Here is a 144,179-nt window from a genome sequence, read left to right as displayed (position 1 = left end):
TTAGAGAAATGCAAATCAAAACTACAATGAGGTATCACCTCACACCGGTTAGATTGGGCATCATCAGAAAATCTACAAACAACAAATGCTGGAGAGGGTGTGGAGAAAAGGAAACCCTCTTGCACTGTTGGTGGGAATGTAAATTAAGACAGCCACTATGGAGAACAGTATGAAGGTTCCTTCAAAAACTAAAAATAGAATTACCATATGACCCAGCAATCCCACTACTGGGCGTATACCCAGAGAAAACCATAGCTCAAAAAGACACATGCACCCCAGTGTTCATTGCATCACTATTTACAATAGCCAGATCATGGAAGCAACCTAAATGCCCATTGACAGACAAATGGATAAAGAAGGTGTGGTACATATATAGAATGGAATATTACTCAGCCTTAAAAAAGAATGAAATTGGGTAATTTGTAGAGACATGGATGGATCTAGAGACTGTCCTACTGAGTGAAATGTCAGAAAGAGAAAAACGAATATCGTATATTAATGCATATATGTGGACTCTAGAAAAATGGTACCGATGAACCAGTTTGCAAGGCAGAAATAGAAATACAGATGTACAGAACAAACGTATGGACACCAAGGTAGGAAAGCAGGGAAGGGGTGGTGGTTGTGGGATGAATTCGGAGATTTGGATAGACATATATACACTAATATGTATAAAATAAATAACTAATAAGAACCTGTTGTATAAATAAATAAAATTAAAAAAACATTTTTCTCTTATGAAATTGATTACTCTTAGTGATTTCATTTATCAGTTGCCTCAAAATCTTGCCCTTAAGTTGCCCTCAGTAGGACACATGTTCTCACACACACACACACACACAAAGCAGGCACAGAAGGAAAGCTGAGTGGGAGTAGAACCAAAGCAAGGTTCTCCTCCTTTTATCTCTCATAATGTTCTGCATTTATAAATCTATGAAATCAATATTCCTCATGCCTTTAGAGAAATCATTGAGCATTTTTTATTTGTGAGCTTTGATAAATTCAGTTAAAGGTGATTTTAGAAATACTTTGTTCTCTGATGTAAGACACCCATGTTCTAGTGGGCACCTGGTCCATCTCTGAGTAGCAGTGACTATCTGAAATGTTTCCTTATGCTGAACCCAAATCTCAGTTTTCCTAGTGTTTTTTATTGAGGAAAATACTCTTTGTGTCTGAATATGGTACTGTGAAAGATACTAGAATTTTAGAGATAATTATAGAGGTAAAGAAACTGTCTCGTCTTTCAAGACAATCAGAATGTAGCAAGTTTGGAAACCATGAACTGAGAAAAGAATTACAGAGGTGAATACAGTGACAAATATAGTTAAAAAGTGATAGAACTTACTAAGACATATGCATTCCCATAGGATACTATCCACATAGTCTTTGGACCTAGGCCAAGCACCAAAGTTGCAAATGTGGCACCTTACCCAAGTTAGAGACCTCAGTTGAGGAGCACAGAATAACCACAGAATCCAAACTTATAACTACCTCAGCCCACAGAAGAGTATTAACCAATTGTACAATCAAAGGCAAGATTTTTAAAGTCAGGTTTATTAAGATACAGTTTATGTCGTAAAATTTACTCTCTTTCCTGTATAAGTCTATGAGTTTTGATGAATGCATTCAGCCATGTGGTAACCACCATCACGATACAGAGCAATTCCACCACCTCCCCCAATTTTTTTGTGCTCATTTGTAATCAACCTTTCCTCTCACTAATAGTCCTTAGCAACCACTGATATGTTCTCAGTCTCTATAGTTCAAAGACAGGATTCTCAATCTTTGTAAGCCTTGGTTTTCTCATTCATCAGAAGAAATATTAATAATATCACCTGTTTCCTGGGATTGTTAAAAGGATTAAATAAGATAATATATATGAAATACTTGGCACAATGCCTGGTACATTAAGAGCACAAAATAAATGTTACTGATGATGATGATGATGGTGATGATTAAAATGTGGAGCATTAAGTTGTAATCCAGAAACCATAACAGTGTAGTAGGTAAAATTAAGTTAGAGTTTGTAAAACACAATGTCCCATGTAATATAGCAGGATTTTCTGTAGTATCCTGATAATTGGTCATCAAGCCTCAATTAGAATGCTTCCACTAAGGGAAACTAAGGATTTCTCAAGGAAGTTTATCACATTGGTGGACAGTAATGACTGCTTAAATGGTTTATGTTTTTGTTTTTGTTTTTGCCTTTTCATAACTTCTACACAAAGATCACCATGACCTTAAAACGTTAAGTCCAATTTCTCTTTCACATAATGGGTCTTTGAAGAGAACACCCTCACCTCTTTTTATTTTTATTCCTGAGTCTTTTCCCTATGAACAAAGACCAAAACAGATTAAGCTAGATATTACTGGTAGAGGCTACAAGGAGGTAGATTATGACTCAGTATAAAAAGGAATATGCTGAGGGAGTTACTTAAAGATAAAAGAAGTGGAAATAGAGGTAAGTATTCCTCTGTCTCTTAAGATGTTTAAATCCTGATTGAAGAATCACTTATCAGAGATGTTGTAGAAAGATCTTGAACATTATATGGATGGTTGGACCAAGTAATTACTAAACTTCTTCCAGCCAGAGAGGTATGATTCTACACACATTTTTTTCCCATTTCTCTAAAACACTTTATCTGTAATTTTAGAGAGAGTCATGGGAATCATTCTACCTCCATAGAGACTTTGCCTTTTACTTTGTGTTTAAAAATACATTTATTTTCCTTCATTGGTTTACTTAAATGCATCTCAAGTTTTCATTAATCTCATTTGAATGAGAGAAAATAATGTACATGAGAACCTCTTGAAAAACTTTAAGGATTATACAAAATAAAAGATGCTGTGAAGTTTTATCTAGTCATAACCCTTGAATAGCCTCACAAAATTTTATTTAAACTATTTTTAATGAAAAAATTGTCTAAATTCTATTTCTGCTATGGTTACAGTTTTTATAGTTAAACCATAACATATGCTTATGTGTCCTTTTATTTTTCAGTTTACTGGAGAATATTTTACATTTCCTGCATAAAATCAGCTCTGTTATTAAGAATATTAATTGGAGTATTCAGTTGTAATACAATAAAGCTTTCAGGGCTAGAGGACAAGGGTAAGGATGGATCTTTGCCCCTACATAAAATAGTCTCATACTACTTTTGGGGTATGTGTGTGTGTGTGTGTGTGTGTGTGTGTGTGTGTTTGTGTGTGTGTGTGTATGTGTGTGCAGGGTTTCTGCCTTTTACTACATCCTTAATCCCCAATAGCTGTGATAACACACTTATCTAGAGCAATATTTATCTCTTTTCTAATTTATCATGGTTTAGAAATCAGATATATAATCTTATTAGAACAAAGTGTCAAGCAAGGGTACATAAATTCTGAGTGAGACACTAGGTATAAAATGCATCAACTCTCCCATGTATGGTACCTATATAATGTTTATTTTTACAGCTCAGAGTACTTTTAAAAATTCTGTTTCTCTCTTGTATTGTGAAGAGAAGGGCTGAAGCTGTGAGTTACTTGAGATAATGTGAAATCTAGAATTTACTGCTCTATTATTAGGTAAATTCAATCTCTCACCTTCACATTTGAGATTAGCAATGGCAGCTGCATCTACAGCAACATATGCCGTCTTTGAGGGGAACCCAGCAGGTAGTTGTAGAGCAGCATTCTTTTGGTCTCAAGAGAGGAGCCAGGCCAGAGTCTGATTCTAAGCCAGATATCTTGGCAACTTTTACTAGTTTTTGATAATTATCTTATTTAGTGAGTATTATTTCAAGGAAAAATGTTGAGTGCTAGATTCAAAGAAGTCAGAAAGGAAGTAGAGGAGAGAGCCTATCTGAACAATATCCCCACTTGGAAGTGGAGTAGAGAAATCAGAGGCCAGAGAAAGACAGAAGGATGTTTATAGGAGGATAAAATCTCCAAGAGTCAGGAAGAACTAGGATGATTTTTCTTTGAGCTCATTTGTCACTGGTTTTCCCTTTCTTTTGGAGGCATAATTTTGGGGGGTCTTTGTTGCTGCTAAAAGACATGCTCCTGGGACTTCCCTGGTGGTCCAGTGGTTAAGACTTCGCCTTCCAATGCAGGGGGTGTGGGTTTGATCCCTGGTCGGGGAACTAACATCCCACATGCTTCACAGTCAAAAAAACAAAATATAAAACAGAAGCAATATTGTAACAAATTCAATAAAGAGTTAAAAAAATTTTTTTTTAATTAAAAAAAAGTAAGACATGCTCCTGAATCTTGCATAGTGGCACCATTCCAAATATAGCACCAGGAAGAAGCTCTGAGGTCACTGACGTCAATGATAAAAACTCTAACCATAAAAAAATAAGCTTCCTTGAATCTTCTGGACACCCTGCATCATGTGGCCCAGCTGGAGTTGTTCCCTCAGACTGCCAGGAATTGTTGCTCCCAAACTCTGAACTCAATGCCTAAGTATATGTTTAGATAAGTACTTCTAAACTTCAATGTTCAATCAATCATTGGGACCTCACTGAAATACAGATTCCCACTCAGCAGGTCTGAGGTGGGCCTGAGATTTTGAATAAGCTCCTTGGTGATGCCCATACTGATTGCTTATGGGCAACTCTTTGAATAGCAATGTTTTAGATTATTTTGACTCTGGTTGAATCGATGGGAAATCTTGAGAGGAAAGGGAATAGATAGTTATAAAACTAACCAAATGCTGAAATTCACAATGTTCTTGCTAAAGGGGCATAGAGAACAGCCAAAAAATGGAAGCATAGTGAACTATCTTTCCCCAAGGCCCATCCCTAGTGAGTAATGGCAGTGCTGAGACTCCAGAATCAAGCCCATGACTTTTCAGGTCACCATGCTGCTTCTCATAAAAGATGTGTTTGGAAAACACTCAAAGAGAGATGGTACTGGAACTGAAGAGGGAGCTGGGTCATGAAACGTTTACAAGTAGGATAAAATTATGGAATAGTCAACAGAGGGGAAAAAGCAACTAGGGAGAAAGGGAACAAGTGACAGGAGTAGAAGAAACCTGGCTACAGGGGTGAGGTTCAGTAGGAAGTCCTTGAGTGACCAAAATTAAGAATGTTGGGAAGATCCTGCCTTGAGACTTTCTTCCAACTGATGTCAAAAGATTGTGACCATAAAAAATGAGCCCCCTTGAATCTAATAGATACTCTCTCTTACCATCATCCATTCCTAATTTCTCATTAGCAGTATATTCTTTCTCATTATGAGTGGCTTTCTTACCGAGGACTTCTTTTCAATCAGACACTCCTGTCTTAGTCCAGGATGCCATTACAGAATACTATAGACTGGGTGGTTTAAACAACAAACACTTATTTCATACATTTCTGGAGCCTGGGGAAGTCCAAGATCAAGGTGCTGGCAGACTAGGTATCTAGTGAGGGCCTACTTTCTGGTTCATAGACTGCCACCTTCTCACTGTTTGTTCACATGGCAGAAAGCTCTGGGAATCCTTGTGTAAGGACAAAAATCACATTCATGAGGATACCACCCTCATGACTTAATTATCTCCTAAGAGCCCTACCTTCTAATACCACCTTATTGGGGGTTAGGATTTCGACAAATGAATTGGGTGGGGACACAAACATGGAATCCATTGCAACTCCTGAGACGTTTAATATGCAAGTCTTTATTGTTTTGGCAAGTATATTTAAAACATGCTTACTTGGGAAAGATAGAGGCAGGTAGGCACACTGGCAGGGGTAGGGGTCAGGAAGGAAAGCTGTAGAGCTGATGTGAGGGAGAAGCAAAGACATTGAAAGCAGCAAGCACTAAAGATGGGCTACACCTGAGTCCATGCACAGTGGATTTGTATGGGTGTAAGGGACCCCAGAAGAAAGAAGATACTCAAAAACTGTCAGAGCTAAAGAAAAATTAGAGACATAGACTTGTGCTCCCCATGTTGGTCCCTGCTCTGCTCTTTGTGTGAACATGCCAGCTCCTGAGCCTCAAGACCCTGAAATGTTCACCGGGCAAATTACAGTCAAATCTAACCGTAAGCTAGCACTGCATCGTTCACATTCTGTTTCTCTGTGAGGATAAATGAGGATAATAAATCAAGGTGTTCCATTCTACCATAATATTTTGCATCTGAAAGCACTGCATATGTCTATTGTCTTCCTGTATATGTACATACCTATCCAAAAACAAAAATAATGACAAAATTAAAACCATCACAAATTTTCAAGTAAGTCATCCATCATTCTGCTTTATTTACAAACAAGAATTTCCTTCTTCCCTCCCACCTCTCTCCGTCTCTCTCTCTCTCTCTGACTTTTTAAGATTTAGAGAACAACCCACTCATCTCAAGGACAACCTTGATCCTTGATATTATAATAAGCCTCATATAGAAAATAAAAGTTTACTAAACAGAAACAGTTTACAAAACAACAATTAATTTTCAATTTTCTGCTTTTTAGAGTTCTTTTTCACAAATAATACCCTCCTAGCTAAAGTCCTCATGCCATTATTTGAAGTCAGTAAAATTCCAAAAATTTTGATTTGACTTTGGTATAGTTAATATTTTCTAAATTTCCTTCAGAAGGACCGGCATGTAAAGTTTTCTAGAAAGAGATATATTGGGAAAATGTTTGTTCATAAGTCCGAAGATGATACGATAATGGACTTCTGTTTAATGAACAGTTTTGTTGAAATGCAACCATGAAAACAATTATAGGGCTATATTTGAGTTCTCTGAGGCTTGTTAAATTTTCTGGAAGGAGGAATTCTGTAAGAGAAAATCAGGACTGTGATCTGGGATCAGTACTCTGCACTATAATTTCTATAAAGCCAGTCTGTGTTGAACATCGTTATTTTCTCCAACTCAGCCACATAAAGTGTCTCTATATAGGGCTAAGCAATACCTCCTTCTCCCAGATGACCTGCTTATTTGCTCCATTTTGGAGGCTGGCAAGGTAAAATGGAAGGAGTGGGCACCTGGAATCAGAGCTGGACTTTTTTTCCATTTTTGCCATGACTAGCCATGTGGCCTTGAGAAATTTTCTGAAACTGAGCCCCAGTTTCTGTTTATAAAATTAGGGTCACAAAGGCTCTCAGGCTTCTTGTGAAGAGTAAATGAAATAAATTCAATAAATCTGCTAGATGGGAAGAATACAAAAATATAAAGTGTGATGTACTGTAAAATTAGAAGATCAGAAGGCAAGGGGCTACCAGCCTTAGTTAGGTTTAAATAGTTCAGACATTCTTAAGGAAGCTTGAGAAATTGTTTAATTTTTATACTTACTTCTCTTAGAAGTTTCCAGTCATGAAAATGACAACTAAATTAGAAAACGTCTCTAAAATCTTGATTTAGTTGGAATGATTGGAAAGCTCAATTAGAATTTGGAAAAGTAACCGTTTGCTATTTACGGGTTATCTTACTCTGGGTTCCCCTGAAAGCAGAGCCTGGGGCAAAGATTTGGGTACAATAAGTTTATTTGGGAAGTGTGGTACGCAGAATTCTAAAGATAGTCCTCCAAGATTTTCCATCCTAAATCCTGGGACTGTGAATATGATGAAATATCATGAACGGATTACATTAATGTGACACGGCAAAAGAGATTTTGCAGATTTAATTGAGTTACTACTTAGTTGGCTTTGAGTTAATCAAAAAGGAGATTATTCAGGTAGGCCTAATCTAATAGCATAAGCCGTTGAAAGCAGAAAGTTTTCTCTGGCTGGTTGCAGAAGTGGAAGTCAAACAGATTAAAAGCACAAGAAGGAGTTGACATGTCACTATCATAGGCTGTGAAAATGGAAGGAGACAGCTGGAAAGGACTTGAGACTAGCCTCTAGGACCTGAGAATGACCCCTGGCTCATAGCCAGGAAACAGGGACCTCAGCTCTACAACTTCAAGGAACTAAGCTTGGAAGCAGATTCTTTCCCAGATCTTCCAGATAAGTGCCCAGCCTGGCTAAGCCAACAGTTTGATTTCAGCCTTGTGAGACTGTATGCAGAAAATCCAGGCAATCCCACCCAGAACTCTGACCTACACAATAGGTAATACATTTATTACAGGTAATTTGGTATGCAGCAGTAGCGCTCTAATACAAGACATGATTTTAGGAAGTATGAGTAAGGGAGCAGAGAGTGAGGAGGGCAAGAGAGAAAGCCAATAGTAAGAGGTTGAGAGGTTGTTGTTGGGAGTCGGGGAGGGGAGGGGGGTCTCAATTCTCCTGTGATCTCTTTAGAAGTTGGCAGGATACCACCCAGAATTATCCATCAAAACTACCAGACAGTTCAGTTTAGCCTCTTCTTAGTTAAGCGAGGCTTAATGACCCTGCATTTCCAGGCAGTGCTTCCAGCAGAGAGCCCAAGGTGGAGTAGGTGAAGCCCTACAGCAAAATGCAGAAAGACATAAGCTTCTTTAAGTGGAAGGCTGGCTCTGTAGAATGGGTCTAAACGTACACAAAATCTCCTAGAAAGCTGTGGCTGAAAATAGAGATCGGCCAAGGTGACATGAGAGAAACGTTTAAATAATAAAATAAAATAATATAATAAAATAATAAATAAAAATCCTACAGTGTCAGATCTGAGGTTCAGAGAAGAAAGGGCTCTTGCTCAAAGGAGCCAAGTCTCTGCATGGCAAGGTCAGAAAGAGAACTCAAGTCCCATGGTCTCCAGTGCAGCCTCTCTCCACTGTTCCTAGAGCTTCAACTCTGTAGGTGAAACAATGTTAAACCTATAAATTCAAGAATTCCTAAGCTGCTTATCAAATTCCTATGTATCTTGTGGGCCTCCTTCTTCTATGTTCCAAACTAGACTACAAGGTACTTCTAGCCTTTATGTTAATTTCACGCTTAAATATGCAGTGCTTTGTAGTAGCAAGTATATTTTAGGGTTATAGTGCTTCAACAAAACAAAATCATACCCAGCTTAGTGTTGTTTGCAAAGAATTAAATGCCAGGTAACTGGTAAAAGTTGATATTGAGCTCATTACTATATTTTCAACTTTGTCAACTCTCTAAAATTCATCTAGAAACTACTTGGCTTTTCTCAATTTATGGCATATTTTTTTCTCTATGGCTTCTGGACTGGGAGTGTAAATGGAAAGAAATGGACAGAGAAGTAAGATCCCCAAATTTCTTACAAATTCTTGCTCCTTGTTCCAGATTAGTCATCCTAACTCACACCTATTTTTAAAGAAATAAGTCTATTACTTCTCCTCATATTGAGCATATAAATATCTTATTTTGAGCAAGAGCAAATTTAAATAGCTACTGAGTCATTAATAAGGAATTATTTTTGCACCCTAAAGTGAGCTTGGAAAGAAGCTTTTCTGAGCTTTTAATTTTAGTTAATTTAAACTTCAGTTTCAAAAATTTAGACTTTGTCTTTTAGATGCTCTAATTACAATAATTTTACAATAGATTATTCACTAGACATTGCAAGCACTCTCCTTACATTTGAGTTTCATTCTAAGTATCTGGATTTACAACAAAAAAAACATGGAAGTGATAGTTCACTTCACAAAAAATTGAACAGTCTAAACTAGAGTTCCATAAAATGACTTAAAACATCCTATCTACATAGAACTTTCTGCAACACATTTAAAGTACTATATTTTATTGATTTGAGAGCACTTTAAAAAATGTTTTAATAACGCTAAAATTCGGACGTATGTTACATTGCTGTGAACTGAGGAACTAGTTATGATATACTTGTTTTTGTCTGCACGTACACAGATATCCAAAATGCTAAATCTCACACAGCCTGGTTTCTACCTACTTCCCTGCCAATTTCTCCTGCCACTCTCACCGTCTGTGAGCCTGCTCCAGATACAGAGGCCTATCTGAGTTCCAGGCCTGGTTGTGCATTAGAGCATGTATGCTATCAGTTCACTATGCCCAGAATGCAGTTTCCACCAATCTCATTATGCTTACCGTTCTGTCCTTCAGATCTCAACCCAAAATGTCCACTTAATCACCTAAACTAAAGTAGCTGTGCAGTCATTAGGTATGTCCACTGTCTCACCACTATCTGAAATTTTCTTATTACCTTATTTATTTATTAGTTGATTAATTAATTGCCTCCCATCATCAGAGCAGGAACTCCTGTTGAGTCATGCTGCCTGCATACTTCACTGCTGCATCCCTAGCACACAGAACAATACCTCACAGTGCTCAATAAACATGCATTGAAAGAAAGAATATCTGTCAACTTTATTTTAACTTTATAATACTGGTATTACCAAGACAAGTTCTATTTTTAATATTTAATTTTGTTGAGCAAAAGATACAAAAAGAAGGAAATACTAATTGAGCAGACCTGGCTAGTGTGACAAACTGTGCTTTACTAGATGTTTAAGGTAGAAACCCCAGACTGTTCTCCTATCCCCATTGCTGGTTTTGAAGGTTCTTAATGCCACTTTCTAAAATCGCTTTCTGTTGTCCCTACTCCCATGGAAAGAGAATCCATACTATCTCCCTTTTTCATGTCTCAAGAAATCACAAGTGAGTGAAGTATCTGCACATAGCAGAACTACAAGTATGTTTTTGAATGAATAAATGTATACATGTTAAGGAAGTGACTTAGAAATCCCACCCAATTACTGTGGAAGAAACTGAATGATTTGATGGGCCAGACCCACTTTTGGAAGCAGGTAAGTTTTATGTGCAGATCCGAGACAATGACAGGATCATTGTCTAGAAAAGTACAAAGTTCTATTTCTTATCACCATGTCATGGAGCCAAATTCCCTCAGTTTCCTTTACTGGTACAAAGAATGCCCTTATAGTTTCATATAATCAGTCTTGAACCACTGGGTAAAGTTTTTATTAAGTCCCTTTCTTTCCCGAAGCTCTTTACTGTGTGCCAATTTAAGGCAATTGTGAAAGCTGTGTGTACAGATTCTAAAAATGGACAGGAAATCAAGAATTCTCCAGGTCCAGGGGCTGTGGCTTCAGGCATGTATATTATCAATATTATTATGCCCTTTTTACAGATAAAGAAACAGTCCTGAGAAACTGAGGGTAAAGAGCCCTGTTTCAGCTTCCTCATTTGTGAGTAGAGATGGCAGTGAAGTTATCTGTCCCATACTTTTCTGTTCTTTGCCATTCTAATCACAACTCATTTATTTTCAGCCTGGGTCTCATCATTTACAAGTCTCATTTTAAAGCTGAGGCAAAAATACTTCTGCCATTGAACCAATACCAAGTTATTCAATATCAGGAAAAAAAATACCGGTTTCAGGTTTCTGTTATAGACACTGTGGTAACAATTATTTTCACAGTACACCATACACGTTATCTATCTTTATGGCAGAGTTAAGATGTTGTTACTGAATTTGTGATAAAAGAGCTGGCTCAGAGGGACAGTAAAAGGAAAGAAATATGGAAGACCCTGACCCTAACCCTAATCTTGCCCTAACCTCAACCCATGGAGGAAGACCAAGGCACATAATTACCAATGGAGAGGGAAAACTGGACTAGAATAAAAAACATCAAGAGTCCCAGCAGAAATACAAAATGTTGGAAAAACACTGTTTGCTAAGTGGAGGAAAGAGTGGGTAAGGCAAAGAGAGTGAGGTAAGTGGGTGCAAAGCAGACAATAAGACAAAGCTGTCAGATGGTGGGTGGATAGACAGGTTGACAGGTGAGAGGAGGAGAGATAAATGCCAGGGTTGGAGAGGAAGTGTGAGGAGAAGACAGGGTGGAAGAGTGAGAAATTTTAGGTGCCAGACAGGACAGGGCATTGATAGGAAGTTATAGGTGAGTAGAATTCAGGAACCACTGCTCAAAAAATAATCTTTTCTGTTGCTTCAAGATCTACGTTCTAGTGTCATATAGAGCTAGGAGATGGAGTTAGGTAAAATCAATTTAATCTCTAATCTTACTCTTTGTAATCAGTATGTATTTATGTTCCAAATTATATTAACATAACCAGCAGCATTTGTACTTTCAAAATTTGATAGTTTTTCGTGAACTTGCAGGTTAAGTACCTAAACAAATAAGCTGGTTCTGGGAAAATTTGCTGGTTTTCTTTGAAGGCAAAGATTTATGAAAAAGAGAAGAGTTTAGTTATTTCATCTCTGTTTTACAAAAGAAAACTATAAAGATAATTGTACTGCATTAGGAAATTGATAATTTCAGTTTAGTGTAGTCACTATGGAAATACTTGTGATTGCCTAAAATCTAAGCAATATAGAAACAAACTATTTTCTCCGTAAAGATCAACAAGTTTGGGCTTCTCAGTTCTTGTGAGGAAAAAGCTACACAATTTAATGTAATCAAATGAGTGAGGAAAAAGCAGAGGACGCAGGATTTAGGAAGCAAAGTCTCACACTGAGATAGAAAATAGTGCCACCTGCTGGTAATCATATAACCTTTTTTTTCCATTTTCTTTCTTTAAAAAAGAGCACTATGATTTTTCTAAATAATTTTTTAACTTAAAATTTTAACTTTAAAATAACTTTTAAAATTTTAAATTAAGAAGCATAGAACACATTTTTAAAATCCAGTGTAATTAAATAACACAACAAAAAAACACAGTCTACAGCCTTGCTCTTTCTCTCCCCTTCCCTCCTCCTGCTCCACAGAGATAATTAAGCACTTCCAATCTTTTTAGCTGTGTCTTCTTGTATTCATCTTTAAACATCATTTTTTGGGGGGAAGGGGCTGCACTGGGTCTTCCTTGCTGCACTCAGGCTTTCTCTAGTTGCGGTGAGAGGGGGCTACTCTTCATTGCAGTGTGCGAGCTTCTCATTGCAGTGGCTTCTCTTGTTGCAGAGCATGGGCTCTAGGTGTGCGGGCTTCAGCAGTTGTGGCACGTGGGCTTAGTAGGTGCGGCACACAGGCTCAGTAGTTGTGGCTCACGGGCTTAGTTGCTCCATGGCATGTGGGATCTTCCCAGGCAAGGGATCGAACCCATGTCCCCTGCATTGACAGGCGGATTCTTTTTCCTTTTTTTTTTTTTTTTTTTTTTGCGAGGGCTTTCTCTAGCTGTGGCAAGTGGGGGCCACTCTTCATCACGGTGCGCGGGCCTCTCACTATCACGGCCTCTCTTGTTGCGGAGCACAGGCTCCAGACGCGCAGGCTCAGTAGTTGTGGCTCACGGGCCTAGTTGCTCTGCAGCATGTGGGATCTTCCCAGACCAGGGCTCGAACCCGTGTCCCCTGCATTGGCAGGCAGATTCTCAACCACTGCGCCACCAGGGAAGCCCGACAGGCGGATTCTTAACCACTGTGCCACCAGGGAAGCCCCTTTACTTCATTTTGATAATAGTTTTAAACTGGTGCCTCTTGACTTCTTCATTTTAGATATTATCTGTTGCTTTCATTTTATTATAAATGACTATTTAGCTTTCCTTCTTCCCTACTCCTATCATACTAAATATTTACTTTGCAATTTTTGGTTACATAAGGTCAGGATTTACATTGTTAAATGATGATATTACAGCATTACATTACTGTTTCCTTATGAGTCTCCTGGTGTAATAGCACTTTATCACCTTTCTTATTCTCTTTGCTTTTCCTTGATTGCCTCTTTATTTTTATTTGTATAATTTTCTGTTAGCTTTGTTTCACTTTTTCCCCATTGGTTATGCCAATTCCTGTTAGTAGTTTATTTCTAAATGTTTACACAGATTAGATATTTTATCAATTCCATCTTTCCTGGACGTGGCTCTTGGGGAATCCTCACTGCCTGCTCAAATTGGCATCTCTTGCTTTTTTTTTTTTTTTTTTATATTAATACATGCTTTTTTTTAAAAAAACATCTTTATTGAAGTATAATTGCTTTACAATGGTGTGTTAGTTTCTGCTTTATAACAAAGTGAATCAGTTATACATATACATATGTTCCCATATCTCTTCCCTCTTGCATCTCCCTCCTTCCCACCCTCCCCATCCCACCCCTCTAGGTGGTCACAAAGCACCAAGCTGATCTCCCTGTGCTATGCGGCTGCTTCCCACTAGCTATCTATTGTACATCTGGTAGTGTATATATGTCCATGACACCCTCTCACCCTGTCACATCTCACCCTTCCCCCTCCCCATATCCTCAAGTCCATTCTCTAGTAGGTCTGTGTCTTTATTCCCGTCTTGCCACTAGGTTCTTCATGGCCTTTTTTTTTTTTTTTTTTTCCTTAGATTCCATATATATGTGTTAGCATACTGTATTTGTTTTTCTCTTTCTGACTTACTTCACTCTGTATGACAGACTCTAACTCCATCCACCTCATTACAAATACCTCCATTTCATTTCTTTTTATGGCTGAGTAATATTCCATTGTATATATGTGCCACATCTTCTTTATCCATTCATCCGATGATGGACACTTAGGTTGCTTCCAAGTCCTGGCTATTGTAAATAGAGCTGCAATGAACATTTTGGTACATGACTCTTTTTGAACTATGGTTTTCTCAGGGTATATGCCCAGTAGTCGGATTGCTGGGTCGTATGGTAGTTCTATTTGTAGTTTTTTAAGGAGCCTCCATACTGTTCTCCATAGTGGCTGTATCAATTTACATTCCCACCAACAGTGCAAGAGTGTTCCCTTTTCTCCACACCCTCTCCAGCATTTATTGTTTCTAGATTTTTTGATAATGGCCAATCTGACCGGTGTGAGATGATATCTCATTGTAGTTTTGATTTGCATTTCTCTAATGATTAATGATGTTGAGCATTCTTTCATGTGTCTGTTGGTAATCTGTATATCTTCTTTGGAGAAATGTCTATTTAGGTCTTCTGCCCATTTTTGGATTGGGTTGTTAATTTTTTTGTTATTGAGCTGCATGAGCTGCTTGTAAATCTTAGAGATTAATCCTTTGTCAGTTGTTTCATTTGCAAATATTTTCTCCCATTCTGAGGGTTGTCTTTTGGTCTTGTTTATGGTTTCCTTTGCTGTGCAAAAGCTTTTAAGTTTCATTAGGTCCCATTTGTTTATTTGTGTTTTTATTTCCATTTCTCTAGGAGCTGGGTCAAAAAGGATCTTGCTGTGATTTATGTCATAGAGTGTTCTGCCTATGTTTTCCTCTAAGGGTTTGATAGTGTCTGGCCTTACACTTAGGTCTTTAATCCATTTTGAGTTTATTTTTGTGTATGGTGTCAGGGAGTGTTCTAATTTCATACTTTTACATGTATCTGTCCAATTTTCCCAGCACCACTTATTGAAGAGGCTGTCTTTTCTCCACTGTATATGCTTGCCTCCTTTATCAAAGATAAGGTGACCATATGTGCGTGGGTTTATCTCTGGGCTTTCTATTCTGTTCCATTGATCTATATTTCTGTTTTTGTGCCAGTACCAAACTGTCTTGATTACTGTAGCTTTGTAATATAGTCTGAAGTCAGGGAGACTGATTCCTCCAGCTCCATTTTTCTTTCTCAAGATTGCTTTGGCTATTCGGGGTCTTTTGTATTTCCATACAAATTGTGAAATTTTTTGTTCTAGTTCTGTGAAAAATGCCAGTGGTAGTTTGATAGGGATTGCATTGAATCTGTAGATTGCTTTGGGTAGCAGAGTCATTTTCACAATGTTGATTCTTCCAATCCAAGAACATGGTATATCTCTCCATCTATTTGTATCATCTTTAATTTCTTTTATCAGTGTCTTATAATTTTCTGCATACAGGTCTTTTGTCTCCTTAGGTAGGTTTATTCCTAGATATTTTATTCTTTTTGTTGCAATGGTAAACAGGAGTGTTTTCTTAATTTCACTTTCAGATTTTTCGTCATTAGTGTATAGAAATGCGAGAGATTTCTGTGCATTAATTTTGTATCCTGCTACTTTACCAAATTCATTGATTAGCTCTAGTAATTTTCTGGTAGCATCTTTAGGATTCTCTATGTATAGTATCATGTCGTCTGCAAACAGTGACAGCTTTACTTCTTCTTTTCCGATTTGGATTCCTTTTATTTCTTTTTCTTCTCTGATTGCTGTGGCTAACACTTCCAAAACTATGTTGAATAATAGTGGTGAGAGTGGGCAACCTTGTCTTGTTCCTGATCTTAGTGGAAATGGTTTCAGTTTTTCACCATTGAGGACAATATTGGCTGTGGGTTTGTCATATATGGCCTTTATTATGTTGAGGAAAGTTCCCTCTATGCCTACTTTCTGCAGGGCTTTTATCATAAATGGGTGTTGAATTTTGTCGAAAGCTTTCTCTGCATCTATTGAGATGATCATATGGTTTTTCTCCTTCAATTTGTTAATATGATGTATCATGTTGATTGATTTGTGTATATTGAAGAATCCTTGCATTCCTGGAATAAACCCCACTTGATCATGGTGTATAATCTTTTTAATGTGCTGTTGGATTCTGTTTGCTAGTATTTTGTTGAGGATTTTTGCATCTATGTTCATCAGTGATATTGGCCTGTAGTTTTCTTTCTTTGTGACATCTTTGTCTGGTTTTGGTATCAGGGTGATGGTGGCCTCGTAGAATGAGTTGGGGAGTGTTCCTCCCTCTGCAATATTTTGGAAGAGTTTGAGAAAGATAGGTGTTAGCTCTTCTCTAAATGTTTGATAGAATTCGCCTGTGAAGCCATCTGGTCATGGGCTTTTGTGTGTTGGAAGATTTTTAATCACAGTTTCAATTTCAGTGCTTGTGATTGGTCTGTTCATATTTTCTATTTCTTCCTGGTTCAGTCTCAGCAGGTTGTGCATTTCTAAGAATCTGTCCATTTCTTCCAGGTTGTCCATTTTATTGGCATAGAGTTGCTTGTAGTAATCTCTCATGATTGTTTGTATTTCTGCAGTGTCAGTGGTTACTTCTCCTTTTTCATTTCTAATTCTATTGATTTGAGTCTTCTCCCTTTTTCTCTTGATGAGTCTGGCTAATGGTTTATCAATTTTGTTTATCTTCTCAAAGAACCAGCTTTTAGTTTCATTGATTTTTGCTATTGTTTCCTTCATTTCTTTTTCATTTATTTCTGATCTGATCTTTATCATTTCTTTCCTTCTGCTAGCTTTGGGGGTTTTTTGTTCTTCTTTCTCTAATTGCTTTAGGTGCAAGGTTAGGTTGTATATTCGAGATGTTTCCTGTTTCTTGATGTAGGCTTGTATTGCTATAAACTTCCCTCTTAGAACTGCTTTTGCTGCATCCCATAGGTTTTGGGTCGTCGTGTCTCCATTGTCATTTGTTTCTAGGTATTTTTTGATTTCCCCTTTGATTTCTTCAGTGATCACTTCGTTATTAAGTAGTGTATTGTGTAGCCTCCATGTGTTTGTATTTTTTACAGATCTTTTCTTGTAATTGATATCTAGTCTCATAGCGTTGTGGTCGGAAAAGATACTTGATACGATTTCAATTTTCCTAAATTTACCAAGGCTTGATTTGTGACCCAAGATATGATCTATCCTGGAGAATGTTCCATGAGCACTTGAGAAGAAAGTGTATTCTGTTGTTTTTGGGTGGAATGTCCTATAAATATCAATTAAGTCCATCTTGTTTAATGGATCATTTAAAGCTTGTGTTTTCTTATTTATTTTCATTTTGGATGATCTGTCCATTGGTGAAAGTGGGGTGTTAAAGTCCCCTACTATGATTGTGTTGCTGTCAGTTTCCCCTTTTATGGCTGTTAGTATTTGCCTTATGTATTGAGGTGCTCCTATGTTGGGTGCATAAATATTTACAATTGTTATACCTTCCTCTTGGATCGATCCCTTGATCATTATATAGTGTCCTTCTTTGTCTCTCGTAATAGTCTTTATTTTAAAGTCTATTTTGTCTGATATGAGAATTGCTACTCCAGCTTTCTTTTGATTTCCATTTGCATGGAATATCTTTTTCCATCCCCTCACTTTCAGTCTGTATGTGTCTCTCGGTCTGAAGTGGGTCTCTTGTAGACAACCTATATATGGGTTTTGTTTTTGTATCCATTCAGCCAGTCTGTGTCTTTTGGTGGGAGCATTTAATCCATTTACATTTAAGGTAATTATCGATATGTATGTTCCTATTCCCATTTTCTTAAATGTTTTGGGTTTGTTATTGTAGGTGTTTTCCTTCTCTTGTGTTTCTTGCCTAGAGAAGTTCCTTTAGCATTTGTTGTAAAGCTGGTTTGGTGGTGCTGAACTCTCTCAGCTTTTGCTTGTCTGTAAAGTTTTTAATTTCTCCATCAAATCTGAATGAGATCCTTGCTGGTAGAGTAATCTTGGTTGTAGGTTTTTCTCCTTCATCACTTTAAGTATATCCTGCCACTCCCTTCTGGCTTGCAGAGTTTCTGCTGAAAGATCAGCTGTTAACCTGATGGGGATTCCCTTGTGTGTTATTTGTTGTTTTTCCCTTGCTGCTTTTAATATGTTTTCTTTATATTTAATTTTTGACAGTTTGATTAATATGTGTCTTGGCGTGTTTCTCCTTGGATTTATCCTGTATGGGAATCTCTGTGCTTCCAGGACTTGATTAACTATTTCCTTTCCCATATTAGGGAAGTTTTCAACTATAATCTCTTCAAATATTTTCTCAGTCCCTTTCTTTTTCTCTTCTTCTTCTGGGACCCCTATAATTCGAATGTTGGTGCGTTTAATGTTGTCCCAGAGGTCTCTGAGACTGTCCTCAGTTCTTTTCATTCTTTTTTCTTTATCCTGCTCTGCAGTAGTTATTTCCACCATTTTATCTTCCAGGTCACTTATCCGTTCTTCTGCCTCAGTTATTCTGCTATTGATCCCATCTAGAGTATTTTTAATTTCATTTATTGTGCTTGTCATCGTTTCTTGGTTCCTCTTTAGTTCTTCTACGTCCTTGTTAAATGTTTCTTGCATTTTGTCTATTCTATTTCCAAGACTTTGGATCATCCTTACTATCATTATTCTGAATTCTTTTTCAGGTAGACTACCTATTTCCTCTTCATTTGTTAGGTCTGGTGTGTTTTGACCCTGCTCCTTCATCTGCTGTGTGTTTTTCTGTCGTCTCATTTTGCTTATCTTACTGTGTTTGGGGTCTCCTTTTCACAGGCTGCAGGTTCGTAGTTCCCGTTGTTTTTGGTATCTGTCTCCAGTGGCTAAGGTTGGTTCAGTGGGTTGTGTAGGCTTCTGGTGGAGGGAACTAGTGCCTGTGTTCTGGTGGATGAAGCTGGATCTTGTCTTTCTGGTGGGCACGTCCACGTCTGGTGGTGTATTTTGGGGTGTCTGTGGCCTTATTATGATTTTAGGCAGCCTCTCTGCTAATGGATAGGGCTGTGTTCCTGTTTTGCTAGTTGTTTGGCATAGGGTGTCCAGCACTGTAGCTTGCTGGTCGTTGAGTGAAGCTGGGTCTTGATGTTGAGATGGAGATCTCTGAGAGATTTTCGCCATTTGGTATTACGTGGAACTGGGAGGTCTCTTGTGGACCAGTGTCCTGAAGTTGGCTCTCCCACCTCAGAGGCACAGCCCTGATGCCTGGCTGGAGCACCAAGAGCCTTTCATCCACACGGCTCAGAGTAAAAGGGAGAAAAAATAGAAAGAAAGAAAGAAAGAAAGAAAGAGGATAAAATATAGTGAAGTAAAATAAAGCTATTATAAAGCAAAGCTATACAGACAAAATCTCACCCAGAAGCATATACATATACACTCAAAAAAAAAGGAAAAGGGGAAAAATTAATATATCCTGCTCCCAAAGTCCACCTCCTGAATTTGGGATGATTCGTTGTCTATTCAGGTATTCAACAGATGCAGGCACATCAAGTTGTTTGTGAAGTTTTAATCCGCTGCTTCTGAGGCTGCTGGGAGAGATTTCCCTTTCTCTTCTTTGTTCGCACAGCTCCCGGGGTTCAGCTTTGGATTTGGACCCGCCTCTGCGTGTAGGTCGCCTGAGGGCGTCTGTTCCCCACCCAGACAGAACGGGGTTAAAGGAGCAGCTGCTTCGGGGGCTCTGGCTCACTCAGGCGGGGGGAGGGAGGGATACGGATGCGGGGCAAGCCTTCGGCGGCAGAGGCCGGCGTGACGTTGCACCAGCCCGAGGCGCGCCGTGCGTTCTCCTGGGGAAGTTGTCCCCGGATCACGGGAGCCTGGCCGTGGCGGGCTGCACTGGCTCCCGGGAGGGGCGGTGTGGAGAGTGACCTGTGCTCGCACACAGGCTTTTTGGTGGCAGCAGCAGCAGCCTTAGCGTCTCATGCCCGTCTCTGGGGTCCGCGCTGATAGCCGCGGCTCGCGCCCGTCTCTGGAGCTCGTTTAGGCGGCGCTCTGAATCCCCTCTCCTTGCGAGCCGCGAAACAAAGAGGCAAGAAAAAGTCTCTTGCCTCTTCGGCGGCTGCAGACTTTTTCCCGGACTCCCTCCCGGCTAGCTGTGGTGCGCTAACCCCTTCAGGCTGTGTTCACACCATCAACCCCAGTCCTCTCCCTGCGATCCGACCGAAGCCCGAGCCTCAGCTCCCAGCCCCCGCCCGCCCCGGCGGGTGAGCAGACAAGCCTCTCGGGCTGGTGAGTGTTGCTTGGCGCCAAGCCTCTGTGCGGGAGTCTCTCGGCTTTGCCCTCCGCACCCCTGTGGCTGCGCTCTCCTCCGTGGCTCCGAAGCTTCCCCCCTCTGCCACCCGCAGTCTCTGCCCGCGAAGGGGCTTCCTAGTGCGTGGAAACCTTTCCTCCTTCACGGCTCCCTCCCACAGGTGCAGGTCCCGTCCCTATTCTTTTGTCTCTGTTATTTCTTTTTTCTTTTGCCCTACCCAAGTACATGGGGAGTTTCTTGCCTTTTGGGAGGTCTGAGGTTTTCTGCCAGCGTTCAGTGGGTGTTCTGTAGGAGCAGTTCCACGTGTAGATGTATTTCTAATGTATCTGTGGGAAAGAAAGTGATCTCCGCGTCTTACTCTTCCGCCATCTTCCCATCTCTTGCTTTTGAGCCATGTTTTCCTTGTCTTTGTAGTGTACCGTCTAACAGCTTTTTAAGAAAGGGGGCATGAGGTGTGAATTTTTTGAGTCCTCATAAGTATGTACTTATTCCACCATCACACTTGATTGATATTTTGCTGGGCATAGAATTATTTGTTTAAAAAAAATCCCCCCAGAATTTTAAGGGTTTAACTCTTTCTCTTTCTCTGCTCCCCCAGCATTATTGAGATATAATTAACAAATAAAATTGTATATACTTAACATGCACAGAGGAGTGAGGTCAGTATCATGGTGGAATAAGACATACCTTGTTTTTGTCCCCTCCCTCAACAACAATAATTCAGCATCCATCAATGGACGAAATACCTTTGGGGAGCTGTGGGATCCAACACCATATACCAAGATGCCTCCGAGGAGTCTCACCCTCCCATGCATCAGAACACAAAACTCAATCCTGGATGTGGACCTTACAGCAGTGTATGAATCAGCTTCAGCTCTTCTTGGTCACAATCTAGGATCCCCTAGAAAACACTGTGTTAGACAATCATCCACAGGTGAAAAAGCCTTTGTGGAAGTTCAGGTGTCCAGAGGATGTTTCAGGACACTACTAGAGGGGAAAATATACGAGTTTGGATGCACTTGAGAGGGTAAGAGGAACAACATTACTTTATTCTCATCTCCTTTTCCCAAGGTGGCACAGCTTAGGACCAAGAGAAGTCTTCTAGGCCCATGATTTCTCTTGTGAGGGAAAGTGAGAGCATGTGACTGAGCACCTGGTTTCTCAACAAGGCAGGACACGGCCAAAGAGGCTCATTTCTCTCTCACTCCATCCAGAGTACTAATTTGTGAGCTGCATTAATGGGGGGGGGGGCGCAGGAACAGGCTAGAAGAAGAGCAGATAGGACTCTCAGAAGGTACAAACCCATTGTGGACTCCATCAAGAAGCCTTTCCTTGAACTGCTGAGAATGCCTCACACATGGATTTCCCAACTGACCCATGGGCACCCCCAGTGCTCAGTGTGCCTCACCCACACATACTCCCACTCTGTGGCTGGCTCCCTGTGTGCGTTCCCCATGGTGTTGGCAAGAGCAAGCTTTGGTAGATGGCTAGTGAACATATGCAGAAAGCCTGCCTGAATCTGCAGCAAGGGAGAGACTATGAACTTGAGTTCTAGTGTCACCATTAGGAAAACAAAAATGTTGTCAACAATTTGCCTGGTGTATTGAAGGACCAAGAGAAATCATGTGTGCTTAAACTCTATTACAAGAGAGAGCAAGAAGTGTGGAGCAGGTATATTCATAGACAGTCTGAGGAAGTCTCAAAATACCTAGCAGGACAGATAAAAGGTATTACTCTCCCAAGGCACTTCATAAAGACTGGAAGAGAGCAATATAAAACTAAGAAACAAAAAATCAAGGAAACATGACACCACTGAAGGATCAGTCATATCTTTACGTAAGGCCAATACTCCAAGATTGGGAAACTTACCTATGTAATATATAGAAATAAACAGAGAGAATTAGGCAAAATAAGGAGACAGAGAAATTTGTTTTGAATGAAGAAACAAGACAAAACCCCAGAAGATGAACTAAGTGAAACGGAGATAAGAGATCCACCCATAAAGAGTGTAAGGTAACGGTCATAAAGATACTCAGTGAACCAAGGAGAAGAATGATGAACCCAATGAGAAGTTTAACAAAGAGTTAGACAATGTAAAGAAAAAACAAACACAGCTGAAGAAAACAATAACTGAAATAAAGTAATGATAATTATTATATAACAATAATATTATATATTATATATATAATAATTACTTATATAAAAATAATATTATATATTATATTGTTATATAATAATAATACACTAGAAGGAATCAATAGTAGATTAGTTGGTACAGAGGAACAGATCAGCAAACTGGAAGACAGAGTGGTGGAAATCACCCAAACTGAACAGAAAAAAAGAAAAAAATAGAAAGTTAAAAAAATGAGGATAGTTTAACAGTCCTCTGGGACAACATCAAGCTTATTAACATCTGCATTGTAGGGATCCCAGAAGGAGAAGAGAGAGAAAGAGGGGCAGATAAATTATTTAAAGAAATAACAGCTGAAAAGTTCCCTAGCTTGGAAAAGGTCACAAATATCCGGGTCCTAGAAGCACAGAGAGCCCCAAACAAGATAAAACCAAAGAGGTCCACATCAGGACATCATAAAGTTAAAATGGCAAAAATTAAAGATAAAGAGAGAATCTTAACTCATTATTGACCAGAGATGTATTAATATGACTTTTGTTACCCAAACGTTATTGACCAGAGACGTTGCAATATTCATTGACATAACAAATTGCCAGCAACAGACATTAGTTTCTGTAAAAATCCCCCAGTCAATAATGTGTTAAAAGCAGCAAGAGAAAAGCAACTACTTATGTACAAGGAAAGACCATCAAATGATTTTCAACAGTAACTTGGCAGGCCAGAAGGGAATGGCACAATAGGCAAAGTAAGGAAAGAAAAAACGCCTACAACCAAGAATTCTCTACCCAGCATGGCTATCATTCAGATTTGAAGGAGTGATAAAGAAATTCACAGACAAGCAAAAGCTAAAAGAGATCAGTACCACTAAACTGGCTTTACAAGAAATGTTAAAGGAACTTTTCCAAGCAAAACTGTTAAAAGACAAAGGTAGTAAAATCGTCTGTATCCTCAAGAAGAAGTTAAGGGATGCACAAAACAAAAAGATGTAAAATATGATGTCAAAAACATTAAATGTGTTGGAGAGGAGGTAGTAAAATGCAGGGATGTTAAAATGCACTTGAACTTAAGAGATTATCAACATTAAATAATTATATATATATAAAGTTATATGTACATATATATATGGCTTGTTATATATGAACCTCATGGTAACCCCAAACCAAAAATCAGTAACAGACACACACACACAAAAAGAAAGGAATCCAAGCACAAAAGATGGTTTCAAACTATACTACAAAGCTACAGCAATCAAAATGGTATGGTACTGGCACAAAAGCAGACACATAGATAAATGGAACAGAATAGAGAGCTCAGAAATGAACACACACTGATACAGTAAAGTAATCTATGACAAAGGAGGCACAAATATACAATGGGGAAAAGACATCCTGTTCAGTAAATGGTTTTGGGAAACTGGACAGCCACACATAAAAGAAATCAAACTGGACTACTTCATCAAATTCTAATTCTGGGCATTTACCCAAAGAAAACAAAAGCTTTAATTTGAAAAAATATATATACACTCATGTTCATTGCAGCACTATTATAATAGCCAAGATATGGGAGCAAATGAGTGTCCATTGATAGATGAATGGATAAATATAATATATATATATATATATATATGCAATATTACTCAGTCATTAAAAACATGAAATTTTGGGACTTCCCTGGTGGCACAGTGGTTAAGAATCCACCTGCCAATGTAGGGGACACAGGTTCGAGCCCTGGCCTGGGAAGATCCAACATGTCACGGAGCAACTAAGCCTGTGAACCACTACTACTGAGCCTGCGCTCTAGAGACAACAAGCCACAACTACTGAGCCTGCATGCCACAACTACTGAAGCCCCTGCACCTAAGATCCTGTGTTCCACAACAAGAGAAGTCACCACAATGAGAAGCCCATGCACCACATTGAAGCGTAGCCCCTGCTTGCCACAACTTAGAGAATGCCCATGTGCAGCAACGAAGGCCCAATGCAGCCAAAAATAAATAAATTAAATAAATTAACAACAAAAAAAAAACCATGAAATTTTGCCATTTGTGACAACATGGATGGATCTTGAGGGCATTATGCTAAGTGAAATAAGTCAGACAAAGACACATATCATATGATTTCACTTGGCTGAATTTATTCATAAGCATTTTATTCTTTTCGATGCTGTTATAAATGGAATGATTTTCTTAATTTCTCTTTCTGATAGTTTGTTGTTAGTGTATAGAAACACAACTATTTCTGTATGTTGATTTGTATCCTTCAAGTTTACTAAATTTATTTACTAGGTCTAACAGCTTTTCTATGAAGTCTTTATGGTTTTCTGCATATAAGATCATGTCATCTGCAAACAAAGATGATTTTACTTCTTCCTTTCTGATTTGGAGCCTTTTATTTCTTTTTCTTGTCTCATTGCTCTGTCTAGGACTTTCAGTACTGTGCTGAATAGAAGTAGTGAAAGTGGGCACCACTTTCTTCTTCCAGAAATTAGGAGAAAATCTTTCAGCTTTTCACCACTGAGCATGATGTTAGATGTGGCTTTTATAACATTGTACTACATTCCTTCTATATCAAATTTGTTGGCAGTTTTTTTTTTATCATGAAATCATGTTAAATTTTGTCAAATGCTTTTTCTGTACTTATAGAGATATCATATGATTTTTTTATCCTTCAATCTGTCCTTGTGGTTTATCATATTGATTAATTTGTGTATTTAAATCATTTTTGCATTCCAGAGATAAATCCAGCTTGATCATGGTGTGTGAAACTTTTAAAGTGCATTTCAGTTTGATTTGCTAGTATTTTGTGGAGGATTTTTGAAATGATGTCCATTAGAGATATTGGCCTGTAATTTCTTTTCTTGCAGTGTCCTTATCTGGTTTTTATATCATGGTAATACTGGCCTCATAATATGAAATTGAAAGTGCTCTCTCCTCTTTTTTGAAAGAGTTTGAGAAGGTTTGGTATTAAGGCTTCTTTAAAGGTTTGGTCAAATTCATCAATAAAGCTATCTGGTCATGGGCATTTCTTTATGAGCAGTTTTTGATTACTGCTGAATCTTCTACTTGTTATTGGTCTGTTCAGATTTTCTCTTTCTTCATGATTCAGTATTAGTTTCAGTATTAGTATTCAGTTTCTATGTTTCTAAGAATTTATCCATTTCTTCTAGGTTATTCAATTTGTTGGCCAGTTTGTTCACAGTAATCTTTTATGATCCCTTGTATTTCTTTGGTATCATTTGTAACGTCTCCTCTTACATTTAAGATTTTATTTGAGTCTTCTCTCTTCTTCTCTTAGTTTAGTTGAAGGTTTGTTAATTTTGTACAGTTTGTTAAAAAGCTAGCTCTTAGTTTTGTTGATCTTTTCTTCTATTTCCTTTTTTTTTTTTTTTGGTAGGGGGGGTCTCTCCATTACATTTATTTTTGTTCTCATCTTTGTTGTTTCCTTTCTTCTTCTAACTGTAGGCTTAATTTATTCTTCTTTTTCTGGTTCCTTGGGGTGTAAGGTTAGATTCTGTTTTGAGATCTTTTTTCTTAATGTAGGTATTTATCACTGTAAACTTCCCTCTTAGAACTGCTTTTGTTAGATACCATAGGTTTTGGTATGTTGTGTTTCTATTTTTGTTTGTCTCAAAATACTTTTAGGTTTCCCTTTTGAGTTCTTCTTTGGGTCATTAGTTGTTCAGAAGAGTTTTGTTTATTGTTTTGGAAGAGATACTTGGTGTGATTTCAATCTTCTTAAATTTATTAAGACCTGCTTTTTGACTTACTATGTAATCTATACTGGAAAATGTTCTGTGTGTGCTTGAGAATATTGTGTACTCTGGTGTGTTGGATGAAATGTTCTGTATATGTCTGTTAACTCTATTTGGTCTAAAGTGTAGTTCAGATCCAATATTTCCTTATTGATCTTCTGTGTGAATGATCTATCTAATGTCAAAAGTGGGGTATTGAAGTTCCCTACTGTTATTGCATTGTTGTCTATTTTCCCCTTCAGATCTGTTAGCATTTGTTTAATATATTTAGGTGCTCTGATAATGGGTGCATGTATATTTATAACTGATACATCCTTTTGGTGAATTGACCATCTTATTATTATATAATAAATTTTATTCTCTTGTTACAACTTTTGAAAAAATCTATTTTGTCTGATATAAGAATAGTTACTCCTGCTCTATTGTGGTTTCCATTTGCATGATATACCTTTTTGCATCTTTTTTACTTTTAGCTCATTTGTGTCTTAAAGCTAAAATGAGTCTTTTGTTAGCAGCATATAGTTGGTATATATTTTTTAATCCATTCAGTCACTCTATATCTTTTGATTAGAGAATGATACTCCTTTTACATTTAAAATCATTCTTAATAGGTAAGGACATATCGTTGACATATTATACATTGTTTTCTGGCTGTTTTGTGGTTCATTTGTTTTATTGCTTCCTCTTTGCTGTTTTCTTTTGTGATTTGATGATTTTCTGTAGTGGCATGCTTTGATTCCTTTCCTTCCATCATTTATGTATCTACTACAGGTTTTTCACTTGAGGTTAATGAGGCTTATATAAAATATCTTTTAGTTAAAATGGTCTATACTAAACTGATAACTTTGATCACATACAAAATTCTACAATTTTACTTTCTGTCACACATTTTATGTTTTTGATGTCACACTTTACATCTTTTATATTGTGTATCCATTAACAAATTATTGTAGCTATACTTATTTTTAAAATACTTTTGTTCTTTTGTTTTACTTTACAGTAAAGTGATTTACACATTGCCATTACAGTATTATACTCTTCTGAACTTGACCATATAGTTACCTTTACCTGTGTGTGTTATTATACTTTCATGTTTTCAAATTACTAATTAGCATCCTTTCTTTGACTCTTGAAGAACTCCTTTTAGCATGTCTTGTAAGACATTTCTAATGATGATAAACTTTCTCAGCTAAAGGAAAAGTCCTTTATCTCTCCTTTATTTCTGAAGGGTAGCTTTGCTAGTAAAGAATTTTTGATTGACAGTTTTTTTTTTTCTTTCAGCACTTTGAATATATCATCCTACTCTCCCATGGTCTGCAAGATTTCTGTTGAGAAACCCACTGAAAGCCTTACAGGAGTTTCTCTGTAAATGGTGGGTTTTTTTTATGTCTTGCTGCTATCAAAATTCTCATTTTCTTTAATTTTAAACAGTATTATTATAATATGTCTTGGAGAAAATCTCTTTGAGTTGAATATGTTTGGGGACCTAAGAGCTTCATGGATTTGGATATGCATTTCTCGCCAAGATTTTGGAAATTCTCAGTCATTATTTCTTTAAATAAGCTTTCTGCTCTTTTTTTCTCTCTCTCTACCTCTTCTGGGACTCCATTAATGCATAAGTCATTTTGCCCAATGGTATCCCATAATGCACATAGGCTTCCTTCACTTTCTTTCATTCTTTTTTTCTTTGTTCTCCTCTGATTTGATAATTTCAAATGACTTGTCTTTGACTTCACGAATTCTTTCTTCTGATTGATACAATTTGATCCTCTTTATTGTATTTTTCATTTTAGTCATTGTATTGTTCAACCCCAGAATTTCTGTTTGGTTCTTTTTTATAATTTCTATCTCTCTATTAAACTTCTAATTTTGTTCATGTATTGCTTTTAAAAAATTATTTCATTGTATAACCTTTCTGCATTTTCCTGTGTTCACTGAAATTCTTTAAAACTATTATTTTGTATTTTTATCAGGCAAATCATAGATTTCCATTTTGGGGAGGTTAATTAATGGAAAATTATTGTGTTCCTTTGGTGGTGTCATGTTTCCTTGATTTTTCATGTTTCTTGAATTCTTGTGTGTTGTAGTCTTACATTATTGAAGCAGCAGTCACCCTCCTAGCCTTTATGACTGACATCAGGAGAGAAATCTCTTTTCTTGCAACCCCTAAAAGTTTGGAGGATTTCCTCAAATATTTTCTATGGATATGCCTGCTCTACACTTCTTGTTCCCTCTTGGGGTTGGAGGGATTATTAAGATTGCATGCCTTCTTTTGATCCTGCAAAGCCAGAATGCATGCAGACAGATTCCCGTTTGCTTTACCTGGGGCAGTGCTGAATGATCAAGCTTATGTGCTTTCTCCCAATCTCACAGAGTTGGGTTGACTTTCTGTGTGCTAGCCATTTGCAATGTCTCATTCTCACCACCAGTGAGTTATGCACAGGGAGCTGGTCATGGGGGGATGGTAGGTGAGGCACATGGTTTGTTGGGCATGCCTGTGTGTTGGTTGAGGGGGGTGGGGTCCAGAGGCAAGCATCCCCAGTGGCTTGTGAGCAGACTTCCTGATGGAGTCTGTGAAGCAGTTAGTAAGATCCATGCCCTTCTGATGCATTCAGAACCCTGACTGCTGTGCTCCCAGCCTCTCCCAACCTGTTAGCAATGACGCTCACCTCAGTATTCCGGGTGAGGTAATAAAGAAGTGGACCTCTTTGGCAGCATTCTGCATAGCTGGAGAAACTGATTGCTCACTCACATGCTCTAAATTTGCCCCATGGGAGAAATCATGGGCTTCAGGGGTCTCTCTTATCACTGAGCTGTGCCACCTTGAGGGAGGGGTGATGTAGGTAAAGTCAAACTATTCCTTTACCTTCTTCAATGCATCCAGTCTCAGATATTTTTGCTCCAACGGTGTGTTGGAATCTCTCTGGCATGTGGCAGGCAGCTGTCATTCTTATATTGCAACAGGAAAAGAGGTTTGGAAAATCTCACTAGTACAATATGAAAACCCTCACTTAATCCTATTATTTTGAGCTCATTGTCTCATCTTTCCTCTCACTATATCTGCTTTTCTCCATTTAGGAGACTTTCTAGTGATTAGCCTGAATAGTAAGCTTAATTCTTCTCAGGGGCATGCATCTTATATAGATCTATGTGTGTGTGTTTTTAATTCCCTGTATACACACATGTTTTAAATAACTTAATTTTTTGAAGGGTCTCACTCCAGCTTCTCCTTGGAGCTTTAGATGATTTATTATATGGGTCCTATAATCTATTGCTCTAGAGATTTCAAATCTTAGGATCTGCAGGTCTTAGGATCCACAAAGCCTTCCCATGCAGTGCCCACTTATTCTTCCCATATGAGGTCTGAGTTAGGCAAGACAGAGACCAGTTCTTCAGGCAGCTCCAAGGCAGGTCACAATGCTGTAAATAAGCTCTCCTTTTTTCCCTCCTGTTCAAGGAAAGAAATTGAGAACAGGATGCCACCTCTTCCATACCAAGCTGTGCCATGCTATAAAGGGGTTGGGACATGTGTGAGCAAAAATGCCACAAAATTTCTTGTCGACTTGAATTTTTTGCCGTAGTTCGATGTTCACTTGGTTGGTGCACATCCCTTTGTCTGTTTTCCTGAGTCCCTATATAGTATATTTTTCCAGTTGTGCTTTTTTATGCATTTGTTTCCCTGAGGAAGTGATGGCTTGGAGCTTCCCCATTTTGCTGACTTACTGCTTTTTAATATTTATTCTTTTTGGTGTAGAGTTCTGTGTGTTTTGACAAGTGCACAATATCATGCACTCACTATTATAGTTCATAAAAAATTGTTTTGCTATGATTAAAAAAAAAAAAACTTGTGCTTCACCTACTCAGCCCTCCCACATTCTTGTTAACCATCTGGCATCCACTGATTATTTTACTGTCTCTAAAGTTTTGCCTTTTCCACAATTACATATAATTGGAAACATGCATTATGTTTGGTGGGGATATGGAGAAATTGGAACCCTCGTACATTGCTGGTTTGAATTTAAAATAGTTCCGCGGCTATGGAAAACAAATAGATGGTTCCTCAAAAAGTTAAACATAGAATTAACTTATGACCCAACAATTCTACTTTCTGCTCTACCCCAAATAATTGAAAACAGTTTTTCAAGTAAACACGTTTTACATAAATGTTCATAGCAGCAGTATTCACACTAGCTAAAAGATGGAGACAACCCAAATATCTTATCAGCTAATGAATGCATAAAGAAACTGTGGCATTATATACAATGGAATATTATTCAGCCATAAAGGGAATAAAATACTGGTACATGCTGCAAGATGGATAATCCTTGAAAACAGTATGAGTGAAAGAATCCAGATACAAAAGGCTACCTATTCTATGTTTTCGTTTATGTGAATCATCCAAAATAGGCAAAAGCATAAAGACAGAAAGCAGATGGATGGTTGAAGGAGATTGGGGACCTAGGGATGAGAAGAAACTGCTTAATGGGTATAGTTGTTTGGAGGGGTAATGAGAAATTTGTGGTACTGTACAATGTTGACAGCTGCAAATCCTTGCAAATATACAAAATGCCACTGTATTGTACACTTTAAAATTATTAACTGTGTATTTTATCACAATCCCATAAATTTTGTTACAAATGAGAAAGGAGAAATAACTGGAGTTGAAAGGAAATTGATATATTGCCAGAAATATTCCCAAGAAAGATTGTGTGCAACTATTTTAAAAAAGTTTTATTATTACTTTGATTTGACAGGTAATGAGATATTTTATTTTGGACACTCATTACCACATCTTAGGCATAACCCAAATTTTAATCAAGTTAGAAAGATTAAACTGTTTGATATTTCCTAGAGGAGCCTTAGAAAATTATAAAGATTTGTTTTTTCACCTTGTTGGGCTGCACCCCACAGGCCTGCCTGTACTTGCCCAGCTTTACGACAGAAGAAAGAGCCTGGAGTCAGCAACAGAGACATCAATGGTTTAATGAACAGGGGAGCTTACACGTCTGAAGCAAGGTCCTGGAGGAACATCCCACCATGTGCGGTGGACAGCGGGCAGGACATGGTGGCAGTCTTCACTCCCAGGGGAAGGGGAGATTACCAGTTATAGGGGAATTGATGTCAGGTGGGCTCATTAGTTACCAGGGGAACCAGTAGAGGGGGTTTTCCCCTCACCACCCCTTTGATAAGCTATCCTTAGCTGGGGCCTGAGGCAAGTAGTCAGGAAGGTCAGTCCTGTGAGTTGGGTGTAGGTGAAGCAGGCCCTGGTCAGGAAGTGGCCTGACCATACACACCTCATGAAAAGTGAGAGAATAGAAACAATTAGATTTGATGTAGTACTATTAATGAGTTTCAAGGGAAGAGTTGTCAAATAAGAAGAGATGGCCAGTCTTTCTCAGGTTAAATTTGTATACATGAAAGTCTACTTAATATAAATTTTTCTGAGACTATGTGCTATCTATATTGGAAGTCCCTGGTGATTTTTCCATGCCCTTGCTGTTCATAATATGTTTTAACCTCAGGGTAAATACTAATCAAAATTCATAGTTGGGGAGGAGAGGAGAGAAAAAGGTGAGGGAAACTAAGATGTACAAACTTGCAATAACAAAATAAATAACTCACAGGTATAAAAAGTACAGTGTGGGAAATATAGTCAATAATTATGTAATAACTTTATATGGTGACAGATGACGACTAGACTTAATCATTGTGACATTTTGAAATGTATAGAAATATCAAAACACTACGTTGGGTACCAGGAACTAACAGAGTGTTGTAGGTCAATTATACTTCAAAAACAAACATACAAGCAAACAAAATCATTTAAAAAGAAATCAGATTTGTGGTTACCAGAGATGGAAGGTGGGAAGAGGGGGAATTGGATGAAGGTGGACAAAAAACACAAACTTCCAGTTATAAAATAAATAATAGGGCTGTAATGTACAACATGATAAATACAATTAACACTTCCATACGTTATATATGAAAGTTGTTCAGAGAGTAAATCCTAAGAGTTCTCATCACAAGGAAGAATTTTTTTTCTATTTCTTTAACATATTTTTATGAGATGGTGGATGCTCACTAAATTTCTTATGGTCATCATTTCATGATATATGTAAGGCAAATCATTATGTTGTATACCTAAAACTTATACAGTGATATTTCTCCATTATATTTCAACAAAACTGGAAAAAAAATCAGAAAATGTATTGCTTTCCTATATTTATTAGTCTTGGCAGTGCTTGAATTACATTAGGCAGAAAACAATGTAGTGTAAACCATTTTATTTTATTTATTCCTTAAATAACCAGATAAGGCCAGTCTCACTTAGGAACCTAATATATTCCATTAATTAATGAACTTTGTTAAATAATTAATCTTAATTCATTCCATTGATAGACTTGGGACTAAACTCTCTGAATATTACAGTAAATGCTGAAAAATATATTGTAGCATTCAACACTTATTCCTGTTGAAAAATTTTAGCAAACCAGGAATAGCAGGAAATCTCTTTTCTTAGTGGGAATTCACCAGAAACTTAGAGTATGAATTATATTTAGCAAAGATTTGTTAGAAACACTACCTTTAAAAAGAGGAAACGCTTCCAAAACTCAAACCTGATTATGTCATTGCTGGCCTTCACAGCGTTGCATGCTCATATTGCTTGCAGAATAAAGTCACTGCCCTTTGACCTTATAGGACAAAGGAAAGGACAGGAAAGGTAACAATTAACCTTAGTAAAGCAGTTTGGCACCTGAATTCAGCTCTTTTCAGAAAGGATTAATTTCCCCCCAGCACCTCCTGGGTAATGATCAGGATAAAAAGGATAGGGGTTTATATGGAGCTATTTTGAAATTTAGGTTCTCTTCTGATAATTCTAGGTTAGGTTATCCCCTTGTTTTCCTTGACACCTCCCTGGGGGGACCCACTGTTATAGTCTTGAGTGGCTGTACACATATATGGAGGCTTAGGTGACTAATCCTATTTTAGTTTCCTTCCCTGAAGTTTGTCAGAATACTCAGATAAAAGGATTACTTAAATTGTTATTTTTTTACAGAGGGATGTCTAATCTGTGATTTGGTTTCACCCTACTTTCTAGCTAATAATTCTCAGGGAAAAGGGCCCCTGAGAGTAGCTCTGATTAAATTCCAAAGGCAAATACAAATAAACATAAATTCTTTAAAAAATTCAAGAAAGGTTTTTTAAAAAATATTTTTAAAATAAATTTATTTATTTATTTATTTTTGGCTGTGTTGGATCTTCATTGCTGTGCACAGGCTTTCTCTGGTTGTGGCAAGCAGGGGGCTACCCTTTAATGAGGTGCAAGGGTTTCTCATTGCGGTGGCTTCTCTTTGTTGTGGAGCATGGGCTCTAGGCGCTCAGGCTTCAGTAGCTGTGGCACATGGGCTCGGTAGTTGTGGCTTGTGGGCTCTAGAGCACAGGCTCAGTAGTTGTGGCACACAGGCTTAGTTGCTCCGCAGCATGTGGGATCTTCCTGGGCCAGAGCTCAAACCCGTGTCCCCTGCATTGGCAGGCCGATTCTTAACCACTGTGCCACCAGAGAAGTCCAAAAAAGGTATTTTTAAAAAACTTTACTTTGTCTTATATTGAAAAGCTTTTGCTGTTTTCCCCCCCAGATTGACAGTTTATTTTCTTTTAGACTTTTTCTTTTTCTTCTTCTTCTTCTTCTTTTTTTTTTTTTCTCTTGCATTGATTCTGACCAGAAATTTGTCATCTTTCTCCTGGCTTCCTTGTACAAAATATTTTTTTTCTCCAGCTGTTTTTAATATTTTATGTTTATCACTGGTTTTGAGCAATTTGATTGTGATGTGTCTTGGTGTACCTTTATGTTTCTTAGGCTTGAGGTTCACTAAGTTTCATGGATGTATGTATTTACAGTTCGAAAATTTTTCAAACATTATTTCTTTAAATTTTCTCTCCCACATCCCTCACACTCCTACAGGAACTCCAATTACATATGCATTTGGCTACTTGAAGTTGTTCTACCATTTGCTGTTCATTGTTAGCTTTTTGCTGTCTGTTCTTTTTTTTTTTCCTTATGTCTCCTCTCCTGAAATGCATCATGTGCTGTTAATCCCATCCATTGTATTTTTCATATCAAGAATTATAAGTTTCATCTACATCTAGAACTTCAATTTGAATCTTCTGTTTCATTTCCCATGCCTCTACTTAACTTTTTGAATGTATGGAATACAGTGATAATGACTGTTTTAATACCCTTCTCTTCTAATTCTAACACCTGTGTCAGGATAGCAACAATTTTAATTGATTTCTTTTACTCCTTGTGGGTGCCAGTTTTTTGAGTCTTTATAAATCTGATCATTTTAAATTGGATTCCAGACTTGTTGGGTGGTGGATATTTTGTAGTCATATAAATATTCTTAAGCTTGGTTCTGAGATATATTTATGTTAGTTGTAAACCATTTGATCTTTTTGTGTTTCACCATTAAGATTTGTTAAGTGACATGAAAGCAAGGCTCATCTTTGGTCTATCTTGCCCTGAACCAAGGGCCAGCCATGACCAAGCACCTCAACCTAAGGGAGCAGCACAAATTTGGTCAGGCCTTTCTGCCAGGTAGGGACATACTCCCCTTGCTCTCTTGCTGGGACTCTAATAGGCTTCCCACACTAATTCTGAGCACAAACCCAAGAACAGAGTAGAGGGATTTTTATTTCTTTTTCTCTCCTGTCAATCCAGCATCTAGAAAAACAGGTGTCATACAACAGGTTATAATAAATACACAGAAAAGCTATTTTATATATTATATATATAGTATATAATTATATATACTTTTTCTCTGTTAGTAATCTTTATGTTAAAGTCTATTATGACATTTAATACAGCTCCACCAGCCTTCCTGTGCTTATTATTTTTAATTCATCAATGAAGCTGTGTTAGTTTGCTAGGTCTGCCACCACAAAACAGCACTGGGTTCTTAAGCAATAGAAATTTATTTTCTTATATTTTGAGAGTCTCAAAGTTCAAAATCAAGGTGTCAGTAAGTTTGATTTCTTCTGTGGCATCTCTCCTTGACTTGCAAATTGTTGCCTCCATTTTAAATTTAAATATATTTGACATATAACATCAAGTAAATTCAAGGAGTACAACACGTTGATTTGACAGATTTATATATTGTAATATGATTGCCATTGTAGTGAAAATTACCACCTCTATCATGTCAAACAATTATCATTTCTTTTTAGTGATTGGAATAATTCAGGTCTAATCTCTTAGCAAGTCTCTTAACAATAAAATAAAATATTGTTATCTATATTCATTATACTGTGATCCCAGATCTCTGGGACTGGGACTTCCCTGGTGGTCCAGTGGATGAGAATCTGCCTTCCAATGCAGGGGATGCAGGTTTGATCCCTGGTCGGGGAACTAAGATCCCACATGCCACAGGGCAACTAAGCCCATGTACCGCAACTACTGAGCCTGAGCACTCTGGAGCCCACACGCCACAACTGGAGAGAAGCCCACAAGCCACAACAAAAGATCCCGAGTGCTGCAACTAACACTCGATGCAGCCAAAATAAATAAATAAATAAATAAATAAATAAATAAATAAATAAATAAATATTAAAAAGAAAAGAAAGTATGCAAGCTCAACAATATACTTAAAAAAAAAAGATCTTTGGGACTTTTTTAGTGTTGCCTTCTTATTGTGTCTTCATATGGTCTTGTCTCTGTATGTATGCATCCCTTATATCTCCTTGTGTATACAAATCTTCTTATAAGGACACCAGGTAGATTGGATTAGAGCTTACCTTCACAGTCTCATTTTAACTTAATTATTTCTTTAAGTGAATTTCCTGGTGGTCCAATGGTTAGGACTCTGAACTTTCACTGCCGAGGCCACAGGTTTGATCCTTGGTCAGGGAATTAGGATCCCACAAGTCACGTGACACAGACAAAAAGTAAAAAAAATAAATTTACTTTTTTGATGGTCCTAACCCTGAACATAGTTAAATTCTAAGGTATTGAAGGTTAGGGCTTCAATATATTAACTTCAAGGTTGGGGTACAGTTCTGCCCATATTAGAAAGACAAATAATGATAAATATTGAAAACGAGTAACATTATGTTCATGAAAATCAAGATCATTAACATTCAAATTAGTTTAAAAAATAAATAAGAGAATGAAGGAAAAAATATTGTTAACATATCAAAACCAATAGCTCTCACATGTGCAAATAAATACTTGTTATACAATATGTGAAGATGATTTATTTATAGTAATAAGAATCAAACTGAAAGAACTTAATAAATGTTTACCTGTATGTTCATCTATATGTAGAAAACTATTAACCTGCATAAGGGATTTAAAGACTATACAGTGACCGGAAGTATATTATTGGAAGACTGGATAATGTTATTATTTTATTATTGTGAAAATACTATTTCTCACTTTAACTGATAAGTGTAATGCTAATCAGAACCTCAACATGATTATTTTAGAGATTTGGCCCTACAAACTTATGGTAATGTTTCTCTTGATGAATAGCTTGTGAGGATAGCTAGGGAAATTCTGAAAATTAAGAATCAAGAGAAATGATTAGTACTACATGGTATTTATATCCATAAGAAAGCTAAAATAATTAACATTGTGCTTAAATGGTACATTGATAGGTAGATGAAGGGAAAAACAATAACGAAATGTCTATGAATACATCCAAGTACATAATGGAATTTTATATGTAATAGACGTTGGTTTTCAGAATAATAAAGAGGACTCTAGTTTCAGAACCTATTTGAAAAAAAATTTAGAACTTGTAACTCACACATACAGTAAAAAAATGCCCAATGTAAATACGTAGATGTGAATGGTCAATTCAATTAGCCTCTGTAATAACTATTTATCAAAGAATAATAAAATCCAATGTTGGAATAGGGGTGGGAGAAATGGAACTCTCATGTAATGTGACCCAAACTCTCTTCTTGACCAAACTTTAGTCAGGCTCCTCTAAACCCTCTTTTTGACTAGGCCTTGACTTTGGCATTCCATATACATCCCATCCTTGACAGGCATACATAGTTCAGTTTTAACAAGAATCCTGCTAATTCAGTTTAGAATCCTCATCCTTGATCTTCATCCCTCACCATTGACATCTAAGCCTTAGGCCTCTCTTTAGCAAGAATCTCAATAGGTCAGTTTAGTAAGAATCCCTCTACCTTTGAAGTCTCCCTCTAGTCATTTTCTACCCATGTATTCCCTCACTTTGCTCATCAGCTATAAATCCCCACCTTTCTTTGCTGTATTTGGAGTTGAGTCTGATCTCTCTCCCCTACTGCAATCTTCTTGAATAAAGTCTTTCTTACTGTTTTACTAAGTGTCAGAACAGCTTTTTCTTTCACAAATCCTAGTGCGAGCATAAACTAGCATAGCCTCTTTGATGGCTTGTTTTTAACATCTACCAACTTTTACACATCTATTTTAATTTAGCAATTCTATATTTTAGAATTTGTATTGCAGAAATAATGCAAACATGAAAAGAAGTATAGACACAAATATATAGTGCACATTTACAGTAATGAAAATTGGAACAAACTAAACATCCATGAAAAAGGTTTTTATTTAAAAAAAAAGATATACCCGTCCAATACAATATCATGCAGCCAAGAAATAGCATGATGTAATTCTAAATAATTTGACCTGCTAACATGATTATACCCTAATTGAGGATCAAAACAAGTTGTAAATAAGTCAGAGAAAAGAATAATTCCTTTTTGAAAAATGTATTCCTCTAGTGGTCTGCACTGAATAAAGTCAGAGCTAAGCACCAGTTAACACTGGTTACATTTGGGAAGGAGATGGAGAGTGGGAAGTTGGTCCAGTTATCCCATCAAGCACTACTCTTTTGATTAAATGGATCCTGTGTTTCTGTATAATTTAATATAGAATGCTGAAATACATTTATATACGATAAAGAAAACAGGAAATGCTCCGTAAAGTGTGAAGGAAGAATGTTTTTTCAGCAGCTTTGCTCAGCCCAGAATTTCAGGTGTATGAAAAGTTGCAAAATATATTGAGTATTTTGCTAGGCCTATGTCATAAGGAGGGCCATCTAGTCTACATAAAACATACTTGGTTGGGTTATCAGTTTATTATATAGTCATATTTAGCTTTAACACTTGGAGTTCAAGGATTTTTTTGTAGAAAATCACTGCCAAATGCAAGTTTGTGTGCCTGATGCATAGTGAAGCCAAACAAACCAAAAGGAAGTTTGGAGCAGATAAAGTTTTATTGAAAAGGCTAAGGAAGGAGAAATGGTGGCTCATGCTTAAAAGACCCAAACTCCTGGATGATTTTGGGGTAAGAGTTTTTATAGGCAAAATTTCAGGCAAGAGCTACAGGGTGTGTTACTGTGGTTGGTGGTGAGCTAACAGGGTGGTGTTCAGGAATCGTATGCTCCACCTGAAGCTACCATCCTCTAGCGGGGTTGCAGCCCTGGTTTGCGGCCTTAGTTCCTTCAGAAGAACTGAAATATATGTTGCTATGTATATCCCTTGAGGAGGAACGAGGTCCCTGCTTTATAGTTGCACTATTGTTTTTTTGACTGCTCCACTTTTCTTCTACATTCCATTCTTTCCCCTATTAGTAACTGTCTGAATCTGCCCTTTGGAACTCAGGGATGGCCTGGGAGGCTGAAGCCTTTTGCCTGCAAAAAAGCAGGGGACAGGGAAAGCCTTTTGTACCTAGCAGGGCCCTACAGGGTCCTGCTTGGTTTCAAAATTGCAAAAAATGAAAAAAGATATCTGTTCCATTATGAATAAACTGGTTAACTCACTTTGGAAAAAATACGCTATTTGTCCTTTACAAAGGAAGCCCACATGATGGCAAGTAGGTTAACTAATGCACAGACAGAAAATTCTATTCCATTAGGAGGATATTTTCTCAAGACTATAAGGATTTAGCAATTTGGACAATCTGATTTCGGCCATGAGCTTTCCCAGTTTTGCCCTTGAACCTCCACATACGCCAGGTATGAAGATGGCCTAAGACCCACAGTGTGGAGACACACCCGATCCAGGGTCTCTGGGCACCGAGGACCCTTGGACAAGCATTTCTCCCATATTTCTACCCTGCGGCAGGAAACCGATTGCTCTGTTCAAAGTCAGCTCAGGGAGCGCGCAGAGAGCGAATGGAAATGTAGTCTCTCCCCTCCACCTTCCTCCTGGTCTCTAGGGGCTCCCTCTGCGCATGTGCAACTTAGGCCCCGCCTCTTCCCTTTTGCGTTCACAGGTCGGGAGAAGGGAAGATTGTGGAGCGTCTCTGTTGGGGTCGCAGGTGCGGGAACTGCGCAGCCGGGACGGGGACTTCGCGTGGCCTGGAGCTTTGCTGAGAGCCGCGTTCTTGTGGCGGGGGCGGAAGTGGTACGTCTCGGGCCGCCCTCCGGCCCAGGCGGGACCGCAGTGCCCGGGTCTGGCCTGGATCTCGGCCCTGGGAAGGTGGGTGGGGCGATCCCGGTTCGGGCCTTGTGGTCTCGGGGGCAGGTGGAGCTGAGACCCGTTAGCAGCGGGGACGGTGCGTGTGGGTACGGAATGCCCGGCCCCGCCTGCATCTGACGGGGGGACGCCGGGGCGGACAGTGGGAGGGAAAGCGCGGTGGTCACGCTGGCCGTGAGCGGGCCAGAAAGCGCGGGCGGAGGGTGTGCTGGGCAGCCCTGCTCTGGAGCGGGAGAGACCCGGTCAGTTACAGCCGTGTCACCTGTACTGTGGTCGGGAGAAGTAACCTGGGGACGAGTCAGGTCTGCAGAGGAGGCTATGAATAATGCCTGCTTCATGGCGTTGTTCTGAGAATCCGATGTGGTGTCATTTGGAAAAAGAGCCAAGTGCCAGGTACTAACCGCCGAAAAAGTGATAATAGCTGTTGTACTTAGAAGACACTTTGTTCTTTTAATTGGGTGGTTTACATAAGCCTCCCAATTATCTCGTGATAACGGTATGAGCATCTGCATTAAACACACATTAAGCAAAAAGCAAATTTGAGTCTCAGGTTGGTGAGGTGGTCCTGAGTTTGAGAGGGCCGGTGACTTCTCCAGGCTCACCCAGATTGTGATAGAGCCAGGAGTCGAAAAGTCATTCATACCGTTCAGTCATCAAAAGAAACTTATCAAGAGTCCCTTTTGAGAAAGTGCAGCCCACTTCAATATTTTTATTTAAATTGCCTTAAAGCACCCCATCCTTTCTACTGGGGTTTTTGTGGATTCTGTAACTCAAGGGGTAAACAATTTTGCTGGGAAAATCGATAAAGAATACAGTCTGTGTCTCTTTTTCTACTGTTAATTTTTATGAAATAGTGTCATCCTTTGGTGTACTTCAGTCATCTGTTGTTAGGTTTCTGTTTGTATTGTTTAAATCACTTTAAATCAATAGACAGAATTGTTTTTACAAAATGAGAAGTGGTAGGTTTAAGGCCGTGATCATTTCAAACTGGAAAATGGATAAGTGGTGCTTCCACTGTGTCTTTCCCTCCCCTTTCAAGGTCTAAGGGGAAGCTGTACAGAGGCTGCCCCTAGGCTAGGCTGCTGAGGCGATTGGGAGGTGAATGTAGGAACTATAAGGCAGGCCAGGTGTCCTAACCCTTTCCTCTTTCTGTCCCCCCAGCTGAATCTTCACCGTCCTCTACACTCTCCCAAAACCTACCGAAAATGAACATATCTGAGGTGAGTTCTTTATTCATCAGCTACTTTGTGCTGTGATAGATATAACTTGATTTCAGATTGCTCTCAGCTTGTGTTACACATCCTTTATCAGTGTAAGTTATTTCTCTTTTATAATCAGTTTAAGATTTTACTTGAGTCGTGAATCTACACTGAATTATATTGAACACCTTTTTGTATCTTTTGGAGTAAAGGTATACCTTGTTTTCTTTAATCTACAAATATTAGATGTAGCTTAAGTGGATTTTAGAATGTTAACTTACTCTTGAATTCCTGTGTAGACCCTATTTGCTCATGGGTGTGTTTTTTTGTTTTTGTTTTTAAATTTGTAACTGACATCTTTTTGCTAATATCATATTTGAATTTTTATTCCTGTATTGACAAACTAGATTAGCCTATAATTTTGTTTTCTTGTACACCTGACCAACTGTGGTATCTCGGTTGTACTAGTCTTTTCAGGGCACTTTCCTGCTCTTTTCTCTTCTCCCCTACCCTCCCTTCCCCTTTCCTTTCTCCTATCCCCCTTCCTCTCTTTCTCTCTCTCTCTCTCTCTATTTCATATGAGAAAATCACCTGCTATATAGTTCCTTAAACTTACCTCTAAAATTGGGCTTTCTGAGTACATCTGCTTTTTTGTGTAGATGTAGATTATTGAATCACTTTATTTAAACAATCACAGATCTAGTCTGGTTTTCTATTTTTTTAATTACTACATTTTCAGAGAAAATTGTACATTTTTATCTGTTTTTAAATGTATTTCATAACCTTGTTGATTGTATTCTCTTATATCTGTTTTGTTATATCTATAATTTCGGTTTTCATATATTTAAATTTTTTACTTAATACAGGGAATGCTGATCAGAAAGCAACCAAATGTGTTGCTGGTTGGCCCTGTCATAAATCTAGAATTTCAGAGTCTGAGGATGGGTTGGAAATTTGTACAGGTAGTGTATTCTAAATACTGAGTTGAGGGAGCATACACTCAACCATTTTGTTGGTTCCCACTTCAGTACACCAGCTGTCAGTTTCTTTTTTTAGATAGGTGATACGTTCCTCTGACTCTAAAATCTAAGCAGAAAGCAGACTCATTGAGGTCTGTGATCATTTTGAATTATTTTTTGTGGTTCAAAGAATGAATCAAGGTTATTGTTATTATTTTTTTCTAATGGAGTTTTTTAGTCTTGCGTGATTTTTTGTCAGAATATACTTTCTCCATTGAATTGCCCAGACACCTAAATTAAAGAAATGTGTGTGTGCACATATGTTTGTATATATCATTTTTAGACTTTCTCTTCTTTTGATCTGTGTGTTTCACTTTTGTTAATATCACATACTATCTAGAGGTGGCTGTATGGTATGTCTTGAAATCAAGTAATATCAGCTCTCCAACTTTATTGTTTTTCAAAATGGTTTGCATATTCTAGGATGTTTGCCTTTTTACATAAATATTAGAATTAGGTTGTGAATCTAAAAGAACCTGGTAAGCTTTTAATTGTGATTTCATTGAATCTATAGATCTCTTTGTGGAGAACGGATACCTCCACCATATTGAACCTCCTAATCTATGAATTCAATATTTATCTCTGTTTACTAGGTTTTTTAGAGAATTTTGAGGTGAGAAAGGGCATCACCTGACTTATAATTTAAAATATAACTCTGAGAATGGACTCTAGTGAGACAGTGGTGGAAACAGAAGAGTTAGCAGGCTCTTTCAGTAATCCTTTCAAGAAATGATGATGTTAGCAGCTGTACTTTGAAGTGATCAAATTTTGAATGGATTTTGAAGGCAGAGCCAAATATATGAAAATGCCTGCTTCCCTAGGACATAAAGAGTATACTGTCAGATATTTTTCATAATATGAAAAGATTTTCAGTTTTTGTCTTACATTTTTAACCATAAACTTGATAGGAATTAGTTCCAAAGGTATTTTCCATATCACCTAATTTTGAATTCTTCAGATTGATGAGAAATGTGCTTTCACAGACATCAGTGTCATTCAGGGATGTGACTGTGGAGTTTACCCTGGAGGAGTGGCAGTGTATGAGCTCTGCTCAGAGGACCCTGTACAGAGATGTGATGCTGGAGAACTACAGCCACCTTGTCTCATCGGGTGAGCCTACTTTATCATGCGACTCTGCCTAGAGTGCATGTGATTTTCTGCTGCTTCTTTTTTTAAAAAAAAACACCTATATTGAGGTATAATTAACAGAAAAGACAATTCAGCAAGTTTCTGTTTATAATTGAGTGAATTTTGAAAAATGTGTACAGCTGTACCAGTAAAATCATGATACAGATTATTTCTATCACGTGAAAATTTTCCACTGACTTTCTCAGTCAGTCCTCTCTTCCCACCCATTTTCTGATAATTATTGATCCACTTTCTATTTCAATACATTTGCCTTTTTTGAAATTTCACATACAAGGTTGTGTACTATTTTTTTGTATGGCTTCTTTCATTTAGCTTAGTTCTTTTGAGATTCATGGATGTTTGTTGTGTGTATCTGTATTTATTCTTTTTATTGATGAGTAGTGTTTTGTTCTATGCCATGTATTTTCAGTTGTTCATAAGACATTGAGGTCCTTATCAGTTTGGAGCTATCATAAGTAAAGGTGTTATAAATATTTAAGTCCATGTTTTCATTCCCTTGTGTAAAGACTCTAGTTGTGGTTTTCTGGGTCTCACGGCAAGTATTTGTACCTATAAGGATACCTGGTTTTATTGTGCTTCACTTTATTAGGCTTCCCAGATGTTACGTTTTTTACAAATGGAAAGTCTGTGGCAACCCCTTGGGTCTGACCACATTTATTGCTCCCAGTTTTCGAACAGCATTTGGTCACCTTTGTCTCTGTGTCATGTTTTGGTAATTCTCATAACGTTTCAAACTCTTTCATTATTTTATTTGTTATGGTGATCTGTGATCTTTGATGTTATATTGTAATTGTTTTGGGGCATCATGAATTGCACCCATATGAGATGGCAAACTTAATTGATAAATATTGTGTGTGTTCACACTGCTCCACTAACTGGCCATTCCCCCATCGCTCTCCCTCTCTTCAGGCCTCCCTATTCCCTGAGACACAATAATATTGAAATTAGGCCAATTAATAATCCTACAGTGGCCTGTAAGTGTTCAAGTGAAAGGAAGAGTTGCATGTCTCTTACTTAAAACTAAAAGCTAGAAATTATTGGTGAAGAAGGCACCTTGAAAGCCGAGATCAGCTGAAAGCTAGGCCCCTTGCACCAAACAGTCAGCTAAGTTGTGAATGCAATGGAAAAGTTCTTGAAGGAAAATAAAAGTGCTAACTCCAGTGAACACATGAATGATAAGAAAGTGAAACAGCCCAATTGCTGATATGGAGAACATTTTAGTGTCCTGGATAAAAGGTCAAACCAGCCACAACATTCCCTTAAGCCAAATACTAATCCAGGGCACAGCCCTAACTCTCTTCAATTCCGTGGAGGCTGAGGGAGGCGAGGAAGCTGCAGAAGAAGAGGTTGAATCTAGTATAGTTTCGTTCATGGGGGTTAAGGAAAGAAGCCCTCTCTCTTAAGATGAATGTTCAAGGGGGATCAGCAAGTGCTGTTGAAAAAGATGCAGCAAGTTATCCAGAAGATCTAGCTAAGATGATTAATGAAAGTGGCTACACTACACAACAGAGTTTCAATGTAGATGAAATACTCTTCCATTGGAAGAAGATGCCATCTAGGACTTTCAAAGGTAGAGAGAAGAAGTCAATGCCTAGCTTCAAAGCCCAGACTGACTCTCTTGTTAGGGACTAATGCAGCTGGTGACTTTAAGTTGAAGCCAATGCTCATTTACCATTCTGGAAATTCTAGGGCCTTTAGGAATTATGCTGAATCTCTTTTGCCTGTGCTCTGTAAATGGAACAGCAAAGCCTGGATGACAGCACATATGTTGACAACATGATTTACTGAGTATTTTAAGCCTGTTGTTAGACCTACTGCTCAGAAAAAAGATTCCTTTCAGAACATGCTCATTGATTATGCACCTGGTCACTCAAGAACTCTGATGGAGATGTACAATGTGATTAGTATATTTATGCTTGCTAACACAACATCCATTCTGCAGCCCATGTGTTGAGTTGTTTTGACTTTCAAGTCTTATTATTTAAAAAATATATTGTGTAAAGCTATGGCTGCCATAGATAGTGATTCCTCTATAGATATGGGCAAAGTCAATTGAGAACCTTCTGGAAAGGATTGACCATTCTAGATGCCATTAAGAACATTTGTGATTCTTGGGAAAAAGTCACAATATCAACCGGAACAGGAGTTTGGAAGAAGTCGATTCCAACCCTTATGGATGACTTTGACAGTTTCAAATTTTCAGTGAAGGAAGTAACTGCAGATGTGGTGGCAGAAACAATTAGAATTAGAAGTAAAATCTGAAGATATGTTTGAATTGCTTCAATCACATGATAAAAATTTAATGGATGAGGAGTTGCTTCTTGAAGAAGCAAAGAAAGTGGTTTCTTGAGATGAAATCTACTCCTGGTGAAACCACTGTCCATAAATTTAAGGGTTTATTTCTGGCCTCTCAATTCTCCATTGTTCTCTGTTTTTATTCTTAATATGTCTATTCTTACACCAGTACTACCTTAATAGTATAGTATGATATTGTGATTTATAATAAGAAAGATACATTTGGTCTTCATCCCTGTTCCTGGCACAGAGTTCTAAAACCCTGGCAATTTCTTAAGTGATACAGGAGATCGAGATGTCTTACTCATAATGAGCCCCTTTCAACCATGCCTGAGTTCATGTTACTGAGGTGACTTTTGGAAACCCCCTGAGGATATAGGCTTGTTGCCAAGAATGCCAATCAAGTGACTAGAGGGTTGGGACTTTCAGACCCACCCCCTGACCTGCAGGGAGGGAGGGGGCAGGGCTGGAGGTTGACTTAATTACTAATAATAATTATTCCTGTATAATCAAGTCTCCATAAAAATTTCTGAACTGTGGGGTTCAGAGAGCTTTGTTGTTGGTGAACACTTGTAGGTGGTGGGAGGTTGATGCTCCTGGACAGGGCATGGAAGCTTTGCCTTATGCAGCTTTTTTGTCTGGCTGTTTCTGAGTTGTATGCTTTGTAATAAACCTGGCAATCTATTAATAGTAAGCAAACTGTTTTCCTGAGTTCTGTGAGCCATTCTAGCAAATTAAACCTGAGGACGAGGATGTGGGAACCTCCCATTTATAGCTAGTTGGTCAGTAGCACAGGTAGTAACCTGGGCTTGTAATTGACATCTGAAGTGTGAGGAGAGGCAGTCTTGTGGACTCAACCCCTAGCCTGTGGGATCTGATGCAAACTCCAAGTGGATATGTCAGAACTGAATTGAATGTAGGACACCTTGCTGGTGTTGCAGAGTTGCTTGGTAGTGGGAAAAACCTCTACACACTCAGTGACCAGCAGTGAAGTAATATTGAGAATACAGAAGTATTCTGTGAGTAGAGACAGTAATATAAATGAGAAACAGTAGTGTTTTCTGTAAACAGAGTAATTGAAAAGTGTGAGCTCTCCAGTTTTTTTCTTTGTCAATTTCTGTAAAAGAATGGAGGTGTGATTTTGTTAGTGGTTCCATTGAATCTGTAGCTCAATTTCTGGAGTATTGCCATCTTGACAACATTAACTCTTCTGATCCATGAACATTGAGATTATCTGTCTTTCTATTTATTTAGGACTTTTAAAATTTATTGTAATGATATTCTGTAGATTTAAGTGGTCAAATTTTATACTTTTGTTAAAGTTATTTTAAGTGTTGTATTCTTTTTGATGCTATTTTAAATGAAATTGTTTTTATTTTTCATTTTAGGCTTGTTCATTGCTAGTGCATGGAAATACAACTGAGTTTTGCATATTTACCTTGTATTCTGCAACCTTGTTGAACCTGGTTATTAGCTTTTGGAGGTTTGTTTATTTTTGGAATCCTCAGGGTTTTCTATACTGATTTGGTTTACCTTGCCCTTCCTTTCTTTACTGTTTTATGATAAAATTTAAGCTCATGAATTGAGACTTGGTTTTGCTTTTTTAATGTAAGCATAAGGCACTATATTTTCCTTTGAAAACTACTTTAGTTGCATCACACAAGTTTTGATGTTGTGTTTTTATTTTCATTTAATCCAAGATATTTTTTTAAATGCCTGGTAATTTCCTGTTTGATCCATTGGTTTTGTAGAATTTGTTTACTTTCTAAATATTTGTTTCATAATTTCTTACTGTTATAATTTTTATATCCTTTTTTGTTTGTGTGTTACTCTGGATAATATTTCATGCATGATTCAATCTTATTAAAGGTACTGAAATTTGTCTTAGGGCCTAACATATGATCCTGGGGAATGTTCCATATGTGACTGAAAAGGGTATTTTTTCTAGATAGGGATTAGTTCCAGTGGGCTGATTGTATTGCTTAAAGCTTCTATATCCTTTTAATATCTTATCTACTTGTTCTATTAAATATTGAGAAAGGAATGTGAGTATCCAAGTCTAATTTATTTGTATCTTCTTTCCTTTTTAATAGGATTTGCTTCATGCATTTTGAAACTCTGTTTTTAAGTAGTAAACCACTTAGAATTGTTATATCCTCTTGGTGAATTTTCCCTTTTAGCGATTTGCAGTTTTTATTGATATCCCTGGTAATCTTTCTTTCTCTGAATTTTGTTTGGTACTGTATAGTCAGTCAGACTTTCATTTGCTTATTGTGTGCTTCGTATGATATATACTTTTCTCTGTCCTTTTATTTCTAACCTATCTTTGTCTTTATATTCACAGTCGGTTTCTAAGAGACAGCAAGGTTGTCTTGATTTTTATCCACTCTGACAATTTTTGTGTTTTAGGGAAATGTTCACATCACTTATATTTAATGTTATCTTTGTTGTTGATACCTTCTATTTTTTTCTGTCTTTATTTTTTTTTTTCCTTTTCCCTGGCTTCTCTGTGCTTTTTGTTTTTTAATTTTTGGCCACACCACATGGCATGCGGGATCTTAGTTCCCCTACCAGGGACCAAACCCACGTCCCCTGCAGTGGAAGCGCAGAGTCTTAACCACTGGACTGCCAGGGAATTTCTTGTGCTTATTTTTAATGAATCTCTTTTACCCACTTTTGGCTTCTATGAAATGTACTTTTTGTTTTCTAGTGGTTGCTAAATATACATCTCTGAAGTATCAGTCTACCTTCAAGTAATACTTGTTACTTCAACTATGTCATAAGAATATTACAACAGAATATTTTCACTTTCTTTCACCCTTTGTGTTATTGTTGTTATTCATTTTATTTCTATATATCTGGTAATCCCCATAATGCATTGTTATCTTCTTATAGTGTTATTTTCACTTCAATATGTTTTTAAAATGAGAACAATATTTTATTTACATATCGTCCGTTTACAGTTCTCTGTATTTCTTTGTGTAGATTCAAATTTACACTTTGTATCATTTTTTTAAATCTAAATGACTTATTTTAACGTTTCTTTTAGATCAGGTCAGCTGGCGGTGGGTTTTATTTATTTATTTGTTTGTCTTAAAACAGCATTATATTTTTTGATATGTACTAGCGCTCTGAGTTCTGTTTGAGTTCGTTCAAAATTCCAAATAACTGGTTTGGGGAGAGAAGAGGAGCCTCATTTGATTTGGGGGCTATTGAAACTTAATATTTAATTTTGGGTCCTTTTTTTAGCTGAGAAAGTTGATAAGGTGAATGATACACTGAATGTGTAAGATAAGTGTGAACAGTTTGAAGATCTTATGTTTGGGCATGTTGACTTTTTTTTAAGCTGCCGTTTAGAATAAATCAAAGGGGAACAGAAATGTCTGCTATTCTAATATTAAAGACTTTTGAATCATCTTGGAATTGGTTAGAAGTGCAATCTCTCATATGTCATCCCAGAACAACAACTTAGTAGAGTGCTCAGTTGGCCGGGTGCCCATTGAAATTTATGAGGAATTCTTGGAGGCACTGAATGTGGCAGGTCTATTGAGACCATATAGTCCTTTGACCTAGGAGGCCAGTGATGTTTCAGAGTGCCTTTGAGGTCAAAAATTGTGATAATGACACTAAGATATTAGCCTTTTTCACCATTCACAAGTAAACAATGGAGTTTTCAAGTAACTGTGTGGCTAGACATGATAGAACGAATAGAGCAGGAGCACGGGAGAACCTAGATGTCTTATTAAAGAGATCTGTGTCAGTTTTTATTTCTATTGTAAATATTGGTAATCCATATCACAAAATCTTTTGGAGTCTTTCAGTGTTTTTTCCCCCAGGTGATATATTTTCCTGCCTTTACTTCCAATTTGTGACCTTTTTTTATAACTTTGTTTTCTCACCATGTTCCTGTTTTCTCTATCTTCATTAACATGTGGAGTGTATTAATAATAGCAGTTTTAACGTCCTTGGAGGCTAATTTAATCTCAGGTTACATTTCTTCTTCTGTCCCATTGATTGACTTGTCTCCTTGTCGTGAATCGTGTTTTCCTTCTTTTCATACTTGGTCTCTATTGATAGTGTGCTGCATACTGTGAATTTTACACTGTTGGCTGCTAGATTGTCTTGTGTTTGTTTAAATACTTTGGGGCATTCCTGGGGGGGAGTAGTAAATGACTTGGGGGCATTCCTGGGGGGGAGTAGTAAATGACTTGGGAGTAATTTTAATCCATTAAGTGCTGGCTTGTAATTAAGCAGATTAAATTAATTCAATGTTTGCTTGTTATTTCAGGTCTAGAACATTCTTTAGGACTAATTTGATCACAGTAGTGGGACAGTAATACTCTCGTGAACAGAGTGTCTAATACCTCATGTATTCCTTATGTATTAGAAGATCTTTCCACTCTTTCTAAATATCCTGTCTGTGTTTACGCTTTGGGAATTTTTCCACCTATTGCATTTGGGTTCTTTTCCTCCACTGTTGGAAGTTTTCTTATATGAATGTACAAATTTTACTCAAGGTGACCTTTCTGTTAGAACTTCCTGCTTCTTTCTCAGTGTACCTCTTTCCTCTGAAATTTTTTACTCCAGAAATTCTGATTGTTTTGGCTTTCCTGAACTCCCAACATTGCTTTCTGTAGTTACTGAGATCAGCAGGCTGTGATTCGGTGTCTTCTTCCTGTACCATAACCTAGAAATTCTATTTCTTTCCCTCCTCTCAGAGATCCTTGTCTTCCAGTGCCATTGTCCAGTGTGTAATGCCTAAAGGTCATTATTTCATTGATTTTTGTATGGTTTCCATTTGTTTGGCATGTAGAATTATTCCTCTTACACCATCATGGCCATGACTGGAAGTTCCTATGCAGAGCCTTATGTAAACCTCTGCACATGTAGACTCAATGTTATGTATCCTTATGATTCAGGGGTTTAAGGAGATCAATTTCTTTTTAGATTCAGAAAAAACAACATTGTAGTTTCCTCTCCAAAGGAAAGGTCAAATGAGCACCATAACTATGCTACTCCCTAGAACTATTCCTTCCTTCACATTCATATGCATTAAAGCCAATGTAGCTGATCCAAATCCTAAATTATTTCCCATTTGCAGGGTATTGTTTAACAAAACCAGATGTAATCGTCAAGTTGGAGCAAGACGATCCATTGTTGTTAGAGGAAGAGATTCTAAGCAAGAGCCATGCAGGTGAGTTATTGAGTATAGTAGACAGGTCTCCAGGGGAAATAGGATCCAAAGTGGTCACTTAGAGGTGGACACCAGGAAATTGTTTAAATGCTTCCCTTTTTGAGGACTTATATCTTGAAGTTTAGAAAGAGTAGACCTAATATGATGTAGTAAGGGAGTGTGTAAGAAAAGGGATAAAATATAAGCACGTTGATGTTCTCACTTTGCAGACAGTAAAATGGAAGCTAGAAATCCACCTACATAGATGGTAACTTTAAATATGAATGCTATAAGCACTTCCATTCAAACATAAAATTTACTGATCTTTCATGTGGGTAATTTTCTTCAGTTTTATGCACTGCTACCTTAGATAGAAATCAAGAGTCAGTAAATGTGTTTGCTCCTGGTTTCTCTATTGTTTCTCTAGCCTGTTTAATTATCTCTTCCCTAGTACCATTTCATATTGATTATAGCACCTTTATAGCATGTTTTAATAATGAGCTGATCAAATTTCAAAATAATACTCATGAGATTTTGTTTGGCATTATGCTAAACCTTGAATTTAACTTTGAAAAATTGAATTTAACCTTAACTAAGATCAGTGAGTCCTGAATTATTTTTAAATGTTTACTTAATTTACAATTTTTTATTTCTAATTTTCCAAATTAATTTTAGGTATGTCTCTGATACAGTCTAATAGCATTTTCTTTTAGTAGTTGACCTTAGCCCATTCATATTGATTGACTGTCTGTTACTTCTATAATGCAAACTTACGTATAATGTTACAGAAACTCTTTTCAATAATAGGCCTATTTCCTTTGCTTTTTAAAATAAGTGTATTTTTCTCCCAGTAATTTAGTTAAGTTGTACTTTGGCTTAAGTGACCTTAAAAATTGTAATCTCAGGACTTCACTGGCAGTCTAGTGGTTAAGACTCCGTGCTTCCACTGTAGGGGGCATGGGTTCAGTCCCTCATCAGTGAACAAAGGTCCCACATGCCATGCGGTGTGGCCACAAAAAAAATTATAATCTCATGTAATGGCTTAATCATCTATTTAATTAGACAGTATCTAATAATCACCTGATATGAAACCAGTTATGAAACTAAAATGCTTATTTTCTCTTCTGTCCCATATTTTAATACCCAACTTTAGTTTCTGTTATAATCTCTTAATTTTTAGCTTTTGAATATCAAATATGACTCTTACTTGATTTTAAAAGTATATATTTTGGTTCCTAGTTTTTCACAATGAGAAAAACATCAGGATTACATCTCATTGCTTTTGTTACATCTTCCTCCTCCACATATTGGATATATTTTTTTCTAAACGTCCAAATTCTTAAGGCTTCTAAAAGAGAGTTGTAAAACAGTACAGAAATGAGAGCAAATAATTACTCTAAATTTTATGAGTGATGTGACCTGTAATGATGCAGAAACTTGCGCTTAAGAAAGTCCTGAAGTTTCCCTGATCCAGTCATATTCTATTTCTTGATGAGGATGATAGTTCCGTGGGTGGTCACTCTGTGGTATTATTATAATGGACAGAATAGTTGTATGTATATTTATGCTAAATTTCACATTTTTATAAACGTGAGGAGACAAATCAGACAGTGAGAGATGATATTTGTTACAAATGTACTTCAGAAAGGATTTGTTTCTATAACAGATAAAGAATTCAGATCTCAAGACAAGTATCTTCTTAGTATGGCCTTCTGTGACTATTATATTTAAAATGTCACCCCTGTCCTTTCTTCTGTTTTATTTTTCTCCAAACCACTCATCACCTAATATACAATTGTCAGGTATTTTGTTTTCTGTCTGTCTCTTTCCACTGGAATATGAGCTCTCTGAGAGCAGATATTTAAAATATTTTATTCACTGATTCAGCACTTGAGACAAAAACTTGGGACTCAAATGTATGTTAAGTATTAAACTACTGAAATTGTGAGTAAAAAGTCAAGCAACCCATTAAAAAAAAGAGTCAAAGTCCATAAACAGGCATTTCTCAAAGAAAGGAATAAATGGAATTTATGAGAAAAAGTGCTCAATTTTGGTAATGTGGGAAGTACAAATTCAGATTGGATCTCATATAGTATGATTTTATATGCACTCAATTCTCAAACATGAAGAGGTCTTATGATTCCAAGAGTATGAGGATATCATGCAAGGAAGCATCTACAAGGCATGTAGCAGAATTAATTGGTGTAAGTCTTTGGGAAGACAGATTAGCATTTTCTTTAAAGTTTAACATGCCTGGGACTTCCCTGGTGGTTTAGTGGCTAAGACTCCGTGCTCCCAATGCAGGGGGCCTGGGTTCAATCCCTGATCAGGGAACTAGGTCCCACATGCCACAACTAAGAGTTCACATGCCACAACAAAAGATCCCGCATGCCACAACTGAAGATCCCACACGCTGCAACAAAGATCTCGCATGCCGCAACTAAGACCTGGCACAGCCAAATAAATAAATATTTAAAAAAAAAAAAAAAGTTTAACATACCTGTTCCCCATGACTCACCAGTTTCACTCCCAGGTTTATCTTCTAGAGTTTCCTACACTTTTTCACTGGGAGACAAAAATAAGACTTTCTTCATACAACATTTATAAAAAGCCCAAATCTGCAAAGAACCTCAATACTTATTCACAAGTGAACTTAAAACTAAATCATGATGTAGTAATAAAATGGAACATTGTACACTGTAGGGCAATCATGGTCTATGAATCTAAAATGAAAATTGTGCATATGAAATCAAGCAGAAAATGTTTATAGGTAGAAAAATGCCATACAAATAATGGTCAGAAGCATAATAAACTGAATAGTGCCTCATTATTTGGAATAAGAATGTTAAAACATACACACATACACAAATTAAGATATATGTAAAACTAATGTGTGTGTATAAATAATTTGGTGTATTGTAATGCACCAAAAAAGAATATTCCCTATTCCTCCCTCCTCTAGGATGTAATATATAATTAATATTGTACAGTTACATTGGGGTTGACAATAGAGCCAGGTAGGTGAGAGGTATTTCATGTTTATTGACGCACCAGTCAAATTTCTTTGACTTCTGAATCATCCTGTATATTGGCATTGAACCTGAGCCAGTGTAACCAAGAGTGGTCTGGGTAGCTCTGAAGCATACTGCATTTTTAAAGACTACTGATTTATTTTATATCACAGAGGGGTGCAAAAATAATCACAGAATGAGAGTTCTGTTCAGATTTAGGAGCACAGAGTTGCATGAAATATATTTTATAGGATCTAAAATGGTATCAGTTGAGAGACAAGCCATTATTTTAGGGATAGCTAAAAAACTGTGGACATGCCATAAATTTTAAGATGCATCCTGATTGAGTGATGGTAATTTGCTTAAAAATGTGTGCCTCAATGTGCATGTGTGCTCTCCGGGTATTCATTATTAAGGTAAATGGTATAGGCAGCATGTATTGTGAGAGTATAAATTACTGGTGGGAACCTCTTAGAAGGTATTTTCTTGGTCAAGTTTAGAGAATAGCATTGCCTCAAAAAATATCTAGATTAATCGTTAGTCCTTAAGTTGGGATGTAGGGTTATGTAGAGAAAGGATGTGGGTAGAAGATAATTGTTGAAAATGAAAAATATTATTGTTGTTAAGGAACCACTGATGGGAGACAAATAGCCTGGCCAGGCTAGATTGGAAAATATCGTGGAGTTGTGGAATGATAGCTAGAATATCTCATGTGCCTGAAGTTGGTAAAAAAGGTTGTTTTCCAAAATGATGCCACTTAACTCTTTTTATCTGTGGTATTTAGAGCAGTATGTTCAGTGCCATCTTAGGTTTTAGCATAGGACTGGCATTTTATGTAGAAAGTGAAAATAGCCTAGGTAAGAGCAGTCAAATATATGAAAGAAACTTTTATGAGAAATGAATAAAATGTACATTTCTAAATAGGCTTTTGGAAACAGGTTGAAACGTGATATTAAAGGATCTCAGTTAATAGAAACTGTATATTCAGAAGTAGATGGAATGCTTACATAGAGATTAGTCCTGGTTAAGACTAGTTTTAGGGGGAATTCTCTGGTGGTCCAATGGTTAAGACTGCAGGGGGCACGGGTTTGACCCCTGGTCAGGGAACTAAGATCCTGCATGTAGTGCTGTGTGGCAAAAAACAAAAACAAAACAAAACAAAACAAAAAAAACTAGTTTCAGGAGAGTGAGTGATCATAATGAAGGGGGAAACTTGTGACTTGATATTCAAGAGAAGTTTGTTGTTGACCAACACTGATATAATAAACTAAGGCATCAGAGCCAGCATACAGAAGTGAATTCATTCCAGGTCAATATATGGTTTTACCTCTCATCAGTTTTACACTTCTTGTACATTTGTAATTCTGTGAATAACTCCAGGAGGATTTGAGCTTGAGCTATAGAATTGTTTCTTTAATCAGAAGAAAATCAGTGCAATTATGAATTTATTTCAGTGTTGATATGTAGAATAGAAAAGAGGGAACTCCAGCTGGAAGCTTGTAGACTAGTAAGTTCCTACCATCGTAATCTTTAGTTGGAAGTATAAGGACCTAGCCATTGATATTCTTTCTCAATCCAATCCCTTCTCTGATATATTGTTTGAAAACCCTTACTGACTGATTTTTCTTGTATTTCTACTTATTGCTTATAATCAGTCATCCCAGTGTCTCATTTCCGGTTGCCTGAGTGAATCACTTTTGAGAGTCCTCTATTAGCTATTTACTGTTCATTTCCTTATTTTTAAAATGCCAGCTATATAGAGATAATCATCATAATTTTGGTGTCCTTTTTTCTCAAGGAGTATAGGAAACATACATTTGGAATTTATTTATTTTAGGAAGATGTGGTGGCTAGAAACCAAAGAGTCAAATACAATATAGGACATATATATAAAGGCTGCATCCTGTAAGAAATGTGTTTTAAGGCTTATAAGGCATTTTTATTTTCTTTATTTTATAAGACTGCAAACTTGATAACCTCTTAGAGAAAAGCCTGGCAAATCAAGGAAAACATTTGCAGCAAGACTTTTTTACTCAACTTCAGAATACAGACACAGGTGAGAAAACTTTCAGCCAGAAGTCACACTGCAGAGAACATCAGAGCACTCACTCAGAAATAAAGCCCTTTGAAATTGGAAGTAACTTAAGCCCTAATGCAGCCCTTACCATGTCCCAGAAACTTGACACAAAGAGGAGCTTCTGTGATGATACCATATTTTGGCAAACCTTATACCCTCAGACTACCTTTACTGTACATCAGAGAACTCAAATGAGTGTGAAACCCTATGAAGAATGTGGAAAATCCTTCTCTAGGAAGTCATACCTCATTGGACATCAGAGAACTCATAGTGGGGAGAGACCTTATGCATTCAATGAATGTGAGAAGACTTTTACCCACATGTCATACCTCAGAGAACATCAGAGAAGTTGCATAGGGGAGAAACCCTATGAATGTATTGAATGTGGGAAAGCTTATGGCCATAAATCAACCCTAAAAAGACATCAGAGAACTCACACAGGGGAGAAACCCTATGAGTGTAGTAAATGTGGAAAAGCCTTCTATAGAAATTCTCACCTCACTGAGCATCAGAAAAGTCACACAGGGGAGAAACGCCATGAATGTACTGAATGTGGGAAAGCTTTTACCCACATATCATACCTCAGAAAACATCAGAGACGTCACACAGGGGCGAAACGCTATGAATGTGGTGAGTGTGGAAAATCTGTCTGTAGGAAGTCATACCTCATTGTGCATCAGAGAATTCACACAGGGGAGAAAGCCTATGACTGTAATAAATGTGGGAAAACTTTTAGACATAAGTCATCCCTAAAAATACATCAGCGTACTCACACGGGGGAAAAACCCTACGAGTGTAATAAATGTGGAAAATCCTTCAATAGAAAAAGTTACCTCAGTGATCATCAGAGAAGTCACACAGGGGAGAAACCCTATGATTGTAATAAATGTGGAAAATCCTTCCATAGAAAGAGTTACCTCACTGAGCATCACAGAATTCACACTGGGGAGAAACCCTATGAGTGTAACAGATGTGGGAAATCCTTCTATAGAAAGTCTTACCTCATTCTGCATCAGAGAAGTCACACAGGGGAGAAACCCTATGAGTGTAACAAATGTGGAAAATCCTTCTATACAAAGTCTTACCTCACTGAGCATCAGAGAAGTCACACAGGGGAGAAACCCTATGAGTGTAACAAATGTGGAAAGTCCTTCTATAGAAAGACTAACCTCACTGAGCATCAGAGAAGTCACACAGGGGAGAAACCCTATGAGTGTAACAACTGTGGAAAGTCCTTCTATAGAAAGTCTAACCTCATTGAGCATCAGAGAAATCATACAGGGGAGAAACCCTATGAATGTATTCAATGTGGGAAGGCTTTTAACTGGAAGTCATTACTAAATAGACATCAGAGAATTCATACTGGGGAGAAACCCTATGGATGTAATGAATGTCAGAAAGTTTTCACCTATAAAGTCAACCTCAGGTTACATCAGAGGGTCCACACGTGAGAGAAACCCTATGAATGTAATACATGTGAAGTATCTCTCTCTAGGAAGTTTCACTTCACTCGGCATCAGAGAATTCACACAGGACAGAAACCTTAGGAGTGTAACAAGGGTGGAAAATCCTTCAAGAGAAATTCTCATCTACCTCTGCATCATAGAATTCACACGGGAGAAACCCTGTGAATAGGTTGAATGTGAGAAAGCTTTTAGCCAAATGCCAGTCCTAAACACTTCAGAGAGCTCACACTGGGGAGAAATCCTATTATTAATGAATGTGGGAATGTTTTCATCTACAAACAACCTCAGAGTACGTCAGACAGTCCCCACGTGGGAGAAACCCTATGAATGTAATGGATATGGGGAAACTTTGACTGGAAGTGCAGCATCAGAGAACTCAGGGGAAGATCAATGAATATAATAAACGTGGAAATTTTCCCTTTGAGAGATCAACCACCAATCAACAAAACTCACAGAGAAATCCCTCATGTGTATTGTGTATGGATAGTGTTTCAACCAGATTTCAGCCCTCATTGGACATTAGAGGACTCACACAAGAGGTAAATCCTTGAAATTAATCACTTATGAACAGTCTTTCCGCCAGACTACTCAGTAGGTGTTAGAAATTTACACAGGAAAAAATGCCTGTGAAGGAAATGGATAAGGAAAACTTTTCTCCCCAAAGACCACCTTCAATTTAATTGTACTGGAATCCAACATGAGGGTTGTGGGAATTATGCACTTTTTATGCAAAAACTATCATCATGTAAATATGTTAGAGGGTACATTTGGTTAGTTAAAATACATATGTTCCTATTTTTTCCTACTGTCTTCTGGTCAGTGTATATAAGGAAGACCATTGTTACTGAATTGCCTCTTCAGGAAAGAAGCCAAACAATGTTTTCTGCAAGACTTTTATTGTCTCAAGGTCAGCAGTGCATTTAGTGTGAATATTAGATTCATTATGCAAAAGTCATAAGCACAGTTGTTTGGAGAACAAATCTGATTCAATCGAGGAGTTGCTGTGAACAGTGGTACTCAATATTTACACTGTAAACAGAAAAAGAAGTTGTATTTTCATTCTCCTTTAGTTCAAAATATTTTAAAATTATCTGGGAGTTTTTTGACCCACACGTTATTTAGAAATGTGTTGTTCAATCTGCAGATATTTTGATATTTATAGCCATGATTTATTAATGACTAGCTTCATTGTCTTGTCATATGAGAAAATACTTTGTTTGATTTCTGCTCTTAAATTTGTTGAATTGTGCTTTCTGACCCCAACTGTTTCCTATCTCAAAGTGCCATCTGAGCTTTAAAATGTGTATTCTGCTGTTGTAGAATAAAGTATTCTATAAATGTTGATTAGATCCCATTGACTGATGGTGCTGCTCCGTTCTGCTATGTCCTTGTTTTGACTGATGAATCCATGAAGTACAAATGGAAGTTTGTTGAAATCTCAGACTATAATTGTTATCAGTTCTTGCCTCACCAATTTGGATGATCTGTTTTTAGGCACACACTCTTAAGGATTGTTATATCTCCTTCTTGGCTCTACCCCTTTGTCATTATGTAATGCTCCTCTTTATTCCTGATAATTTTCCTTTCTTAAAGTCGGCTTTGTCTGAAAGTAATAAAGCTACTCTAGTTTTCTTTTGGTTTGTGTTAGTATGACATTTTTTTCTTCATCCCTTTACTTTTAATATATCTCTTTTTATATTCACAGGGGTTTTGTACAGGTAGCATATTTGGGTCTTTTTTTAATCCACTCTGAGATTGTTTTTTCATTGGTACATTTAGATAATTCACATATATCTGCCATGTTTTAAAATATTATCTATTCATTGTACTTTTTCATTCTTCTCTTTTTCTTCCTTGTATAATTTTAACTGTGTATTTTATATGATTGCATTTTCTTTCTTCTTGGCATATCAATTATAATTTTTAAAGCTTTAGTGGTTGCCCCAGAGTACAGTATACACGTAAAGGTAATTCAAGTAACCTTCAAATAATACTCTGTATGCTGGAGGCTTGGACAGGATATATCTAGATATTTTTATTTATATATGGCTCGGTATTCTCTGGCTTCCTGGATCTGGGGTGGGAGTGTGTCACTAATTTTGAAAAACTCAGCCATTATTTTTTGTTGTTTATTTTTTGTTAAGATCCACGCGGCTTGCGGGATCTTAGTTCCCTGACCAGGGATTGAACCCAGGCCACAGCAGAAAGTGCTGAGTACTAATACTGGACCACCAGGGAACTCCCCTAATTTGTTTGTTTTTTCTTCTTCTGGAATCCTAATTATATGTACGTTCCTTCCTTTGTAATTGTTCTCACATTCCGTAGGTATTTTGTCCTTTTTTTTTCTTCCTTTTTTTTCCTCTTGCATTTCAATTTCTGATGTTTCCATCTTGAAGTTCATTTACTGTTCCTCTACTGTGTCCAGGCTACTTGGGAGCCCCTCAAAGGTATTTTCATTTCTGCTGCACTGTTTTTAATTACTAGTTTTTCCCTTAGGTTCTTTCCTAGAATTTTAATCTCTGTTCTTCTAATGTCCGTTTGTTCTTGCATGTTGTCCATTTTTGCAATAGAGGTTTTAGCATATTAATCATATTTTAAAATTCCAGTCTGATAATTCCAAAATCTGTCATATCTAAGTCTCGTTCTCTTGCTTGCTTTGTCTCTTCATACTGTGTTTTTTTCTTCTCTTGCAATACATTGTAATTTTTTGTAGAAAGGCAGACATGATTTATTGGGTACAGAATCTAAGATAAATAGGACTTCAGTGGGAGGGTTAATGTTTAGCTTGGTAAGATTTATGCTAGCATGTTCACTGCATGTTCACTGTTTGCTATACCTGTAGGTGTCTAAATCAATTTCCACTAATATGCTTGTTTTTCTGTTCTTGGTTGTCTTTGAGTTTCCCTAGAATTTCCTCCTCAGAGTCTAAATCTTGCAGTTCTTTCAGCTGTAATCCTCTTTTATGCAAGAATCCTGTTGATGAGTTGATAGTTGTGGGGCAGGGGAAGCATTCTATGATTCCATGATTACATATCAGTCTTTTACTTGACCTGTGCCCCTGGGATGTATCCTTCTCAAGTGCTTCTCAGCTTCTTGTTTCCCGTAGGTGTGAGAAACAGGGAGGCTTGGAGTTGAGTGTTTTCCTTCCCCTACATGAGTTAGATTAACTCACAGTAGTTTTCCTTAAGAACAGGCACAGAACAGAATGCTCTGGATATATTAAAAAAGGCTCCTTCCCCCCTCTCCCTGCTGGAAACACGAGGGGATTTTTCTCTGACCGTCATCAGGAGAACTTGGTGGGGCTCCTTGAGGTAAAATTCATGAATGTGTGGCATTTCCCCTAAGAATAGGCTCACGGGAGTTTCTAAATCTCAAGCTAGTCCATACTCAAGCTCCAGCAGTTTGATTATATTTACCTACCAGTTTCTGGCTCTAGCAGCTTCTTGGCAAGCTGTGTTTCTCTGTATTCACCTTTCTTGGGGCATTTGTTCTCCCAGTGACCTCAGTTGTCTTAGAAGTGTTGTTCACTTTGTTAGATTTTCTTCATTGTTGTAAAGATGGGACTGACAGTTTCCGACTTTTTTACATGTTGGAGTAGAAACCAGAGCAGTCTTCACAATTTTTGATAATGCTGCTAGGCTTGGACTCAAATAATCTTGACATAATGTACCAGCTTTCATCCCATGTGTACTGTCTGGGTGGGGATATTCACTGCCATGTCTGTTAGAAGTAGCTTCTACAACCCCGGGCTGGCAGAAATGAGAAATTTCAGTGTCCTGTCCCTCCTGAGGTAAAAACGCAAAATTCTGAAATGGGGGGATGGAACCCATTTGCTGGTTTGAATTTGCTCAGATTAGCGTGCCCACAGCAAAGATCTGTGGGGTGGGGGAAGGGGAAAGTAGTGCATTCATATTTCAGACTCTGGCTGTTCTTAGTTTAGATTTTCTTGAATGTATGTTTTTCACTTTGTGATACGCCCTTCAGGCAATATCCAGAAACTTAGTAATATTTTAAAGACAACTTTCTCCAGTTAAATCAGTTATTTTGCTGTTGTTTTGTTTTCTCTTTTTTAATATGAGTAGATGATCCACCACACCTCAGTGGTTAGCCTCAGAAAACCCTCTGGCTGCTTTAGAATTTTTCTCTTTATGTTTAGGTTTTGAAGTTTTTCTGTTGTGGACCTACATATTTTCTTCACATTTATGTTGCTTTGATTTTCAGATTCTTGGATACAAAACGTAATTTCTTCACCAAATTTTGGAAGTTTTCAATAATTATTTCTTCAAATATTTTATTATTTTTCCGTGTCTTAACCACACACATTCGATCACTAGTATTTTCTCACAGATCACTGATACAGTGTTCTCTTGCTTCTCAGCCTATTTCTCTTTCTGATCTTTAGTTTAGGTAATTTCTATGGATCAAGAATGTGCCCCCATAACAAAAAGCAATTGCCTAGTTGTGCATGACTGAAAATACTTGTGTGACATATTTTGTTCGTTTATACAGTTGTTTTTGGCTGAATTAGTACCAGTTGGGTACTAAGTACTCTGTCACTAGCAGCCCAGAAGTCTAAAGACACTGCATTTTTTAAAAGATCATTGTGACTGTTTTGCAGAAAATGGATTAAAGATGCTAAGATTAGAGGCAAGTGGACCATCTGGAGGTGGCTGGAGTAAACCCAGGAGAGAAACTATGATGGCCACAGGCTTGATGTGTATTCCCAGGTTAATCCAGCTAATAGGCCTTAACTCTGTATCTTCTGGGACAGATGTTTGTCTGCCCCCGAGGAATAAGCAGGGATTGGATCCTGGACAGCCAATGAACTGAATCTGTTAAAACTTCCTATCTTATCTTCCATGTAAATTTGATGATAATAACACCACCACCACCACCTAACACTTGTAAAACACCTGCAATGGCATATTTCCGCTCCCTTTATATATTGGGTTGGCCAAAAAGTGCCTTTGGTTTTAAGTAAAAGTAAAAGACACATTTTTCATTTTCACCAAGAACTTTATTGAACAACATATTCACCCTTTTGTTCCACTACCTTCTGCCATTTTTCAGGCAACTTCATAATTTCATCTTCTCAAAACTTTTTATCTTTTTGAGCAAAGAACTGTTCCAGGTGCCTTTTACAGTCTTCCAGGGAATTGAAATTTTTCCATTAAGAGAATTTTGTAAAGACTAAAATAAATGGAAATCCAAAGGTGCAATGTCTGGTGAATACGGAAGATGAATCAGAACTTCCCAGCCAAGCTGTAACAGTTTTTGCCTGGTCATCAAAGAAACACGTGGTCTTGCATTATCCTGATGGAAGATTATGTGTTTTCTCTTGACTAATTCTGGATGCTTTTCATTGAGTGCTGCTTTCAGTTGGTCTAATTGGGAGCAGTACTTGTTGGAATTAATTGTTTGCTTTTCCAGATGGAGCTCATAATAGAGGACTCCCTTCCAATCCCACCATATACACATCAACTTCTTTGGATGAAGACTGGCCTTTGGTGTGGTTGGTGGTGGTTCATTTCCCTTGCCCCCCAATCTCTTCTGTTCCACATTATTGTACAGTATCCACTTTTCATCGCCCGTCACAATTTGTTTTAAAAACAGAACGTTTTCATTACGTTTAAGTAGAGAATCGTGTGCGGAAATATGGTCAAGAAGGTTTTTCTCACTTAACTTATGTGGAACCCAAACATCAAAGCAATGAGCATACCAAGCTGGTGCAAATGATTTTCAATGCTTGATTTGGATATTTTGAGTATGTCAGCTATCTCCCGTGTGGTATAATGTTGATTGTTCTCAGTTAATGTCTCAATTTGATCGCTATCGACTTCAACTGGTCTACCCAACCGTGGAGCATCCTCCTGCGAGAAATCTCCAGCACAAAACTTCGCAAACCACTTTTGATATGGTTGATCAGTCACAGCACCTTCTCCATACAGTGCACAAATCTCTTTTTGCATTTCAGTTGCATTTTTACCTTTCTTGAAATAATACAGCATAACATGCTTAAAATGTTGCATTTTTAAAATCCATCTTCAATATTAAAATGGCTGCACAAAAATTCACCAACTTTGATAAATCTTTTTTTAAATGCAAGGTGATATGACAGCTGTCACATAGAGTCTAACAAAATTGTTTCAAATGAAGTTAAAGACAGCTAAGTTCTACTAGAGCCATCTTACAGAAAAAGCTGAAGGAACCTGTTGGCCAATCCAATAGATTAACGTCTTCATACTTCATAATAGCCCTATGAAGTTGACAATATATTACACACATTTTTCAGATAAACATACAATGGTACAGAGTTTGTATCCTACCCAGTGTCCCACAGGAGACCTGAGACTTCTGCACATGCAGTCTGGTAACAAGTCCATGTTTTCAAACGTTGTGTCATTTACCAAACCTGGAAAAGTCAGAGTACACTATGTGGGACTCCATCATACTAATTACAAAGTCAGGCAGTATATGGATTACAGAGTTAAGATTTGCACAGGCAGTTCCAGGTAGGTATTTCATTGAAAACACATCAGGAGTATGAAAAATAGGTATATGTTTTCACCTTATGAAACTAGACCTAGAACAACAATTCAGACCTAAATCAAGCTGGATAAAAGAAATAAAAAATAGAGCAGATATCAATTAAATTGAGTAGAGAACGACTGTAGAGAAAAATCAACAAAACCAAAAGCTGGTAGTTTGAAGAGATCAAGACAATCAATAAACCTTGAGCCAGGCTAAGCAAGGAAAGAGAGAAGACACAAATTACTAGTACCAGAAGTCAAAGAGGGACCATCACTACTAAATCCATAGATATTAAAAGGAAAATGAAGGAATATTACGAACAACTATATGCCCCCAATTTGTATACCTTAGGTGAAATGGACCAGTTTCATGAAATATAACTTCATAAAAGACAGTCTACCAAAACTCACACAAGGCTGTGATTATTCCCATATATTATAAAGAAATTGGATCAAAATTAATAAACCTGTAGAACAGAGTAGAAAAACTTTTTGATTGGTGAGGGATCCATTCAGAGACATCCATTTCAAATAAACATATTAGCAAATTAAGTAGATGAGGGACCAGGCAACCTCAACCCGTGAAGTTCCCCTTTTAGAAAGCCCTGCGTAACCTAGGTAACTATCCTTTTGAATGACCCTGCTTTTCCCTTTCTGCACCCTAATTCCTGTTCTTATACTTTACATTTGCCAAGAAAGAGTGAACCCACAAAAGCATAGACACGCAGCCAACCCCAGACCCTAATAAAGGCAGAGCTCCATGTCCATGCTCCCTGCCTGTATATCTAACTCACTCTGTGGCCCTGTACCCTCCAGGATCTCTTGTTCTTCTGAACTTCCTGATGATTTCTTGATCAGGTGCATCCTGTGATCATAATAACCACAAGCATTGGTCTAGCCACAGCATTGGCTCTGGTAGGAGAAATGACTGTGGTACCAATAGTACATCCTAGGTGAGTGCCTCAGGGATTCCTACTCAATAACCTCACTATCAATAGAATGAGACCAATACGTCCTGCTGGTGTAGCCAGCATGATTGCATGATTGCACTTGCAATTAACCGAGGGGAATGCCCTTTAGCTGTGACTGGCTTAGTGATTGGCTAACCTAACTGGGTAACACCCTTTGGAAAGGAAGCAGCCACTTGCTGGAGGTCCATGACACTGCTATGTGTGTTATCTCTACCATGTGTTGCCAGCAGTACCCGTCCCCAAGTATCACAACTGCCATAATAATTCAACAGTTTTCCCAGAGCTGCATGATCAAGGCTGTATGATCTAATAAAACAATTAAACCAGTAATTATAAAGGCCAAATTAACTGTTCATATACTCACACACCTCATGCCAAGGAGAGCCGAGGAAGGTGGATTGAATCATAAGGCTATTATCACTGCACAAGGTGGAGCATCTGGTCAAAGGCACAAGGACAGGATATTCCCATAGGTAAGGTGGAGGGAAACTTGTCCCTGCATCCACTGAGGCGGTAGGTGGTGCCAGGACTATTTGTGTCCTAACCTAGATGAGTGAAATATTCTTGCAACAGAAACTAACAGCACCAAGAAAAGGGAAATTCAACCAAGACTTGCTTTCTCTCAGTGGCTGCCTCACCCCCTGCCATCACTCTTTGTCCCCCAATCTGATGGGATATCATGTGTTATGATTTGATTTCTTTTGTATCATGATCCATCTTGTGTGAAATTATAGGACTTAAGCTATGTTAAATAATTTTAAATGGAGTCACAGTGGCTAACGTGAACTTACATATTAGTTGTTTTGAAATGTTTGGTATGTGACTGTAGATGTCTTGGTATGATAAATTGAGTGTTACTTCAGGCACAGAAACAGACATGGATCAATGGAACAGAAAAGAGAGCCTAGAAATAAACCCACACACATATGGTCAATTAATCTTCAACAAAGGAGGCAAGAATATACAGTGGAGGAAAGACAGGCTCTTTAGCAAGTTGTGCTGGGAAAGCTGGCCAGCTGCATGTAAATCAGTGAAGTTAGAACACACCCTTACACCATACACAAAAATAAACTCAAAATGGCTTAAAGACTTAACTGTAAGATTTGACACCATAAAACTCCTGGAAGAGAACATAGGCAAAAGGTTCTCTGACATAAATTGTGACAGTGTTCTCCTAGGTCAGTCTACCAAGGCAAGAGAAATAAAAGGAAAAATAAACAAATGGGACCTAATCAAACTTACAAGCTTTTGCACAACAAAGGAAACCATAAACAAAACAAAAAGACCACCTATGGACTGGGAGGAAATATTTGCAAATGATGCAACTGATGGGTTTAATTTCCAAAATATACAAACAGCTCATACAACTCAATAACAACAACAACAACAAAAAAACCCAATCGAAAAGTAGACAGAAGGCCTAAATAGACATTTCTCCAAAGAAGACATACAGATGGCCAAAAGGCACATGAAAAGATGCTCATCATCCCTAATTATCAGAGAAATACAAATCAAAAGTAGAATGAGGTACCACCTCACACCACTCAGAATGGCCATTATTTAAAAAGTCTGCAAGTAACAAATGCTGGAGGGAGTGTGGAGAAAGTGCAACCCTCCTACACAGTGGGTGAAAATTGGTGCAGCCACTATGGAAAGCAGTACGGAAGTTCCTCGGAAAACTAAATATAGATTTGCCATATGAGCCAGCAATCCCACTACTGGGCATATATCGGGACAAAACTGATTTGAAAAGATACATGTACCCCTGTATTCATAGCAGCACTATTTATAATAGCTAGGACATGGAAACAACTTAAATATCCATCAACAGATGAATAGATAAAGAAGATGTAGTATATATATACTACACAATGAATACTACTCAGCCATAAAAAATGAAATAATGCCATTTGCAACAACATAGATGGACCTGGAGACTATCATACTAAGTGAAGTCAGAAAGAGGAAGACAAATACCATATGATATCACTTCTATATGGAATGTAAAATAAGACACAAATGAACATATCTACGAAAAAGACACTGACTCACAGATATAGAGAACAGACGTGGTAGCCGTGGGGGAGGGATGGATTGGGAGTTTGGGATTAGCAGATGTAAACTATTATCTATAGATGGATAAACAACAAGGTCCTACTGTACAGAACAGGGAACTATATTCATTACCCTGTAATAAACCATAATGGAAAAGAATATGTGTATATATATGTATAACTGAATCACTTCGCTGTACACCAGAAACTAATACAATATTGTAAATCAACTATACTTGAATTAAAAAAAAAAAAGTTTAGATAGGGAATTTGACGACATCCAAGGAAAGACTTCACTGAAACAGAAGGAGCAGCTTATAAGATACGAGACCCCCTGGGTGTAACTACTATACCCTGCTGGCAGGCTCCTTCAAATGAGACCACTGAACTCAGCAACTTGAAGGCACTTTGCTGGAGGACCGACTCCACCCTGCTGAGAGCTGTTCCCGACCGATACTGCTGGAGCCTCTGTGGGAGCAGAAGGCAACTTCCCACTCTTGCTTGTCTCAAGACCCATTGCTGGACCAGAGAGATTGCTGCTGGTGCTGACACATTTCTTTCTTAGACTTCTCCTTGGTGTGCTTCGTTATCCCCTTTGAACGTTAACTGTTTTGACTAATATGTGATGTGTGCTAATTGTGTGCAATAAACCAAGTGACTGGTTGAATATCGGCTAGTTTCATGTATTTTCAATCCTGTGATTCTTACCTGGCCTTACTGCTGGGCCCTGTAACAAAACAGTGGGTCCAATCCCTAACACAGTGTTGCAAAAAAAAACTTAATGGACAACTGTAAGTGTTCTGAGCATCTTGTGCCAGTGCCTTCTGAAACTCCGGAGGAGATTCAGTAACTCCTCCATAAATGTAAAATCCCTATAGGAACTTCCTGGGTATGGCTTGGTAGCACAGCACGCCAGCAGGCCAGGGCTGTGTTATTACTCTCCAGCGGCCTTGGGGCTTTTTCCAAAGACCCTGTGTGTAAGACACTAGTGGAGGCAGACTCTAATTCTTGGGTGCTTCACTGGGACACCCAGGAAGGGGAGGCAGCCACTTACTAAGAGGGCTTACAAGAAGTCCTCCACAAAATTTCCAATACCAACACATAAGGTTCAGGTAACAGGAGAAAACTCAGAAAGTCAAACTGAGGTCTGAAATTATATCTTAAATTGAAAACTTAAAAATTTGGTGCAGCAGAGGGAAGAGAAGGGAGCTGATTGACTATTGCGGGTTTTTGGAATGGGCTCTGGATTGTTACTCTCAGCTGCTGAAATGTACCAACTAGCCAGTATCTCTTAAAGACCTTAAAGATCCATCTGGGCTGTATACTCATTTCCTCTGAGATACCACAACCTAAGCCCTCTTGGCTTTCCCCTGAATGAGGGCAGAACCAAAAAACACACCTCATGAGATACCCCTGCCACCAAGGAAAAAGCAGATAAGGTTATTAAGGCCTCTAGTGACGAGGAGGGGAAGACAAGAGAAGGCAAGAACCACTGATATTCGCACCAGAGCCCTCCCTCTCCTCACCTGGATATTTATTGCCTGGCACCATGCCCACCTTTCATCATGGTGATTACTGCTAAGCTCAGTGAATAGAAGACATTAGATGAGGCCCATCTTGTGCAGCACAAAATTAGCATGATCCAATGGGTTTACCATTTCTATGACTATAGTGACTCAAATGAACGCCTCTCTATTTCTAACCCTGAAGATAGCCCATTTGACCCTGAGTCCAGAGGATTTTTACAAGGCACTCCCCCTAAATTACAGAGTGGCACTATTCCATTTTATTAGGACTGATAAAACCATTCAAAAGGCACTGGCGGACATGAACCTGGTTTTTAGACATGGAGGAGAGATTTGCACCCAGACACCCAAATACTTCAGGCTTATGCCCCTCTGCCCCTACTGTCCTGGAGGGGCCTCCCTCAAGCAAACTTCCCTTAATGAAAAAGGCTCCCCATTTCCTCCCCAATAAATTCCCATCCTAATTTTACCCCTCAAGGGAATACGCAGCAAACCTTTACTGGGTGTTATGAAACCTCAGAAATCATGGCCACTTGATCTCTGAACAGCCAGTCTCTAAATTTCAGTTTATAAAACTAGCATTCTCCCACTACAGCCCCTTTCTACCATCCATCCTCTTGCCACAAAACCCCCTCAGTCCTTAATGCTCCCTCTGTGTTCTTCCCTAACCTCCAGGACTTCCAGCCCTCTAAGCCCCTATCCTGGAAAATTGGTGGCTCCTGAGGGCTTTTTCCACCTCCTGGGGACAATCACTCTTACACCGTTCTGGTGGACAATAAAAATATACAGGGGTTTCTTTTGGCCCTGTTAGAACCAATATCACTGTCATTCCGGGCAGTCCCTCTAAATTCCCAGTGTGGGAGCCCTACTACTTACAGGGCATTGCTGGTAAAACCATCAAAAGTGTACAGATCCATTCAGATGTAGCTATTGGGACCACTCACAAGAAATGGCTTCCTCTCATGGTGCCCCCCTTGATTCTTTCCCTATTTATTGTCATGGATGCACTTACATGATGCCATGCCACGTGGAAGAAGCCCAATTTCCTGGCCTTCCTGGTGGGCCTGGCCAAGTGGATGCCAGTGACTCTTCTTCCCTGGGTCAAGATGGTGAAGACCCCCGATATTGACTTAAACAGGGCGCTGAAGGCCTATGCCCTGTTATTACAGAAATAGGAGTCATTAAGCCCCCACCCTCCCCTTTCAATAGCAGTGTTTATCTGGTACTTAAGCTAGCCACTAATGAGTGGTGCCTCACCATGGACTAGCTAAACCTCAGTTCTCAGTTTTCCCAATTTCTAGTATTATAGAAAGATTGGAGAGATACAAGGGACCCAAGGAGTGTCCTTTGCCATCACTGACCTAGCTAATATATCTGTTCCCATCTCAAAGGAATCCCAGATCCAGTTTGCTTTTACTTTTGAAGGGGTTAAACATTCACTGATGTGGCTCCCAATGGCATATTTAAACAGCCCTGCAGTCGCACAGACCTCTGCTCCTGGGATTTAGATAAATTACAATTGGAAAATTGTATTTTTGAGGCATTATTTTGATGGCATTATGCTGAGGTGTCCCTCTGAGGGAATGATATGGGCAGAGTTGCACACCCTTACACACCACCTAAACCAATGTGGCTGGGCAAATGCCCCTCAGGAGATCTAGTGCCCAGTGTTATCTTTACGTTTCTGAGCATCACCTGGGACTTTAAGGGCTGAGAAATACCCCCAACTGCCAAACATCCATTGCTCACTATTGAATCACCCACTATGCTCAGACAGGCACAACAAATAATAGACCTTTTCAGGTTCTGGCGGCAACACATCCCTCATCTCTCACTAGTTATTTGCCTTGTCTATGCAACCACATGTAAATTTGCCACCTTCCATTAGGATGAGGCCCAATACTGTGTTTTGGAAACTGCCCAACAGCAAGTCCAACAAGCTTTACCTTTAGTGCCACCTGACTCCACATTCTGAGTATAGTCTGTGGCCACGCCTGACTATTCCTCCTGGAGCCTCTGCACCAAACCTAAGTCTACCTGGTTTCTTCTGGGTTTTTGGCATAAAAGTTAAAACCTAGTATATCAGTGGCATCCTGATACATTGCCCTTGAGTGCCAACTCTTGGCATTCTACTGGACTCTTTTAGAAACCGAGGCCCTAAATGGCCCACACCCAGGACTACTCCATACCCAAGTTTCTATAATGCCCTGGGTTAGAGATGCCTGCCAGCAGAAGCTCAGCACAGCCACTGAGGCATCCTTGGCAAAATGGAAATGGTATCCTCAAGAAGGGCTAAGCTTGACATCAAAAGCCTTTCCAAATTACAGAAGAATGTGACTTTCCCATGCTACAAGAGGTAACCCAAGGCTTTCTTGTCAACTGTTAATCAATATTCAAGTAGCTCAGCCAGAAGGAACCCTATCGAAGCTCATCAACTGTTGGTACTCTGTATGGCTATAGCTATTCTTACTGCTTTGTGCAGTCCTGATAATTGAGTTACTGGTAGATCCCCTTGGGCCTACCCATCACACAAGGGCAATGTTGGAATAATACTGCTCCAGCCCACAACTGCACCACAAGGTGGCAAAATGGGAAATGTTGGAGAGCTGTGTTGGAAGGGCCTAGGCTAGCATGACACCAAATCTGGGAGCAAAGGGATTGAATCCCTTCACAGGAAATGGGCCCTCTGGAGGTGATGTCTAAGTGATACTCACCCACCAATTCTATATATCAAGTATTGTCACAAACTAATTGGCCCTGTGAGTGACCATACACAAAACTCATCTGGTTACAGGGACTGTGCTCCCATGTTTTGTCCATCACCCTCATGGGTCAGTCCCAAGAATGCCTAAATAACATCTGGATCTTCCTTAGCCTGGGATGTGAATGTGCCCAGAATCTTTATGTGCCTTGGATGAGCTCTCCTGGGATTGAAAGGGCAGCCACCTGTTGTTTCCTAAATGTGTCCCTGATGACGCCAAGGAGGTGCTAATAATTTGTTCCACTAGCAGGAGGCACCAAATATGAAGGTCAGACATCAGGAAAGCCTCCTGTAACATCCCCAGCCCATGACCAACCCCAACTGGATAGCCACATGGGAGGGTCAAAGATTTGGAGAGGACATCACCTCAGATGACTTTGCCCCAGCCCAAGAGTTCATTGCTGGAGATGACTATGCCCCCATACAATAGAGAGGACACACCAGGGGCATATCACCATGTCAGAGACCTTGACACTTGCCCAGATTGCTGCACTCCCGAGCTCACTCTAAAGTCTCTGAAACACTGCAATTGAATCTAAGTGTTTGTATTGCCTTAATAGAATCAGGGGACCCACCGGAATATTATTTTCCTGAATTTGCCTGGTGTTTGCCTGCTGACCCTTCCTAATACCAAGATGCCTGTCAGACTGTGAGTACATCCTCTGTCAACTGCAGGGCAGCCTTGCCTCCTGTCTTCCCTATTTTGGTGGCTGAAAATGTGCATTCAGAAGCAGACAGTTTTCCTGCCAAGAAAAACTACCCATTTAGACTCCTTGCCTTCACCTGCTCCCCTTGACCTTCCAATTTTCTGTGCTTACATGCGAATTCCCAACCATGATGTCTGTGGGCCACCACCATCCCCTACCGCTGACACTCTCATAACCTCGTCCACTACACTTCCTCCTATACTTTCCACAACACTGGCAAGATGCTTAGCAAACACCACCAACATTTATATCCAATAGGCTGAGAAGTCTGCCCATACTTTGAAATTAGAAATTGCTAGGCCTGTTGTTTGTCCTCCAGTCACTTGTACTCTACCTTAAATGCTTACCCTGCTGACATATTCAATTTCAGTCAACTCCACTTAAAAAATGATGTCCTTTCCCTGGCCACCCTTCAGTTACATGCCTCACCCATTTTCTACTCCAGTAGCTCCTCAAAGGATCATTTTGAGGTAGGCTTTAAGCCTCCTTGGTGATTCTGTGCCCAGACACAAACAAATCTTGGTCAACATACCCCTTTAACCACACCACTGGGACTCATATAGCACAGATAGACATGAATGGGCACTAGTTCCTGGTTTTCTCACTGAAGGCCCCAATGAATATTTTACAGTAAGAACGGCCACCTTTTGATTCCACTGTAGGCCCACAGTGTAAGAATCTCACCTAGTATATTACTCTCTTCCCCAGCCCTCCGATCAACTTCCCCTGGGCTGCATACTAAGTACACCATTGTCTCTCTTGTCCTGCCTCTGGAGGTATAAACCTTGGGATGCAAAATCCCTCAGTTTCCTAATTTGTTTGTCTACCACCGACAAAAAGCCATTTTCATTTCTTTAGTCCTGGGCATGTCCGTTCTGCTGGAACTGACTAAACTAGGCACCAGTGCAGTGGCCCTGGCCACCCAAAATTGGGTAATTGGGGCCAAAATACAACTATTGGCCATCTTTACAAATACAAAGCCTCCATTAAACCCTACACCTTGTGCAACGGTCCCATGAGTCTCTTGCTCCAGTGGTTTCAGATAACCTCCTGGCCCTAGATTATCTTCTGACCAAGGAAAGAGCAGTTTGTGCCCTCCCAGGGACCATGTGCTGCATGTTCATCACTAGCTCAGGACAAGTTCAAACTTACTTACATCAGATGGCCCAAGATGTTAAAATGTTTTGTAATATTACCAAAATCTTTGAACAGATTCCCTAGGCCTCCAAGATCACTGACGTATTTTCATGGCTGGACATTTCAAGTTTGGGACAATGGCTACTGACTGTATTTCAGACCATTTTTTGTGTAATTATAGGATTTGTTATCATAACCAAAATCAAATACATACTTTCTTGGTACCTACCCCTGAGTTTTAATACATCTGCTACCCAGGCTGTTAATGTCCTCACCATTAAATCTGATGCCTAGATATATTAGGGTGGATTGTAGTGTAAGTGCCTGACATTAAGCTTTTGATTGCCTTGGCATCAATGTCAAAGGCATACATGTCAAATAAAGGTATTGCCAACTGTGTGACACAGCTATTAGTAAAAGTACTAAAGAAGGAACCAGACTGCCCCACTCATAAAATTTCCCTTTTAGAAAGTTCTGGGTAACCTTAGAACTGACCCCTTGGGTCACTTCTTCTTTTCCATACCCTAATTCTCACACCTATGCTTTAAATTCACCCAAAAATTTTGAACCCATGAAACCATAGACACCCCACCCATCTAATCCTAGTAAATGGAGAGCCCCAGGTGTGTACTCTCTCCCTCTCTCCCTCCCTCCCCACAACTTCACTGAGTGGCCCCATGTGTGCCATGTACTCTCAAGGACCTGTGAGTAATAACTCTTGTTCTTCAAATTTCCCTGATGGTTTCTTGCTGAGTTGTGTCCTATAATCATAATAAGAACCACAAGGGCTGGCCCAGTCATAACATTTTCCCTAGTGGTGATGGTGGGAAATGTCTGTGGGGTTCACTGAGTCAATACAGTAAATGCACTTGCCCAGGCATTCCTGGCAGAGAACAAAGGTATCAGTAGGCTGAGTCAACACAACATATTACAACAGAGATTATTTTTTAATGTAAGGAAGTTTTCAGAGGGAATATAAAGACATATTACACATTGGAAATAGCCATGTGGATGACATCCTTCTCATCACAAAAAGATAACCCAGAATTCTATATCAAGGGAATTATATTGCAAAAATGAGGTTGAAATAAAATAACATTTTTGGAAAAATGACAACTGAGATATTTTGTTACAGCAGATATGCCAGATAAAAAATGAGAAAGATACTTGTTCAGGCTGTAGTAATGTCATAACAGATGCATACCTGTATCCACAAGAGGAAATTGAAGAGCAGCAGAGAGGGTAAATCTACCAGCAAATGTAAAAGACTGACCTTTCTTTTTCTTCTCCTTGTGTGTGTGTGTTTTGTGTTTTGTTTTTGATAGGTAACTGCACTAAATGTGTCATGCAACATGGGTTCAATTGCTAAAGAAGTTACACAGGCCACACAATGACTATATTTACAAATCTACCGTTTATTGAAGGAAAAATATACAATGTAGTGACACATCTAAGTAATGATATGAATCACATTGAAACCTGTGTCATAGCAAGGGGTTTGTAGAGGTCAAATTTTGGCTCTGATTATCCTACCTCTGTAAGTGCTGTGACAGAATATACTTTGTCTTAGATCAGAAACCACCAACATTTGCAAAGACCCCTTGAAATCAGGGAGCCCCAAATGGAATGTTGGCTGAGATATATTATTTTAATATTTTGCTAATCATTCAGGCATATTACTGCTACATATTGAGCCTCAACAGCAGAGGCCTTCAGGGGTCTCACCAAAACCAAGTGCAATTATCTGTCCTACTGTTTTCAATACACAATGTTTATGAGTTGGTACAATATACCCTGATATTTCATGGACCCCAAGCAAAACTATTAATTAGTATTTTTCACTACTTGTTCAGAGCTCACTGCCATGCAGATATATTAGCAAAACAATTCAGGCTCATTCCAGGCCTGGTAGAGTTGAATCTCTGTTGATCATGAGCTGCCCATTCTCCTTGCTTGACCCCATATTGGGCACCATGCAGTGAACAGTGTACTTTCCTTCACCACGCTCTCAGTGTTAGTAGGTTGCCTTTACTGTGCATTGTGCAAGTGGACCCATGTTTGGTTCGGTAACAGCACCAAGTAATATTTTTCTGACCACAGTGGTATGAAATTAGAAATCAACAACTTGAGGAAAGCTGGAAAATCTACATATTGTAAAAATTAAACACCACGCTCCTGAATAACCAAAAAAAAAAAAAAAAACAAAAGAAAAATCCAAGAATATTTGAAATAAAAAATAGAACACAACTTACCAAACCTTATGGGAGCTACTATAGCAGTTCTGAGAGGGAAGTTTTTAGCAATAAATGCATATATTAAGAAGTTAGAAAGACTGCAAGTAAACAACCAAACTTTACATGTTAAGAAAAGAAAAGCAACTTAAACCAAAGTAGCAGAAGGAAGGACATAATCAAGGTCAGAGCAAAAATAAATAAAATAGACTTCTGGAGAACAATAGAAAAGATCAATGAAACTAAGAGCTGATTTTTTAAAGAGATTTTAAAAATAGAAACAAATGTTAGCTTGGCTAAGAAAAAAGGAAAGGAGACTTAAAGAAATGAAAGAAGAGAAATAATAACTAACACTACAGGATACATAGGATTATAAGAGACTACTATCAATAATTATACAACAACAAATTAGATAACCTAAAAGATAATTTCCTACAGTCATGGAACCTACCAAATGGAACCAGGGAGAAATAGCAAGTCTGAACAGACCAAGAAAGAGTAAGGGGATTGAATTAGTAATCAAATGCCTCCCAATGCCTCCCAACGGAAAATCCCAGACCAGACACAACACACTGTGTAAAGGCACATATATAAAATATGTTAAATAGAATGCCAGTGGTATGTGCAAATAAAGACTACCTTCTCTCAGTGAATTAATTAGTTCATCACACTGTGGCACATGGGAAAAAAAGTTTCTAAGACACACGTATAAAAGATGATTATAAATAAGCCAGTTGTACTTGTAAAAATGACAGTGTAATTCTAGTACAAGACTGAGTTCAACATTCTGTGGAGCATGAAAAAACTTTGTGAAGTTACTTGTATAGCGTTTTTCCTAATAAAGCTAGTTGTGTAATTGAAATAAGAACAGTGTTACTAGAGTGAAAAATTGTAATCACCATACTGGAGAGCATAGCATAATGTATGTAAAAAAGTTCATGAAACATATAGAATGCTTGTTGTATACATGAATAAGATTTCTGTTATTTTAGTGAGAGAATATGATTACAATACTGTGATGCATTGAATACACTATGAAAAGTCACATGTATGAAAAATGTTTCAAGAATGCTAGTTGTATATGTAAATAAAGGACAGTGTTATTTCAGTGAAAGAATGTGTTCACCAAGTACAATATATCATATACCCTGTAAAGGAACATGTATAAAAGACATTCCTAAGAGTTAGAATTTTGTTGCATTTCTGTAGTGTTATTTGAATGACAGACTGTGTTCAGTAATCTGTGATGCATGGAATTCACTATAAAGAAAAATGTACATGTTTTACAGAATGTTGACTGTGTATGTGAATAAGGATAGTGTTATTTTACTGAACGAGTAATTCACCACAAGGTGCTACATGGAAAACATTATGTAAAGGTAGGTTTGTAAACCATGCTTCTTTGAATACTAGTGTTTATGTGTATAAAGGTGATATAAGTTCAGTGATAGAAAGTGTTTACCACTATTATTAACGTAATATATTATGATAAAACTCACATATAAAATTGTTTCAAAGAATGCTCATTGTATATATGAATATGGCAGAGTTATTTCAGTGAAGGAAAGAATGACCATACTGTGGTGCTAAGGTTACTCTAATTAAGACACATATATAGGACTTCCCTGGTGGTGCAGTGGTTAAGAATCTGCCTGCCAAAGCAGGGGACACGGGTTCGAGCCCTGGTCCGGGAAGATCCCACGTGCCACGGAGCAACTAAGCACGTGAGCTACAACTAATGAGCCTGTGCTCTAGAGCCCGCGAGCCACAACTACTGATCCCATGTGCTACAGCTACTGAAGCCTGTGCACCTAGAGCCTGTGCTCCACAACAAGAGAAGCCACCGCAATGAGAAGCCTGCACACCGCAACGAAGAGTAGCCCCTGCTCGCCACAACTAGAGAAAGCCCTCACGCAGCAGCGAAGACCCAGTGCAGCCAAAAAAACCAAAAAACAAAAAAGACACATATATAAAGGTTGCTTCTACTTACTGTAGTTGTACTCCTGAATGAGTCAGTGTTAAGTGGAAGAATGTGATCACTGGAAGAACGGGCATGGAATACATATTGAAAACCACATGTATAAAAGATTATTCTAAAAGGCTAGTTTTATATGTGAATGTATAAAATGATAGGGTTTTTTCCAGTGAAAACGTGTTCAACACACTGTTGTTGGAATATGCTATGTAAAAATACCTGTGTAAAATAAATTTCAAAGACTGCTAGCTGAATATATAAATGAGAATATTAGCTCACTAAAGATATTTTCATCATGCTTTGATATTTGCTATACACTATGTAAACACACGGGTATAAGAGATGTTTCTCAGAAAGTTATTTATACATATGAAAGAGCAGAGTGACATTTCACTGACATAATGTATCCACCAAATTCTAGTGCATGGAATACATTATTTAAAGAAGCATATAAAAGATGTTCCTCATAAAGCCAGTTGTATATGGGAAAAAGAACAGTGTATTACCATGAAAATTAGTTCCCAATAGTGATGTATTAGAAACACTAGGGATCATAAGGAACTACTATGAACGAATTATTTGCCAAGAAATTAGACAATATAGAAAAACTAAATACCTATAAGCTTACAACCTACCAATTATGAATCATGAAAAATAGAAAATATGAACAGACCAACTACTAGTGAGATTAAATCATTGTGGTGCATCTAGAATATAATGGTTCAGTGAACATGGGGGTGTGCATGTGTACAGGTTTCTATCTGAGATACTGATTTTGTTTCCTTCTGATGAATATCCATAAGTGGAATGCTGGATCATTAGGTAGTTCTATTTTTAATTTATTGAGAAATGTCCGTACTGTTTTCCTTAGTAGTTGCACCATTTTACTTTCCAAACAACAGTGCACAAGGATTCACTTTTCTCCACATCCTCACCAACTCCTGTTCTCTCTTGTCTTTTTTATATACATTCTAATATGCATGAGATGATATCTTATTGGGAATTTGATTTGCATTTCTCCTACAATTAGTGATCTTGAGCACTTTTTCACGTGTCTGTTGGCCATTTGAATGTCTTCTTTGGAAAAATCTCTATTCATATCCTCAGCTAACTTTTTTTTTTTTTTTTTTTTTTTGGGAAAAGAAATAAGTAGCATTTTACTCTATGTGGCTTTCTACAGAATCCTAAAACATTTACTATAAAGATAAATTTTACTTACAGTGTCAATACATTTTGAAAAGAATACAGAGCATTCTGAATTATTAAGGTCACCATTTTTTTTTTAACTTAAATCAGTCTCACACCCCATCCATTTCTCAGCTAACTTTTTAATCAAAATGTTTTTTCTATTGTTATATGAGTTCTCTGTATACTTTCATAATTAGCCCTATCACATATATGATTTGAAAGATTTTCTCACATTCTATAGGTTACCTTTTCAATATATTGATGGTTTCCTTTGCTGTCAAGAAGCTTCTTAGTTCGATTTGGTCCCAGTTGTTTATTTTTGCTTTTGTTGCCTTTGCTTTGGGTGTCAAATCCAAAAAACCTTATTGCCAGAACTAATATCATGGAGTTTACCCTCCTATATTTCTTCTCGGAGTTACACAGTCTCAGGTCTTATTTTCAAGTCTTTATTCCATTCAGTTGATTTTTGTGTATGGTATAAATTAGGGGTCCAATTTCATTATTTTGCATATGGCTGTCTACATTTCTCAACACTATTTATTGAAGAGACAGTTCTTTCTCCCTTGTATATTCTTGGCACCTTTGTTGTGAATTAATTGACCTTATATTTGTGAGTTTATTTTTGGACTCTCTTCAGTTGCTTTGATCCATGTGTCTGTTTTTTTGTCAACAGCATTCTTTTTTTTTTTTTTTCTATAGCTTTTCTAATATAGTTCCAATTTAGGAAATGTGAAGACCCAGCTTTGTTGTTTCTCAAGATTGCTTTGGCTATTTGGGGTCTTTTGTGGTCCATACAAATTTTAGGATTCTTTGTTCTAGTTCTGTGAAGAATGCCATTGGAATTTTGATATGGATTACATTGAATCTGTAGATTTCTTTGGAGAGTCCAGATCTATTAACAGTATTAATTCTTCCAATCCATGACCATGACATACCTTTCCTTTATTTGTGTCTTCTTCGATTTTTTTTAATCAATCTCTTATAGTTTTCAGTCTTTCCCCTCCTTGGATACATTTATTCCAAATTATTTTATTATTTTTGATCCATTTGAATGGGATTGTTTTCCTTTTTTTTAAACAACTTTATTGGAATATAATTGCTTTACAATGGTGTATTAGTTTCTGCTTTATAACAAAGTGAATCAGTTATACATATATCCCCATGTCTCCTACCTCTTGCCTCTCCCTCCCACCCTCCCTATCCCACCCCTCTAGGTGGACACAAAGCACTAAGCTAATCTCCCTGTGCTATGCAGCTGCTTCCCACTAGCTATCTATTTTACATTTGGTAGTGTATATATGTCCATGCCACTCTCTCACTTCGTCCCAACTTACCCTTCCCCCTCCCCGTGTCCTCAAGTCCATTCTCTACATCTACATCTTTATTCCTGTCCTGCCCCTAGGTTCTTCAGAACCTTTTTTTTTTTTTTTAGATTTCACATATATGTGATAGCATATGGTATTTGTTTTTCTCTTTCTGACTTACTTCACTCTGTACGATAGTCTCTAGGTCCATCCATCCACCTCACTACAAATAACTCAATTTCATTTCTTTTAATGGCTGAGTAATATTCCATTGTATATATGTGCCACATCTTCTTTATCGATTCCTCTGTCGATGGACACTTAGGTTGCTTCCATGTCCTGGCTATTACAAATAGAGCTGCAATAAACATTGTAGTACATGACTCTTTTTGAATTATGGTTTTCTGAGGGTATATGCCCAGTAGTGGGATTGCTGGGTCATATGGTAGTTCTATTTTTAGTTTTTTAAGGAACCTCCATACTGTTCTCTCTAGTGGCTGTATCAATATACATTCCCACCAACAGTGCAAGAGAGTTCCCTTTTCTCCACACCCTCTCCATCATTTCTTGTTTGTAGATTTTTTTGATGATAGCCATTCTGACTGGTGTGAGGTGATACTTCATTGTAGTTTTGATTTGCATTTCTCTAATGTTTAGTGATGTTGAGCATCCTTTCATGTGTTTGTTGGCAATCTGTATATCTTTGGAGAAATGTCTATTTAAGTCTTCTGCCCATTTTTGGATGGGTTGTTTGTTTTTTTGATATTGAGCTGCATGAACTGCTTGTATATTTTGGAGATTAATCCTCTGTCAGTTGCTTCATGTGTAAATATTTTCTCCCATTCTGAGGATTGTCTTTTCATCTTGTTTATGGTTTCCTTTGCTGTGCAAAAGCTTTTAAGTTTCATTAGGTCCCATTTGTTTATTTTTGTTTTTATTTCCATTTCTCTAGGAGGTGGGTCAAAAAGGATCTTGTTGTGATTTATGTCATAGAGTGTTCTGCCTGTGTTTTCCTCTAAGAGGTTTATAGTGTCTGGCTTTACATTTAGGTCTTTAATCCATTTTGAGTTTATTTTTGTGTATGGTGTTAGAGAGTATTCTAATTTCATTCTTTTCCATGTAGCTGTCCATTTTTCCCAGCACCACTTATTGAAGAGGCTGTCTTTTCTCCATTGTATATTCTTGCCTACTTTATCAAAGATAAGGTGACCATATGTGCGTGGGTTTATCTCTGGGCTTTCTATCCTGTTCCATTGATCTATGTTTCTGTTTTTGTGCCAGTACCATACTGTCTTGATTACTGTAGCTTTGTAGTATAGTCTGAAGTCAGGGAGCCTGATTCCTCCAGCTCCATTTTTCTTTCTCAAGATTGCTTTGGCTCTTTGGGGTCTTCTGTGTTTCCATACAAATTGTGAATTTTTTTGTTCTAGTTCTGTGAAAAATGCCATTGGTAGTTTGGTAGGGATTGCATAGAATCTGTAGATTGCTTTGGGTAGTATAGTCATTTTCACGATGTTGGTTCTTCCAACAAAAGAACATGGTATATCTCTCCATCTGTTTGTATCATCTTTAATTTCTGTCATCAGTGTCTTATAGTTTTCTGCATACGGGTCTTTTGTCTCCTTAGGTAGGTTTATTCCCAGGTATTTTATTCTTTTTGTTGCAATGGTAAATGTGAGTGTATCCTTAATTTCTCATCTAGATTTTTCATCATTAGTGTATAGGAATGCAAGAGATTTCTGTGCATTAATTTTGTATCCTGCAACCTTACAAAATCCATTGATTAGTTCTAGTAGTTTTCTGGTGGCATCTTTAGGATTGTCTATGTATAGTATCATGTCATCGGCAAACAGTGACAGTTTTACTTCTTCTTTTCCGATTTGTATTCCTTTTATTTCTTTTTCTTCTCTGATTGCTGTGGCTAGGACTTCCAATATTATGTTGAATAATAGTGGACATCCTTGTCTTATTCCTGATCTTAGAGGAAATGCTTTCAGCTTTTCACCATTGAGAATGATGTTTGCTGTGGGTTTGTCGTATATGGCTTTTATTATGTTGAGGTAGTTTCTCTCTATGCCCACTTTCTGGAGAGTTTTTATCATAAACGGATGTTGAATTTTGTCAAAAGCTTTAATAATGATGTTTTAAACAACTACTTTTTTTTTTTTTTGGCCATTCCATGGGGCTTGTGGGATCTCAGTTCCCCGACCAGGGATCAAACCTGGGCCCCCTGCAGTGGACGCGCAGAGTCCTAACCACTGGACTGCCAGGGAATTCCCTAAACAACTACTTTCAGGATGCATTTAGCTCAGTGTATATGAGTGAATAAATGTGATAACATTAAGCAATGCATTGTGGTTACTATAGGACACTTGTAAATATTATTCTATGAATGCATATTTAACAAGCTCTTAACACTGTTATTTTAGTGAATGGAAATACTATCATTCTATGATGCATGTAGTGAAATTTTAAGAACACTTCTTATAAAGATGTTTCTTACAAGCTACTTGATATTTTTCAGAACAGTGGTATTTCAGTGAAGGGAACTGATATCTGTTATCTAATACACATAGCGATGTGACTATAATCACATACCAAAGATGTTTCTAAACACCTTCTTGCAGGATGTGTTCAGCACAGTGTTATTTCAGTGAATGGAAGTGATACCCATTCTGCAATGCATGTATTTAAGTGCTTAAGAACATTTGTAATGAAGATGTTCTAATAAGCTACTTAAAAGCTGGGTTTCTATGTTATTTCAATAAATGGGAGTAATGCCCATCTTGTAATGTATGTAAAAGGGTTCAAAACACTTGCAATAAAAATGTTTCTAACAAGCCAATTACAAACTGCACACTTGTCTGTGATCTCTCAAGTAATGGAAGTGATACACTTTCTGAAATGCATGTAGTGAAGTGTTTAAGAACATTTGGATTAAAGATATTTCAAACAAGTGCTTATAAGTTACATTGATCACAGAGTTATTTTAGTGGATAAAAGTGATACCCATTCTGCAATGCCTGTAGTGAAGTGTTATAAGCTACCTTTAGCACAGTGTTTAAGAACACTTGATATGAAGGGTTGCTAAGAAACTACATGCAAGCTGAATTCAGAATTGTGTCATTTCAGTGAAAGGAGGAGAGAGATTCCCAAGTTTAATGCATGAAGTGACGTGTTTAAGGACACGTTAATAAAGGCGATTCTAGCAAGCTACCTGCATGCTGTGTTCAACAGTGTTATTTCAGTGAATGGAAGTGAACCCATTCTGTAATGTACATATTAAAGTGCTTAAGAATATTCCTATAAAGATTTTTTTAAGTACCTACTTGCAAGTGGGTTTAATACAGTGTCATTTCAGGGAATGTACTGATACTGAATATGTAATGCATGTAGTGAAAAATTTAAGAAAACTTTCATTAAAAATTTATTTTTAGCTAATTTCATGCTGCTTTAAGCATAGTGTCATTTTAGTGAATGGAAGTGATGCACATTCTCCTGTGGATGTAGAGAAGTATTTAAAATCATTTTTTACAAGGAGGATTCTAAGAAGCTTGTTTGCAAGCTGTGTTTACTACACTTTCATTACAGACAGTGGAAGTGATACCCGTTCTTTAATGTATGTGGTGAAGTGTTTAAGAACACTTGCACTAAGATGTTTCTGAAAGCTATTGCAAGCTGCCTTCAGCAATGTTATTTCAATGAATAGAAGTGACACACACTCTAATATATGGAGTAAAGATTTTAAGTGCACTTTTTATAAAATTGATTATAAAAATCCATTTGCAAGCTGTATTCAACACAGTGTTATTTCAGTGAATGGAAGTGATACCCATATTGTAATCCATGTAGGAAAGTGTGTAACAAGGAGCACATGTAATAAAGGTGCTCCTTAAAAGCTACTTGTACCCTTTGCTCAGGAGAGTGTTCTTTCATTGAATGGAAGTGATAGACATTCTGTAATGCATGCAGTGAAGGGTTTCACAGTATTTGCAGTAAAGTATACTCTAGCAATCTACTTGTAAGCTGTGTTCAGCACAATATTCTTTCAGAGAATGGAAATGATGCTCATTCTCTAATGCATATAGTCACTTGTTTAACAAGACTTGCAATAAAGAAGTTCTAACAAGTTCCTTTCAAACTTTGTTCAGTGTAGTGTTCTCTCATTGAATGGAAGTGATACCCATCCTGTAATATTTACATGCAGTGAAAGATTTCAAGCTGGATTCAACACAGTGTTCTTCCATGAATGGAAATTATCACTATTCTGGAATGCATGTAGTGAAGTGTTAAGGAAGACATAACTAAAATGTTTCTACCCAGCTACTTGCAAGTAGTGTTCCACTCAGAGTTCTTTCAGTGATTGCAAATGATACTCATTTTGTGATGCATGTAGTGTATAATAAGACTTTTAGTAAAGATGTTTCTAGCAAGATACTATCAAGATGTATTCAGCCCAATGTCTTTCATTGTTTGGAAGCATTACCCACTCTTTAATGCATGAAGTATCTAAGAAGACTTGTAATACACATGTTTCCAATAAAGTACTTGCAAGCTGCATTCACCAAAGTTTGTTTTCATTCAAGCTAAGTGATACCCATTTTGTAAGGCATAAAATGAAGGTTTTAGAATGATTTGTAATGAGTATGTTTGTAACAAGCCACTTGAAACTTCTTTAAATGTGATGTTCTTTTGAACCCAGTAGCTCAGCACTGAAGCCAAGTCTGGAATGCCCAGGACAGATAGCTGATCAATTTAGCAGCCTGGCACTAGAAGGCAAGTCTGGGGCACTCCAGGTGAATAGCTGATTGAATTAGCAGCCTGAAAATGAAGACCAGGTTCAGGATGCCTGTGATGCCCTGGATGGCCAGCTGGTTAACTCTGCAGCCTGGCACTCAAGGCCAAGGCAAAGAAGCTTGAGATGCTTGGGACAAATAGCTGGTTGACCTGGCAACTTGACACCATTCGCCAATTCTGGGACACCTGGGACAGACAGCTGACTTCATTGACAGCTTGGCATTTAAGCCTAAGCCCAGGACACCCCAGATGAAAGCTGGTTGACCTGACAGCCTGATGGCTGAGGCCACATCCAGGACAACCATGAAGCCTAGGATGTACAGATGGTCAACCCAATAATCTGGCATCAAGGAAAATACAGGATGCCTGGGATGTACAGATGGTCAACCCAGCAGCCTGGCACTCAAAGCCAAGTCTAGGACACCTGGGACATCCAGGACAGACAGTTGATTGACCAGGCATCTTGACAACAGTGGACAAATCTGGGATGCCCATGATAGACAGCTGGTCAATCCAGTAGCCTGATGCTGGAGACTAAGTCAGAGATGTCTAAGATTAACAGCTGGACAAACCAGCAGTCCAGTGCAAATTCAGGACACTTTGGAATGGACAGCTGGTAGATCCAGCAGCCAAGTTCAGAAGGCAAAGTCTGGACTCCCGGACAAACACCTGGTCATCCTGGCAGCCCAGCATCAACAGCCAAGTCTGAGATGTCCAGGAATGACAACTGGTCAAGCTGGTAGCGTGGTGCCAGAGGCCAAGTCCTAGACACCGCTGAAAGATATCTGGTTGACCTGGAATCCCAGCACCTGAGGGAAAGCCCAAGGTGCCCAGACACCCAAGATGGTGAGCTGGTTGACCAGGAAGCCTGACACCAAGACCAATTCTAGGAGACCCATGATCCACAGATGGATGGCTGGTTGACCTGGCAACCTGGCATTGTGGACAAGTGTGGGATGTCAGAGATGACGTCTTTCACTTAGCTTGACACCCTCTAGGTCCATTGGGTATTACAAATAGCAATATTTCATTCTTTTTTATGGATGAGTAATAGTCCAGCAATCATATATATACATATTTATACATATTTTTTTCCCGTTCATCTATTGATGGGCACTTAGGTTGATTCCATATTTTGGCTATTGTAAATAATGCTGCAATTAACATAGGAGTTCATATATCATTTCAAATTAGTGTTTTCATTTCTTTCTGATAAATACTCAGAAGTGGAAATGCTAGATAGTATGGAAATTCTGTTTTTAAGTTTTTGAGGGATCTCCATAGTGTTTTCCATAGTATCTGCATCCATTTATATTCTCACCAACAGTGTGTGAGGTTTCCCTCTTCTCTACATCCTTGTCAATACTTGTTACTTGTTTTTGTTTTTGTTTTATTTTGTTTTTTACAATAGCCATTCTAACATGTGTGAAGTGATATCTCATTGTGTTTTTTATTTGCATTTCCCTGATAATTAGTGATGTTGAGCATCTCTTCATGTGCCTATTGGCCATCTGTATGTTTTCTTGGGAAAATATCTATTCAGATCCTTTGCCTATTTTTTTCATCAGATTATCTGTTTGTTTGTTTGTTTTTGAGGTTGAGTCATATGAGTTCTTTGTATACCTTGGATACTAACCCCTTATCAGATATTTCATTTGCAAATATCTTCTCCCATTCAGTAGGAGGCCTGTTCATTTTGTTGATAGTTTTCTTCACTGTTCAAAAGCTTTTTACTTGGATGTAGTTCTATTTGTTTATTTTTGCTTTTGTTTCCCTTGCCTGACGAGACATATCCAAAACAATTGCTAAGACCGATGTCAAAGTGCATAATGCTTATGTTTTCTTGGAGAAGTTTTATGGTTTCTGGTCTTATATTTAAGTTTTTAATCCATTTTGACTTTAGTTTTCCACATGAGGTGAGAAAGTAGACCAGTTTGTTCCTTTTGCATTTAGCTGTCCACAACTTTTATGGATGTGTCTTTAACAGTGCTTTAAATGGACAGCAGGGTGGTCAAAAAATACATTCCTTGAAATAATACTTTTTTCAAAATTGCATTTAACCAGTACTCTTAGAAATATTTTTTACATGTGTCTGTAAACACTGATTTACATTTAATAGAGTGTGGAGAACTTGCAATAACACTGGTCTCAAATTCACATTCAAGTAGCTCTCTTAGGAACAGCTATTATACATTTATCTTTAATACTATTTTACAAGCATATTAGCTTAGTGAACACATACATTTCTTGAAGAAATACTGTTCCAAAGTTCTCATGCATATATAACTCTTAGAAACCTTTTTTACATGTATATTTACAAGTTTTACATAATTTACTTTGTGTTGAACATATCCATTCTTTGAAATAACTTATCAAATTTGAATGCAAGAAACACTCTTAGAAACATATTGTTTACATGTGTCTTTAATCACTGTTTTACATGATCTGTCATGCATCTATTTCATGAAATAATATAATAAAATTTCAATGCAATTAGCACTGTTAAAAATCTATACATTTGCCTAGGATCACTGTGTTACATGCATTACATCCTTTTTTTGAAGTAACACTTTTCTTAACATTGCATGCAAAAAGCACTCTAGCAATATCTTTTGTACACCATTAATCAGGGAAGGGCAAATAAAAACCACAATGATAAACCACCACACCTCTCAATTTCTCATGAAGGTAAACTTCTTACTAACAACTTTTTTAATGTGCATAAACAGTGATTTAAATGGAGAACAGTGTTGTTGTTGTTTTTTTAATTTTTATTGGAGTACAGTTGATTTACAATGTTGTATTAGTTTCTGCTGTATGGCAAAGAGAATCTGTTATACCTATACATATATCCACTCTGTTTTAGCTTCTCTTCCCATATAGGCCATTACAGAGTATTGAGTAGAGTTTCCTGTGCTATACAGTAGGTCATTTTTAGTCATCTATTTTCTATATAGTAGTGTGTATATGTCAATCCCAATCTCCCAAATTTATCCCTCTCCCCCTTACCCCCTGGTAGCCATAAGTTTGTTTTCTACATCTGTAACTCTATTTTTGTATTATAGATAAGTTTATTTGTCCCTTTTTTTAGATTCCATATGTAAGCACCACCATATGATGTTTGTCTTTTTCTCTGTCTAACTTACTTCACTCAGTATGACAATCTCTAGGTCCATCCATGTGAGAACAATGCTCTTAACACAGCTACTCCTTGAAGGAGCACTGATCTCAAATCTGCATGCAAGTAGCACTCTTAGAAACATCTTTTATAATTTCTCTCTCAACACAGTTTGCAAGCATTACAGTGTGGTGAACTCATCTGTCCTTGAAATAACACTGTTTTCAAATATGGACACCAAGTAGCATTCTCGAACCTCTTTTAAACTCTTTTTTTGCTTTGTTTTTATGTAGTACAGTATGATGAACACATCTATTCCTAAAATAAGACTCATCTCAATTTTCCATGCAAGTAGCACTATTATATACAATTCTTACACTTATTTTAAAACATGATTTACATGGAGAGCATTGTTGTGAATGCATTTATACCTGGATAACACCATTTTCAATTTCCCATGCAAATAGTACTTTTAGAAATATCTTTTATACATGTATTTTTAAACACTGCTTTGCAAGTAATACATTGTGGTGAACATATCTATTCCTTGATAAAACAGTTCTCAGCTTCACAAGTAAGGGGCACTCTTAGAAACATCTTTTATACCTGTGTCTATAAAACCATTTTACATCTATTACACGTGGTAAATACATCTATTGCTTGAAATAACTCTATCAACTAGAGGTGAAATAGCACCCTTAGATACATCTTTTATACATGGCTCTTTAAACACACTATTTTATAATCATTACAAATGGGAACACATTCTTTCACTGAAGTAACATTTTCTCAACTTCTCACAGAGGAAATAGTGTAAGAAGCATCTTTTATAAATGTGCACTTAAACAATGCACATATAGGCAGCCCAGTGTGGCAAAAACATTCATTCACTGAAATAACCTTTCTCACATCTTCTCGACCAAGTGGCCCTTTTAGAAACATGTTTATAACATTTGTCTCTAATGTTTACCATGCAGACCAATGTGGCAAATATTCATTGAAATAGTGCTGTTCTAAAATGTGCACACTAGTAATGTTACATGAAATTTTTTCAAACGTGTCTTTAATAGTGATTTAAATGCAGACAATTGGATGGACAATCATTCACTGAAATAATTTTTCAAATTCACATGAAAGTAGTACTGTGAAACATTTATATATATGTGTATTTAAACAGCGATTTATATATGGAGTGAGCTGATGAACACATTTATTCTTTAAAATAATACAGTCCTCATAGGAGCTCATATGAACTTTGTTAGAAATATTTGTTTAAATATATCTACAGGGCTTCCCTGGTGGTGCAGTGGTTAAGAATCCGTCTGCCAATGCAGGGGACACAGATTCGATCCCTGGTCCAGGAAGATCCCACATACAGTGGAGCAACTAAGCCCGTGCACCACAATTACTGATCCTGAGCTCTAGAGCTCGCGTGCCACAACTACTGAGCCCGCATGCCACAACTACTGAAGCCCGCGTGCCTAGAGCCCATGCTGTGCAATGAGAAGCCCACACACCATAACGAAGAGTAGCCCCCCACTCGACACAACTAGAGAAAAGCCCGCGCGCAGCAACGAAGACCCAGCGCAGCCAAAGATAAAATAAATAAAATTTTTTAAAAATGCTATGTCATGTTTAAAAAAAAAATATATATATATATATATATATATATATATATATATATATATATATATATCTGTATCTACAAAGCTTCTTTCCAACCCAGGTGTGGCTTCTTCAGTGGACCAAGCTGCAACGCAGTATTGATTTGACAGAGCCTCTGCTTCAATGATGTCTTTCTCACAGTGGCTCCAATAATTTCTATACTGCAAAATAAAGCCAAACTCTGGAAACAAACAAAAAAACAAAAAACAAAAACCAAAACCAAAACAAAAAAGCCCCTTCTTTCCATATAGAACAATGTGGTGAACAATTCCTTCACTGAGAAAACATTGTTCACTATTTTTTGCAGATTATTGAGATTTAATTGCCAAATAACATTGTGTACTTTAAGGTGTACAATGTGGAGATTTGATACATGTATATATTGTGAAATGATTACCACAATAAGTTTAGTTAACATATCTATCACCTCACATAGTTATCTCTGTTTTCCATGATGATAACTTGTAACATCTACCCTCTTAGCATATTTCAAGTATATAGTATTGTTAACTATAGTCACATTGCTTTATATTACACCCTAGAACTTATTCATCTAAAAACTGTAAGTTTGTTCCCTTTGACCATCTTAGCCTCTCCCACCCATATTCCTTACCTTTCCCTGCCAAATACCACCTACTCTCTGTTTCTATGACTTAGGGTTTCTTAGATTTCATGCATAAGTTAGGTGCTACAATATGCATCTTTCTGTCTGACTTATTTCACTTAGTATAATGCCCTCAAGGTCCATCAATGTTGTTGCAAATGGCAGACATTTATATGGTTGAAATATATTCCATTATATATATATATATATATATATATATATATATATATATATATACACACACACATAATTTTCTTTATTCATTTATTGATCAGTGGACACAGGTTATTTTCATGATTTGACTACTGTAAATAATGCTTAAAGAACATGGAGGAGCAGACATGTCTTTGAGAGAGTGACTTCATTAGTTAAGAATGGACACCCAGAGAGGAACTGCTAGATCATATGGTAATTCTATTTTTAATTTTTAGGGGAAACTTCGTACAGTTTTTCAGTGGGTGCACCAATTTACTTTCCAACCAGCAGTGTACAAAAGTTCCCTTTTCTCCACATCATTGCCAACACTTGTTATCTCCTGTCGTTTTTATAATAGCCATTCTAACCAGGTGTGAGGTGATATTTCTTTGAGATTTTGATTTTCATTTCAGTGATGATTACTGGCATTGAGCAACTTTTCATGTATCTGTTGGCCATTTATATGTCTTCTCTGTGAAAAAAAAATGTCTATCCAGGTCTTTTATCCATTTTTTAACCAGATTATTTATTTATTATCATTATCACTATTATTATTTGATATTGAGCTGTATGAGTTTCTTATATATATTAGAATTAACCTCTTATTAGATGTGGCTTGCAAATATTTGCACCCATTCTGTCAGTTGCCTTTCATTTTCTTATTTCCTTTGTTGTGTGTAGAATCTGTGCAGAAGTTTGATGTAGTTCCACTTGTTTATTTTGGCTATTGTCTTTGTGCTTTGGTGTTGTATACATAAAATCATGGCCAAGACCAAAGTCAAGAAGCTTTTCCCTATATTTTCTCTGAGGAGTTTTATGGTTTCAGGTCTTACATTTAAGTCTTAATCCATTTGAAGTTAATTTTTGAGTGATTTAAGAAAAGGATCCAGTGTCATTATTTTGCATGTGAATATCCACTTTTTCAAATACTGTGTACTGAAGAGACTATCTTTTCCCCATTATATATTCACAGTTCCCTTCTCAAATATTAGTAAGCCATATACACATGAGTTTTTTTTCCCTGTGCTCTCAATTCTGTTTCATTATCTACATGTGCATTTTTATGCCAGTACCATTCTGTTTTGATTAGTATTGCATTTTAATAGAGTTTGAAATCAGAAAGTGTGAAGCCTCCAGCTTTTAAAAAAATATTTCTCTGGATTACTTTGTCTATTTGGGGTCTGTTGTGGTTCCAGATTAATTTTAGCAACTTTATATTTCTGTGAAAAATGTAATTGACTCTTTGATAGGGGTTGCACTGAATCTATAGATGGCTTTGTATTGTAGGGACAGTATAACAATAACAATTCTTAGGAATGGATAAAGAAGATGTGGCACATATATACAATGGAATATTACTCAGCCATAAAATGAATCGAAATTGAGTTATTTGTAGTGAGGTGGATGGACCTAGAGTCTGACATACACAGTGAAGTAAGTCAGAAAGAGAAAAACAAATACCGTATGCTAACACATATATATGGGATCAAAAAAAAAAAAAAAAAAGGTTCTGATGAACCTAGGGGCAGTACAGGAATAAAGACGCAGACGTAGAGCATGGACTTGAGGACATGGGGAGGGGGAAGGGTAAGCTGGGACGAAGTGAGAGAGTGGCATGGACTTATAAATACTACCAAATGTAAAATAGATAGCTAGTGGGAAGCAGACGCATAGCACAGGGAGATCAGCTCGGTGCTTTGTGACCATCTAGAGGGGTGGGATAGGGAGGGTGGGAGGGAGATGCAAGAGGGAGGAGATATGGGGATATATATATATGTATAGCTGATTCCCTTTGTTATAAAGCAGAAACTAACACACCATTGTAAAGCAATTATACTCCAATAAAGATATTAAAAAAAAAACAAACCAATTCTTCCAGTACATGAATGTATCTTTCTGTTTATTTATGATTTCTTCAGTTTCTTTCATCAAAGTCTTATAGTTCTCAGTGTACAGATTTTTGCCTCCTTGGTTAAATTTATTCCTAAGTATATTATTATTTTTGATGCTATTGTAATGCGATTATTTTCTTTATTTTTTTTTCAGATAGTTTTTTCCTAGTGTAATGAAATGCAGCTACATTGTTTTTTATATTCTGTATCTTGTTACTTCATTAAATTTGTTTATTAGTTCTAAATGTTTTTTTGCATAGGAGTATTGGATATTCTACATATATAATAATATGTCATCTGCAAAAGCCAATTTTACTTCTTCCCTTCCGGTTTGGATGCCTATTCCTTCTTTTTCTCTTCTAATTGCTCTGGCCAGAACTACCAATACATTGTTGAGAGGACAGGTGAAAGTGGCATCCTTCTCTTTTCCAGAGGAAAAGATTTCAAACTTTTTCTGTGGAGTAAGATGTTAGCAGTGGGTTTGTCATATATGACCTTTATTATTTTGTGGGATATTCCTTCTATGTCCACTTGTTGAGAGTTTTTGTCATGAAAGAATTTTTAATTTTGTCCAATTCTTTTTCTGAATTTATTGAGATGATCATATGATTTTTAACTTTTGATTAAAGTGGTGTATCACATTTATTGATTTGTATATTTTGTATCATCCTTGCATCCAGGGATAAATCCCACTTTATCAGGGTGTGTGTTCCTTTTATTGTGTGACTGATTTGGATTACTACTATTTTGTTGATGATTTGCATCTATATTCATCAGGAATATTGGTTTGTGGTTTTTGTTTCTAGCCATGTCCTTATCAGGTTTTGGAAGCAGGGTAATTCTGACCTCAAAAAAATGAGTCTGGGAATGTTTTCTCCTCTACCATATTTTATAAGAATTTGGAAAGACTGGCACTACTTCCTCTTTAAATGCTTGGTAGAATTCATCTGGAAACCTATCTGCTCCTGGGCTTTTCTTGTTGGGAGGTTTTTGAATAGTGAGTCAATCTCATTACTCATTATAGGTCTGGTCAAATTTTCTCTTTCATCCTAATTCAGTCTTGGTAGCTTGTATGTTTCTTGGAATTTATCCATTTCTTCTAAGTAATCCTATTTATTAGCATATAAATGACTATAGTAGTCTCCTATAATCCTTTGTATTTCTGTGGTATCAGTTACAAAGTCTGCTCTTATTCCTGATGTTAGTTTAGCTGAAGTTTTCTTGATTTTTCTTATTTTTTTTAAACTAGCTCTTCATTGTTTATCTGATTTTCACTTATTTTTGCTCTGATCTTCGTAATTTTCTTCTGCTAAACTTAGGTTTGCTTGTTTTCTTTTTTCTAATTCCTTGAGGTAAAAAGTTACATTGTTTACTTGAGATCTCTTTTTATCCTTAATGTAGGCGCTTTTCACTATAAACTTCTCTGTTAGGAGCACTTTTGCTGAATTCCATTAGTTTTGCCATGTTGTATTTCTATTTTTATGTATGTCAGAGTGTTTTTTACATCTCTTTTTATTATTTTTTTGATCCATTGGTTATTCAGGAGTATGTGTTTTAAAAATTTATACATATTTGCACATTTCCAGGTTTCCTCCTGTTATTGATCTCTAGTTTCATATCATTGTAGTAAAAAAAAAATAGTACTTAACATGATTTAAATATTTTAATTTTGCTAAGACTTGCTTTGTAACCTATCACATGCTTTTTCCTGGAGAACATTTCATGTATCCTTGAGAAAATGTCTATTCTGTTGGTGTTTGACTGAATGCTCTGTGTATATCTGTTAGGTCCATTTAGTCTAAGTATAGAATAAGTGTGCTCTTTCTTTATTGATTTTCTGTATGGATCATATATCTGTTGATCATATATGATCATATTGGATCATATATCTGTATGGATCATATATCTGTTGATCATATATGATCATATATGATCATATTGATTTTCTGTATGGATCATATATCTGTGGATCATATATGATCATATATCATATATATATATATATCTCCATATATCTATCATATGGATCATATATCATTATCAAAAATGGGGTAATGAAATTCATACTATTACTGTATTGCTGTCCAATTTCTCCCTTCAGATCTGTTAGTATTGACTTAATATATTTAGGTGTGCCAATGTCAGTTGCATAAAATTTGCAAGTGTTAAATCCCCTTGCTGAATTGACCCTTCAATATTATATAATGACTTTCTGTGTCTCATGTTAAATTTTAGGCATAAAGTCTATTTTTTCTGTTATAAGTAGAGCTACCCTTGCTCATTTTTGTTTTTGTGGTTTTGTTTTTTTTTTAGGTTTCAGGTCGTGGGGGGGGGGTCTTTGTTAAGTGATGCTTTAGTCTCAGTCTCTGCCAGGGAGTGGAAATGGGGATGATCACACTGCCCCCAGGTGGTCCCAGACTTACCGTCTTAGAGGAAGGAGGCGGGATGCCTGCTGTCCTCTGAGAACAGCCTGGGAAGCTCGGCTAGCACTGGGGCTGGGGGGAACAGCAGAGCTGAGATCCCCACCTTCAACCCCCAGTCCGAGCTATATGTGCAGCCCGAGGGGGAGGGGCTGAGGCAATCCTGGCCAAAGCCTCCCACACACAGCCCTGCTCTTGCTGTTCCACTCATGATCTCTGCTCCCACATTCACCTCGACACTCCAAAAGCTAGCCCCATGCTCAGCTCCTCCAGGCCTTTAGTTCTGGGGAAGGACAAAAGTAGGGAAGCCTATCAGGGCAGAGGGCCCCTGGCCAGGCAGCTTCAAGGGACGTCTCCTTTCTGCTGCCCATCCGAACACAGGCCCCTCCCTAGAGAGTAAGGGGGGTGGTGGCCTCAAACGTTGTCCCCCTCCTCTTACTGGCATCCCACTCTGTCCCAGCACAGCAGCCCAGAGCACAAAGCGCAGTGACCATGGGACTGGTGGGCACAGAGCCCTCACTGGCATACAGGCCTGACTGCCTGAAGCCATCATGGGCCTGCTCCCTGCACCAGAAGCCAGATGAAGGGAGACAGAAAAGAGAAGTGGGGCAATGGGTGTGCAGCCCCTGCAGCAGGATGGATCTAAGCCCTACCCTGCTATTGGTGCAGGCAGCTCCAGGCCCCTCTTTCTTAAGAGTCCCCAAGGCTCCAGAGCTGCCCAGCTCTTGCAAAGGGAGATGAGAGGGGGATGGGTGGGCCTCGAGGAGAGGAAGGGTCTGCAGAGAACCACCCAGACATCTGGTGTTACCCAACTCTACCCACAAGGCCGGAGGGCCCAAACTCCTGGCACCAACCACCCTATGCCTTGGTTGAGGAAGAAGGGCCCCTTCTGCTGTCCCTTCCCCTCAGCGGTCCGGGAACGACTCCAATGAAATGCAGACACCCGTGCCTGCCACCTGCCCCTGGGGAAAGCAGGGGGGCTGAGACAGGAAGGCTGGCTAGGGGCCCACAGGCCTCTCCTGCTCCAAGCACTTTCCTTGCTTTCCTGACATTGTCTTGGAAACAGGGGGACCCCACCCTCCCAGCTGGCTCCTGGGCCCTTCCTGCAGCCTGTGTGCAGCTGGGGTTCCTTCCTGTGTACATGCGTGAGTCTGCGTGTGGTGGGGTGACTACAGGTGGTGGTCCTGGCTGCCAGGGAGGGCAGGAGAGATGTGGAGTCAGCCCGCTGCAGGGCCTGGGGGTCGGTCTCAACCAATCTCCTTCCACTGCTTGTAGAAGTCCAGAACATTCTTGATGTCCACACTGGCATGTGCAGCGGCCCGCAAGGCTGCCTGCATAGGGCCTGAGAGCATTCTGGGGTTGTCCAGTGGAAGGCCTGTGATGATGGTCACCATGCCACTCAGGTCCTGCTCACCTGCCTTCTAGGCCAGAGTCAGCTGTTTGCAGCTGTCCAGGATCTTATAGAGCGTCTAGGCATCTGCATCCTGCCTCTTCAGCTTATGCCACTTGAAGCTCTTCCCCACCTCTTTCTGGCAGCCAATGTTCCTGTTCCCTTTTTTAAACTCTGCCTCCAGGTACTGGATTCCATCCTGGGCCCCTGGGTGTTCCTTCTTCAGCAAATCCAGGCCATCGATCACTGTCATTGGGATGATGACAATGAAGAGGCCACTGGTGGCCAGCTGGTGGATGATAGGGAGGTGGTGACAGAGGGCTTGGGTGTCGGGGACGAGGTAAGGAGACATTGCTGACTGGGCCTTGGGCTGCTGCAGGCTCCCTTCCAGCTGAGAGACCTCAAGCTGAAGTCATAGCTGGGCCATGTCTCTCATTAGCCCATTCCGTCGAGCTTCCTCCTGTGCCATGCGGAACTGGGCCCGGGCCTGCTGCTGCAGCCTCTCTTGCTCAGACTGGGAGATGCTGACAAAGATGCTGACCTCTGGGTTGAACTGTAGGCTGCTGCCGTGCAGGCGGGCAATGAAGTGGCCAAAGCTGTGGATGCAGCAGATGTGCACGACTGTCTCCTCTAAGGTGCTGAGCAAGAGCTGATCCATGTCAAAGTTAAAGCATCTGTGGGCAGCCTGGAGGGGAGGCAGACTGTGAAGTGCCATGTCCTCTGGGAGCAGCAGGCTAGACGGGCGGTCAGGCAGTTCACAACCTTCAAGGAGATCCTGGACCTTGGGACACAGGACCAGGCCAGACTCTTGGATTTCGCCAGCAGCTGGCAACAGATTCAGCAACACAGACAGGCAGTTCCACAGACCTAGAGAGCTCTGCGCACATACAAGGATGATGCTGCGGTTGGCTCGCGGCCAGCCCAGGAAGACTTTCACAGCAGGAAGCTGGCCTTCGGCCATGAGGACTTGCAGCTTCTCCTGGATGCTGTGCTTGTTCCAACAGCCCCGCCCACTGTTGGACTCACTTCCCTCCGACTCAGAGCCCTCTTCAGAGGCTGGCTCTGAGGGCTTGTCCGCATCCCCATTGACACAGGGCCTGGGGCTGGCCAAGGTGGGAGCTTTGGTGGTGGGCTGGAGGAGCAGGTTGCTGAAGGTGGGGGCCAGTTGGAAGCAGCCTTTAGTCTGGAACATCTGGGTGGACATCGCTTGTAGATTGCTGGCAATGCTGGCCTTGCTGGGGTCCAGTGGGCCATTGAAGGATTCAGGAGCCTCTGACCCAGCCCGAGGTGGCTCCAGGGCTAGGGCCCGTGTCCCTTCCTCATCCTCCTTATCTTCCAGGTCTGATCTGGACTCTTGGCTCTTCATTTCTGAATCTGTCTTGGCATCAAAGGACGTTCCCCCACCTTCAAGACTCTTGTCAGAGCCACTGTCCGAGCCCTCGCTGTCCTGGGCTGAGTCATGGCTCAAGTCCTACTCAAAGCCTTCACTCATGTCACTGTCATCACCAGCTGTGGGTGGGCGGCAGAGGCAGGAGAGGCGGGAGAACTTCTGGTTCTTTCTGACTTCGCCCTCTTGAGGTGCTGCAGGAGGAGGCTCAAGACCCAGACCCTCCTCCTTCTCCAAGGGTCCCTTGGACTCTGGTTCATCTGTGCCATCGCTCTGGAATGCCGGGACAGGAGTCTCGCCCTCTTGCAGCTCAGCTTGCAGCCCTATGTTGACATGATTGACGAGGCGGGAGAAGAGGGCCAGGGTGAAGGCAATAGCTGCGCTGTACTGCTTGGATCCTGCTCTCTTCAAGCTGTGCACACCCACAAAGCAGATGATGACCGTTTGAAAGATGAGAAGGTCTGGGAGGAAAGCATATCCCCTCTCATACTCCTCCTCATCCGCACTGGCCAGGCTGAGTTTGGGTGGGGAGGGCAGGTAGGAGAGACAGAGACTGACTGGCAAAGTGACATCAGCTTTGAGTCCAGGGAGCTGCTTTTGGGCTGCAGGAGGCTTTGCAGATACATAAAGTTCACCAGCAACCTCTTAATGTCTTTACATCGCTTCTTGTTGGGAGAGAGTTTCCTAGTCTCGCACTTCTTCAGCTGTGGTACATTTTGGCTGCCTTGTCACACAGCCGCTTGAGATTCCCATAGGCCCCCTCAAAGGACACTTCCGACTAGATGCAGCACAGGTAGCAATACATGACTTCCACGTTATAGTACTTGCTGCCTGCAAGGGTGCCCAGCTGGTTGAAGGCATTCCGATCTGGGGAGCCACTGACAGGGCTTGGTAGTAAAATCTCTCAGCTAGCGGCTCAGAGTTTACGCCAGCTAATTCATTCTGATATCATGACAAATCCCCCAGGTATACTAGCCATTGGTGGCATGCCGTCTGTGCCCAATCCATCTCCTTCCCTGAGGCAGACACTGGCTTCCTGCATCCTATGAGGGGGTCGGTGACATGGGTCCAGTCGATGCAGCCTTGCAGTTCTAGCTGGTAGTGGGACTGGATATAGAGAAGGAGATGCTGGTAGAAGCCAATCCCAGCGACCAGGTGTGTCCTGTAGGCACATTCTAAGGTGCTCCGGCTGTGGATATGCTTTCTGCTAGTCGTGATAAGCTGGATAACTTCGCAGCATACCTTTCTCCACAGCAGCTGTTCAGCCTTCCTCCCGTAGTCCACCGGGTGCTTGACGCAGAGATCACAGCTTGTTCCTCAGGCTAATGTTCTCTAGTTTGAACCCTTCTTGATAAGCGGTTTTGTTGCAAAGGATGAGGTCAAGTCGATGCACAGCCTTCACCACAGCCCGGATAAAGCCGCTTAGTGTTGGGGACCTTTGCTTCGCGGGCTCGCTGCTCTCCCCTTTGGTGGTGGTGGGGGGGCCTTGGCTTATGGTGCCTGGGCCCGAGGATGGCTCCCGGTCACAGGTCCCCGCTATACCCACCACTATCGCCAGCACTGCCGTCTTTCTGGCCACGGCAGCAGCCGCCCCTGCTCTGCCGCCATCGCAGGGAGATGGCTGCCCGCGACTGCCTACCCTTGCTCATTTTTGGTTTTTATTTTCATGGAATATATTTTTTCCATTTCCTCACTTTTATTTGTCATGAAAGCTGGAAAAAAAAATCTCTTTAGGTGGAATACAGTTAGTCTTTTTAAAAATTCGTTCAATCACTCTGTCCTTTAATTGGAAATGTTTATCTATTTACATTTAGAGTATTTATTTATATGTAAGAGCTTACTAATGACATCTTGTTAATTTTTTCTGGCTGTTTTGTAGTCTTCCTGTTCCTTTCTTTGTCTCTTGATGTCTTTCTTTGTGAACTGATGATTTCCTGTAGAGGAATGTTTGGTTTTCTTTACTTTTTCTCTTGTGTATCTACTGTAGGTCTTTGCTTTGTGGTTACTGTGAAGCTGATAAGCCATGAACATCTTATACATATAACAGTCTATTTTAGGCTGCGACAACCTAACTATTCACATACAAATTCTACCCTTTTACTCACTCCCCGCAACAGTTTATGATTTGACGTCACAGTTTATGTATTTTTATATTGTTTATCTATAGCAAATTAGTGTGTAAGTGTAGTTATTTTTAATGCTTCTGTCCTTTAACCTTTGTATGATTAATTAACACACCATCATATTTATGCATTGTTGTATTCCTATTTCACTATATACTTGCCTTACCAATGTGTTTTGTATTTTTTTGTTGTAATGTTCTTAGTGTTTTTTCATTTAACCTTGAAGAACTCCCTTTGGCAATGTAAGCAGTGTAGGTCTAGCAGTTGTGTATTCCATTAGATTTTCCTTGTCTGAGAGTCTTTATCACTCCATTTCTGAAAGACAACTTTTCAGGTAAACTATTTTTGGTTAATTTTTTTTTTTTCTTTCAGCATGTTGAATTTATCATCCCACTCTCTCATACCCTGCAAAGTTTATTTTGAGGTATCTGCTGATAGTCTTATGGGGGGGGGTTTCCACTGCATGTGATGCTTTTTTTTTTCCTTGTTGCTTTTAAAACTTTCTCTTTGCCTTTGATTTTAGGCAGTTTTATCACAATGCTTGTTGGAGAAGATCTCTCTGGGTTGGATCTGTTTGGAGACTTATGAGCTTTGTAAACTTGGATGTCCAAATCTCTCTGCAGAGATGGAAAGTTCTCAGCCATTATTTCCTTAAATATACTTTCTACCCCTTTCTTTGTCTCATCCTCTGGGACCACAGTTATGCATAGATTATTACTTGTAATGGTTTCCTGTAGTTCACAAAGGCTTTCTTCGCTTTTTTTTTTTTTGGTTCTTTTTGTAAGCTAACATATGATGTATCATACAAAATGTTCAATATGCACTTGAAGAAAAGTGTGTGTTCTGTGCTTTCTGGGTGGAGTGTTCTATATATGTCTTTTAGGTCTAATTGTTTTATATTGTTGTTCAGATTTTCTATTTCCTTATTGATCCTCTGGCTGGTTGTTCTATTATTGAATATGGGGTATTGAAATCTTGCTCTCTAGCTGTGGACGTGTCTATATCTCCCTTCAATTTTGTCGACATTTGCCTTGTATACTTTGGAGCTCTGAGGTTTGTTGTGTACATATCTATAGTTATTACATATTCTCAGTGAAATATTTCTTTTACGAATACATAATGTTCTTATTTTTCTCTTTTACCAGTTTTAGATTTAACATCTATTTTGTCTGATATTAATATATAGCCATGCAGCTCTTTTGGTTACTATTTGCATAGGATATCTTTTCCATCCTTTCACTTTTAACTTATGTGTATCCTTAGATCTAAAGTGAGTCTGCTGTATATAGTATATCCTTTTTGTAAAAATCAGCTGTGCAAAACTATGCCTTGTGCTTCAGAATTTTAATCCACTTATATTTAATTACTGTTAAGAAATAATTCTTTTGTTATTTTTCCATAAATAAAGTAATTATTTGTTTTCTGTAATTCTTATGGCTTTTTGTGGTAACTCATTCTGTCTATGACTACCTTCCCTTGTGTTTAGTAAATTGTTTGTAGTCACATGTGTCAGCTGCCTTCTAACTCCTTTTACAGATATTTTCTTTGTGGTTACCATAAGGGTTACATCTAACATCCTAAAGTTATAGTACTCTATTTTGAATTGAAACAATATAAATGTAATTGCACACAACACTACACCTTTATAATTCCATCTCCCTGCACTTTATGTTACTGATGTCTCAAGTTACATCTTTATATTTTCTGTACTCATTAGCACAGTTTTATAATGACATTCATGCATTTTTCTTTTAAATCCTGTAGAAAATAAAAAGTAAAGTTATAAACAAAATTATAATTTTTAAAAATTTTCTCATAGGTATACCTTTACTGGAGATCGTTATATGTTCATATGGTTTCAAATTACTCCCTAGTGTCCTTTCATTATAATCTGGAGGAGTCCCTTCAGCATTTTTTAGGGTAGTCTAGTGATCATGAATTCCCTCAGCTTTTGTTTAACAGGGAATATGTTAATATCTTACACATTTATAAAGTCATTTTTTTCTGGATATAAAACTCTCAATTGGATATAAAATTCTCAGTTGATAAGATTTTTTTCCCCTTTCAATACTTTCTATATAGCATCCAATGCCTTCTGGCCTCCAAGATTTCTGCTGAGAAATTCGTTGATAATCTTAATGAGGATGGATACCTTGTTCGTGACAAGTCACTTTTTTCCTACTACTTTCAAGATTCTCTCTTTGTCTTTGTCTTTCAACAGTTTAATTTTAATGTATCTCAGTGTAGGCCTCTTTGGGTTTATCCTCTTTGTAGATGATTGAGTTTCTTGAATTTGTACATACCTCCTTTTCTCTAATTTGGGAGATTTTTGGGCCTCGTCCTTCAAGTAATCTCTCTGCTCTTTTCTCTCTTCTTCATCTGGGACTCACATAATGCATACATAGGTACACTTGATGTTTTAAATAACTTGATGTTTTAAATAACTAATTTTTAACGAGTCTCACTCTAGCTTCTCCTTGGAGCTATGTAATTTATTATATGGATCCACCAATAATCTAGTTCTTCAGAGAATGCAAATCTAAGATCTGCAGGTCTTAAAAAATTAACCTTAGTAAAGCAGTTTGGCCACTGAATTCAGCCCTCTTCAGAAAGGATTAATTTCCTCCATGCACCTCCTTGGTAATGATCGGATAAAAAGAATATGGGGTTATATGGACCTATTTTGAAATTTAGGTTCTGCCCTGATAATTCTAGTTTAGGTTACCCCCTTCTTTCCCTTGAAAGCTCCCTGAGGGTGCAACACTGTTATAGTCTTGAGTGGTTGTACAGATATATGGAGGGTTAGGTGACTAAATCCTATGTCAGGTTTTTTCCCTGAAGTTTGTCAGAATACTCAGATAAAATGATTATTTTAATTGTTATTTTTTACAGAGGGATGTCTAATCTGTGATTTGGTTTCACCCTACTTTCTAGCTAATAATTCTCAGGAAAAAGGGCCCCTGAGAGTAGCTGTGATTAAATTCAAAAAGCAAATACAAATGAAACATAAATTCTTTAAAAAATAAAATCAAGAGGTATTTTTAAAAAACTTTATTTGTTCATCATTTTGAAAGATTTTGCTGTTCTCCCCAACTGCCAAGTTGACAGCTTTTTTTTTAAGTCCCTTTCTTTTTTTCTTTTCTTTCTTTTTTTTTCTTGCTTTGTTTCTGACAAGAAGTTTGTCATCTTTATCTTAGCTTCCTTGTACAAATTATTTTTTTCTCCAGCTGCTTTTATTTTTTAAAGCTTTTTTAAAAATAAAATTATTTTATTTTATTTATTTTTGGCTGCGTTGGGTCTTTGTTGCTGTGCACGGGCTTTCTCTAGTTGTGGTGAGCAGGGGCTACTCTTCATTGCGGTGCACAGGCTTCTCGTTGTGGTGCCTTCTTTTGCTGCAGAGCACAGGCTCTAGGCGTGTGGGCTTCAGTAGCTGCAGCACCGTGGGCTCAGTAGTTGTGGCTCTTGGGCTCTAGAGCGCAGGCTAAGTAGTTGTGGCACACAGGTTTATTTGCTCCGCAGCATGTGGGATCTTCCCAGACCAGGGATCAAGCCCGTGTCCCCTGCATTGGCAGGCGGATTCTTAACCACTGTGCCACCAGGGAAGCCTCCAGCTGCTTTTAATATTTTATATTTATCACTGGTTTTGAGCAATTTGATTATGATATACTTTGGTGTAGCTTTATGTTTCTTATGCTTGACATAAACTTCATGGATGTATGGATTTACAGTTTGAAAAGTTTTCAAGCATTATTTCTCTAAATTTTCTCTCCCATATCCCTCACACTCCTACAGGAACTCCAATTGCATATTTACCTGGTCACTTGAAGTTTTTCTACCATTTGCCGTTCATTGTTAATTTTTTTCTGTTTTTTTTTTCCTTATGTCTTTTCCCTAGAAATTCATAATGTGCTGTTGATCCCATCAATTGTATTTTTTATATCAAGCATTGTAGCTTTCATCTACATCTAGAAGTTCAATTTGAATCTTTTATCTCCCATGCCTCTACTTAACTTTTTGAATGTACAGAATACAGTGACAATAACTGTTTTAAAACCCTTCTCCTAATTCTAACACCAGTATATGATTAGCAACAATTTTAATTGGTTTATTTTGCTCCACATGGATCCCATTTTCTTGAATCTTTACAAATCTGGTCATTTTCAATTGGATTACAGACTCGTTGGGTGGTGGATATTTTGTAGTCAAATAAATATTCTTGAGCTTGGTTCTGAGATGTATTTATGTTATTTGTAAACGGTTTGATCTTTTAGTGTTTTGCCATTAAGATTTGTTAAGTGAGATGAGAGCAAGGCTCTTCTTTGGACTATCTTGTCCTGAACAAAGGGCCAGTCATGACCAAGCACCTCAACCTAAGGGAGCAGCACCAATTTGGTCAGGACTTTCTGCCAGGTTAGTGCCATACTCTCTTGCTCTCTTGCTGTGATTCCAACTAATAGACTAATCCTGAACAGAAAACCAAGAGCAGAGTAAAGGGATTTTTATTTCTTTTTCCCTACTGTCAACACAGCATCTAGAATAATAGGTGTCACACAGCAGGTTCTATGAATACACAGAAAAGATATTTCATATATAATATGTATAATTTATGAGATGAGATGTATATATACTTTATCTCCATTAGTAATCTTTACTTAAATTCGATTATGACTTATTTAATAAAGCTCCACCAGCCTTTTTGTGCTTATTATTTTTAATTCATTAGAGAGGTGTATTAGTTTGCTAGGTCTGCCATAACAAAATGGTGCAGACTGAGGGCTCAAGCAACAGAAATATATTTTCTTACAGTTCGAGAGTCTAGAAGTTCATAATAAAGGTGTCCTTAATTTTGGTGTCTTCTGTGGAATCTCTCCTTGGCTTGCAGGTGGTTGTCTCCTTTTTTAAATTGAAATATATTTGACATATAACATTATGTAAATTTAAGTTGTAAAACATGTTGATTTGATAGGTTTATGTATTGTAGTATGATTGCTGTTGTAGTGACAATTAGCACCTTGATCATGTCACATGATTATCTTTTTTTTTTTTTTTGGTGATTGGAATAATTAAGACCTAGTCTTACCAAGTTTGACGATTATAATACAATATTGTTGTTTATATTCACTATATTGTGCTTTAGATCTCTGGGACTTTTTTTAGTGTTGCCTTCTTATTGTGTCTTCATATGGTCTTTCTTCTGTAGGTATGCATTCCTTGTGTCTCCTTGTGTATCCAAAGCTTCTTATAAGAACACCAGTTGGATTGGATTAGAGCTTACCTTAACAGCCTCATTTTAACTTAATTACTTCTCTGAAGGCCCTAACTCTGAATATAGTTACATAGTAGCGTACTCAGGCTTAGGGCTTCAACATATTAATTTGGGAGATGGGCACAATTCAGCCCATAATAGAGGACAAATTTATGATAAAATTGAAAATGAGTAAATTGTCATTATGTGCATGAAAATCCAAGACCATTAATACTAAAATTAGTTAAAAAATAAATTAGAGAATGAAGGAGAAAATATTGTTAATATATCAAAACAAGCATCTCTCCTATGTGCAAATTAATATTTGTTATACCATATGTGAGAGTGTTTTATTTACTGTAATAAGATTCAAATTGAAAGAACTTAATAAATGTTTACCTATATGTAAGTCTATATGAAGAAAAGTATTAACCTGCATAAGAGATTTAAAGAAGAGAGAGGATATATAGTGGCCAGGATTATATTAGTGGCAGACAGGATAATGTCACTATTTCACTTTTGTAAAGATATCTTTTCTTGCAGGTGTGCAGGGTGCAGCCCAGCAATGTAGTTCTAAATAGTTTGACCTGATGATATGATTACACTTTAATTAAGGGTCAAAATAAGCTGTAAATAAGTAGAAAAAAGAAAAGCTTGTATTTGAAAAATGTATTTGTGTGGTGTACTGCACTGAATAAAGTTGAGGCTAATTAACATTGGTTATGTTTGGGAAGGAGATGGAGAGCGGGAACTTCCTCCAATTATCCCATCAAGCACTACTCTTTTGATGAAACTGATCTTGTGTTTTTGTATAATTTAAAACAAAATGTTGAAATATATTTATATACATTAAAGAACACAGGAAACACTCCATACACTGTTGAAAGAATAATGATTTTTCAACAGCCTTGCTCAGATCAGAATTGGTGGTGTATGAAAAAAATACTTGCAAAGTATATTGAGTATTTTCCTAGGCCTATGTCATGAGGAGGGCCATCTAGTTTGCATAAAACAAACATGGTTGGGCTATCAGTGCATTATACTGTCATATTTAGATTTAGTGTTAGAAGGTCAGGCATTTTTACATAGAAAATCATTGCCAAATGCAAGTTCATGTACCTGATGCACAGTAAGGCCAAACAGACCAAAACATTGATGTTTGGAGCAGGTAAAGATTTACTGCAGTGGTCAAGCAAGGAGAATGAACGGGTGGCTCATGCTCAAAAGACCTGAACTCCTAGATGATTTGGGGGGAAGAGTTTTATAGGCATATTTGAGGGCGGAGCCTGCAAGGTATCTACTTTGGTTGGTGATGAGGTGACTGGGTGCTCTTCAGGAATATTGTGCTCAACCTGAAGTTAACCATCCTCCTGCAGAGAGGGGGCTTTAGATCCTGCAACAAAACTCAAAGATATTTTATGTATAATCCCTTGAGGAGGAACCAGGTCCCTGTTTTACAGCTGCACTATTGTTTCTTGACTGCTCCTCTTTGCTTCTGCATTCCCTCCCTTCCCTGGTTAGTAACTGTTTGAATCTGTCCTTTGGAACTCAGCGATGGTCTAGGAGCTGAAACCTTTTTCCTACAAAGATGCAAGGGACTGGGAAAGGCTTTTGTATCCAGAAGAGCCCTGTAGCGTCCTGCTTGGTTTCAAAATTGCAGTAAATGAAAAAGAAGTCTGTCCCATTATGACTAAACCAGTGAACTCACTTTTGAGAAAATACGCTATTTGTCTTTCACAAAGGACGCCCGCTTGATGCCAAGTAGGTTAATTAATGCAGAGACGGAAAATTCTATTCCATTAGGAGGATATTTTCTCGGGACTATCAGGATCTAGCAATCTGGAGAATCTGATATCAGTCATGACCTTTACGTGCTTGCCTTGGTACACCCACATAGGCCAGGTATGGAGATAGTCCAAGAACCACAGTGCGGAGAAACACCCGATCCGGGGTCTCGGGGAACCCAGGACCACGGAACAAGCACTTCCCCCGTATTTCTACTCTGCCGCAATAAATTGATTGCTCTGTTCAAGACACCCCAGGGCGCGGGGAGCGACGGGAAATGTAGTCTTTCTCCCTCCACAGCCCTCCTGGTCTCTGGGGCTTCCTCTGCGCCTGTGCAACATAGGCCCCACCTCATCCCTTCCGCCCTCACAAGGCATCGTGGTGTGTAGAATCTGGAGCTTCGGTCCTCGCAGGTGCGGGATCTGCACGGCGGGGACGGGGACTTCGCGTGGCCTGAAGCTTTGCTGAGAGCGGCGTTCTTGTGGCGGGGGCGGAAGCGGGACGTCTCGGGCCGTCCTCTGGCCCAGGCGGGACTGCAGTGCCCGGGTCTGGCCTGGATCTCGGCCCTGGGAAGGTGGGTGGGGCGATCCCGGTTCGGGCCTTGTGGTCTCCGGGGCAGGTGGAGCTGAGACCCGTTAGCAGCGGGGACGGTGCGTGTGGGTACGGAATGCCCGGCCCCGCCTGCATCTGACGGGGGGACGCCGGGGCGGACAGTGGGAGGGAAAGCGCGGTGGTCACGCTGGCCGTGAGCGGGCCAGAAAGCGCGGGCGGAGGGTGTGCTGGGCAGCCCTGCTCTGGAGCGGGAGAGACCCGGTCAGTTACAGCCATGTCACCTGTACTGTGGTCGGGAGAAGTAACCTGGGGACGAGTCAGCTCTGCAAAGGAGGCTATGAATAATGCCTGCTTCATGGCGTTGTTCTGAGAATTCGATGTGGTGTCATTTGGAAAAAGAGCGAAGTGCCGGGTACTAACCTCCGACAAAGTGATAATAGATGTTGTATTTAGAAGACACTTTGTTCTTTTCATTGGGTGGTTTACATAAGCCTCCCAATTATCTCGTGATAGCGGTATGAGCATCTGCATTAGACACACATTAAGCAAAAAGCAAATCTGAGTCTCAGGTTGGTGAGGTGGTTCTGAGTTTGAGAGGGCCGGTGACTTCTCCAGGCTCAACCGGATTGTGACAGAGCCAGGAGTCGAACAGTCGTTCATACTGTTCAGTCATCAAAAGAAACTTATCAAGAGTCCCTTTTGAGAAACTGCAGCCCACTTAAATAATGTTTTTAAAAATTGTCTTAAAGCTTGCCATCCTTTTTACTGGGCTTCCTGTGGATTTTCTAACTCAAGGGGTAAACAGTTTTGCTGGGTAAACAATTTTGCTTGGCAAACAAAGTAAGGATGCAAGCTGTGTCTTTTCTTCTACTGTTAATTTTAATGAAACATGTCCTTTGGTGTATTTTAGTCTGTTAGTTTTTGTTTGTATTGTTTAAATTAGTAAAAAAAAGTTATTTTTACCAACTGAGAAGTGGTAGGTTTAAGCCCCATGATCATTTCAAACTGGAAAATGGACAAGTGGTGCTTCCACAGGGTACTTCCCTTGCCTTTTCAAGGGCCAAAGTGAGTCCTTAGGGAGGCTACCCCTCAGCTGGGCTGCTGAGGCAATTGGGGAGTGAATGTAGGAACTATAAGGCAGGCCAGGTGTCCTGACCCTTTCCTCTTTCTGTCCCCCCAGCTGAGTCTTCACCGTCCTCTACGCTCTCCCAAGACCTACTGAAAATGAACATATCTGAGGTGAGCTCTTTATTCATCCCCCTGTTAGTGGTATGATGGATTCAACTCTTGATTTCAGATTACTCTCAGATTGTGTTACACATCTTTTATCAGTGTAAGTTATTTCCCTTTTATAATCAGTTTTACTTGGGTCATGAATGTACCCTGAATTATATCAAATACCTTTTTGTATCTATTGGAGTAAATCTATAGCTTATTTTTTTGAATCTCCAAATATTAGAGGTAGCAGGTAGCTTAAATGGATTTTAGAATGTTCACTTACTCTTGAATTCTTGTATAGACCCTACTTGATAATGGGTGTGAGCCTTTTTTGTTTTTGGTTTTAAATTTGTAACTGACATCTTTTTGCTATTATCATATTTGAACTTTTATTCTGTATTCGCTCACTAGATTAGCCTATAATTTTGTTTTCTTATGTCCCTGACTAACTGTGGTATCTTGGTTATATTAGTCTTTGGGGCTCTTTTCTGCTCTTTTCTCCTCTCCTCTCCTTTCCCTTCCCCCTTCCTTCATTTATCCTTTCTCTCTCTCTCTCTCTGTCTATTTCATATGAGAAAATCATCTGTTATAGACTTCCTGAAACTCATCTCTAAAACTGGACTTTGTGAGTACATCTGCTTTTTGTGTGTTGATGTAGATTACTGAGTCACTTTATTTAAACAGTCATGGATCTAGTCTGGTTTTGTATTTTTTTATTATTTTCAGAGAAAATTGTACATTTTTGTCTGTTTTTACAATGTATTTTCATGACCTTGCTGATAGTTTTCTCTTATATTTGTTGTTACATCAATAATTTCTGTCTTCATATATTTAAACTTTCTACTTAACACAGGGAATGCTGATCAGAAAACAACCAAATGTGTTAACGGGTTGGCCCTGTCATAAATCTAGAATTTCAGAGTCTGAGGTTGGGCTTGGAAGTTTGTACTGGTAGTATATTCTAAATACTGAGTTGAGGGAGCATGCACTCAACCATTTTGCTGGTTCCAACTTCAGTACACCAGCTGTCACTTTCTTTTTTAGATAGGTGATATATTCACATGACTATAAAATCTAAACAGAAAGCAGATTGAGGTCTTGATCAGTTTGAATTAATTATTTTTTGTGGTGCAAAGTATGAATCAAAGTTATTGTTATTATTTTTTGTCTAATGGAGTTTTTTAGTCTAACATGATTTGTGTCAGAATATACTTTCTCCATTGAATTGCCAAGACACCTAAATTAAAGAAATGTGTGTGTGCATTATGTTTGTATATATCATTTTTAGACTTTTTCTTTTGATCTCTGTGTTTCATTTTCATTAATATCACACGCTTTCTTTGTCTTAAGCTCTATGGTATGTCTTGAAATCAAGTAATATCAGTCCTCCGACTTTGTTCTTTTTCAAAACTGTTTTCATATTCTAGGTTGTTTGCTTTCTATGTAAATATTAGAATTAACTTGTGATTCTAAAAATCCTGGTAAGCTTTTGATTATGATTTCATTGAATCTATAGATTTCTTTGTGGAGAACTGACAATCTCCATCATACTGAATCTCCTAATCTATGAATTCAATATTTATCTCTGTTTACTAGGTTGTTTAGAGAATTTTGAGCTGAGAAAAGGCATGACCTGACTTATAATTTAATAATAACTCTGTGAGTGGACTCTAGTGAGACAGTGGTGGAAACAAATGATGTAGCAGGACTTTCAGTAATCCTTTCAAGAAATGGTGATGTTAGCAGTTGTACTTTGAAGTGATCAAATTTTGGATGGAATTTAAAGGCAGAGCCAAAACTATGAAAATGCCTGCTTCCCTAGGACATCACAGATAATGTGTGTACTGTCAGATATTTTTGATTTTTCATAATGTGAAAAAATTTCATTTTTTATCTTACATTCCAAAGGTATTATCCATGTCACCTAATTTTGAATTCTTCAGATTGATGAGAAATGTGCTTTCACAGACATCAGTGTCATTCAAGGACGTGACTGTGGAGTTTACCCAGGAGGAGTGGCAGTGTATGAACTCTGCTCAGCGGACCCTGTACAGAGATGTGATGCTGGAGAACTACAGCCACCTTGTCTCATTGGGTGAGCCTACTTTATCATGCGACTGCCTACAGTGTATTTGATTTTCTGTTTCTTCTCCTGTTTTTTAAAAAATCATCTATATTGAGGTATAATTAACAGAAAATAAAATTCAACAAATTTCTATGTATAATTCAGTGACTTTTGAAAAATGTGTACGGCTATACCACCAAAACCATACAGATATTTCTATCATGTGAAAATTTTCCTTATGGCCTTTCTCAGTCAGTCCTCTCTTCCCACCCATTTTATGATAATCACGGATCCTCTTTCTATTTCAATACTTTTGCCTTTTTTGAAAATTCTTATAAATGGAATCACACTTTATATACTGTCTGTATGGCTTCTTTCCCTTAGCATAATTCTTTGGAGATTCATGGATATTGTTGTGTGTGTCTGTATTTATTCTTTATAGTGATGAGTAATGTTTCGTTCTATGGCGTGTATTTTCAGTTGTTGATAAGACATGAGGTCCTCTTTGCTTTGGTGCTATCATAAGTAAAGGTGCTATGAATATTTAAGTCCAAGTCTGTGTGTGGCTATGTTTTCATACCTTTGTGTAAAGACCCTAGTTGTTGTTTCCTGGGTCTTACGGCAAGTATTTATACCTACAGGAATACCTGGTTTTATTGTGCTTTACTTTATTAGGCTTCTCAGCTGTTACTTTTTTTTACAAATGGAAAGTTTGTGGCAGCCCCTTGGGTCCAACCCTGTCTATTGCTGCCAGTTTTCAAACAGCATTTGCTCACTTTGTGTCTCTGTGTCATGTTTTGGTAATTCTCACAACGTTTCAAACTCTTTCATTATTATATTTGTTATGGTGATCTGTTGTGATTGTTTTGGGGCACCATGAATTGCACCCGTATGAGATGGCAAACTTGATTGATAAATATGTGTGTGTTTTGACTGCTCCGCTGACTGCCCATTCCCCCATCTCTCTCTTTCTCTTCAGGCCTCCTATTTCCTGAGACATAATAATATTGAAATTAGGCCAATTAATAACCCTACAATGGCTTGTAAGTGTTCAAGTGAAAGGAAGAGTTACATGCCACTTACTTTAAATTAAAAAATAGAAATTATTAGTAAGGAAGGCATGTCGAAAGCCAAGATATACTGAAAGCTAGGCTCATCGCACCAGTTAGCCAAGTTGTGAATGCAAAAGAAAAGTTCTTGAAGGACAATTAAAGTGATAACTCGAGTGAACACATGAATGATAAGAAAGTGAAACAGCCTGATTACTGATATGGAGAATATTTTAGCGTCCTGGATAAAAGGTCAAACAACATTCCCTTAAGCCAAAGCGTAATCCAGGGCAAGGTCCTAACTGTCTTCAATTCTGTAAAGGCTGAGAGAGGCAAGGAACCTGCAGAAGAGTTTGAATCTATTATAGGTTGGTTCATGAGGGTTAAGGAAAGAAGCCGTCTCTATAAGATGAACGTGCAAGGGGGAGCAGCAAGTGCTGATGTAGAAGCTGCAGCAAGTTATCCAGAAGATCTAGCTAAGGTGATTAATGAAGGTGGCTACACTACACAACAGAGTTTTAATGTAGGTGAAATACTCTTCTATTGGAAAAGATGCCATCTAGGACTTTCATACGTAGAGAGGAGAAGTCAACGCCTGGCTTCAAAGCTTCAAGGGATAGACTGACTCTCTTGTTGCGAGCTAATGCAGCTGGTGACTTTAATTTGAAACCAGGGCTCATTTACCGTTCCAGAAATTCTAGGGGCCTTAGGAATTATGCTGAATTTACTTTGCCTGTGCTCTGGAAATGGAACAACAAAGCCTGGATGACAGCACATATGTTGACAACATGATTTACTGAGTATTTTAAGCCTATTGTTAGACCTACTGCTCAGAAAAAAGATTTCTTTCAAAACATGCTCATTGATTATGCACCTGGTCACTCAAGAACTCTGATGGAGATGTACAATGTGATTAGTATATTTATGCTTGCTAACACAACATCCATTCTGCAGCCCATGTGTTGAGTTGTTTTGACTTTCAAGTCTTATTATTTAAAAAATATATTTTGTAAAGCTACGGCTGCCATAGATAGTGATTCCTCTGTGGGTCTGGGCAGAGTCAATTGAGAACCTTCTGGAAAGGGTTGACCATTCTAGATGCGATTAAGAACATTTGTGATTCATGGGAAGAGTTTACAGTATCAGCCTGAACAGGAGTTTGGAAGAAGTTGATTCCAATCATTATGGATGACTTTGAGGGGTTCCAAACTTGAGTGAAGGAAGTAACTGCAGATGTGGTGGAAGAAGAAGAAGAATCAGAATTAGAAGCGGATCCTGAAGATGTGACTGAACTGCTGCAATCCCATGATAAAAATTTAATGGGGCTTCCCTGGTGGTGCAGTGGTTGAGAATCTGCCTGCCAATGCAGGGGATCTGGGTTCGAGCCCTGGTCTGGGAAGATCCCACATGCCACGGAGCAATTAGGCCCGTGAGCCACAACTACTGAGCCTGTGCGTCTGGAGCCTGTGCTCCGCAACAAGAGAGGCCGTGATAGTGAGAGGCCCGCGCACCACGATGAAGAGTGGCCCCCGCTTGCCGCAACTAGAGAAAGCCCTTGCACAGAAACGAAGACCCAACACAGCCAAAAATAAATAAATAAATTAATTAATTAATTTAAAAAAAAATTTAATGGGTGAGGAGTTGCTTCTTGAAGGAGCAAAGAAAGTGGTTTCTTGAGATGGAATCTACTGGTGAAGACACTCTGAAGATCCTTCAAATGATAACAAAGGATTTAGAATATTACACATTTAGTTAATAAAGTAGTGGCAGGGTTTGAGAGGATTGACTAGTTTTGAAAGACGTTTTACTGTCCATAAAAGGCTGTCAATTCGCTTTGCATATTATGGAGAAATAATTCATGAAAGGAAGAGTCAATTGATGTGACAAACTTCATTGTTGTCTTGTTTTAAGAAACTGCCACAGCCACCCCAGCCTTCAGTAATCACCACCATTAATAGTCAGCAGCATCAACACTGAGGCAAACCCTCCACCAGCAAGATTACCATGCACTGAAGGCTCAATGATGGTTAGCATTTTTTAGCAATAAAGTGTTTTTTTAAATTAAGATATGTACATTGTTTTTTAAGACATAATGCTGTTGCAAACTTATTAGTCTACTCTGTGTGTAAACACAGCTTTTCTATGTACTGGGAAACCAAACAATTTGTGCGACTCACTTTATTGTGATATTCACTGTATTGCTGTGATCTGGAACCACACCTGCAGTGTCTCTGACGTATGCCTGTATATGAAGAAGAAAACAACAACTGCCAGATGTTTTTAAAGTGCATGTGTCATTTACGTGGGCATTAGCAACTTATAGTAATTGTAGTTGCTCCAAATATTCACCATCATTTTGTGTTGTAAACCCAATGAGTTTTTATCCTTTTAGTGGGGGTCTTTTGTATCTACTTGGGTTTCATTTATCATTTCTCTTTGACTAATGATGCTTTTTGTATGCTATTTGTTCATTCACATAGCTTTTAAAAAAGTAAGTTCAGATCCTTAGCCCATTTGTTTTGTTGAGTTTTTCGGCTTATAATTCAGTTGAAAGAGTTCTTTATCCAATCTTGATAGAAGACTTTTATAAGATACACATGTTGAAAATTTTTTCTCCTAATCTGTGGTTGATCTTTTTAGTTGTGAAACAGTTGGGCAAAAGGTTTTCATGTTGATGAAGTCCAATCTATCATTTCCTTTACTTTCCTATTCTATTCCCCCCACCCCCTATTTAATAATTTGCCTAACAAAGGTCATTCAGATTTTCTCCTCTATTTTTTTCTAGAAATGTCCTTGGTTTAGGTTTTACATTTAAGTCTTTGACTTTTTCCAGTTAATCTGTGTAAATGGTGTGAAATATAGATTGTGATTCATTTTTGCAGCTAAAGGTCTGCTTGGCTCACTGGTTATCCTTTTCCTATTCAGTTGCCTTGGCACCTTTTGAAATAAATTGTACATATATGCATAGGCTTCTCTCTGAATATCATTCTGGTTTATTGATCTAAATACCTATCTTAATACTAGTCATGCACTATTTTGATTAATCTGTCTGTGCAGTAAGTTTTCACATCAGAAAGAATAAGTCCTCTTAACTTTTTCTTTTGGCTATTACAGTTTCTTTTTCTTTCCCTATAAATTTAAAAAAAATTTATTTTTTCTGGAAACCCTAGTGGTGTTTTATAAGGATTGTGTTGAACGTTTAGAAGATTTGGGGGAAAATTTACATCTAATAATATTGAATTTTCTGATGTGTGAACAATGTCCTTCCTTTTCCTTAGCTTTTAATGTTCCTTTGCAGTGTGTTACAGTTTTCACTTACGTGTCTTCAGCCTTTTTTGTGAGATGTATCCTTAAATCTTTTGATGCTATCTGTAATGATACTTTTAAAAACTTCAATTTCCAATTTTTTGGATTTAAGTAGAAATATAATTTATGTTCATTGATGTTGTTTATCCCTGTTTTGCTAATTTCACTTGTTGCTTCTTCTAGATGTCTTGAAGACTCCTTAGACGACTTTATATATTAAATAGTATGATTTGTAATTAAAGATATTTTTATATTTTTCTAATCTGTATTCGTCTTAATTTCTTTTTTGAACAGGCTAGGATTTAATGGGAAGAATTTATTATTTACAGCTAAGTATGATGTTAGTCATAGGCCTTAAATAGTTGCTCGCTGTCACCTATTTCTTTTCTTTCTATTCCTAGTGCTGTAAAATTAATATCATTTCTTCCTTAAAAGTCCATACTAGAATTCATTACAGAAGCAATCTGGACCTGGAATTTTCTTTGTTGGAATTTTTTTTTAATAACAACTTGATTGAGGTAGAATTCGTGTACCAAAAGTTCACCCTTTTAATTTATACAATTCAATATTTTTTAATATGTTCACAGAGATATGGAACTATCACCACTATTTAATTTTAGTATATTTTCATCACCCCAAGAAGAAACCCTAATCTACTAATCTACTCTGTGTCTATAGAGATTTGCCTATTTTGGAGGTTTCATATAAGTAGAATCACAAAATATATAGCTTTTTCTGAGAGGCTTCTTCTACTTAGCATGATCTTTTTAAGGTTTATCAGTGTTATAATATGTATCCATAATCAAATTCAATTTCTGGTTAAGTAATATTTGATTTTATGGATATATCACATTTTGTTCTTCCGTTGATGGGCTTTGGGTTGTTTCCATTTTGACTGTTAATGAATAATGCTGCTGGCCAGTTGTGTTTTTGTGTGCACACAGTTTTCCATTCTACTTTGTATATACTAGCGTAGAATTACTGGGTGATATGGCAACTCTGTTTAACAATTTTAGGAACTGCCAAAAGAATTTTTAAAAGCAGTGGCACTTTTTTTACCACCCCACCAGCAATGAATGAGGGTTCCTGTTTTTCCACAGGTACCTGAATAATTGTTACTGTCTCTTTTTTTTTTTAGCCCTCCTAAAAAAGTGGAGTGTGAAGTGGGATTTCATTATAGTTATGAGTTGTATCTCTCTAATTTTGAGCATTTTTAATGTGTTAATTGCTTATTGGCTGTTTGTATATATTCCTTGGAGAAATGTCTGTTCACATCCCATTCTCCATTTATAAGTTGGGTTATTTGTCTTCATTGTTGACTTTTAAGATTTTTTAATATAATCTGGATACAAGTCTCTTTATCAGTTATATGTTTTGTAAATATTTTCTTCCATTCTGTGAGTTGTCTTTTCACTTTCTACATGGAGCTCTTTGAATCACAAAAGTTTTTATTTTGATAATATCCAGCTGGCCTATTTTCTCTTTTCCTCTTTTTTGTCATATCTCAGAAAACTTTGCCTAACTCAAAGTCAAAAACATTTACTCCTATTTTTTTCTGTATATTTTATAATTTTTTCTCTACATTTAGGCCTATTATTCATTTTGAGTTAATTTTTATAGATGGTATGTGTTACAACTTCATTCTTTTGCATGTGAATAGTGAAGTGTTTTCCAACATCATTTGTTGAAAAGACTATATTTTTCTGATTGAACTGTAGCACCCTTGTTGAAATTCAGTTGTCCATAGATGTAAGGGTTTATTTCTGTCCTCTCACTTCTATTCCATTGGTCTCTATTTTTATTCTTATAATGTTTATTCTTACACCAGTACTACCTTAATAGTATAGTATGATATTGTGATTTATAATAAGAAAGAAGATTTGGTCTTCATCCCTGTTCCTGGCACAGAGTTCTAAATCCCTTGCGATTTCCTAAGTGGTAAGAGAGATTGAGGTATCTTTCGTTATTCATAACAAACCCCTTCCAACCATGCCATAGTTCATGTTAATGAGGTGACATTTGGAAACCCCCTGAGGATGTAGGCTTGTTGCCAGGAATACCAATCAAGTGATTTGAGGGTTGGGACATTCAGGCCCACCCCCTGACCTCCAGGGGTTGACTTGATTACTAATAACAATTATTCCTACATAATGAAACCTCCATAAAATTTCTGAACTCTAGGGTTCAGAGAGCTTTATTGTTGCTGAACACTTGTAGGTGGTGGGAGGTTGATGCTCCTGGACAGGGCATGGAAGCTTTGCCCTATGCAGCTTTTTCATCTGGCTGTTTCAGAGTTGTATGCTTTGTAATAAACATGGCGATCTATTAATAGTAAGTAAACTGTTTTCCTGAGTTCTGTGAGCCATTCTAGCAAATTAAACCTGAGGACGAGGATGTGGGAACCTCCCATTTATAGCTAGCTGGTCAGAAGCACAGGTAGCAACCTGGACTTGTAATTGACATCTGAAGTGTGAGGAGAGGCAATCTTGCGGGACTGAACCCCTAGCCTGTGGGATCTGATGCAAACTCCAAGTAGATATGTCAGAACTGAATTGAATGTAGGACACCTTGCTTGTATTGCAGAGTTGCCTGGTAGTGGGAAAAAACCTCTGCACATTCAGTGACCAGCAGTGAAGTAGTATTGAGAATACAGAAGTATTTTGTGAGTAGAGACAGTAATATAGATGAGAAACAGGAGTGTTTTCCATAACAGAGTAATTGAAATTGAATAGTGTGAACCCTCCAAGTTTTTTCTTTATCAAGGTGGTTTTAGCTATTCTGGGTAACTTGCATTTCCATAATTTTAGGATTGGTTTATCAATTTCTGTAAAAGAGTAGAGCTGAGTTTTTGAGAGGGTTCGAATGAATCTGTAGCTCAACTGGAGTATTGCCGTCTTGACAACTTTAATTCTTCTGATCCATGATCATTGAGATTATCTGTCTTTCCATTTATTTAGGCCTTTTAAAATTTATTGCAATGATATTTTGTTGCTTTGAATGGGCAAGGTTTATACTTTTGTTAAAGCTATTCTAAGTATTTTATTCTGTTTGATGCTATTGTAAATGGAATTGTTTTCTTTATTTCATATTTGGATTGCTCATTGCTAGTGCATAGAAATACAGCTGAGTTTTGCATATTTATCTTGTATTCTGCAACCTTGATGAACCTGGTTATTAGCTTTCAGAAATTTATTTATTTTTGGATATCTTAGGATTTTCTATACTGATATAGTTTAACTTGCCCTTCCTTTCTTTGCTGTTTTATGATAAAATTTAAGCTCATGAATTGAGACTTGGTTTTGCTTTATTATTTTTATTTATTTTTAATTAATTTATTTTTGGCTGTGTTGGGTCTTCGTTGCTGCATGCAGCCTTTCTCTAGTTGCAGTAAGAGGGGTCTACTCTTCGTTGTGTTGTGTGGGCTTCTCGTTGCAGTGGCTTCTCTTGTTGCGGAGCATGGGCTCTAGGTGCACAGGCTTCAGTAGTTGCGGCGTGTGGGCCCAGTAGTTGTGGCACATGGGCTTAGTTGCTCTGCAGCATGTGGGATCTGCCTGGACCAGGGCTTGAACCCGTGTCCCCTGCATTGACAGGCGAATTCTTAACCACTGCGCCACCAGGGAAATCCCAGTTTTGCTTTTTTAATGTAAGTATAAGGCTCTCTATTTTCCTTTGAAAACTGCTTTAGCTGCGTCACACAAGTTTTGATGTTGTGTTTTAATTTTCATTTAATCCAAGATATTTTTTAAAATGTCCTGTGATTTCTTGTTTGATCCATTGATTTTGTAGACCTTGTTTACTTTCCAAATATTTGTTTCATAATTTCTTATTGTTATAATTTTTATATCCTTTGTGTGTCACTCTGGATAATATTTCATGCATGGTTCAATCTTATTGAATGTATTGAAATTTGTGTTAGGGCCTAGCATATGATCCTGGGGAATGTTCCATATGTGACTGAAAAGAGTACTTTTTCTTGATGGGGATTAGTTCCAGTGGGCTGATCGTATTGCTGAAGGGTTCTATATCCTTTTAATATCTTATCTACTTGTTTTATTAAATACTGAGAAAGGAATGTGAGTATCTAAGTATAATTTGTGTGTTATCTTCTTTTTAAATAAGATTTGCGGGGCTTCCCTGGTGACGCAGTGGTTGAGAATCTGCCTGCCAATGCAGGGGACATGGGTTTGAGCCCTGGTCTGGGAAGATCCCACATGCCACGGAGCAGCTGGGCCTGTGAGCCACGATTACTGAGCCTGCGCGTCTGGAGCCTGTGCTCCGCTACAAGAGAGGCTGCGATAGTGAGAGGCCCGCGCACCGCGATGAAGAGTGGCCCCCGCTTGCCACAACTAGAGAGAAAAGCCCTCACACAGAAACGAAGACCCAACACAGCCATAAATAAATTAATTAATTAATTTAAAAAAATTTTTAAAATAAGATTTGCTTCAGGCATTTTGAAGCTCTGTTTTTAAGTGGCAAAGCACTTAGGATTGTTACATCCTCCTGATGAATTTTCCCTTTTAGCATTTTGCATTGTTTATTTTTATTTCTGGTAGTATTTCTTTTTCTGAATTTTGTTTGGTACTGTATAGTCAGTCAGACTATCATTTGCTTATTGTGTGCTTCATGTGATATATAGTTTTTCTGTCCTTTTATTTCTAACCTGTGTCTTTACATTCACAGTTTCTAAGAGACAGTATGTTTGTTTTACTTTTTATTAGCTCTGACAAGTTTTGTGTTTTAGCAAAATGTTCATATCACTTATATTTAGTGTTATCCTTGTGGTTGAATTTGAAACCTTCTTGCTGTTTACCTTCTAGTTTTTTGTCTTTTTTCCCCCCCTTTTTCCTGCCTTCTCTGTGATTAACTCATTCCCCCCCACCCCCACCCTTTTTTTTTTTCTTTGGCTGCACTGTGTGGCATGCAGGATCTCAGTTCCCTGACCAGGGATTGAACCTGGGCCCTCAGCAGTGAAAGCACTGGACCACCAGGGAATTCCCTTAACTACTTATTTTTAATGAATCTCCTTTAACCACTTATGGCTTCTGAGATATACTTGTTTGTATTTTTAGTGGTTTCTAAATATACATCTCTAAAGTGTCAGTCTGCCTTCAAATAATATCTTGTTACTTCAACTGTGTTATGACAGAATTTTTTCCTTTTCTGTCTTTCATCCTTTGTGTTCTTGTTGTCATTTATTTTACTTGTACATATCTTGTAATCCACATAATACATTGTTTTCTTCTCATAAAATGTTATTTGCACTTTAATATATTTTTAAAATGAGAACAATGTGTTTTATTTATATATTGTCCATTTATATTTCTCTTTATTTCTTTTGTGTAGATTCATATTTACACTTGGTATAATTTTTTAAAATCCAGATGACTTAACTTTTCTTTTAGATCTGGTCAGCTGGCAATGGGTTTTATTTATTCATTTGTCTAAAAGAGTCATTATATTTTTGGATAAGTGCTAGCACTTTGAGTTTGCTCAGGATTCCAGACACTGGTTTGGGGAGACAAGAGGAACCTAACTTGGTTGGGGCAGGTGAGAGTTATACTTAATGTTGGGTCCTTTATTTAGCAGAGAAAGTTAGTAAGAATAACGTACTGAATTTATAAGATAAGCATGAACAGTTTGAAAGTCTCATGTTTGGGCATACAGACTTTTTTTAAAAGCTGCCATTTAGAATAAATCACAAGGGAACAGAAATGTTTGCTATTCTAATATTAAAGACTTCTGAGTCATCTGGGAAAATTTGTTAGAAATGCAGATTCTCATATGTCACCGCAGAACCACAACTTAAGAACCACTAGAGTAATAGAGTGCTCAGTCGGCTGGGTGCCCTTTGAAATTAATGAGGAATTCCTGGAGGCACTGAATATGGCAGGTCTATTAAGACCATATGACCCTTTGACTTGGGAGTCCCAGTGACTTTTTCAGAGTGCCTTTGAGGTCAAAAGTTGCCATAACAACACTAAGGTATTAGCCTTTTGCACCATTCACAAGCAAACAATGCAGTTTCCAAATAACTATATGATTGGAACATAACAAAATGAATGCAAAAGCACATGAGAACCTACATGTCTTATTAAAGAGAACTATGTCAGTTTTTATGTCTGATGTAAATATTGGTAATCCTTATAACAAAACCCTTTGGAGTCTTTTAGTGTTTTTCCCCCCTCTAGGGAGTATATTGTCCTGCCTTGAAGTTCAGTTTTGGACTTTTGTTTTAACTCTGTTTTCTCAGCATGTTCATGTTTTTCTCCTTTAACCTATGGAGTGTATTAGAATAGCAGCTTTGATGTCCTTGGAAGCAAATTTAATCTCAGATGACATTTTTTCTTCTGTCCCATTGATTGACTTGTTTCCTGGTCATGAATCACGTTTTCCTTCTTTTCATACTTGGTCATTTTTTTAAATTTAATTTTAATTTTATACTGGGGTATAGTTGATTTATAATGTTGTGGTAGTTTCAGGGTACAGCAGAATGATTTAGTTTTACATATTCATGTAAGCATTCTTTTTCAGATTCTTTTTCCATATAGATTATTATAGAATATTGAGTAGAGTTCCCTGTACTGTGAAGTATATCCTTGTTTATTTTATATATAGTAGTGTGTATATGTTAATCCCAAACTCCTAACTAGTCCCTCCCCCGCCTTGCCCCTTTGGTAACCATAAATTTGTTTTCAAATTTATGAGTCTGTTTCTGTTTTGTAAATAAGTTCACTTACATCATTTTTTTAGATTCTACATGTAAGGATATCATGTTATATTTATCTTTCTCTGTCTGACTTCACTTAGTATGATAATCTCTAGGTCCATCCATGTTGCTGCAAATGGCATTATTTTATTCTTTTTTATGGCTGAGTAATATTCCACTGTAGATATGTACCACATCTTTATCCATTCCTCTGTCGATGGACACTTAGGTTGCTTCCTTGTCTTGGCTACTGTAAATAGTGCTGCAGTGAACATTGGGATGCATGTATCTTTTTAAATTATGGTTTTCTCCGGTTATATGCCCAGGAGTGGGATTGCTGGGTCATATGGTAGTTCTATTTTTAGGTTTTCAAGAAACCTCCATACTGTTCTCCATAGTGGTTGTACCAAATTACATTACCACCGACAATGGAGGAGGGTTCCCTTTTCTCCACACCCTCTCCAGCATTTATTGTTCGTAGACTTTTTGATGATGGCCAGGCTGACTGGTGTGAGGTGATACATCATTGTAGTTTTGATTTGCATTTCTCTAATAATTAGAGATGTTGAGCATCTTTTCATGTGCTTTTTGGCCATCTGTATGTTTTCTTTGGAGAAATGTCTGTTTACATCTTTTGCCCATTTATTGATTGTTTTGTTTTGTGTTTTTTTTTGATATTGAGCTCCATGAACTGTTTGTATATTTTGGAGATTAATCCTTTGTCAGTTGCTTTCTTTGCAAATATTTTATCTCATTCTGTAGGTTGTCTTTTTGTTTTGTTTATGGTTTCCTGTGCTGTGCAAAAGGTTTTAAGTTTAATTAGGTCCCATTTGTTTATTTCTGTTTTTATTTTTATTACTCTAGGAGGTGGATCTAAATAAGTGTTGCTGTGATTTATGCCAAAGAGTGTCTGCCTGTGTTTTCCTCTAACAGTTTTATAGTATCTTACATTTAGGTCTTTAATCCATTTTGAGTTTATTTTTGTCTGTGGTGTTAGAGAATGTTCTAGTGTCACTCTTTTTACATGTTGCTGTCCAGTTTCCCCAGCACCATTTATTGAAGAGGTTGTCTTTTGTCCATTGTATATTCTGGCCTCCATTGTTGTAGATTAATTGACCATAGTTGTTTGGGTTTATTTCTGGGCTTTCTATCCTGTTCCATTGATCTATATTTCTGTTTTTGTGCCAGTACCATACTGTTTTGATGACTGTAGCTTTGTAGGATAGTCTGAAGTCAGGGAGCCTGATTCCTCCAGCTCCATTTTTCTTTCTCAAGGTTACTTTAGCTATTCAGGGTCTTTTTTGTCTCCATACAAATTTTCAATTTTTTTCTTCTAGTTCTGTGAAAAATGCCATTGATAATTTGATACGGATTGCATTGGATCTGTAGATTGCCTTGGGTAGAATAGTCATTTTGATAATATTGTTTCTTCCAATCCAAGAGCATGGTATATTTTCCCATCTGTTTGTGTCATCTTCATTTTCTTTCATCAGCATCTTATAGTTTTCAGAGTAGAGGTCTTTTGCTTCCTTTGGTAGGTTTATTCCTAGGTATTTTATTCTTTTTGATGTGATGGTAAATGGGATTGTTTCCTTAACTTCTCTTTCTGATCTTTCATTGTTAGTGTATAGGAATGCAAGAGATTTCTGTGCATCAATTTTGTATCCTGCAACCTTACCAAATTTACTGATTAGCTCTAGTAGTTTTCTTGTAGCATCTTCAGGATTTTCTATGTATAATATCGTGTCATTTGTGAACAGTGACAGTTTTCCTTCTTCTTTTCCAATTTGGATTCCTTTTGTTTCTTTTTCTTCTCTGATTGCTGTGGCTAGGACTTCCAAAACTATAAAAGTGAATAAAAGTGGCAAGACTGGAGATCCTTGTCTTGTTCATGATCTTAGAGGAAATGCTTTCAACTTTTCATGGTTGAGAATGATGTTAGCTGTGGGCTTGTCATATATGGCCTTTATTATGTTGAGGTAGGTTTCCTCTGTGCCCACATTTGGAGAGTTTTTATAATAAATGGGTGCTGAATTTTGTCGAAACCTTTTTCTGCTTCTGTTGAGATGACGATACAGTTTTTATTCTTCCATTTGTTAATGTGGTGTATCATACTGATTGATTTGTGCATATTGAAGAATTCTTGCATCCCTGGGATGCATCCCTGGGATAAATCCCACTTGGTCATTGTGTATGATCCTTTTAATGTATTGTTGAATTCGGTTTTTTAGTATTTTGTTGAGTATTTTTGCATCTATGTTCATCAGTGATACTGGCCTGTAATTTTCTTTTTTGTGGTGTCTTTGTCTCGTTTTGGTATCAGGGTGATGGTGGCCTCATAGAACGAGTTTGGGAGTATTCCTTCCTCTGCAATTTTTTGGAAGAGTTCCAGAAGGATAGGTGTTACCTCTTCTCTAAATGTTGAAGGAATTCGCCTGTGAAGCCATCTGGTCCTGGACTTTTGTTTCTTGGAAATTTTTTAATCACAGTTTCAATTTCAGTACTTGTGATTGGTCTGTTTATATTTTCTATTTCTTCCTGGTTCAGTCTTGGGAGTTTGTACCTTTCTAAGAATTTGTCCATTACTTCTAGGTTGTCCATTTTATTGGCATATAGTTGCTTGTAGTAGTCTCTTATAGATCCTTTGTGTTTCTATGGTGTGAGTTGTAACTTCTCCTTTTTCTTTTCTAATTTTATTGATTTGAGCCCTCTCCCTTTTTTTCTTGATGAGTCTGGCTAAAGGTTTACCAATTTTTTATCTTTTCAAAGAACCAGCTTTTAGTTTCATTGACCTTTTCTATTGTTTTCTTAATCTCTATTTCATTTATTTCTGCTCTAATCTTTATTATTTCTTTCCTTATGCTACCTTTGGAATTTGTTTGTTCTTCTTTCTCTAGTTGCTTTTGGTGTAAGGTTAGGTTGTTAATATTCGAGATTTTTCTTCTTTCCTGTGGTAAGGTTGTATTGCTATGAACTTCCCCCTTAGAACTGCTTTTGCTGCCTCCCACGTTTCAGATCGTCGTGTTTTCGTTTTCATTTGTGTCTGAGTATTTTTTTATTTCCTCTTTGATTTCTTCAGTGATCCATTGGTTGTTTAGTAATATATTGTTTATCCTCCATGTGTTTGTGTTTTTTACAGTTTTTTTTCCTTGTAGTGGATTTCTAATCTCATAGCACTGTGGTTGGAGGAGATTCTTGCTATGATGTATATCTTCTTAAGTTTACAGAGGCTTGATTTGTGACCCAAGATGTGATCTATCCTGGAGATTGTTCTGTGTGCACTTGAGAAGAATGTGTATTCTGCTGCTGTCAGATGGAATGTCCTATAAATATCAACTAAGTCATTTAAGACTTGTGTTTCCTTAGTGATTTTCTGTGTGGATGATCTGTCCTTTGATGAAGGTGGGGTTTAATAATAGTGGCATTAAAATCTCCCAGTATTATGTGTTACTGTTGATTTCTTCTTTTATGGCTGTTAGTATTTGCCTTATATATCAAGTTGCTCCTATGTTGGGGGCATATATATTTATAATTTTTATATCTTCTTCTTGGATGAATCCCTTGATCATTATTCAGTGTCCTTATTTGTCTTTTGTAACAGTCTTTATTTTAAAGTCTATTTTGTCTGATAAGAAGATTGATACTCCAGCTTTCTTTTGATTTCCATTTGCTTGGAATATCTTTTTCCATTCCTTCACTTTCAGTCTGTATGTGTCCCTAGGTCTGAAGTGGGTTTTTTGTAGACAGCATATATATGGGTCTTGTTTTTGTATCCATTCAGCCAGCCGATAAGTCTTTTGGTTGGAGCATATCTATATGTATGTTCTTATTGCCATTTTGTTAATTGTTTTGAATTTGTATCTGCAGGGCTTTTTTCTTCCCTTCCTCTTTTCTCTTCTCTGGTGATTTGATGACTATCTTTAGAGTTGTGTTTGCCTTGCTTTTTCTTTTTTTGTGTGTATTGTAGATTTTCAGTTTATGGTTACCATGAGGTTTTGATATAGAAGTCTGTGTATAAACAAGATTGTTTTAAGCTGCTGGTCTTTTCATTTCAAATGCATTTCCAATATCCTACATTTGTACCATCCTCTTCTCACAGTTGCTGGCTTTGATATCATTTCTGTGTGGATGATTTCCTACCTTTACTCTGCTTGCCTTTACCAGTGAACTTTTCCATTAATAATTTTCTTGTTTCTAGTTGTGACTTTTTCTTTTCATCTGGAGAAGTTCCCTCAGCATTTGTTGTAAAGGTGGTTTGGTGGTGCTGAATTCTCTCAAGTTTTGCTTGTCTGTAAAGCTTTTGATTTCTCCATTGAATCTGAACAAGAGCCTTGCTGGGTAGAGGATTCTTGGTTGTAGATTCTTCCTTTCAATATATCATACCACTCCCTTCTGGCCTGCAGAGTTTCTGCTGAAAAATCAGCTCATAACTTTATGGTAATTTTGTTGTATGTTATTTGTTGCTTTTCCTTGTTGCTGTTAATATTTTCTCATTGTCTTTAATTTTTGTCAATTTGATTAATGTGTGTCTCAGTGTGTTCCTCCTTGGGTTTATCCTGACTGGGCTTCTGCAGTTCCTGGACTTGGGTGACTGTTTCCTTTCCCATGTTAGGGAAATTTTCAATTATTATCTCTTCAAATATTTTCTCAGGCCATTTCTCTCTCTCTTCTTCTGGAACCCCTATAATACAAATATTGGTGCATATAATGTTGTCCCAGAGGTCTCTTAGACTGTTCTCGTTTCTTTGCATTCTTTTTTCTTTATCTGTTCCACAGCAGTGATTTCCAACAATCTGTCTTCCAGCTCACTTATTTGTTAGTCTGCCTCATTTTTCCTGCTGTTGATTCCTTCTCATGTATTTATATTTCAGTTATTGTATTGTTCAACTCTCTTCTCAAAGCTTCTAATGCGTTATTAAACATTTCTTCTATCTTCTTCATCTGTGCCTCATTCTTTTTCCAAGATCTTGGATCATCTTTACTATCATTACTCTGTATTCTTTTTCAGTTACGTTGGCTATCTCTATTTCACTTAGTTGTTGTTCTGTGGTTTTATCTTGTTCCTTAGTCTGGGCCATAATTCTCTGCCATCTTATTTTATCTAACCTTCTGTGTTTGTGGTCTCCGTTTGTCAGTTTGCAGGACTGTAGTTCTTTTTGCTTCTGGTGTCTGCCCCCTGGTTGGTGAGGTTGGTCCAGAGACTTGTGTAGGCTTCCTGGTTGGAGAGACTGGTGCCTGCCCACTGGTGGGTGGAGCTGGGTCTTGTCCCTTTGGTGGGCAGGGCCTTGTCAGAGGGTTTGTTTAGAGGCAGCTGTGGGGTTAGGAAGGCTTTAGGCAGCCTGTCTGCTGGTGGGTGAGGCTGTGTTCCCACCTTGTTGGTTGTTTGGCCTGAGGCATCCCTGCACTGGAGCCTGTAGGCTGTTGGTTGGGGCCAGCTGTCAGTGCCAAGATGACGATCTCCCGAAGAGCTCATGGCGATGATTATTTCTTGAGGCCTCCGCCAGCAGTGTACTTGCCCCCACAGACAGCCATGGCCAACCTCTACTTCTCCAAGAAGCCCTCCAAGACCCACAGCTATGTCTGGCACAGGCTTCTATGGAGTCACTGCTTTGCCCTGGTTCCTAGTGCACATGAAACCTTGTGTGTGTCCTCCAAGAATGGAATCTCTGTTTCCCCCAGTCCTTTGGAGCTCCTGCTCTCAAGCCCTGCTAGCGTTCAAAGCCAAATGCTCTGGCAGCGCCTCCTCCTGATGCCAGACCCACAGACTTGGGAGCCTGACATGGGGCTCAGAATTCTCACTCCTGTGGGAGAAGCTCTGTGGTATAATTATTTTCCAGTTTGTAGGCCACCTACCCAGTGAGCATGGGATTTGATTATATCACAGAAGCTCCCCTCCTACCATCTTGTTCTGGCTTCTTCTTTGTCTTTGGGTGTAGAATGTCCTGTTTGGTAGGTTCAAGTCTTTTTTGTCAATGGTTGATTACAGTTGTGATTTTGATGTTTTCATGAGAGGAGGTGAGCTCAAGTTCTTCTACTCTGCCATCTTGTCTCCTGCTCCCCGCCCCATACTTGGTCATTTTTGATAGTGTGCTACATATTGTGACTTTTGCATTGTTGGCTGCTAGATTTTGTGATATTTGTTTAAATTCTTTGGGGCATTTTGGGGGGGAGTAGTAAATTACTTGAGAATAATTTTAATCCTTTCAGTGCTTGCTTCTAATGTAATTTAATTCAAGTAAATCATTTAAATTAACTCAGTATTTGCTTGTTATTTCAGGTCTAGAGCATTCTTTAAGACTAACTTGGTCACACTAGTAGGACAATAATACTCTTGGATACAGAGCATCTAATACCTCACATAGTAGAAGATCTTTCCACTCTTTCCAAACATCCTGTCTGTGTGTATGCTTGGGAATTTTTCCACCTCTTGTGTTTGGGTTCTTTTTCCTCCATTGTTGGAAGCTTTCTTATATGAATGTACAAATTTTACTCAAGGTGACCTTTCTGTTAGAGCTTCCTGCCTCTCTCTCAGCGTACCTCTTTCCTCTGAAATATTTTACTTCAGAAATTCTAATTGTTTTGGCTTTCCTGAACTCTGAACTTTGCATTCTGTAGTTCAGCAGGCTGTGATTTGGTGTCTTCTTTCTGTACCATAACCTAGAAATTCTGTTTCTTTCCCTTCTCTTAGAGGTCCTTGTTTTCCAGTGCCATTGTCTCATGTGTAATCCCTAAAGATCATTATTTTATTGATTTTGTATGGTTTCCAGTTGTTCGGCATGTACCATTATTCCTCTTACACCATCATGGTCATGATTGGAAGTTCCTGTGCAGAGCCTTATTTAAACCTCTGTACATGTAGACTCAGTGTTATGTATCCTTATGTTTCAGGGCTTTAATGAGATCAATCCCTTTTTAGATTCAGAAAAAAATTATATTGTAGTTTCCTTTCCAAAGGAAAGGTCAAATGAACACCATCACTTTGCTACTCCTATAACTATTCCTTCCTTCACATTCATGTGCATTAAAGCCAGTTCAGCTGATCTAAATGCCATATTATTTCCCATTTACAGGGTATTATTTTACAAAACCAGATGTAATCATCAAGTTGGAGCAAGATGATCCATTGTTATTAGAGGAAGAATTTCTAAACAAGAGTCATACAGGTGAGTTGAGTACCTTAGACACAACTCCAGGGGAAGTTAGATCCAAAATGGTCAGTTAGAGGTGGACATCGTGAAATAGTTTAAACACTTTTCTTTGTGAGGACTTATATCTTGAAGTGTATAAAGAGTCCCAAATATGGGACTCATACCAAATATCATACCAAATATGATGTAAATGAGTGTGTAAGAAAAGGGATGGAATATTAGCACATTGATTTTCTCATCTTACAAATAGTAAGCTTTAAGATACAGTACATACCCAAATACATAGATGATTATTCTAAATATAAATGACATAAACATTTCCATTCAAACATCCAATTTAGCAGTCATTCACATGGGGAATTTTCTTCAGTTTTATGCATTGTTACCTTAGAAGTCAAGAGTCAGTAAATCATGTATTTGGTCCTGGTTTCTCTATTGTTTCTGTGGCCTCTTTAATATCTCTACACTAGACCATTTCATATTGATTACAGCACCTTTATGACATGTTTTAATAATGAGCTGATCAAATTTCAATAAATACTCATGAGATTTTTTTTGGCATTATGCTAAACCTTGAATTTAACTTTGAAAAATTGAATTCAGCCTTGACTGAGATTAGTGAATCCTGAATTATTTTTATATGTTTTCTTAATTTACCACTTTGTATTTCTGATTTTCCAAATTAATGTTAGGTATGTCTCAAATACAGTCTAATAACATTTTCTTTTAATAGTTGACATTAGCCCATTAATATTGATTGGCAGTTACTTCTAAATGCTGTTTCTGTGTATTATGTTACAGAAGCTCTTCAGTTATAACCCTGCTTTCTTTTCTTTTTAGAATAAGTGTGTTTTTCTCCTAATAACGTAGTCAGGTTGTACTTTGGCTTAAGGTGTGACTGTAAAAATTTATAATCTCATGCAATTGCTTAATGATCCATTTATTTAGACAATGTCTAGTAATCACCTGATGTATAACCAGTTACGAAATTAAAATGCTTACTTTCTCTTCCTTCCCATATTTTAACGCCCAACCTTAGTTTCTTTTATAATCTCTCTTAGTTTTTACCTTTTCAATATCATTGTGACTGTTACTTGATTTGTCAGCTGTAAGTTATGTATTTGGCTTCCTAGCTTTTCAAGATGTGAAAAACATCAGAATTACATCTCATTACTTTTGTTACATCTTACTTTTCCGATATTGAATATATTTTTTCTAAACGTCCAAATTCTTAAGGGCTCTAAAAGAGAGTTGTAAAACAGCACAGAAATGAGAGTAATTAATTACTGTAAATGTTATGAGTGATGTGACGTGTATTGATGCAGAAACTTGTGCTTAAGAAAGACCTGATGTTTTTCTGATCCAGTCATATTCTGTTTCTTTATGAGAATGTTAATTCCATGGGTGGTCACTCTACTATTTCTTATCATGGACAGAATAGTTGTATGTATATTTATGCTAAGTTTCATATTTTCAGAACCATGAGGAGACAGATCAAACAGCGGGAAATGATATTTGTTATAAATATACCTCAGAAAGAATTTATTTCTGTAATACATAAGGAATTCAGATCTTAAGACAGATATCTTCTTAGTATGGCCTTCCATGACTATCGTATTTTAAATGTCACTCCTGTGTCAAATAGTCTTATTTCCTCCTTTTTTCTGTTTCATTTTTCTCCCAACCACTCAACACCTAATATACTATTGTGAAGTATGAATTTTTCCCTCTGTCTCTTTCCACTGGAATATAAGCTCTCTGAGAGCAGGTATTTAAAATATTTTATTTTCTGATTCAGTACCTGAGACAAAAACTTGGGACTCAAATGTATGTTAAATATTAAACTACTAAAATTGTTAGTAAAAAGGCAAGCAACCTATTTAAAAAAGAGTCAAAGTCCATAAAGAGGCATTTCTCAAAGAAGGGGATGAATGGCATAGATGAAAAAAAATGCTTACTCTGGGAAGCACAAATTCAGATCAGATCACACTGTAGTATGATGTTCTTCCCACTCAATTTTCAAACATGGAGAAGTTTTATGATTCCAAGAGTACGATGATATGCAGGGAATCATCGACAAGGCAGGAGCAGTATTAATTGGTATAACTATTTGGGAAAACAGATTAGCATTTTCTTTAAATTTTAACATACCTGTTCCCCATGACTCAGTAGTTTCACTCCCAGGTTTATCTTCTAGAGTTTCCTATACATTTTCACTGGGAGACAAAATAAGACACTCTTCATGTAACATTTGTAAAAAGCCCAATTTTGGAAGGAACCTCAATACTAATTTACATGGGAACTTAAAGTTAAATCATGATATAATAATACAATGGAATATTACACACTGCAGGACAACCATGGTCTATGAAGCTAAAATGAAAATTATGCATATGAAATCAAGCAGCAAAAGTCTATTGGTAGAAAAATGCCGTGTAAATAATGGTCAGAAGCAAAAAACTGAATAGTATCTTGTTATTTGGAACAGAATGTTAAAACATACACACATACAAAAATTAAGGTGTACTTAAAACGAATGTGTGTGGGTAAATTATTTGGTGTATTATAATGCACCAAAAAAGTGTATTCCCTACTTTATTCCTGCCTCTTCTGGGACGTTATATATAATTAATATTGTGTAGTTACATTGGATTGACCATAAGGTTGGAGAGAGATATTTCATACTTATTGATGCAGCAGTCAAATTTCTTTGACTAAGCCAGTGTAACTGAGAGTGGTCTGGGTAGCTCTGAAACATACTGCATTTTTTTAAAAACATTTTTTAAAAAAAATTTATTTATTTACTTTGGCTGCGTTGGGTCTTTGTTGCTGTGCGCAGGCTTTCTCTAGTTACGGTGGGCGGGGGCTACACTTCATTATGGTGCACGGGTTTCTCTTGTTGCGGAGCACAGGCTCTAGGCACATGGGCTTCAGTAGTTGTGGCTCACGGGCTCTAGAGTGCAGGCTCTGTAGTTGTGGCACACAGGCTTAGTTGCTCTGCAGCATGTGGGATCTTCCCGGACCAGGGCTCAAACCCCTGTCCCCTGCATTGGCAGGCAGATTCTTAACCACTGCACTACCAGCGAAGTTCCATACTGCATTTTTAAGGACTACTAATTTATATCATATCACAGAGGAGTGCAATAATAATCAGAGAATGAGAGTTCTGTTTCAGATTTAGGAGCACAAAGCTGCATGAAATATATTTTATAGGCTCTAAGAAGGTATCAGTTGAAAGAGAAACCATTATTTTAGGGATAGCTAAAAAACTGTCGACACGCCATTAATTTTAAGATGAATCCTGATTTAAGTGATAATAATTTGCTTAAAAATGTGTGTGCCTCAATGTGCACGTGTGCTCTCTGTGTATTCATTGTTAAGATGAATGGTATAGGCAGTACTTATTGTGAGAGTGTAAATTAGTGTTGGGAAGCTCTAAGACGGTATTTTCTTGGTCAAGTTTAGAGAATAGTATTGCCTCAAAAGATATCTAGATTAATCTTTAATCCTTAAGTTGGGATATAGAGTTACTTAGAGAAAGGATTGTGAGTAGAAGATAAATGTTGAAACTGAAAAATATTATTGTAGTTAAGGAACCACTGATAGGAGGCAAATAGCCTGGCCAGACTAGATTGGAAAATATGGAGTTGTGAAATGGTAGCTAGAATATCTAATGTGCCTGGAGTAGTTAAAAAAAAAAAAGTTGTTTTCCAGAATGATGCCACTTAACTCCTGTTTTCTGTTATATTTGGAGTAGTGTGTTCAGTGCCACCTTAGGTTTTAGCATAGGGCTGGCATTTTACATCAAAGGTTAAAATAGCCTAGGTAAGATCAGTCACACATATGGAAGAAACTTTTATGTGAAATGAATAAAAAGGGTATTTCTAAATAGGCTTTTGGAAACAGGTTGAAACATGCTATTTAAGGATCTCAGTTAATAGAAACTAAGTATGTTGAGAAGTAGGTGGAATGCTTATATAGAGATTAGTCATGGTTAAGACTAGTTTCAGGAGAGTGAGTAATCATAGTGAAAGTGGAAACTTATGATTTGATGTTCAAGAGAGGTTTGTTGTTGAACAACCCTGGTATAGTAAACTAAGGCATTAGAGCCAGCATATAGAAGTGAATTCATTCTAGGTCAAATTATGGTTTTACCTCTCATCACTTTTACACTTCTTGTACATTTGTATTTCTGTGAATAACTCGAGGAGAATTTGAGCTTGAGCTATAGAATTGTTTCTATAATCAGGAGAAAATTAGTGCAATTATGAATTTATTTTAGTGTTGATGTGTTTAGAATAGAAAAGAGGGGACTCCAGCTGGAAGCTTGTAGACCTCCCACTGTAATCTCTAGTTGGAAGTATAAGGACCTGGACATTGTTATTCTTCCTCAGTCCAATCCCTTCTTTGATCTATCATTTGAAAACCCTTATTAACTGATTTTTCTTACAATTCTACCTACTGCTCATAATCAGTCATCCCAGTCTCTCATTTTCAGATTTTCTGAGTGAACCACTTTTGAGAGCCCTATTATCTATTTACCATTCATTTCCTTATTTTTAAAATGCCAACTATATAGTAATAATCATCATAACTTTGTTGTCCTTTTTTCTCAAAGAGTATAGGAATAGTATAAACATTTGGAATGTTTATTTCAGGGAGACTAGGTGCCTAGAAAGCAAATAGTTAAATACAATATAGCACATATATATAAAGGCTGCATCCTATAAGAAATGTGTTTAATGTTCATAAGACATTTTTATTTTCTTTATTTTATAAGACAGCAAACTTGATAACCACTTAGAGAAAAGTCTGGCAAATCAAGGAAAATACTTGCAGGAAGACTTTTTTGCTCAACTTCAGAATAAAGACACAGTTGAGAAAACTTTCCGCCAGAAGTCACACTGCAGAGAACATCAGAGCACTCACTCAGAAATAAAGACCTTTGAAATTGGAGGTAACTTAAGCCCTGATGCAGCCCTTACCATACCCCAGAAATGTGACACAAAAGGGAGCTTCTGTCATGATACCATATTTTGGCAAACCTCGCCCACTCAGACTACCTTTAGTGTACATCAGAGAACTCAAATAAGGGTGAAACCCTATGGATGTAAAGAATGTGGAAAGTCCTTCTCTAGGAAGTATTACCTTATTGGACATCAGAGAACTCATAGTGGGGAGAGACCTTATGCATGTAATGAATGTGAGAAAACTTTTACCCACACGTCACACCTCAGAGATCATCAGAGAACTCATACAGGGGAGAAACCTTATGAGTGTAGTGAGTGTGGGAAAGCTTTTAGCCATAAGTCAACCATAAAAAGACATCAGAGAAGTCACACAGGTGAGAAACCCTATGAGTGTAATAAATGTGGAAAAGTCTTCTATACAAAGTTTCACCTCACTGAGCATCAGAGTAGTCACACAGGGGCAAAACGCTATGAATGTAGTGAGTGTGGAAAATCTATCTGTAGGAAGTCATACCTCGTTGTGCATCAGAGAATTCACACAGGGGAGAAACCCTATGAATGTAATGAGTGTGGAATATTTTTCTATAGGAAGTCATACCTCACTGGACATCAGAGAACTCATAGTGGGGAGAGACCTTATGCATGTAATGAATGTGAGAAAACTTTTACCCACATGTCAAACCTCAGAGAACATCAGAGAACTCATACAGGGGAGAAACCTTATGAATGTAGTGAGTGTGGGAAAGCTTTTAGCCATAAGTCAACCCTAAAAAGACATCAGAGAAATCACACAGGGGAGAAACCCTATGAGTGTAATAAATGTGGAAAATGTCTCTCTAGGAAGTCTCACCTCACTCGGCATCAAAATTCACACAGAACAGAAACCTTAGCAGTGTAGTGAGTGTGGAAAATCCTTCTGTGAAAATTCTCATCTACCTCTGCATCAGTGAATTCACAGAGGAGAAACCCAATGAATGGGTTGAATGTGAGAAAGCTTTTAGCTAGATGCCAGTCCTAAAGACTTCAGAGAACTCACACTGGGGAGAAATCCTATTAGTAATGAACGTGAGAAAGTTTTCCCCTGTAAACTAAACCTCAGAGTACATCAGACAGTCCCCACGTGGGAGAAACCCTGTCAACGTAGTAAACTTTAGAAAACTTAAAGCAGCAACCCAGGCCTACGAACACATCAGAGAAGTCACACGGGGAAATCCCATTAACATGATGAATATGGGAAAGCTTTTAGCCAGAAGTCAGGTCTTAGGAAACATCAGACTGAAAAACTCTATGAATGTAACGGATATGGGGAAACTTCTACTGGAAGTGCAGCATCAGAGAACTCAGGGGAAGATTAATGAATATAATAAATGTGGAAATTTTCTCTTCGAGAAATCAACCATCAATCAACAAAACTCACAGAGAAATCCCGCATGTGTATTGTGTATGGATAGTGTTTCAACCAGATTTCAGCCCTCATTGGACATTAGAGGACTCACACAAGAGGTAAATCCTTGAAATTAATCACTTATGAACAGTCTTTCCGCCAGACTACTCAGTGGGTGTTTGAAATTTACACAGGAAAAAATCCTGTGAAGGTAATGGATGAGGAAAACTTTTCTACCCAAAGACCACCTTCAATTTAATTGTACTGGAATCCAACATGAGGGTAGTGGGAATTATGCACTTTTTATGTAAAAACTATCATTATGTAAACATGTTAGAGGATACATTTGGATAGTTAAAATACCTCATGTTCCTATTTTCTCTTACTGTCTTCTGGCCAGTGTATAAAAGATGGACGATTGTTACTGAATTGCCTCTTCAGGAAAGAAGCCAAACAATGTTTTCTGCAAGACTTTTATTGTCTCAGGGTCACCAGTGCATTTAGTGTGAACATTATATTCATTATGCAAAAGTCATATGCACAGTCGTTTGGAGAACAAATCTGATTCAATTGAGGAGTTGCTGTGAACAGTGGTACTCACTATTTACCCTGTAAACAGAAAAAGAAGTTGTATTTCCATTCTCCTTTAGTTCAAAATATTTTAAAATTATCTGGGACTCTTGATCTACATGTTATTTAGAAGTGTGTTGTTCAGTCTGCAAATGTTTTGATATTTCTGGCTGTTTTTTTAATTCTAGCTTCATTGTCTTTTGAATTGTGCATTGTGACCCACAATGTTGTCTATCTCAATCAAAGTGCCATCTGAGCTTAAAAATGTGTATTCTGCTGTTGTAGAATAAAGTATTCTATAAATGTTGATTAGATCCCATTGATTGATGGTGCTGCTCAGTTCAACTGTGTCCTTGTTTCGACTGATGAATCCATTAAGTACAAATGGAAGTTTGTTGAAATTTCAAACTATAATTGTTTTCAGTTCTTTTTTTTTTAAATTAATTTATTTATTTTTGGTTGCGTTGGGTCTTTGTTGCTGCGCATGGACTTTCTCTTGTTGCGGCGAGGGGGGGCTACTCAGCATTGCGGTGCTCGGGCTTCTCATTGCTGTGGCTTCTCTTGTTGCGAAGCAGGCTCAGTAGTTGTGGTGCATGGGCTTAGTCGCTCTGCGGCATGTGGGATCTTCCCGGACCAGGGCTCAAACCCGTGTCCTCTGCATTGGCAGGCAGATTCTTAACCACTGCGCCACCAGGGAAGTCCCAGTTCTTGCCTCCTATTTTGATCTGGTTTTAGACGCATACTCTTAAGGCTTGTTCTATCTTCTGCTGAATCTACCCCTTTATCATTATGTAGTGCTCCTCTTTATTCCTGATAATTTTCCTTTTGTTAATTCAGCTTTGTCTGAAAGTAATAAAGCTATTGTAGTTTTCTTTTGGTTTTTTTTTTTTTTTAATGGCTTTTTAAATTTTATTTATTTATTTATTTATTTATTTGGCTTAGTTGCGGCACACCAGACCCTTTGTTGCAGTGCGTGTTCTCTTCATTGCGGCTCACGGGCTTCTCTCTAGTTGTGGCGCACAGGCTCCAGAGCATGCGGGCTCAGTAGTTGCGGTGCACATGCTTAGTTGCCCTGTGGCATGTGAGATCTTAGTTCCCCAACCAGGGATCGAACCCATGTCCCCTGCATTGGAGGTGGAATTTTAACCACTGGACCACCAGGAAGTCCCTTCATCCCTTTACTTTTAGTGCATCTTTTTACATTCAAAGGGGTTTTGTATAGATAGCATATATTTGGGTCTTTTTAAAATCCACTCTGAGATTGTTTTTTCATTGGTATATTTAGATAATTCACATATATCTGCCCTGTTTTAAAATATTTATTTATTGTACTTTTTCTTTCTTCTCTTTTTCTGCCTTGTGTAATTTTAACTGCATTTTATGTGATTGCATTTTCTTTCCTCTTGATATATCAATTATCATTTTTAAAGCTTTAGTGGCTGCCCCAGAGTACACTATACACTTAAAGGTAATTCAGGTAGCTTTCAAATAATACTCTATATGCTGGAGGTTTGAACAGCATAGTCCTGGATAGTTTTAATTATATATGGCTTGGTATCCTCTGGCTTCCTGGATCTGTGGTGGGAGTCTGTCACTAATTTTGAAAAACTCAGCCATTATTATTTAAAATATTTCATTTGTTTTTGCCTTCTCCTTCTGGTATCCTCATTATACATACGTTGCTTCCTTTGTAATTGTCCACACATCCCTTGGGTGTCCTGTCCGTTTTTTTTTTCCTTTTTTTCCTCTTGCATTTCAATTTGCTGTTTCCATCTTGAAGTTCATTGATTGTTCCTCTACTGTGTCCAGGCTACTTGGGAGCCCCTCAAAGGTATTTTCATTTCTGCTGTAGTGTTTTTTTTTTATATATAAATTTACTTTTTATTTATTTATTTTTGGCTGCATTGGGTCTTTGTTGCTGTGCACGGGCTTTCTCTAGTTGCAGCAAGCAGGGGCTACTCCTTGTTGCGGTGTGTGGGCTTCTTATTGCGGTGGCTTCTCTTGTTGCAGAACACAGGCTCTAGGCATGTGGGCTTCAGTAGTTGTGGCTCGTGGACTCCAGAGTGCAGGCTCAGTAGTTGTGGCACACTGGCTTAGTTGCTCCATGGCATGTAGGATCTTCCCGGACCAGGGATTGAGCCTGTGTCCCTTGCTTTGGCAGGTGGATTCCCAACCACTGCACCACCAGGGAAGTCCCTGCTGTAGTGTTTTTAATTACTAATTTTTCCTTTAGGTTCTTTCCTAGAGGGTTTTTTTTTTTTTTATATTCATTATTTATTTATTTATTTATTTTTGGCTTCATCGGGTCTCAGTTGTGGCACGTGGGATCTTTCATTTCGGCGCATGGGCTCTTTGTTGTGGTGTGTGGGCTTCCCTCTAGTTGTGGCATGTGGGTTTTCTCTTCTCTAGTTGTGGAGCATAGGCTCCAGGGCGCATGGGCTCTGTAGTTGTGGTGCAGGGGTTCCAGAACATGTGGGCTCTGTAGTTTTCGGCATGTGGGCTCTAGTTGAGGCACATGAGCTCAGTAGTTGTGGCACACAGGCTTAGTTGCCCTGCGGCATGTGGGATCTTAGTTCCCTGACCAAGGATCGAACCCTCGTCCCCTGATTGGAAGGTGGATTCTTTACCACTGGGCCACCAGGGAAGTCCCTTTCCTACAGTTTTAATCTCTGTTCTCCTAATGTCCATTTGTATTTGCATGTTGTTCTTTTTTTTGCAATAGAGCCTTTAGCCTATTAATCATGTTTTAAAATTCCAGTCTGATAATTCCAGAATCTGTCATATTTAAGTCTGGTTCTCTTGCTTGCTTTGTCTCTACATACTGTATTTTTTCTTGTCTTGTAATGCATTGTAATTTTTTGCTGAAAGGCAGACATAATTTATTGGGACTTCAGTGGGAGGGTTTATGTTTATCTTGGTAGGACTTATGCTAGCGTGTTCACTGTATGTTCACTGTTTGCTATACCTGTAGGTGTCTAAATAAATTTCCTCTAATATGCTTGTTTTTCTGTTCTTGGTTGTCTTTGAGTTTCCCTAGAATTTCCTCCTCAGAGTCTAAATCTTGTAGTTCTTTCAGCTGTAATCTTCTTTTATGCAAGAATCCTGTTGATGAGTTGATAGGTGTGGGGGAGAGGAAGCATTCTAAGATTCTTTGATTACATATCAGTCTTTAACTTGACCTGTGCCCCTGAGCTGTAACCTTCTCAAGTGCTTCTCAGCTTTTTGTTTCCCGTAGGTGTGAGAAACAGGGAGGCTTGGAGTTGAGTGTTTTCCTTCCCACACATCAGTTAGATTAACTCAAAGTAATTTCTCTTAAGAACAGGCACAGAATAGAATGCTCTGGATATATTAAAAATGGCTCCTTTTCCTCCTCCCTGCTGGAAACACGAGGGGATTTTTCTCTGACCGTCATCAGGAGAACTTGGTGGGGCTCCTTGAGGTAAAATTCATGAATGTGCGGCATTTCCCCTAAGAATAGGCTCACGGGAGTTTCTAAATCTCAAGCTAGTCCATACTCAAGCTCCAGCAGTTTGATTATATTTTACCTACCAGTTTCTGGCTCTAGCAGCTTCTTCTCTTGGCAAGCTGTGTTTCTCTGTATTCACCTTTTTTGGGGCAATTGTTTTCCCAGTGACGTTGCAGCAAGGGGGACCCCTTCCAGGGCCCGAGAGCGGGCTCTTGTCTAACACTCGGAAATGAATTGTCCGAGGAGACACACGCCATAAAATAACCCATGCAAAGGGTTACTGTGGTGCCTGGCCAGGGTGGGCAGTTTTAATCACTGTTTCCCCTAACAACCTCAGTTGTCTGATAGATCCAAGAAGTGTAGTTGTTCACTTTATCTGTTAGATTTTCTTCATTGTTGTGAAGATGGGACTGACAGTTTCAAGGCTCTTCGCATGTTGGAGTGGAAACATGAACATACAGTCTCCACGGTTTTTGATAATGCTGCTAGGCTTGAATTATCCCTGCTCTGATGCACTTCCTCAAGGCAAAACTGAGGAGCTATTCCAACTGCCTGTCCTTCCCAGGTAAAATCTCTGCATCACTGCTCTGGAACTGGGTTCAGGCAGTATCCTGCTTCTCCTGGAATGACATGCATGCTCTGCAAACATGCTGGATAAGGGCTGTAATGGCTAGTCTTCCCTGTGTGGATACTCCACCCTGTGAGCTATTGTGAGGTTTATCAGGACTCAAATAATTTTGACTTACTATACCTGGAGTAGAGCTTCCATCCCATGTGTACTGTCTGGGTGGGGATATTCACTGCCATGTCTGCAAGAAAGAGCTTCTGCAACCCCGGGCGGGCAGAAATGAGAAATTTCATGTCCTGCCCCTCCTGAGGTAAAAATGCAAAATTCTGAAATGGGGGAATGGAGCCCATTTGCTGGTTTGAATTTGCTCATATTAGCGTGCCCACAGCAAAGATCTGTGGGGTGGGAGAAGGGGAAAGTAGTGCATTCATATTTCAGACTCTGGCTGTTCTTAGTAAAATTTAGATTTTCTCAAATCTGTTTTTCCCTTTACGATATGCACTACAGACAATATCCAGAAATTTTAATAATATTTTAAAGACAGTTTTCTCCAGTTAAATCGGCTTTTTTGCTGTTGTTGTTTTTGTTTGTTTGTTTGTTTTTTATATGAGTAGATGATCCACCACACCTCAGTGGTTAGCCTCAGAAAACCCTCTGGCCGCTTTAAAATTTTTCTTCTTATGTTTAGGTTTTGAAGTTTTTCTGTTGTGTGCCTACATATTTTCTTCATATTTATGTTGCTTTGATTTTGAGATTCTTGGATACAAAAAGTAATATTGTCACCAAATTTTGGAAATTTTCAATAATTATTTCTTCAAATATTTTACCATTTTTCTCCATGTCTTAACCACACACATTCGATCACTAGTATTTTCTCACAGATCATTGATACAGTGTTCACTTGTTTCTCAGCCTATTTCTCTTTCTGATCTTTAGTTTAGATAATTTCTATGGATCAAGAATGTGCCCCCATAACACAAAGCAATTGCCTGGTTGTGCATGACTGAAAATACTGGCATGACATATTTTGTTCATTATTATACTTGTTTTTGGCTGAATTAGTACCAGTTGGGTACTAAGTACTCTGTCACTAGCAGCCCAGAAGTCTAAAAACATTGCATTTTTTAAAAGATCATTGTGACTGTTTTGCAGAAAATGGATTAAAGATGCTAACATTAGAGGCGAGTGGACCATTTGGAGGTGGCTGGAATAAACCCAGGAGAGAAACTATGATGCCCACAGGCTTGTTGTGTATTCCCAGGTTAATCCAGCTAATAGGCCTTAACTCTATATCTTCTGGGGCAGATGTTTGTCTGCCCCCGAAGAATAAGCAGGGATTGGGTCCTGGACAGCCAATGAACTGAATCTGTTAAAACTTCCTATTTTATCTTCCATGTAAATTTGATGATAGTAACACCACCACCACCTAACACTTGTAAAACACTTGCAATGGCATATTGCCACTCCTTTTATATAGATTAACATCTTCACACTTCATAATAGTCCCATGAGGCTGTCAATATATTATACACATTTTTCAGATGAACATACAGTGGTTTAAGTGAGGTTAAGTGTCCTACCCAATATCCCATAGGAGACCTGAGACTTGAGCACATGGAGTCTGGAAACAAGTCCATGCCCTCAAATGTGTGTCATGTACCAACGCTGGATAGGTCAGAGCATACTATTTGGGACTCCATCATACAAATTACAAAGGCAGACAATATATGGATTATAGAATTAAGATTTGCACAGTCAGTTCTAGATAGGTATTTCACTGAAACACATTAGAAATACAATAAAAACCCATAAAGTTTCCCTTTAGAAAGCTTTGGTTAACCTAGATGACTCTCCATTTGAATGACCCTGCTTCTCCCTTTCTGCACCCTAATTCCTGCTCTTATACTTTAAATTTGCCAAGAAAGAGTGAACTCACGGAACCATAGACACACCTCCGCCCCCAGGCCCTAATAAAGACAGAACCCCAGGTCCATGCTCCATGCCTGTATATCAAACTCACTGTGTGGCCCTCAGGTATGCCCTGTACCCTCCAGGACCTGTTGTTCTTCAGAGCTCTCTAATGATTTCTTGCTCAGGTGCATCCTATGATTATGATAACCACAGGCTGGCCCAGCCACAACATTGGTTCTGGTAGGAGAAGTGTCTGTGGTTTCTCACCACCAGTAATACATCCTAGGTGAGTGCCTCAGGGATTCCTACTCAATAACCTCACTATCAATAGAATGAGACCAGTACATCCTGCTGGTGTAGCCAGCAGGATTGCATGATTGTACTTGCAGTTAACCAAGGGGAGTTCCCTTTATCAGTGACTGGCTTAGTGACTGGCAAACCCAGCTGGGTAACACCCTTTGAGAAGGCAGCAACCACGTGCTGGAGGTCCATGACACTGCTTTGTGTTTTTGCATATTCTTCTGCCATGTGTTGTCAGCAGTACCCATCCCCAAGTGTCACAACTGCCATAATAATTGGACAGTTTTCCCAGAGCTGCATGGTCAAGGCCATATGATCTAATAAAATGATTAGACCACTAATTATAAAGGTCTTAATTAACTTAATATAATCAACTATCTTCCACACCTCATGCCAAGGAGAGCTAAGGAGGGTGGATTGAATCATAAGGCTATTATCACTGCCCAAGGTGGAGCTCTGGTCAAAGGCACAAGGAAAGGTTATTCCCATAGGTAAGGTGGAGGGAAACTTACCCCTGCAACCACTGAGGCAGTAGGGTGCCAGGACTATTGTGTCCTAACCTAGATGAGTGAAATATCCTTGCAACAGAAACTCATGGCACCAAGAAAGGGGAAATTGAACCACGACTTGCTTTCTCTAAGTGGCTGCCTCACTTCCTGCTGTAACTCTTTGTCCCCCAACCTAATGGGATACTGTGGGTGTCGGGATGTGATTTCTTTTGTGTCATGATTCATCTTGTGTGAAATCATAGGACTTAAGTATATTAGGTAATTTTAAATGGAGTCATAGTGGCAAATGTGAACCTACATATTGGTTGTTTTGAAATGTTCGGTATATGACTGTGGATATCTTAGTGTGACGAATTAAGAGTGTTACTTTAGGCACAAAGACAGACATATGGATCAATGGAACAGAAAAGAGAGCTTAGAAATAAACCCATACACATATGGTCAATTAATCTTCAGTGAAGGAGGCAAGAATATACAGTGGAGGAAAGAGTCTCTTTAGCAAGTCGCGCTGGGAAAGCTGGCCAGCTGCATGTAAATCAGTGAAGTTAGAACTCGCTCTTACACCATACACAAAAATAAACTCAAAATGGCTTAAAGACTTAACTATAAGACATGACACCATAAAACTCCTGGAACAGAACATAGACAAAACGTTCTCTGACATAAATCGTGACAGTGTTTTCCTAGGTCACTCTACCAAGGCAATAGAAATAAAAGTAAAAATAAACAAATGGGACCTAATCAAACTTACAAGCTTTTGCACAGCAAAGGAAACCATAAACAGAACAAAAAGACAACCTATGGACTGGGAGGAAATATTTGCAAATGATGCAAGTGACAGGGGCTTAATTTCCAAAATATACAAACAGCTCATACAACTCAATAACAAAAACACAAACAACCCAGTCAAAAAGTGGACAGAAGACCTAAATAGAAATTTCTCCAAAGAAGACATACAGATGGCCAATAGCACACGAAAAGATGCTCATCATCCCTAATTATCAGAGAAATGCCAATCAAAAGTAAAATGAGGTACCACCTCACACTGGTCAGAATGGCCATCATTAAAAGTTTACAAATAACAAATGTTGGAGGGAGTATGGAGAAAACGCAACCCTCCTACACTGTTGGTGGACATGTAAGTTAGTGTAGCCACTATGGAAGACAGTATGGAGGTTCCTCAAAAAGCTAAAAATAGAGTTGCTGTATCATCCAGCAATCCTACTCCTGGGCATATACCCAGACAAAACACTAATTCTACAAGATACATGCACCCCTATGTTCATAGCAGCACTATTTACAATAGCCAAGACATGGAAACAACCTATATAAATGTCCATCTATAGATGAATAGATAAAGAAGATGTTGTGTATATATACAACAAATACTACCCAGCCATAAAAAAAGAATGAAATAATGCCATTTGCAGCTACATGGATGGACCTGGAGATTATCATACTAAGTGAAGTAAGTCAAAAAGAGAAAGACAAATACCATATGATATCACTTACATATGGAATGTAAAATATGACACAAATATGACATATACGAAAAAGAAGCAGACTCACAGATAAAGAGAACAGACATGGTTGCCAAGGGTAGGGATGGATTGGGAGTTTGGGATTAGCAGATGCAAACTGTTATCTATAGAATAGATAAACAACAAGGTCCTACTGTATAGCACAGGGAACTATATTCAGTATCCTATAACGAACCATAATGGAAAAGAATATGTGTATATATGTACAACTGAATCACTTTGATGTACACCAGAAACTAACACAACACGGTAAATCAACTATACTTGAATTAAAAAAAAAAGTGTAGATAAGGTATTCGATGACATCCAAGGAAATACTTCACCGGAACAGAAGGAGCAACTAATGAGAGAGGAGTCCCCCTGGGTGTAACCACTATACGCTACCAGCAGACTCCTTCAAATGAGACCACTGAACTCAGCAACTTGAAGGCACTTTGCTGGAGGACCGACTCCACCCTGCTGAGAGCTGTTCCCGACCGATGCTGCTGGAGCCTCTGTGGGAGCAGAAGGCAACTTCCCACTCATGCTTGTCTCAAGACCCATTGCTGGACCAGAGAGATTGCTGCTGGTGCTGACACATTTCTTTCTTAGACTTCTCCTTGGTGTGCTTCGTTATCCCCTTTGAACGTTAACTGTTTTGACTAATCTGTGATGTGTGCTAATTGTGTGCAATAAACCAAGTGACTTGTTTCATGTATCTCCAATCACATGATTCTTACCTGGCCTTACTGCTGGGCCCTGTGACAAAACGGTCCAATTCCTAACACAGTGTTGCAAAAAAACTTAATGGACAACTGTAAGTGTTC

The 144,179-nt window shown here is 38.2% G+C and overlaps 1 protein-coding gene and 1 pseudogene across 1 annotated transcript; one reads left to right on the top strand and one right to left on the bottom strand.

Annotated features, from left to right (window-relative positions):
• Nucleotides 1–39,511: 39,511 nt before the first annotated feature.
• LOC133098015 (zinc finger protein 420-like) lies at nt 39,512–134,876 on the top strand. The gene is given in 6 exon segments (XM_061200635.1): nt 39,512–39,644; nt 40,878–40,936; nt 42,893–43,044; nt 50,480–50,572; nt 55,523–57,266; nt 133,248–134,876. Coding segments are annotated over 4 exon segments (2,760 nt in total). The 5' UTR covers nt 39,512–39,644; nt 40,878–40,936; nt 42,893–42,896; the 3' UTR covers nt 134,023–134,876.
• LOC133098111 (nonsense-mediated mRNA decay factor SMG5-like) lies at nt 95,426–102,919 on the bottom strand (annotated as a pseudogene).
• Nucleotides 134,877–144,179: the final 9,303 nt, after the last annotated feature.

This window comes from Eubalaena glacialis, chromosome 9 (genome assembly GCF_028564815.1).
Source record: "Eubalaena glacialis isolate mEubGla1 chromosome 9, mEubGla1.1.hap2.+ XY, whole genome shotgun sequence".
NCBI classification, from domain to species: domain Eukaryota; kingdom Metazoa; phylum Chordata; class Mammalia; order Artiodactyla; family Balaenidae; genus Eubalaena; species Eubalaena glacialis.
The sequence above is the reverse complement of the archived record's forward strand: the minus strand, read 5'-3'. Positions and strand labels throughout refer to the sequence as shown.